The 116,837-nt window shown below is 37.5% G+C and overlaps 4 protein-coding genes across 5 annotated transcripts in view; 2 read left to right on the forward strand and 2 right to left on the reverse strand.

Moving 5' to 3' along the window:
• Positions 1-15,859, forward strand: part of LOC113501292 (lysosome-associated membrane glycoprotein 1-like) — a 40,216-nt gene extending 24,357 nt beyond the window's left edge. Inside the window, exons 3-6 of one of the 2 annotated variants that reach the window (XM_026882399.1) lie at positions 10,795-11,019; positions 12,189-12,371; positions 13,830-13,981; positions 14,308-15,859. In XM_026882399.1, the coding sequence (XP_026738200.1) occupies positions 10,795-11,019; positions 12,189-12,371; positions 13,830-13,972 (551 nt within the window). In that variant the 3' untranslated portion in view covers positions 13,973-13,981; positions 14,308-15,859. The remainder of the gene's footprint in view (positions 1-10,794; positions 11,020-12,188; positions 12,372-13,829; positions 13,982-14,307) is intronic. The other variant, XM_026882400.1, reaches the window with a different exon arrangement.
• Positions 15,860-19,078: 3,219 nt separating this feature from the next.
• LOC113501373 (laminin subunit alpha-1-like) lies at positions 19,079-87,775 on the reverse strand (the record flags this gene model as incomplete). Its single annotated transcript, XM_026882505.1, has 33 exons — positions 85,785-87,775; positions 39,170-39,276; positions 33,903-34,210; positions 33,347-33,516; positions 32,754-32,938; positions 32,235-32,438; positions 31,693-31,941; positions 31,227-31,402; positions 30,633-30,894; positions 30,229-30,400; positions 29,907-30,113; positions 29,129-29,637; positions 28,692-28,928; positions 28,108-28,346; positions 27,610-27,848; positions 27,095-27,379; positions 26,725-26,891; positions 26,431-26,592; positions 25,937-26,091; positions 25,445-25,684; positions 24,900-25,074; positions 24,370-24,529; positions 23,141-23,382; positions 22,664-22,871; positions 22,401-22,516; positions 22,006-22,175; positions 21,630-21,762; positions 21,165-21,317; positions 20,753-20,929; positions 20,287-20,433; positions 19,958-20,099; positions 19,516-19,667; positions 19,079-19,189 (listed from the first exon to the last, which is right to left on the reverse strand). Coding segments are annotated over exons 1-33 (6,603 nt in total), but the record flags the coding sequence as incomplete, so codon positions are not given.
• A 9,079-nt stretch (positions 87,776-96,854) lies between these two features.
• LOC113501374 (laminin subunit alpha-2-like) overlaps positions 96,855-116,837 on the reverse strand; it is a gene marked incomplete at its 3' end in the record, with an annotated part of 23,440 nt that continues 3,457 nt past the window's right edge. The window contains exons 4-17 of the mRNA XM_026882506.1: positions 101,990-102,253; positions 101,389-101,556; positions 101,035-101,214; positions 100,704-100,809; positions 100,341-100,540; positions 99,933-100,085; positions 99,683-99,790; positions 99,322-99,484; positions 99,044-99,243; positions 98,761-98,953; positions 98,448-98,536; positions 98,224-98,363; positions 97,520-97,667; positions 96,855-96,956 (exon numbers count right to left, since the gene is read on the reverse strand). Of these exons, the coding sequence (XP_026738307.1) occupies positions 96,855-96,956; positions 97,520-97,667; positions 98,224-98,363; positions 98,448-98,536; positions 98,761-98,953; positions 99,044-99,243; positions 99,322-99,484; positions 99,683-99,790; positions 99,933-100,085; positions 100,341-100,540; positions 100,704-100,809; positions 101,035-101,214; positions 101,389-101,556; positions 101,990-102,253 (2,214 nt within the window). The remainder of the gene's footprint in view (positions 96,957-97,519; positions 97,668-98,223; positions 98,364-98,447; positions 98,537-98,760; positions 98,954-99,043; positions 99,244-99,321; positions 99,485-99,682; positions 99,791-99,932; positions 100,086-100,340; positions 100,541-100,703; positions 100,810-101,034; positions 101,215-101,388; positions 101,557-101,989; positions 102,254-116,837) is intronic.
• On the forward strand, positions 107,038-110,564 carry LOC113501295. The gene is made up of 2 exons (XM_026882402.1): positions 107,038-107,324; positions 109,756-110,564. Exons 1-2 carry the CDS (start codon positions 107,098-107,100, stop codon positions 109,931-109,933), a joined length of 405 nt encoding a protein of 134 aa, XP_026738203.1. The 5' UTR covers positions 107,038-107,097; the 3' UTR covers positions 109,934-110,564.

A 116,837-nucleotide genomic window follows, 5' to 3' on the forward strand; every position in this document is an offset into this window, starting at 1 on the left:
CACGATTATTTGTTCCGTATGTGGGTGTTGCAAACATTGCTTAGTTTGAGACGGGTTGGATTCTTTTAAGTATAACTTTACTTGTGACGCCTATCGGTCCATATCCAGTGTTTATTTCATATTAAATTAATTTTCATTCGATTCTAGGGAAATATGTACGTAAATAACTCAGTTTAAAGTACAATTGAGTATGAGATGACGCACTGTGGACGCCCCCCGCCCATATCAGTCAATGGCGCTTATAAAACATGTGCGTCTACAGTTGCGTGCCAAACACAACGGTATTGTAAGTCTACTATATTATTCAGTTGTAGAAATAATGCAGGTTCATGGTATTTAAGCGATTATGTCTAGTGATTATTATTAAGGTCTAAATAAGGTATCTTAATAAAGTTTAAGATTTACCTTTTTATCTTTATGTAATTTTCAACACTAAAATTGTAAATGGGAAAGTATGTGTCAGTTTGGTTGTTGTCTTTGGGTTGACCTCACGTCATTAAAAGATCTTAAGGTTCAGAAAATTTGATCATTAATCTAGGAACTCATAGAAGGCAAATATGTACAAAAACATCGTTTCCCATATCTACATCAATGGATGTTGTAGCCAAAATTGGAAAGCATTTGTTTTTTTGGTGCAACACTTGGACCAACGCGGCGTTGACGTTGCAATACTTAAATAACTGTCCAATATGACACCTAAAATAGTAGCTTATTTTTGACCCTTCATTGTCTATTTTGGTTATACCGTGTTTTTAATTTGAGCTTTATTTATACCATGTTAAAGTTCTTTATAGCTAAACCATTACCCTGATTTACGTATAACTTGCAACAAAGTATGTTCTTTATCTGCTGAGTTTATTCTGAATGCACGTATCATGAACAAACATGACACGTATATTATAAATGTGATATGAGTGTATGTTTGTTACTTCTTCACGATTAAACGGCTTAATCGATTTCGATGAAATTTAATGTAAAGATAGCTGACACAGGATTACCAGATAGGCTACTTTTATTCGACTTCGTTAAAGAATGTTCGTATTTTCGCAGCCATAACTGACATTTAGGTGAAGCCGCGAGCAAAAGCTACTATCGTATACAAATACGAAATACCTAAGTACGTAGAACGTGTATAGCTTGTATCACGTCAGTTAACCGTATCTATACAAGTTTCCGCCCGAGACGTTTCCGAGGTGTTCCAGTAATACTAGTTGTTAAGTAAAGCAAGTTTTTTAAACCTACCAAGTTTGTGGTAGCGCACTCTGGTGAATAACTTGGAGTTATGGTTTTAACTTACTAGCTTCGCGGAAACTTGGTTAAGGTTTGTCTTAATTACATTTTACGTATAATGTTGTGGAAAACCAGTTCAGGGATTTAAGTAATTTCGGTCAGGTTCTCATAGTTACAAAAAGAGTCCCTCAACCAACCATGAACGGTCTACATACTGGTTGAGCAATTAAGAATGTGGACTAGGTACTTGTTAAAATATTTTGCCATATTTTCTGAAATGTAGTGTACTGACAGAGGGTTTTTGACGCGTCTCCGGCCAAAATTTTTTTGTTCAGCTTTAATATGCTGATCACAAAACCTCGTTAATGAAGGGAGACCGGCTTTTAAGTCCAAACGTACCGCCAAAGTAACAAGTCTACACGGCTATTGCTTAGTGACTTGGCAACTCTAACTTCGTCGCTGCACGTCTCGCTTCACGTCGGCAAGTCTTTAAGACGAAGTGACAGGCCATCGGTTCGTCTTTCCAACTCCGCGTTAAAACACAGATAACAAATTGGAATGATAAGCCACAAAGGAAACTTAGTAATGTTTACACAACCACTACGTTTAAACGTGACTCTTTACCTCATGAATAACAAACCACAGGAGCTGAGATCAATTACTAGTAATGTGAACTTGTAGACATGCGCACACGCCGTTATCGGTCACGTCCGATCGGCCTGCGCAGATATAACCGAAAACTAATAGTTTTTTTTTTAAATAGTATCGCTGTTGAGATGTCAATTGCTTAATATTGAAATTGTAGATTTTTGCTACTTATGTAATACGAGCTGCTCCCCGCGACTTCGTTCCCGTGGGTAGAAGATATAAGATATGATTTATACCTGCCCTGATTTTCCCCATTTTCCATTGTACCATCTTCGCTTCTATTAGTCGCAGCGTGATGGTTTATAGCCTAAAGCCTTCCTCGATGAGTGGTCTATTCAATACAAAAATAATTTTTCAATTTGGCCCAGTAGTTCCTGAGATTAGCGCGTTCAAACAAACAAACAAACTCTTCTGCTTGATATATTAGTGTAGATTTAGAATTACCTTTATTTTTTTCATAGAAATAGATAATTTTTATTTTTTTGTGCCAAGAAATTCGGTATTTCATTCCCGTATAAAGATTCTGGGTACTGTCGAAAAGGGATTTTTAACTTGACATAAAATATGCATAATATTGTAAGCAAAATCAATTAAGAGAGGAAGTGGTCTTCATTATTAAAAAGGATACGTCTTCATTAGTTATTTTTTGTCAGAAACCCGATTGTGAACGTTCAATATCTTAGGTTCCTAAAATAAGTATTTTTTTAATTTAAAGTGTTACCAAATAATGTATTTTATCTAAGTTTGCTAGCTTTTTGCTATCATTTGAGTTGATTAACAGGGGACGGAAAAGGTCATGCTATTTTTTTGCATTTAAACTTTATGTTATTTCCGGATCAGAAATGAGTCATTACTATCTGATACGGATATATTATGAATCATTGGTAATTTGAATATGTTTGCGCAATTGTTATGATTAAATGGTATCTGAAATTTCTCAACCAGGCAACATACCACATCAGAGTAATATTATTTCAAATGCGGAAACGTGACAGCGCACTACAAATCGTAGAGTGGCGTTTCCCTTACACAATTTCAATAATATTGCATGTAACGTGGTACCAGGGCCCCGATCCTGCTATTTATAGTGGCCGAGGCATTAATGGAAATTGGACAAAATTTCCATTTATTCCTATTTTTGCATTTTTTGCCAAGTAAATAGAGAACGGGCAGAACGCTCACGGTCAATACAATGAATATTCAATTATGTGTTGGCAAAATGCTTAAGAGAAAAGGAATAATTTCAAATTTAATCCAATTGTCATTCATTCATTGACCGTAAATGCAGAATTCGGACCAAAGCCCTCAGCTGCTTCAGTACGTGTCAATACGAAAGGTGAGATGAAAACATCTCTGCGACATAACTCCGTGATGATTCAGAAAGGTGACGCATTACCGAGCTAAGTAACACAAGTGTGAGGCATTGTATGTACAGGCTTACAGACCGGCAAAACATTTGCAGAAAGACAATGATTATAATACTTCGACTTCAGTACCTGTTTAGTCGTTAATATTCTGCTGTCAAACGCGTAACTTGATTTTAAATATCTTAATAACGAGTGTTATTCATATTTGTTTGTGATTTTTTGCTTGTTATGCTTCTTTAATTGAACTGCTGAACCGATTTGTCATAAACTTTGGCAATTCACGAAAAACGCTTGATTTTTGCCCTAAAAGATTACGAGCGATGCCGCGTCTAAAACCTAGTTCTCTAGTCAGAATAAAACATATCGAAAACAAAAGTAATTTATGTTATTCTGTCCACTATTTTCCCAAGTAAAGTCCATTATGCTCAATTATGTCTGTACTAACCTTAGTTTTCTGCGTAGCAACAGTCGCGAAGTAGTCGATTTCTTATGTTTTGTCCTATTTGTTGAGCTCAGTGCCATGAAAATGAAACCGAACCGTTTCCTAAGGCTTTATCAGTTAATGGTGTTCTCGAGTTAATGTAACGTTTGTGTGTTTGCCTCTTGTGTGATGTATTATGTATTATGTTAGAAAATGAATGGTGAATATAACCGTCTTAGATGTTAGATGGCTATCGTGGGTTTGTTTTTGCAAATGATGTTTTTAAATATAGTAGTATTATTTTAGGTTTATTTTTAATTGATGATGAGTATAAAGAACTAGAACTAAAACCACTACCAACCGAAAATGATCCCACGGCAACATAAAATCTGTCAGTGTGTAGTTTCGTCTAATCCGTTCAGTGGTTTTTGCGTCAATGAGGAACAAACATACAAACATTCGCGTTTATAACATTGGTAGGATAGTTTAAAGTTGTTCCATTTTTCCTCGATACTTTTTACTATATACAATTTTAAATTCCTTAGCATTTGCCTGCGGATCTGTCTCGTCGTGTCTACAGGCCCAACATATCATTTGATCTTTTATCTTTGTCTCGTATTTGGAGTTCATAATGTCAACAACCTGCCCCCTTTTCGCGTTGTTTTTATAGTCATCGGTCATATCGTCCGGTGAAATGTGATTTTGTCGTGCAATCTGTGTCGGGTTGGTTTTACCGTATGGCTGGGGATAATTATGTAAAGGTTAAAACTTAAAACATATAATTCGGCTTATGTGTGGGCAGCGAAACATTAAGTTTATGAGGTCACTTGCCTTGGGGATGTTTTAGGCACGAAATTTCGGAATTGGTTGCAGATACGCATATTATGTAGTTTCGAATTAAAAGGGTGTTTCGAATGAGGATATTTTAAGACAAGAACCTGTAGTCTGTGCTAAAGTTTTCTGTAATCTCCAGTCCTATCCGAGATCAGTTGGAACGTCTATTCCTTTACCGATATCTGATCGAAAAGGACCTCCATAACATCCCAGCTAAAAGAAGAAACACTTTTATCTTATTTACCAATTGATGTTTTCCCACATGCGTTAAGTGTGTCCTGAATCAAACATTCTCTGTAATACTTCTGCATCGCGTCTTACGGTAACTGTGCCAGATGAAACGCGGTCGCGTACGTGTGATGTTAACTAGTGAAACTGTTTTGTTTGTTAGCTCTGTCTACGTCTAGCTATTTGACGAGGACCTAGTCACTTTGCCTTGATACACGCTTCAAATAAACTTCTTTTCTATAGCACTTATTCTATCGATTTCTAACCCCTTACTGACTTCATAAACTTATATGTTATACGGTCTACCTTTAAGATTGTCTGTCTGTCTAGTACGCTTTTTTGAATAACCTGCTAAACCGATATTATAATAACATTTTTATTACGTCTAGCTTGGACTATAAACGGATATAGAATTTTTACAACGTCCGACGTCCATGGAGTCATGACCAAAAACCAAAAATGTGTAACAAGTAGGTAATACAAATACTATTTTTTGTCGGTATATGTGATGTGGTGATGTGATCTAAACTATTTAATTAAGAGGAAACCATATTGCGACCAATTTCTTAAAAAGGTTATACAGGGGAAATCCAACGGAATAAAATGCGACTGTCCAGTCATATTAAATTTCAATACTGAGAATTGGTTAACGGTAAGCAGTTAGGTAGTTATCAGATGCATATTATGGTTACAATTACCTGACACTAAACTACACAAGTAAGATGATCATCGTCTTATAAATTGAAACAAACACGCAACTATCGCACTGAGATATAGAATTGAAGGAAAATGATAAGTCTACGCTCGCAAGTCACTATAGTGAGACGGAGATCAATCTCAACCTTCTTATTCAACCTTAAAAAAAATACTATTTGATATCCTACCTTTGACACAATATGCACAAAGACACGAAAAATCAGAATAGGCTTTCGTGGATAACAGAAATGCTTGTCCTACGCGGGATCGAATTCGCGACCGTGGTGACCACAACTATCTGTGTAGTCTGATGTGAATTCATTTCGATTTTTTATTTAGTCTTTTGACATAATATTTTTCAGTGAATACTTCTTTTCAAGACTTCTGGTCCATATTAAGGAAGAATGAACATAATCAAAAGTCGACTTCTCAAAAAATGCTCATGAGCTGGCCCTATATTAGCAAGATTATTATTTAACAATCTGTAAATGTGGACATTTAGTCCTAACAAGCGCGGCATTACTAGTCGGAATTACGAGTCTGATCCATAAAAATATGATTACAACTTGAAGCTAGTTCCGCCCCCATTTGTACCACAATGCGCTATTGTTAATAATAACTGATAACTTATCGTATATAGTGGATATTCTATTATAAAGACCTACGACTGTCGGGAATTAATAGGTCTTTATTTAAATGTGGTTGACCGACCGTTAATGAAGATATGTATTTACAATTTAGATGAGCGGGGATATATATAACTTCAAAATCTTAACGTTAGATTTTTGCAGTTGTGGGAAAAAGACGCTGTTATAAGTTGTATAGTGTACTCTCTCGCTCACACGGTAATATCAGTCTGAGACACAAGAATAGCAGTGATTATTTGATATAAATATGTATTTTTTTGTATTACCTACTAATGCCATGCTATTTAGTTATCATTATCACGTTTCGGGATAGAAGCTGTGACGTAAAATTTGATAAGAGCTGATTATAAAATCGAATTAAACAAAGAGTGGAGAGTATTGTCATTGGCCCCGGTTCTGGAAGCTTTAACATACGGATTTATTCTTTAGTTATTACGCCAAACTAACTGTTTATTTTGACGTAAATAAATATACACGCGATATACTAATATAACTTTAAGTACATAACATTATAAAACAATAAATGAAACGTGGTTTTAGAAAAAAAAAACTACGAAAAACTGACTGAACTTTCTATGGCAATCGTTATAAGTTTACTTCAAAAAGCGGACAATGTATGATTAACTGTCGCTAATATACACAGTGAAATCGTCAGTGAAACACGTTAAATGAGTCACAGTCAGGAAAATAAAAGCAAACGTAGTTGTCGACAGATAATAACGGCATATCACAGTATTTAGCGATACACGTGTTTATATTACCTATTCATGCGTTTACATATTTGTAGCATATAAATGTATTAAATGAATATGGAATTTGAAGACGGTGTGACTGATACCCTACAAAAACCAACAAGTTTGAAATTATGTAGTTAAGGGACGATTTTTCAATCGCCAGATAACTTTTAGTCGACGAATATGTTTGACGTTTTGACAGCTTTTGTATAGAAAATATGTCAAACGACCATATTTATTCCTCAGATAAAAGTTATCTGACGATTGAAAAATCGGGCCTAAATCAATCATTTTCATTTGTTTTAATTTGCTATTATCGTGTTTTACAATATGAAAATTAAAACACCCTACACTTATTAAACAGTAAACGAAATGAGCTTTGTTAATCGTGATCACTTGAAATTTCCTTATGAGTCAACTCGGAAGTTACAAATCTCTAACAGATTGTCAATTTAAGTAATTTAACACGAGTTTTATTGCTGACTCGCGTGTCGAGGAAACAACAGCATTGTTCAGAGAAATGAAAGTGATTGCTTCAACAAAAACGAGACGAACACTCGTCGTTTTGCAATTGGTACTTGTATTACATCAAATTGTTGATCTAAGTTTAGTATTCCGATCAATATAATAGTTACATAAGCCTATTTTACGTCTATCATGCATTACCTCCTACCATGAGACGTTGTCGCTTATCAAGCAATGCAACTGTCCTCGACGAAGCGAGACAAAGCTACGCGCATTGTATAACACCATCTCACTTCAATAACAGTTACAGTTCTACTTCAAGTTCTCATAGTACAGGCAGTCGTTTGACAAGCGTTCTCTTGCATTGCTTGCTAGTTTATTTTGAGCGGTAAATATTGATTTTACATCAACGTCATTTGCGTGATGGATATATATAGTTCCGTGAAACGTTGACTATCTAGTTGTGTACTTCCGATAGCTGTAAAATTCTTTGAACGTTAGTGATGGCGAGGTTTTTTATTACATTATTTCCTTATATATAAAAATATGGAAAATACCACATTGAGTTTATAGTAAGATAAAACTTCGGATTATTGAATATTGTTTGTAATGTGATGTTTTGATCTGGGGGCCAGCCACCATGCTGTTATAAAGCATGCAGCGGAGGAAGAGACGCCGCTTTACTCCACGTTATTTTTACGTGACCGTTATCATTTATCTTTACCGTTTATCATTAGTTATAGTTACCAATTTCGACCGTATATGAATGAGCGGAGATTTTCGACTATCTTTCTGTTTATGTTTCTTACCTGAGAACTTGCTATTGCTATCTCAGGTCTGGGTGAACCAATTTTTACCTGAAATAGTTGTCTTTTTGGTCCATGGAATTCATTCATTGTCATGGTCATTTAATTTTGTATTACCTATCCGGACAAAATCGCATACATTGTTCTGAACTTAAAGTAAGTTGCTAAAGCACTTGTGTTATGGAATTCAGATACAACAAAGGTACCACAAACACCCAGACCCGAGACAAAGTACAAATGTGAATTTTTACATTGACCCGACCGGGGATCGAACCCGGGACCTCAGAGCTAGCGACACCTTGAAAGCGGTGGGGACGTACGCCACTCGACTACGGAGGTCGTCAGCGTTAAAATCGGTCTATGCTTTGGTTTTTAAATAATATGATAATGACAAATCATTAGTTAGACATTTGCCACAAATACACTGCGACTTATTGTACTGTCATTACATTTCCGAACTAGTCCGATTATCGGCACATTATAATGCTCTATCAATACCCAGCTTTCATTTTATTTCACAAAGGGCTGTACATTTGAGCGGCATGAGGTCGTTTCGATAACAACAATACCTTTATTTGTGATCACGAGGCCGGCTGATGCACGCTAAGGTTGTACTTACAGTGAACACAGATAATAGCCTTTATTCTAAAGCATTAAAGTCGCTTTTTGTTTTGTTGCTTAACGTCTGACTGTGTACCAGTTTTTGATGCGTCTCGATGCTGCATTTTTTTGTTCGTTTAATTTATGGTTATTTTAACCTTCAGCTACTGTTTGTGTGTTTTGATTATTTTTATAGCAGTTTTCTTGATGCATTTTTCAACTTATTAAAATATCTTTCGATTAGAAGTCTTTTTTCAGTCCTTACCTACGTAGAACAATAAATACAGCTAAATGTGAGCTGGACTTGATAATTTATAAATATATGGCATATTTATGGTTTGTTATCACATGTAATGCTAACAGGACTAGCGACACCAAGGTTTATTATAAATATATTTTATATAAAGAAAAATCACCAATCAAATTTATAAACGTACAAACAGTTCTTAACTTCCATTTTTATTGTTATAGCGACAACAGAATATTGTTCTGTTTTTGATTTCTATCGTAGTACGGAACTCTGAAAAACAAGAGTCACATTTGTTTATGACGAGTTGCTGTACTACAGTCTACTTGAACATACTGGTATAATTACTGCGTATAACCGCATACTTACCATGTACTAGAGTTACTGCATTTTGCACACAATGTTTTTTGTTTGACTTGTAATGAGTCAATAACGTCGACGCTCAACAGCTGTATTTCAAATTCAAAATCAGACAGCGTCAATGTCACCTCAATATTGTGACGCATTTTGTCCTGCAACTCATGAAGACGAAATATTAATTTCAAAGGTGCCTAACATATCCTTCGTTGAGATGTTGGTTAAATTCTAAATTACCTATTACTTCCCATGAAAGATTCTTTAGAAGAAACGCCAAAACCTGATCTAATTCTGTTAACATTAATTTGGTTCATTAATTCCAGATAATAAAAATAAGTTCATGTTTCCCTTAGAATCCCTGAAGTTTAATAGTATCTGCATTTATTTACCTACCAGTTCACTCGCCTCTGACATTATCCTACATAAGGTTGTTAAGTGTAATGTAGAGGCAAACCAAAATTCAAAAAAGTCACTAATCATAAATCTTTTTTGCATAATGCATATGGCCATCATACTCCATTATTTAAGGTAAAATATTAAAAGTTCATTATTCTTGATGTCTCTTTTTATACAAACATAATTTAAATACTACACTTCTTTCTTGTTTTAAGGCAAAAACACGTTACCGCTTACAATTGAATTAACAACTTCCCAATGAAACTCCACTTTCACAATTACATTATTGTTCAGAAAAACAAAAAAAAAAACGTTCCTCTTAATTCAACTGAAAATTTCCAGCTACAACGCCATTTTAACAATGTAAGTGATATTTAGGTCGACTAACAATGAACAGCGGTTCGCGATACTGGGTCAAACAATCATATTCTGAAAAACAGTAACTAGCGAATGTATTTTTATATCCTTTGCGATTATATTAACATTACTGCTGTTACCCATGTACCCGCAACAAATCGAATGATCCCACGGAAACAAAATCGGGATGAAAACTCCCATGTGATAATCCTGGTTATAAACTATCAGTGTACCAAGTTTCATCTAAATCCGTTTTGTGGTTTTTGAGTGAAAGAAGAACAAACAATCATTCATACACGTTTAAGTAGGATAGTAGGATTCTGAAGTTGAATCACGTGGCTCTGCAATGTACAGTTTCGCAATTACTTTTTAATTATCCTGTTTTATATGAAATACGCTTTCATGGCAAACATATTAAATTATATATTAACTGTTATCGTTAATACCTATAGTGTTTGACGTAGTTTCTGTTTTAAATAATCGACATATTTCTGGTGTGAATAATTCGTGACGCTCATTAGTAATTTGTGAAAGGTTTTTGAATGCTTTTTTCTCAAGTATCATCTGTGTCAGCTGTGTAGCTTTGCTATTAAGTGTCGTTTCGTCTGCAAAAAACCCAAGTGTTTTTAAAAATTTGTCTTGTTTTGTACCATTTACCAACAAAACCCTCGGTTAACCAATCGTCAAAAAATGCCCTCCATAAAACTGACTGCATTTTAAATTTCATAGATCACGAACTAATTTTACCATCTTCTTTCCAGCCACAACCCTCGAGCACATGCTTCTGAACGTGCCCACAACAGCGGCAGTCGTGAACGGCAGCTGCAACGGCGACGACCAGTGGCTGACCCTCAGTTGGAGGAGCACCGTCAACTCCACCCTCCCCAACAACCTGACCCTCGTGTACCACAGGAACGACACCACCAAGAACTACGGCCTCAAGAGTCTGAATGTCTCCCTCACGAGTGATAACTTTGTTAACAGCAGTAAGTATTTAAACTACTTTATGTTACCCCTCCACTACTGGAGGTTGGTCTTATCTTTGTTTAGTGCTAAAGGATAGGACTATATTACGTGTGAAATTCATTGAATCTGTACAAGTTTTAAGTATTGCCGGGTCAAGTATGGAAAAATCTGGCCAAAATTGTAAATTCGCCAGGAATTTTATTGCTATACAATTCATTCCGAAATCATGTGAATACTTTGTCGATGCCTTCATGGAGCTACTCTTCGATCGGTCGTCGAACTTTTATGTAATACCTGAGGTTTTAAGGTTTTTTTTTCTTTTTGTTAATGAGACTCCTATCTGGCATCATCGGCTAACTTCAAAGTGTATTTTCAACAATATTGAACTATTTTCTGTCTATTTAAATATTTATTGCTAACGAGACATTAAGGACGATTTTCGCATACAACTCTATATCACAGTATTAACACACAATAGCCAATTACAGAATGTACAGACCTTTCTCTTCCATGTACACTCATAATTAACGTGCGAGTAACAATGAGTGTTATTATATCTCTCGCTACGTGTCAAGTTCAGGGGTTAACTGCCTGATTACCCGATACCACGCTTGTAACTGCGCATCGGTACGACTAGGCAGATGAAAATAAAGATTATTATTATGCTCGGTCGTTGCTTAGCTACCGTTCTGAGACTTGAAGTTGTGGGTGGTTCAGGGTAGCCTGTTGATTTATGTGAAGGACGGTATACAAATGGATTAGGATGCTTTATTGATACTGAAGTGTTGGGAAACAATTACATCTTCTTGGAAGATGTTTGATAGATTATTGTCTACTCTCTTCTGTCTGGTTGATAATGTTAAGACTCCACACTTGTCTTGGTGTATTTGGGTTATTTAATCATAAGAAAGAAAGAAATAGATTTAGCTATAAATAGTGCTCTTTTAATTTTTAACATATTGTCAGCCTAGCCGTCTTCTCCTAGCATATTGTGCTTTGTTGCTGAAGGTCGTTCTTCCCCAGGAATGGATTATTTCTCCTAAAAGCAGTTAAAAATATCAAGTAGTTATATTATTTACTAGCCCGGAATGTCCTACCGCTGGACAAAGGCCAGAAGAGGGGGGCTCTTCGGCTTACCTCTTCTCAATACATCAATTCTCAACATATCATTATTTTTATTAATCCACAGCATCAAACGACACCATCGAGCTGTCCCACGGCGCGGAGTGGCAGACGCCGCTAGCGACGTCGTACCGGTGCGCGGCCGCCACGCAGCTCAACATGACCTCCGAGTCCACCGCCGCCGTGCTGACGCTGTCGCGCCTGCAGGAGGAGGCCTACCGCACCACGCACGGCAACGGGTTCAGTGCTGGTCAGTACACAACTAGCTTCCACTCTTAGATGGCTGATTATCAAGAAAAAAGTAACAAATACCTTCGATACTCAATACTTTATTGCTTCCATAATGTAGTTACAGGTAGTAATTTTAGGTACAATGATGAATTACGGACCCCGTAGGGCACAGCATTATGGTAGGAGAGAGGAAGAGCTCTGTTTTATACCTTATTAGTTAGCGAGTACTTCCACCCTTAGACGGGTGATTCTCAGGAAAAAAGTAACACAAATTAAGGATGTCATTATCCTAACCACACTTTTAATACTGCGAATTGTTTAATTAGATTTTATTCTGTGTCTAAGCTCGTACAGTTCGACCGCTATTAATAGATTAAGTAAGAATAAATACAATTAAACAGTTACTTTAACCATTTAGCGAACATAAAGACATATTTAACTTGTGTATTTTTTTTCCTGAGAATCACCCCCAGATACGAGTTGATAGTTAAATGGTTTTAGTTGAGCCTAAACAACAAAAATTCATGGATTTCGTAAGGATTTTAAACGCTCCTAAATCAAAAGCTTAGTTTGGAGTTTGAAAGGCAAAATAGCTTGAACACGAGGATTCTTACAAAATTAGTTTAATACCGACTTTATATAGGTTTATAGACATTTTTGGGTTTGTATATCAACGCTTTTTGTCGTTGATTTTTATTAATTAGTAAAGTGGTTTTATTTTTAAACTTGCTTGTATAGTTTTTGAGCTGATTGTTGAACATCTTTGTATTTGTTTGTAAATAATGGCCAAGTACTTAATAGCCTCCTACAATTAGCAGACTATTGTTATCGATAAAGAAAACAAAATAATCGACATCGACAGTCCAATTTGTTGATATTTAAATAATTTGAGTGGTAACAGTTTAGGTATAACAGTTGTATATCATAACCAAAAACAATCACGATTGTGTTATCGCTTGTCTGGTGGCGTCTGTTTTTTAAGTGTTTACGTATTTTAAGATAGTAGTAAGTCTGTGTCGCTTGATACCGGCACGTGTGAGATACCTATGTAATTGTCAGCTTCAAGCAAAGACAACTTGTAGGCTTATAGCAAAATTCGTTTCTTAGAACTCATTTTGTCTTTGTCTTTCTCAATGGGAGTGTAAGAACAAGTAGTCGAACGTCAATTAGATTTCCTGCCAGACTGTACTAAATAAAATAAAATACCTATATTCTGCAAACAGGACCAATGGTATTACTTTTAATCGACAAACTACAATATCAATCGATTTTTTTTTATTAAAAAAGCGATTTCCTTATTAAGGATATTAATACAAAGATGCTGCTGGAATATATTATTATTATTTGGTGTAACACACCAGCAGGTAATGAATCAAATACCTTGGAGATGACTTCCTCTCATCTGTTCTTCAAACTATTTACTGTCAACTCGTTCGTATAGTTACATGCCTGTCTAACCACGTCTGTTTGTGTCCAGCCCGCGAGTGCGGCGGCGGCGACGTCCCGGACGCGGTCCCCATCGCGGTGGGCTGCGCGCTGGGCGGGCTCGTGGTGGTGGTGCTGGTGGCCTACCTGGTGGGGCGCAGGCGCTCCGCCGCGCGCGGGTACCTCTCCATGTAAGCACGCACTGTGAGTATAACAAGAGAAAACATGTTAGTAATCGAATAATTAAAGAATTACTGCGATGAATTTGAAATTAATGTAAATATAAAAATCGACAGTGAATAAGGCTTAAAAAGTTAATTTCTCGACTGTACAAGATAATTTAAGATATCATTCAAATTAAATTAAAGCGTTCCTTATTCAGCGGGCGTGCCAAAATCTTTTATTACTCACAGTAGTTAAGGGATCTGTGTGTAACTTATCAAGAAAATAAGGATTTATAAAAGACGAGTGATTCGTTACTGTTAAAATATTCTCACTATATACTTACCTCATTGTTTCAACTATTCCAGGTGACAGCCGCTAGGAGTATCGGCAAAAGTAGTCAATATATAAAAAAAAGTATAAAAACCGGTTATACATTGTTTGCGTCGCATTTACCCACACCGTCACACACGTGGCTCATCACACTTCTGCCTACGCCTGTACTTTATACTATACTTATATCGCATATACTAAAGTATAAATAAAAAAACACATATTTTTTGCGCGTTCAAAAAGCTGGCCTTAGATTTGCATAACTGAAGAATATTGTTAAATTCACATCGACCGGTCAGTGTAGATAAATACGTATACCAATTGATGTAAGGTTAGGTTGTCGGTAATCTGCTTGTTCTCACTATTCACGGTCAATCTTCTATAATGTAGATAGTTGTAAATTAATAACTAAATCCATGAATGTAAAATATGAAGAATATTTTTTGCGGGCAGATGATGTATAGTTCGTATTTGCTCAAAATTTAATAAAATACTGATTATTCCATGAACACGAAATAAAATTATTAATAAAATTATTTCATTCAACAAGAATATCTCAACAATTCCTTTTATTTATTTTATTGAATTCACTCGTATATGACTGTAATTTGACAAATTTGTGTTTTGTAATCGTTTTAATTTCTTCCAAAAATAATGTTCGCCATTTTGTTTCGGCCATAATAGAATTAAAATCAAAATGGATACAGTAACATTGTAAAAATGTGATGTTGTAGTTTTAAAATGTGAAAAAAAAAACGGTAGAATAGTACTTTTTGTTTGTCTTTTCGCAATATATTAATTACGTGTCTTGATTTTTTTTAATTATATATTTTTATGTGCTTTGTTTCGTCCAAAGATGTTATTATCATATCAGTTATATCATGTATAACACTTGTATATGTATATGGAGTCAATTTATTGTCGAAATGTCCATAATGTCAGTAATACAATGCCGTTTAGGTATAGTTAGTATAAAATGAATGCAGTGTCTTTCTTTTATTAGAATTTAGTATTCAGACTATTTTAAGTGTAACAGTTATAATCTGGACAATATCATTGCTGTATCTATGTAAATCTGTGGTCATCAGTGTTGCCAGCCGAAGAAAACTAAACTATATTAAAGTACAAGAATTAAAATTGCTAAAAACATTTAAAACATAAAGCCATGTCAACACTGCTGATCACAGTTTAATTATTTAGACTTCATTATTACCGAGTCGCCAGAAATATAAAAATATTATAAAAGGCAATGTGTTGCCCAGTGTTGTGGCTATGTTGTCTGCAGTCGTAGTGTTGACTACAATTGACTTTTGATCAGTTTGTGGTGATGATCGACTGCAGATGATTCGTTTGGTGATGGAACGCGAGAGGTTTCGGCACGAGGGAGTATGCAGCTGACGATTACTAATTAGAATTACTTTAACATTTGAACACACGTTTATTTCACAAGTCAGCTGTGTAGGAAGTTGTTTTCTTAAATGAACTTTAATACTGACATCTCACCACAGTATTGAATATTCATTTCTGCGTAAAACACGTTGTCTGATGTACGATTTGGAGAAAAGAAATAAATGTTTTTTATTGCCACAATCGTTTTTTATTTCGTCCTCTGAAAAGCGGTTACAATAAATACGTAAGTTATATACAACGATAATATTTATTTACAATTTAACCTACTGAACACTTGTTATTAATAAATTATATTTGTGACAAAGAATCGCTCGTTTTAACTATTAAAGCTGATCCCTAATTAGATATGTACAATATTACTCTGCGAGTTTAGGCAAGTGGTATGAAACACTGACGGAACATGCAGTGGAGGGGTTTTTTTTACAAAGGATTACAATCTTGATAAGAATTTCAGCGTCTCAACCTTTACTTGTCTAGAATCTTTACCGCCGTCCAACCGTGGCCGCAGTCCAACCTCAATAATAATTCGGAAATAGATCAGCATTTTTTTACAAGTATTAGTTCAAATGACTGAAATATTTCTAGGCTGCGACATTTATATCGATACGCAATAGGTACCATTTAATAACTATAGTTAGTGTTGCTCAAGGAGATACAACAACAAATTCAATTATTCATTTTCAACTAAAAGTTGTCATTAAACTCAACAGCTGTGTCAACTTATGTCATGAAACAAATAGCGTCATCATTCGCAAATCATTGAAAACAGATCAGAGCCATGAACATGCCTGTTTCGTAAAAAGGAAGAAGTTAATAATATTTGAAAATTTTTAAACTGCTTTTCTGTTCTGTAAAATTAACCCAAAACATGACTTTAATCTCTACTCTCATAGTACTGAAATTCGCTAAAAATATTCGGGATCGCGGTATTTTTTGTGACGGTCATCCAAAAATAAGCCAATTTTCGCCACTGCCAAATAAAAATTTCCTTTAAAAGAGTCTAATTTTAACACATTACATAAAACTTTAGTCTAACCTATGGTTTTTGGGACTCCAATGAACACTAAGTCGTTACCGGTTCATTCCGAATCTTGTAATTAATCGCAATCGTGATACGACCTACTTTGATTATGACACTTCAAAAAATAGGGAGTAAGGTAAGGGTGCAAAACACGAATTAAAATATAATTGTCTCAGGGTTATAAATTAACCAAAATAAGAGTGCCGTGAGAAAAGTGCTGGTTGTTGGTAGCCTATGTAGAAAGATTAAGGTGTCGTAAAACAGTTAAAATTGACTAAGAATAGATATTAAGTAAATACTACCGCGTAAAACTACCTGGCTAAGCTAATCTAGTGACTACTTTATAAATGCAACTTAAACCAATGTTATTGAAAAAAGGTAAGTTCTTTATGAACCTCTACTAATTTTGAAATATTGATGTTAGCATAGGATAGGTTAACGATTAAGTAGCAATCTTTTGGTACATTTAGAATAAAGTTTAGTCAAAATGATTGATTGTTTTGTAACTGCTCATTTTAATCATAATGTCCGTATTTTCTGCACTGGATACAATATTAGGGCATATTTTAAGTATCCTATTTCTAAAAGAAATACGAATAGGTATTAGTTTTAGGGCTTTACCTTAATAAAGAAGTCTAGAAAATAACCTAAGTATTTACAATTATAGTAAGAATACTGGTGAAAAATATTAAGTACTCTATTTACAACGAGTATTTGTCGCTAAGTGATGTTTAAACTTAATTATAATATGTACATAGCCTCTGTTTATCGCCTCACTTACGTGCTTAGTTCAAACTTATAAATTATTCTTTACATTAAGTATTTTTATGCTATGATGAATATTTGCAAAATGGCCGCAATTTTCGTTTTCGATAGAAATCAAAATAATGGCCATTTTCCAAATATTTCAAAGGTTTTACACAACAATTGAATGAAAATTCTCTGAAGTAGGCGCTATATTTGTTCAACTCTCTCAAGTTGTCATGATAAAATATAAAAGAGTGATTTTTTAAATATTTTCGCTAAATATTTCTTATTTTGATATTTCTTGAATCAGCCTTTGTTTCTTAATTGAATACGGAATAAGTAATAATGGCACTATTTGGTAAGACTTATACAATATAAGGCACGAATCGGACTTCAACGATTTATCTCCTGTCTCTCTCTTTCCAAAGCTAGTATAGTTACCGGCACGGATCTTGAGCGCTGACCTTCACCTGCGCAGAAGTGATTTTTGGGTCCCTTTTGCGGTAGGTATGAAGTGAGGCGGGGGGCGGATAAAGTGCAGTGATTGGCCCGCAGCGCATCGCGTCATAGCCGTCACTCGTGATTGGTTGAAATTCGTTCTTTGCTACCGTTGCGTGCATTACAAGACCATGAGTACGGACAATTGATTGGCGTTTTATTTTACGATGCGCAAAGCGATCCCCACTCTTCCGCCGAGCGCTCGAGATCCGTGCCGGTAACTATACTCATTGCTTAACAAGGATGACAGCTTTGTGACATAAGGTTTGAACTATATCGAACACTACTGCCATAAAAGAAAACATTCGGGTTCGACAATGCGGTAAAAAAATCCGCTTACAATCTACCGATTAGAATGATAACTGCGATTTTTAAATATCGTTCTGTATTAGTCAATCAATCTGTATTTGTACTTTAATGCTAAACATGGCACGATCAACGCTGCAAAAAATCCATAAGTACTTTGGCTGCTCCATATCTTTGCGTCCGTAGCATAACCAGTAGAGTTTGAACCTTCTGTCGTTGGTATACGGTCTACTGTGGTATGGGACAGGAGTCGAGCAGGACGTTATGTAGCGACTCCATGGATGTAAAGTCGTGTTTCACTCCTCCGATTGAGACCTCTCTGATGCAGCCGTTGAAGTTCTTGCCGCCGTCTGTCGACTCCATTACACCTTCTGTAACATTATTATAGATTATACAATTGCATGTGGCTGACTTTTATATTGCACATTTATAATTTTTTAGATATATTGTACTTGTCATGTTTGCCCAGAATTGTTTTTTTTTTGTTGCTTTAACCGCTCGGTTGGAACTCGCAAGCTAAAGGTAAAGTATATTTTTCAGGCAATTGCAATTGAAATTATGCATATTGAGATTGTTGTCTTTTGTTTATTTAAAACAGTCCTTAAATGCCGAGGGGAGTGGTGTTTCTAAACAATTAATTTTAGTATAATCAGCCAGGGCTGAGGACACAATGAATGTGGTGTATCGTGTCTGTTACCTGGCAAGCCGCCTATGTAGAGCACGTGCGGCTGCGGCGGCGCGTCGGCGGCGTCGTCCAGCAGCTGCGTGGGCGGCGCGGCGCGCACGGGCTCGGCCGCGTCCAGCTGCAGCAGCAGCGCGCGCCGCGACACGCGCGCGCGCACGCCGTGCCAGCTGTTGTCGCACGCGCCGCCGCGCAGCCCGCGCCACCACACGCGCGCGCGCTCGGCGCCTGACGACTGGCGGGACAGCACCACCTGGGGCGGGGATAGCGGGATGAGCTGACTGCACGGATGTTATGACTTGAATATTAATGAAACCGCTCGCGACACAAGGAATAAATTCGTTAGAGCGCGAGTCGTCATTGTCATAAATCTATTCAATCAGCCGGCCTTTTTGCAGGACTTTTTAAGGACCTCTGAAATCCGCTACCGAACGAAACGAAATTCAACAAATAGAAGTCGGAAATCAGTAGAAATTCAAACCTAATTGACACAAGTATCTACTTAATTATTAGCCTCTAGTGTCTATATTAGATACTAATCCTAGTGACAACCACTCTATCCCTTCTCATGTGACTTACAGCGCCATCCTTGACCTCTAGCAGCAGGCCGGCCGCCGCCAGCAGCACTCCGTTGGGCTCGCTGGTCCTGAACTGCAGCCGCAGCTCCATCGAGCTCTCAGACCCGTCTGACGTCATCGTCCACGCACTCGACCACACCGCGTACGCGTCACCTAGGGACCACCATATTCGTAAATTAATTTAAGTAGAAGATGAGCATGAGAATTCTAAATCACAAACAAAAAGATGGAAAAGAGAGTTGCAAAGGATAGAGAAAAATGGAAATCTTAGAATGAGTCTTATGTCGAAGAATGTGTAATTTCACAAAAAAAACACTTTATCAAGTTTAGGCATCTGTGGCTCATGTTGTCAGAACGGGTATCGCCTTCTAAAAGATGTATTTTGACATGATAGGCAAAATCAAGATTTTATGAAAACAAACTGATAAATAAAAGTGTCGTACCTCCAAAGTAAGCAGCTTGTTCGACATTAGGGAAGCACTGTCCGACGCCGTGGTGCGCCTGCGCATCCCGCACCAGGTCCTCCGCGCGGCCGTTCACAGTCACGCGGCGGATGCAGCCGCGGAAACCACCTATCCGAGTTATCTGAAATAAAAGTAGGTAAAACATGCTTTAATCAATTAAAATGAAAACAGGATGGATATAGTATGCAGGAAAGGAAACAACAGTGCTAGCAATCCTTAAAAAACAAAATAATTAGCTTTTTTTGCACAAAATGTAGTTCTACTTAATTGTTGCCGATAGCATTTAAATAAATGTATATTTTACTTACAGAGTTCGGTAAATTCGGCAACGCTGGCGGCGCTGGTAACCCTCCGACGTACAGTCGTTGCGCACGCGCTGCGGCCGGCGCCCGCGCAGCCGCCGCCGCGCCGCCTGACGACAGCTGCAGGCGTCCGCGAGACATACGCAGCGACACCTACAAAACGTTACAACACATTATGTAATATGAATAAAAAATAAAATATTTTCGTCGATAGAATTCGCTATTGGAAGCTATTTAAACCATATTACACGAACCGCAGGACAATCAAAATCAAATTTTTATTTCAGGTTTTTCGTATTCCAGGTTTTTAAAGACGTTACAGTAATGACTCTAGTTGCACGGTTCAAACTGACACAGTCGCGTGTAACTACTGCGACGTGGCTGAAGTTTTTTTTCAACTAAAGTTAAATACCGCCATCTTTAAATTTCTCTGCGCGAAAACATCTTTTGTCATCAACATGTCTTATTTATTTTTACCTATTGCATAAATATCGTATATCTCATGTATTACACTGACCTGTCTCCAGCTTCCGTCTGTGACATTAGTTGCTAACGTGAGTTCCTTTCGCTTGCGCCCGCGCACCACCAATCGTAACTTGCCCTCGCGCACCAATAGAGCCATGTAATGTTTCGGCTTCGCTTTTGAACCCTGTTAAAAATGGATACAAAAGTTAGATAGTTTACTATAAAACACTAAAAGTTCTCTCCGTGAAAGTAAGATGAAGTACATTAACTTCATCTTACTTTCACGGAGAGAACTTAAATTTTGTGCATCCACTAGGAACAAACACTGTCAGTTTGCAGATAGCTCAACTCCACTACTGAAAAATTCACATACGAAAGAAGAACTATAATTTTATGTATTGCTTTAAAAGTGCACGTGCCGGTGCCAATAGTATGAGTCCATCAGGCGCGTAGCTGCGTATCTGCAGCGACAGCACCAGCTCCTTGCTGCGCTTGTTCAGCTTGAGCGTCGCGTGGCTGTGAGCCGAGTCGCCGAACTTCACCGCGCCGGCCTCCACCGTGTATGATGATGTCTGGAATAGGGCGGAAAGTTTAAGTCAAGTTTTGTACCTTATTAGTGCCGTATGGGGATTTTTATTAAGTATGATACTTTTAATATCCAGAAGAAGTAGTAAAAGGCGATTAAGGCCACATAAATAAAAAAGCACAGTACACAAAAGAAAGTATTCTGCGTTTACCATCCCGCTTGCCAGGTGTCAGTGTCTGTGTCTAATAGCGAAAACTTTCCACGTGGTTTTAGGATAAAAAAAACACCCTTTTATCCGGACCTAAAACAGAACCTCGTAACTGCTTTTAGAAGGACTTTGTTAGGTACGAAATGTTACCTTAGTACATCCAGCGGCGTCGGGCTGCGCCTGCAGCGCGCGCGGCTCGGAGCGCGGCGCGCGCGGCGCGGCGCCGTCCGCGCGGCCCAGCCGGGCGCCGCGCCAGCTCAGCGCTGACTGCAGGCCCACTAGTCTGGGGACAATGGAACAGTAAAGCTTCATTGTGTTTTTAACCCTAACAGGGTACAAATTTGTTAGAGACTTTGTAAAACGCTTTCTAATTCTGGATATTTTGTGTAGAGGATATTATTTTCTAGAGTTGGTTGAAAACGTAACGAAGCAATTCATCAAGATTAATAAAAATGATCGGCAATTTTCTAAATTAAAAATTATAAACAAAACGTTTCTTCTTCCTTTATATCAAAATCCAACTCACTGTGAATCAACGATGAGATCAGCCAGAGTTCCTTTGAAGGACTTGAGTGGTATATTAGCATGTAAAGTTTCCCGCACCCCGCCCAGGAACAGGCCTCCAGGGCGGGCGGGAAGCGCGTTGCCGGCGAGCGCGCCGATGCTGAGCTGCTCTTCATCGACCCATAGTTCTATCTGAAATTAAATCAGGTTCCATAAGTTACGAGAATCTCTTTCCATCAATTTTGCTTTTTTCAATCCTCTTTATTAATTGATCGTTCATGACATCCTTTTTCTACTTAAAATGTTTGGCGGCTCATGACAAAGACAAGTAAAAAGAGTAAGAGGATTTTCGCAAAAGTTAGATTTATTATTTTATCACGTCTAAAATCAAATATTTAAGAAAAATATTTTCCTCACCTGCTTATGCAACCGGATGATCCTGACAGTATGCATGTGGTCATCATCGAATCTGGTTCCGTTTGTACGCAACCGGACTTCTCCCTTACCAGCCGCCGCAACCAGCTCTAGCTCACCTGCTCAAAGAAAAGTTAAAGAAAGACTTCTGAAAAATGTTAAATTTACATCTCCACACAGAAATTGTATTTAAATCGTTGATTAATTTTTTTCCATCAGTGCAAATTAAACCGTATTCTCTTTACAAAAGTTTCATAATTACTTACCATCAGTCAACAGCAGAGCTAGATAATGTTTATCATCGCCGTCGTCATCGTCCACCTCGTTCTCAGCTAGGGTGGAGGGCGCGCGGTACAGCAGCAGGCCGTCCTTGGAGCGGGCGCGGAACGAGATGCCAAGGGACGCCTTGCGGCGGAATACCGGGGAGGGCAGTTCGATGTAGCCTGAACCTTTTAGGATTGCCGAGCGGAGCGTCTGAGAAGAAAACGTGATTGGTGATTATTCTTTTCAAAAGTCACTTATTCAAATTAGGCGACTAATTTAAGCACTAAGCACTTTTCGAAAGTCAGATTACACTGGACAGCACCCAGTTTCGCCAACTCTTCACCGCTTCCTAAGTGCTTTTGTTGTGAGAGTAGAATCGGCGCAACAAATCCCCAGAAGCACGCTGTCTTTCCGTTTACATTTGTTATGTATGGAACATTAATTAGGTATACACGATTCAGTATGTGTTAATGCCTTACCCTATCTCCACAGCGTGGCTCGAGTCCATGCCTGGCCGCGGCAGACTGCAGGTCGTACCCATCCCGGTCCACCGTGAGTCCTCCGACGCAGCCGAGCAGCGGGGGCGGCAGGGCGGGGGGCGCGGCGGGCGGGGCCCCGCCCAGCCAGTAGGTGGCCCCGCCCAGCTCGGGCAGCGCGGCGGGCGTCTGCACGGGCGGCGCCGGCGAGCCCAGCGTCTCCTCGCCGTTCACGCGCAAGCTGCCTGCCACATGACCTCCTCAATACACGACCACTTCTCATCCTACCTCACACTATACTCTTTTCTAATGGTTATCAGTTCAGCTCCAGCTCCAGTTATCAATTAAAACATTGAGTCCTACTCCTGGTTAGGGCATTCTTTTTCTCTAAAGGGTCTCGTCTTAACGCTGTCTTTGGGAGGACTTATTTTTTTTCTAAATATTTTGTTAATCATAAATTATTTTTCCTCATAAATACTCCACGACCAAACAAGTTATACGGTTATGATATTACTGTACGACAGCCCCAGTACCTGGTGGTATGATCAAGTATTGACGAAGTGCATGTCTTAATCTTGTTACTTCACTACATTTAACGCGACTCGAAGGGCTATATTTCACCGGGACACCATGGCGGCGCAACCAGTTGCGCCACCGTGGTGTCCGTAAGCTACCAAACTAGACACCATACAGACACCAGAGTCGCCACACTACACTGAAGATAGAGTCAAAATGGACGTTGAAGAGACAGCACTACTGCTGTATGTAAGTAGGAAAAGAGCGTTAAAGAGAAAAAAGAAACAGTGGTGGGTTCATCCTTATTTAGCCGATCGCTGTAAGAAAGGACAATTCGTTGACATATACGACGATCTAAGAAGATATCCGGATAAGTTTTTTGGCTATGTGAGGATGTCCTTGAGGTCCTTTGATGAGTTGTGTGAACATGATTTGTTGAAGCAAGACACAATATTAAGAAAATCAACCGTGGCGGCGCAACCAGTAACATTCTGTGCACGCGTCCGAGTTGGTCGCGCCGCCAAATTGGTTGCGCAACCAAACGGAAACCAGGTGAGTAACTCTCTATAGAGCTGTATACATTTTGTTGGTAGCGGCGACTGGTTGCGCCGCCATGGTGTCCCGGTGAAGTATAGCCCGAATAGCGACCATTTCACTCTTGCAAAAACCACGTGTCTACTTAAGCTGGTTCGGTATAAGCTCGCCACGCACATTACCTTTCTCGAGCTTGTTGCTGGCGAAGGCCCGTATGGCCTGCACGTGCGCGGGCCTGCCGTGACAGTGGCGCCCCGCCGCCGTGATCTGCAGCCGCGCGCCGCCGTACTCCACCGTGAACACCACGCGGCACTCGCGCAGCACTACCGATACTGAACGGTTCTGCAACACGCATTAATAATTTTGTACAAAAAATTATGCATATCGAATATTTATGAGATGACAGTTTCAAACTTAAGTGGTAAAAAGAAGTAACAAGCAATTTTATAATTGCAGCGTATGTCGCTTTTTAAGGGTTAACTTTTTGAAAGCCACATCTGCTTTAAGCAAAATCCGACACGAATCTTCATAAAGATGCCAAAAAACAACAATTTTGTGACCTTCATTTTGTGTTCCGTTGTGCTTTTTTTTGTATTTTGTCAAGCCGACCTTAAGTGTTTCGGTGGTTTTCGTTGGTTTCATTGTTATTTGGTATTCTGGCTAACGGGAGTCGCAATGACGGGCATGTGTGGTGAGCTAGACCCAAACTTACATTAGCAGTATCAAGCGCCATGAACAGCAAGGCATCCTCGTCTCTAGTCCTGAAAGTGAAGGCGATGCTGAACTGCCTCTTGTCGACGGGGCGCGCGCGGGACCGCTTTAGCTCGGCGTAGCCCGCGCCGTTGAACCACACCATGGAGGGCTCGCCACCGCGGCTGTTGTACCATCTGGAAGCAAATTTAAACACAATGATTTTTTAACGTTTTCAAGCTTAAGAGAAAATTTGGTTTATAGTTATATAGTGATTAAGATACACGCGATAGCAATCCCTGAAACAATCTGGTCGTTTGATGATTGCAGCCAGAGTTTTAAACAAGATGTGTACAAGTTTAAAATCTAGGCGCGTAAAAACCCAAACCACATTGAATAAACAATTTGCGGAGCTGATTTTTATCTAATAAGAACGACCCTGCAAAATGCCCCGATTTTGTAGTGTTAAAGACACCATAGCTCTTAAAGACAACTTGTGACTTATGCTTTCATGAATACAGCGCCTAATAATTTTCAAAAATTGGCTCAAAAATATCTACCACCCACCTCTGTGTACACCCAGTACATTTAGCCTCCTTCGGTTGCTGCACAAAGTTCCACAGCCCGACAGTCTTGTCATCGGTGTATAGGGCATGCACACACGCTGGCAGGCCGGTGTCGTGGTGCGGCCAGCCGAGCCACAGCTGTGACGTGTGCAGTGTGACGGCGGATGACGAGCTGCTGTTACTGGCCGATACTACGCTGCTGCCGGCCAGCTCTACGCGTAGGTGGACTGTGTTCCATATGCTAAAGAAAAAGGAAAAAATGATTTTTATTTTAGTCGTTTTCGTATAAGTAAAATATAGCGTGAGTTCATGTGGTTTCTTAAACTGTTTCGATAAATTTAAGATTTTATAGTAGGATCGCGAATTAATGAATAAATGGGAAAGAATGGCAACTCCAAAAAAATTAGATGAAAATTCATAGTGTAAACATTGATGGCCTATCTAAGGAGAAGAAAACCTTGCTTGCCAATAATATGCTTAATGCCTAACTTACCGTTCGATTTCAATCTTATAAGACGTGTGATCAGCGTCGTCGTGCGTGGGCTGCAGGACCTCAGGGTGGACGATTTCACCCTCCCCACCCCCTAGGTCCCACGCCAAGTGCAGCTTGTTACTGGCCACTGATAACTTCATGTAAGTCTCTTTTTCCTGCGAAAGTATAATAGTAATAATGAATTCGGTTGTACATACTTGATCAGTAATTTCAGAATTATTGCAGAATTGTGACTGATTTTGAAAAATCTATGGACTATAATGAATCCATATGCTTGATACTCAGATTTTCAGAGTTTTACTTTGTTTAAAAACAGCTCTTTCAAAAATACGTGTTCGAAAATCAGACATATTGCCCACGCTCTTAAATGAGTACATCCTTGCCATTTCACATATTTTGGTACTTTAGTAGATTTTTTTTTACCTATTAAAAGAGTTTAAATTTTGCGGCGGGTTGGCTATGGCCACTTTTTCATGATTTTAATCTGAACTAACCTGTGTATCATCGAGCAGGTATAACAGAGGTCCATCGCGGACTTCGTTGTCAAAGGACAGCGCAAGCGCAAGTCTGGTGACAGTCGGAGAGGCGGCCGACACGGAGTATGCGCGCACGCAGCCCAGCGGCGCGCCCGAGACTGATGTTAATGATACTGATATCTGGAATAGAAGGTGTTGCCATGAACAGACGAATTGAACAATATCAATATAATAAAGGACAGCTATAGGCTGAGATGATGATGATGATGAATATTTTATCGATTGCATGCATAGGTTGCAGTGTATACGTACAGCTTCGGCAGCATGTCTCGCCTTGAGCACTTGGTCCCGGAGCGCGCGCACGGCGGGCGCGAGCGTGCGCGCGGCGTGCTCGTGCTGGCGCGCGCGCGCCGCCGCCGCGCCCGCCAGCGCCGCCGCCGTCTCCGCGCCGCGGACCGTGTTGCCGCGGATCTGCGATACTGGACCAATTACAATTGTTACTAAATATGTTGTTATGACTCAGACCTATATGTATATACTCTAATAAAGGGCTGAACGGAAATGAATGGTCACCACATCAACTAATGATCACGACAGAATGATTCTGCATCAAAACCTTTGCATATGATTGAAATGTCTGTGCATTACATTTTTTTTTGTATAAAACACATATCGCTCTTACCATGTTCCTGCGCAGCTCCTAGCGCGGTATCTCCATGCCTTTGCAGTTCTGTGAGCTGCCTCCTCAGATGGTACCTAACTCTTCGCCGAAGCTCGCTGGCTTCATCATACAGTACCCTGGTACTTGCGAATACTCTATCAGCCTGTTCGTTGGCGGCTGACAGGGTGGCTTGGACATTGGCCTTGGGCCTGCCGCTCAGTTCTCGCTCCTGCCAGCCAAGTCCTCGTAGGACTACGCTTACTAAGTCAGCTCCGCGGCGAAGATGTTCGAGCTGGTTGCGGAGCTCTGTAAGATAGCATAAATTGAGGTGTTGAAAAAACAATTGTGGTGTAAATACACAAAATTACCAGGTGTGTCTCTCGAAGTTCCTATGAAATTTCGTCACGACCCCCAATCAACCCCATACTTATCTCATTGCTTGTCAAAAGGAACGCGAAAAATTTTGAAGCCCATACCGAAAATCTCATATTTTCTTATAAGTACCTTTTCTTTAGTTAACGGCCTTAAAACCTTACCATCAGCTTTCGCCAACACTGCAGCGCCTCGTTTCTTCAAGTCCTCAGACGCTGTCTTGCCCTTAGCAGCACTGTGAGCCATCGGGACATTGCCCTGTGCCAGCGAGGTGGCGGCTGCGGCAGCTTTAGTAGCAGCATCAGCTTCTGCCGCAGCCTCCTTCACCTGCATCGCCACGCGAGACCACGCCTGCGCAGCTGACACTCCCAGGGATGCCGCAGCGCGACTTCCGGCAAACAAACTGAAATAATAACAATCAGTTAAGTAGAGGGCTATGACAAAGAAGGATGGAGTTAAACAGATAGACAAATAATCAGCCGCATCAATACTCTTCGGTGTATAATAGATATTAAATTGTAACTGCAAACCCTGGCCTTAAAAACTGCCTAAGAAACAATATTATTATCGAAGAAAAACCTCAAAATGTACCATCAATTAATATTTTGGTGTAGTAATGAGGACAGCCCGAGCACAGTCTATTCGGAAGAACCAAAACTCACTTCTTATATTCTTTGGCTTTAACTCCCAACTCCGCGACATGCTTCTCCACAGCCTCTAGATACTTCTGCTTGTAGACGGGCGTGAGGTTGTATAGGATCCCCTCCTTTTCCTCTGCAGCTAACGTCAGGACGGCCAGCTCGGCTGCCAGTGCCGAGAACTTGATGCCCAGGGTCTGACCTTGGAGGAGAGATGCTCGGATGTCATCTGTGATGTTGTTTGCTGATAGAGTTGTTATATCCTGTGGAAGAAGGTGCAGACGACACATTTTGAGTAAGTATAAAGTAGATGAGAGAGTGAAAAGATCCTTATAATGATTGTTGCTAATTATGTTATTGGTACACAGTGGGTGGGTTTTAGTCACTAGAAGTCTTGCCAATTTCTTCCGGTCAACCCAAAGTGGAAGGAGTCATTTCCATCCGTAAAAAGGAAATAATTAAGATAGCAAATGTTACGGTTTCTGCCATATTTGATGGTTAATTATTTCGCCAGAATCAAGGTATCAAAATCAATTGAAATATATTATTTTACGACAAAACTGTCATGAAACTTTACCTATAACAACGTAATCAGTTCACCAAGTTACCTCTAGGACGAGCCGGCACCGCAGTCCAATATCCCTGACAGCAGATAACCTAGGCTTGACCCGCTCCTTCAAGGCCATCACCGTGTCATCAGCCTTCCACACCATCTCGGACAACTTCTGCAGGTCAGCTGCCTTCTGCTCCCAGCTGTCTAGTGCTGTTCGCAGGCTCTGCAGGCGCCTGTACGTGTCTTCTAGACGGTAGTTCCGTTCTTGGACTGCTGTTGACTGAAGATGTGCCTGAAAGTACCCATTATTAATCTTCAACCCGTAATCTTTGGTTTGTAAAATGTTTTGGCAATAAATTCTTTAGCCAGCTCAACAAAACAATAAAGCTTGAAGGTAAAAACGAATAGCTCCTGAAAAATTGGGAAGAAAATGGTTACTTATCAAACTAATGACTGCAACAATCGTGGCTCAATTTTTATTATTATACTTACCGAATCGAATACATCGTTAGCTCCCGTCACGTAATCAACTAGCTTCAGATCCTTGATCTGTCTGAGCAGGTGTCTCGCTTCCTTGATTGCTCTGTGAGCACTCGAGTGTTTCTCTCCTCGGGCGAACTCATCCAGCGTCTCCACCAGCTCACTCACTCTTCTCCTGATCTTGAGAACCTCCTCTAAAGCACTCATGCTCTCCAAACTCAAGTAGTCCGCCTCTTTATCACGCCTCAAAGCCTCCGTTTTCAAAGCATTTGCTTCAGTAAATATCCTATGTTCCGTACTCTCTATATCTCCTAAGATTTCTTCTAAGTTTCTAGTATTGACTAAACTATTTGTAAGTTGGTTGAGACTAGATTTCAGTGTGGTGGCGTTGTGGTGGTACTCTCGGACTGCGGCGAAGGGTTTCGGTATCCGACTCAGTTCTCTAGGGTCCGCTTTTGTCCGTAATTCTTGTGTAAGTTGTTCTACTGAGTCAAGTAATGTTTGTGTGCAGTTGTCACATGCTGAAAATGGCAAAAATATTATTAGTCATAAAGTTATTATCACAACTTCGCTTTAGGTTGTTTGGCACGGCGTCCCACTGCTAGGCACGTACATAGGGAATGACTGAACATTTGATAATCAGCTCACATTCTAGTTAAGTTTGAGCAGTTATCAAACCGCTGCCAACTTTAACTATGAGTTTTTATCGATTATTTTCTTTCAGATTCAAGTAGTTCATACGTAAATAAACTCAGCAAAAAATTATCTATCTATTAAACTATGTATTTACGTTTGCATCCATTTTCAGTCATGTATGTCCTCGGCTGCCGGCAGGTGTCGCAGCGCGGGCCGCTGGCGTACTCCCGGCAGTGGCAGCGGCCGCGCGCGTCGCACGCGGGGCTGAGCGCGCCCGCGCCGCACGAGCACGACACGCACGCGCCGCCCGCGCCCCGGCGGTAGCCTGACGCGCACGATTCGCACTCCGGGCCCGCGTAACCTGGGGACGGGCATTATGTTACAGTACGCTCCAACATTTATTAAGACAAAAGTACCTATGTGTAAATATACACTTTGAAGGTTGTGCAACCCAAATATGTCGAACTTAAACTCACCAGGTTTACAAAGACACTGCAGCCTTCCATCCTGCATGGCACAGGCTTCAGCAAAGTTCCTGGCTCGTGACGGACAGGGGCAGGCCTGGCAGCCGGCGCCGCGGCCGGGCGCGCCGTAGTAGCCCGCCGCGCACACCTCGCAGCGCGCGCCGCCAGTACCCATCGTGCAGTTCTGGGATGTACCAAATTAAACTTTATGTATATGGCTTTAAAGTACACAATACATATAAATGTATTTCTACAGAAAAGTTAACCATCTAGATTGAAGTTGATTTGATTTTGTTACCGCTAATGCTGAATGCTGATCAAATATTTAAAAATTCGCATTATCACTGAATTTGTCCTTGAAAACAAGACAGTATGTCCATTTGCTCCGTAAAGGAAAAATCGACTTAGATTCTTACCAAGCATTCCCCTGTATCAGGATCACACTCCGTCGCTCTTCCATTACACAGACACGGCTGGGCGTCTCCCTCCAGGTTGATCACAATGGTCCCCGACACTGCCGACATAAGGATCTTGGGCGGCGGCATCCAGAAGCCGGCAGCAGGCTTCTGGCAGGAGCTGGCGGTGTAACCAGCCGGACAAGCGCACAGCTCCACGCCCAGCGCTGGCTCGGACCTGCTCAGGCCGGGGATCGCAGTGTCCAGGGAAACGTTGAGGAGCCTGAGAAAATTATGACGAGCTTTTGATTAATTTACTCGAAATAATGGTAAATATTTCGCCTAGAACGGGTCTTCATAGTTGATTAGCCAGAGGGTCTTTAAAATTAAGTCTGCAAGCTTGACTGACGAGTGTGGAGTGTGCGAATCATATTTTGTCGATGGTGTCACTTTTGCTGTACAGTTTACAAGCTTAGATTCACCAGGGGTCGAAAGGACAAAGGACGTTTCATTGTTTTGTTGTCAATTTCCTTTAAAATACATTTTTTGGGTGAACAGAAGAAGAATAGCATCTTCAGTTCTCTAATGAATCAAATGAATGTAAGTATCACTTACAAGGCGTGTACATGTTCGTGGTGGGTGGGTGCCCTACTGGTGGCGCGGATGAGGATCTTGTCGAGTCCGCGCAGCGCCAGCATGAGCGCCGAGCGCGAGGCCGGCCCGCGACCCCGCACCTGCCACAACGACTCGTGGAAACGGACGCTGTGGCTGCCATTCACTCCTGGTACAAGCTGAGGAGGATAAGGAGTTATGTGTTGGAGATCACGTTCTGCTAAAAAAAAAGATAGTTTTTCATACTGTTCTACTAGTTACCGTATGAGGTATACGGTATACACGACGAAAATATATGTCAATCTATTCCAGTAAAATATTAGGATGCGGCGACGAAATATAACACAGATTTAACTCATTCAACGCACGCAAGTGATATAAAGCAGCTTTTAAACTAATTAAAAGTCGAATAAAAAGTCAAGTTTCATTCAGTTAAAAAACTTTAGAAAGTTACAAAAAACTGACATACCTCAAAATGCTCCAACACGATGCTCTTAGTATACAGCCTGACAAGTGGGAACCTGGCTAACACTTCTCTACTCAGCTCTGTCCCCCCCTCCTCTTCAACTCGGAACCGCAGCGAGCCCCCGTATGACGTCACGCGGTCCCCCACGAACCTCTTGTCCAACTCCACGTACACTGGCACTGGGGGCCAGGGAAGCGTGATGGTAGCGTCCGGGGTGTGAGTATGGATGGCTAGTAGGGAGTCTTGGTCCATCTAGGGAAAGGGATACTTGTGAAATAACATAAAAGTGTTAAAAGTAGAAACTTTTGGAAGTTTTGAATTTTGTTGGGTTTTGTCAGAATATCTTCTTACCTTTGTTGTTGCTTAAACGAAAAAATCAGGGTCTGGGGTATAATTTTATAGAAAGATCTGTCTATTATAAAAAAGAAACAACATCAAAAATATTTTATTTCAAGTAGGCCCTTTAAACTAAAATTTAAGGACTTTACTTGTCTCAAAATGCAATTCTTATAGGGAAGTCACTAGGACAAAAAATCACAGCTTACAGTAGTGATAAGGTCGTGTCTTGGCCTCTGCAGCGTGAGATGCACGGGCGCGGCGGCGTGCAGGGCCGCGCGCGCCAGCTCCGCCTGCGAGCACTGCGACACGCGCCCGAAGCAGAAGCACGCCGTGCAGCCCGAGGGGTTGGAGGCGGACAGCCCGAACGTGCCCTCCAGGCAACTGTCGCATAACTCGCCTACCACGTTTTCCTAAAAGTTCAGAGGTTTGTGATTATGGTCACTTACAGCCGTAGAACCTGACTTAATAAAAGTCACCCTCCTGTGTCGATATGTATTTATCAGTGTTGAGTGACATGTGGAGACCAAATATACTGATAGAAAACGAATACATGTTGTGTTTCATTAGTAATTGCCTTTGCGTTGTAAGTTTACACCGTAAAAGCTAAAAGTTAGTAGCAGAGCAAAAACAAATTACCAGCAAAATCTGGTACGGGGATTGCATGATTTAAAACAGTCTATTTTATGTGCTGACTCAATTATGAAAAGTCGCCTCATCACAGTTACCTTACAAGGGCACTTGCCCCATTCATCACAAGGGCACACGCCATCCTGGCAGTCCCTCGTGCCGGCGCCGTGGCACTGGCAGGGCCGGCACTTGGGCCCGTAGTGACCCCGCGAGCACTCCTCACATGTGGCCCCCTGCCAGCCCGTCCGACACTTACACTGACCCGTATGGGGGTCGCATGTATCTGGAAAAGATTTTGAGGTATAGTATAATGGGAGCCACTCCAAAGTATGTTTGGGAGGACCTGATATCGGCCGCCAAATGTGTTTTATTTAAAATCAATTTTCCTTATTAAAAAATGCATCGAAACTTGACGGACAATCCCGATCAATACCCGTGATTAAACCGTTGCATTTGATTATGAATAAATTTGTCTTCCAGTAAAAAAAGAGATCAGGCGTCGTATCCAGTTAATTGTGATATCGTATTGTTTTTTTGCATTATCCGTGTTGGTTTAAGCTGAAGCGTAGCATGGAAATTGAGCGTAAGGTATTTGTGTTCTTGTTTTATTTCTAGGTATGTCACAATTAAATCGCTTTCCAAATATTCTTTGCCATTATTATCCGTCAGATTTTCTCAAACCGCAACTTACTAGACACAGCCCCGGCTCCACAGCTGCAAGGCTTGCAGGTGTTTCCAACCGCCCAGTAGCCTCGCGCGCACTGCCGGCAGCCGGCGCCCATGGACCCGCCCGGGCACACGCAGCGCCCGCTCTGCGGCGAACACACCTTGCCGTCCGTGCAAACTGGGCATGCTGGAATAGTACATTATTGATATAAAATTTGGTAGAAGCATTTTTCCTACAGTAATGCAAGTTTTGATAGTAACTGTCGTGAGAATGATTCTTTATTAAATGATGTAACGGTTTACTCACGCGTATTTATCGCGGTAGCCCGACTAGTTTCGGACCCAACCGGAGTCCTTAATCATGAGCAGACGCGGCGGGATCGCGAGTCGATCAGTCGGGCTACCCCGATAAATACGCGTGAGTAAACCGTTAAATCATTTAATAATAGTAATGCAAGTGTTAGGGGCAATCATTCTGAAGAAGGATAATCAGATTAGTGTCATTACATAATGTCTACATGCCTCTTGAAAATGACAAAGACGGTATGAGATCTAGCGGCCAAGTTTTGCTATGGGTCTACTATGCATAGTTCTTGTGCATGCCTATGAATTTGTTTTGGACTTTAGACTTAAGTGGGTAAAATCTGAAGAGAAAATCATAAAGAGCGGTATTTGGAGCCCTATCGGTTACGGACGATATAGGATTTAAAAACTTACGTAAGCACCCAGTAGGCCCGAATCCATAGTACCCGGGGAGGCAAGTATCGCAGTGCGCGCCGCCGACGCCGTCCGCACATGCGCACGCGCCGGACTCCGGGTCACACGCCGACGCGCCCGAGCCGCACGCGCAGCGCCGGCAACCACCGAGCTTTAGGCCCCAGTATCCTTCCTGAAACAAAAAATACTATGTGGAGAACAAAGCTCTTTTCCATGTTTTTATACACTCACTTTTTTGTTTGTTTGTCGTTCCGGTTGGATTTTTGGAACTCAATTTTGAGGCATTTCCTCAGCAGGCTGAAATTTTCAGGGTATCTTTAAACCCGATGACAATGCAATTTTGATAAAATTTTAATGGACATTTAAAACGTGGGTTTTTAGATTTTTTAAAATCTTTTAATTAATTTAAAAGGTGGGGTTGATTTTCCGCCCTCAAAAGACCTGCAGGCCTTACATCACGTCTCAAATAATATTGACAGATTATTTATAGTTGCTCATCACTAAAAATGTATTTCCAATTGCACAAACATTTGTTCAGTGCACAGACCATCAAACTAATGCCACATGTATTAAGTTGGACTATTACTTCTTGTTGATTACCGAGAATCCAATAGCGATGAACATTTGTCGTGAACTGTTGACCCCAATATATATTATAATCTAAATTTAATCGCATCTCGAAATCGTGTGGATTTGTTAGTCTGTTTGTGCTAATCTTTCAATTTAATGTCCTATTGGCGCTTAGCCAATATGGCGATATGTAATGGACGAACAACGTACACTTATATTAGGTTATTAAAAACGCTGCATATCTTTTTATGCTGGCAATGCTTTTCTACGTCTACAGAAAAACTCTTTCGTATTTCAAAGACGGAATATAATTATAAAAACCTTCTCAATTTACTCAACTGGCGAAACACCAAAACTTCATGTTATGCCTTTTAAAACGCGCTTTTCTATTCTCATTCAAATAATTTATACCAATAAACCACCAAAGATTAATTACACATTGTAACTAAGAAATATCTCGCCATTACACGGTAGCTTTACAAGGAAAATGTGGGCGTGCAATTAATAAGACACCTCTGCATGCCCATATGTGGGGTAATGTAAACTGCCCTTATAAATCCAGTGTACGAGGTTCCTTAATTAAAATTTATTGAGCTTGATTTTAGTACTAATATTTCATTAGGAATTAGCCTAATCTAGGTTTAGCTTTGATCTCGGTAATTTGTTATTTGAACGTCTATTTAGATTAAAGCTCATTTATTCTGCGATTTGACAGTCACAGTACTGAGTGTGCAGATATATGGAATGCATAACGAAGTGCAAATAAAAATAAATTTAAAGATAATGGGTATACGATGTAGAAAGTAAAAAAATGTGACACATTTATTTTCCTCACCTCATCAATACGAATTGACTAAGATTAGAGTTTAGAAGGGGAGGCTTATCACTTAACTTATACGTTCTATTTACTGTCATTTAATAAATGTATGTTCGCGGTAAAAAAAAATACGCATCCATAATTCACTAAACTATCTGATGAATACCTGATGAAAACCTGTCCTTTTTTAGCGTGGAAATGTGCTTGCTGTCTATACTTCTTTGCTATGAGCGAAAAAGCAATACTGAATCCGATGTGGAAGTCTCGCCCTCATAATGACATAAATTACGACCCTGAGTAGCCTTTTTCTTACGTTCTATACCGTTAGAGATTGTCATGATCCTATAAAGTGCGATAAAGTGCAAGTACTGGAATATAATGAGTGTCAGAGTCCGCACCAAGCGATAAAGGATCTTATTGCAATATAACTGACATTAATAACCTGCTATGACCACTTTCTATATTATTGAACAGTTTAGTTACACTTAAACAGCTATTAAAATATAATAAATTGAGTTTAACTACTGCTAATGTCATATTATTCTAATCAGGTTGTAAATTATTAAAATTGATGGATGGAACTTATTTGTTGGTTTAGATTAAATGGTTTTACTATAAAGCTTCACATGTTTATATTGGTTTTGCGTAATCTTCTAAACTAGTAATAGAATTTAGGATAGCTGTTTTGGTATTATCATAATATTTATTCACCAATTTTCCAAAAGGTTGGTTTGGTTTGGTGATCTTGAATCTCGAACGCTATTTTCTCTATGATACACAAAATAATACGAAACACCGTCATTTATGTCATCAACTAATCCACCTAATTTAAAATATAACAGCTTTAATGACTCGTTAAGATATCGCGATAACTTTCGAAGGGACCATGTGCAGTGAACATTTCAAGAAAAACCGTGACACCTATACCAAACACAAAAAAAAATTCAATCTTTAAATCTCGATTCAAGAGGTATTTTACCATGGTCTGTGGTTGTGTTTGCAAGGTATTGGCCCGCAATGTCCTACATTCGCGAATTCTTGGCAAGTTCGAGTGACATTTCATTGAGAGTCCGTGGTATAATTTCGATACGGCTGACACCAATTATTAGTATTATGACCGACAGGGACGTATTTGGGAGGGAAAATTATTAAAAATATGAATTTTAATAAAACGTTGGTTTTGTTTTTTGTACTGAAATGGAGCATTTATGAGTATGCTACCCACTCATTAATATTCTATAGGAAAACTATCATAAATATATATGTTTTGTAGAACCCTCATTCCGTAAGATAGGTATTTTGAAAAGAATCAAACTCAGACGTGGGATCAAGCTCAGGCTATCATTCACTCTTTGATTTAATACAAGGTTTTCATTTAAATAGTAGTTTTATAGATTTTAAAGTTGTTGCCTGTAAGAGTTAAATATAACCTTCAGACGATCAATCATAATTATTAGACTGAATATGACAGGTTTATTTATACACCGCTCTCTAGGCGATTAATTTTTTTATTCACTTATTTGTTTATCAAATTCTGCCTTATAAATATTATCTTGGTTCCAAGTCCATCCCTGTAGCATAGATTATAGTGACAACGAGTTCATTTTCTGTTATATTCTCTTTGAAGTCTGTTGCAACACTAATGTCGCGGATGATTCATAAATTATGATTTTAGACTTAACCACGCCATTTTGAAACGGCTCGGTAACGACTAACGATTTTACACGATCGTAGTGGTATATTGTTGACGATAAATTTATGTTTAGTTTGTCAATAAAAGGTTGTGTAGCTAACATTTTGGATATAGAAATAAATATTTGATATTTCTTGTCACTAATGTGGAGATAATCATTATGAAACGCTGCAACTGAAATTAAATTACCGTCCCGTGGTTAAATTACCGTTTTTAAACAAATTTTTGCCTCATTTTTTTTAAAATGTTTTAAAATACCACAAAAATTACATTATTAAAATAATGAAATACATACACCTAATGAAAATAGATTCAGAAAAATAACATAGAATCACACTTTTAAATGGCTAATGTTTATTTATCATCATCTAAGAATGCTCCCACATCATTCAGCCATCACTATTATCTTATGTTTCGCTATAATTTTCCATGTTTTACGCATTCCCATAACCTCAGAGTTGGTCCCTGCCTCATCACACGGTGGCAGAGTATAAATTCCGCTTCGTTTCTCGCGCGCTCGTTGTAACAGCGTGAAATGTCACGCGGACATTTCCTACCGTGTAGCGGTTTGAATATCAATGGAAAGTGCAGACATTATATTTCATTGGACTTTATGTTTGTATTCGCACCCTAATTTGTTGGAATGCTTTCCTTGGGTGGTCTGAACTATACATGGTATGGTAGTAATAAAAACCCTCCACCTTCTTAGAGTAAGGCTGTTGCAGTTTACAGCGTGAAGAGCCTTTCCCTTTACAGCTGCGGTAGTTTGACAAATGGTATGGCAGTTAAGCGATCCTAACACCTCTCAAAATTAATAATAATATTCCAGAACTTTCACACAACGCCATCTAGTCTCAAACTAAGCAAAGCTTGTATTATGAGTACTAGACAACTGGTAAACACACTTATCATCATCGGCCTAGCCTTTTTCCAACTATGTTGGGGTCGGCTACCAATCCAATCGGTTTCAGCTAAGTACCAGTGTTTTACAAGGAGCGACTGCCTATCTGACCTCCTCAACCCAGTTACCTGGGCAACACGATACCCCTTGGTTAGACTGGCTGTCAGACTTTTTTCAGCTTCTGACTATCTGTAACGACTTTCAAAGATGTAGGAATAACAGCCGGGACCCACAATTTAACGTGCCTTCCGAAACACGGAGGAACTCGTTATGACAAAGATGATCACCCATTCACGGACCAACCGCGTCAAGCATAGCTTAACCTGTGATCGAATCACTTATGCGGTTATAGCTTAGCCACGAGCTCCTCAACACACTTATGTATTTTTAAATACAAAAATAATATAGATAAATTACAACTAGAAACATAATAAAAGATCTCTTCTGGGTGGGGATCGAACCCACGACCTCCGATATAGCAGTCAGGGTCACTAACCACTAGACCAACAGTCCAGCCTAATTATATTTGAAGTAGATAAGCGAGACACTACAGCGCACAGCAAAGAGCACACTCGCACCTCCAACGAACTATATTAGACTTACTTTAAAATTGAAATTGAAACCCAACATTACAATAAGTAGTGCCCTAACGAGATTAGTGGTTACAAAGACAGACAGGTAATTAGTGGTGACAGTTTGTCAAAGGCTCTGACTAAATTCAAAGTCTGTTGTTATTACTAAGGAGCGGTCTACCATATTTAGGTCATAAGGGTTTGGCTATTTAGTTCTGCATTAATAAATTGAGACCTTTATTAAAGATAATTTTACTTTAAATGCAGACCAATTTTTATTTGGGCGTATATTGTTGTATTTTTTTTTGTTAAAATACGACACCCGCACTAAGGAATTTAATCCTTGTGTCGCGGGGTGTTTCACAAACATACAATTCACATGTACAAGGACACCCAGACTCAGAACAAGCATTTGTGGATCACACATCGACGCCTACAACTACGCGGGGATCGAACCCGCGACGCGTCGCGCACAGTGGGTTTGGCGTGATGTCCGCAACCACTCGGCTATCCGTAATTTTGGAATATAGTTTTGAGAAGTGCCAACGAAATACATAAATGTAAATATGAGTAGGTACCTCGCATGTGTCACAGGCTCTGCCCGTAACATGTTGCTTGCAACGGCACTGTCCGGTGCGGATGTCACACACGTTGCTCTCCGCGCCGATCGACGAACAATTACACCCTGTAACAAATGAAAGAAGATTAATGAAGGTATGTGAAAAAAATATCTATAAGAATATGTAGGAAATATAAAGGTGTGCAAGCGCATATAACCAGATATGGTGATTGATATTTGTAATCTTGCGATTTGTTTACTAATCGATGTAGATAATCATGTCCATACATGTCACCTTTAAAGATTATTTGGGTGGGTTAAAGGAGGGATGACGTAGGCAGGAGGATGGAAGGCTATGCAGTTAGTGTCAAATGACCGTTTAGTAGGATTCGAATTAAAAGTGAAAATTTTTGTGAAGACGAAGTATTTTATTTTATGAACTCCATATCCCACATACATCTCTTAGAATAAAAACAAATATGTTTCTTTAACTCGACTTCGGCAACATAAATCTACAAAGCCAAGCCACTTTAGCATTTACTCCAACTTTGGGTGAGATGAAGGAATACTCTATGTATGCGCCCGAAACTAAAGTGTCCGATATCAAAATCGAAGCCTCATGTATAAAATGCCCAACATTAGCTGTAAACAGTGGCCCACGCTACATCGATATTTAGATCAATTCGCTAATGCACTTGACCGTTAATTTGTGTCGTCATATTTGTCATGATATCGCTTTACAAGATAATACTGGTATCGGCAGCTAATGAGAGCGCTATTAAGATGCTTTTAACAAACTAGGGCAAGACGGCGGGTTCGCTTGTTACTGGTAAATTTGATATTATGCGGTGGTACTATCCTTCTAATATTAACTAGATCTGATTAATTTCGATTGTCACCTATCAATAGGGATGATGACAATTTTTTTTTGCAGTGCTCGTCTTGTAGTTTTTTGTATAATAATAGACACGTATTTTTTAATTTTTCCCGCAAACATAAATTGACCAAATTACAGTGAATGAAACTTACGCGTGACGTCACGATTGAGTATAAATTTTACTCTATCGTTACGTCACAAGCTCCCTCTTCTAAACTTTAAAGCAGTTAATCTTTGTCAATTCTAGTTTTTCTGAAAAAGGAAAAAATACGTGTCTAAAAAAATACTTAAAAATTCTGAAAAAATACTTTTCAATTATCTAACTGAGGGACTAATGAGATTTTTTCTTTTTATACCCAGTCATCATCCCTATTGTGACCTACTTATGCCTGTAAGTCCTTTAAACCAGGATCAACAATGATAGCCAACGAAAACCACCTAGTATTCAAGCTTGGTTTGTCCCAGGGAAATGTCTTACTGTCTAACCTGAACTTACCTGACAAATTTAATAGTAAAAAAAGGAGCAATACCAGCGTCACGTTAACTAAACGCTTAATTTACTGATATAATTTTTCCTGGAACATTATGAAACGCAATGGTGATGCAAAAATACAGTTTCAAGACAGAGTGGCAGTTAAACAGCTTTTGACGTAAAAAAATTATCGTTTAACTTCTTTGATCCTCAAACAAGCTGATAGTTTAATGAAACTTTCGGTTATCAACTTCTGGACACTTAAAAAGACAGAAAGAAAAGAGAAAGCAACAAATCCCAATACGTATAAATCACTTTTATCTCCCTTCAACACCTTCCATTGATTTACAAACAAACTACCAAAAACATTAACGAATTCATATCGTGTTACACTTAACCAATTTGTATTAGCAAACTCTTTAGATAAGGCGGTCTCTCAAAGTGGGCAGCCGTAACTTGACACTAAAAGCCCGACACTGTTGAGTCCCCGTAAACAATGTCGTTAAGATAACAAGCATTAAAGATAACCCGTTATGGGGTAAGCAGTGATGTGCTCGACCGGTACCACGAACTCTTAAAGTTAGACCATTGTTGATGTGCGAGCGAGAGACTTATATGCTTAGTGTATAGCGTTGTCTCGCTTCCACAACGGCGACAGGTTTGTGTTTATATTTCGCAGTACAGGGTTCACGGGCATTGGTTTTGGTTGGTCAATAGAATTGCGGTCAGTTTTGTAAGTTATTGGGTGATATAATTGGGTTTTTTTTTCTGATAGTGTATCAAAATATTTTCACATTTAATGAGGTATAATGTATGTGGGCTTTTAAAGTCGGCAAAAGATTCGTGGAGACAGTTTTTGGTTGTAGAGTGCAGAGGTTTTAGAAACAAATGATTAGCAGTTAGATACCTATTATATGTATTTTGAAAAATCTGTAAGAATCTCCCGAAAGGAATCTCTCTAAGGAACTTTTTCTAATTCGTAGTCGGTTAAGCAGTTTATATATGACTACGAAAACAATCATTTCTTATTGCTAAACTTAATAATTTGAATGTAATATTTTTTCTAAAAAAATTGTTGAGGATGCTTCCTACCTGTGCCTGTGGTAGGATGTTAGAAACAACAGCGTGATGTTATGCAAAATACTGAACAAATGCCAAGAAATCCGAGACAGCATTAAGCAATGTTTTATTGTTAATATTAAAACAATAGCTATATCAAAATACAGGTGCACTCCACATACAATCCTGTTTAGGATATCATCAAGCAATTTTGAATCTTATTCTGTATGCAAAAAGTATGCATCTCTTTTGAGGGTTGATCATTTTCGTTCCCACGTTTTTCAGTCAAGAGTCAATTTTGTTTATTCTTGTTATTTTATATTTCATTGTTTAATTTCTATGAAAACGCTCTAATTAGAGAGGGGAAACTATATGATTTTGTACATCAGTGATCTCTTGGGTTCTGTAAGGTTTCCAGGTGAGTTAAAAAAAATGTTTATTTTTATTACAGTTTTTCGTAAATTTTGGAGACAAAATTTTCTACTGAGCTGGGGAAGGACACGTAGCCAGGCCTCATAGAGATAGTAGGAGTAAAAAAACTGAATGGTGGCCAAGACTTCGTACGAGGCCGGCAAATTTCCAGTAGGTTGATAATAAATTCAAGAAGATAGCAAGAACAGGATGGACGCAAAGGACAAGAGATAGATGAGAATGACAGAAGCAAAGGGAGGCCCAGCATTGGGATATCAAAGCCGACAATAGTGATGATAATTTTTCTAGTGTAACATAAAACAATGCTTAAAGCTTAAACTAATTTGGTCCAGAATATGCTTGTCTCAATATTCGGATGTAGAAGACATAGGTAGAAATAGCAAATACAAGTGATTGGGTAAAGCAAACTTTTTTTTTTTTTTTTCAGCCATTACTTTCCCACTGCAGGGCAAAGGCCTCCCTTAGGTTCTTCCACTCTGTCCGGTCTATTGCTTTTGCCATCCACTGTTTGTGGTACGCATCCAGTTCGTCGCGCTATCTCATTCGAGGCCGTCCTCGTCGCCGTTTTATGTTTGATGGGACCCAAAGGGTACAGACTTTGGCCCAGGAGTTTTCGGGCAAACGACAAACGTGGCCGGCCCATTCCCATTTTAAATGGGCAGCTTTCAGACCAACGTCAGCGATTTGTGATTTGGAACGCAGTATACTGTTCCGTATTCGGTCAACCAGTTTAACTCCTAACATACTGCGTTCCATGGCTCGCTGGCAAACCCCGAGGGCAGACTTTTGATGTTGCGTCAAAGACCAAGTTTGTGCTCCATATGTTAGAACGGGAAGAATACGTACGTTCATGAGTTTCTTTTTGAGACATAAAGGAAGATTGCCTTTCATAAGATTTTTCATTGACCAAAAGGTTTTCCAGGCGTTTTCTGTGCGTCTAGCAACCTCTTTGGTTTGTCTCGCCTGGAAAGACACAATTTGGCCAAGGTAAATGTACTCTTGGACGTACGCAATCTCCGTGTTTCCTATAGCCATTCTGTGCTGTGTGCTGTTTGTCATAAGCTTGGTCTTCGACATATTCATCTTCAAAGCAAACTAGTACAACTCAATTATAATCTTACTCAAATTAACTCCAAGTATTAATTAACATAAAGCTCATAATAATATTGAAAATTTACATTTTAATTCATTGCTACAGAATCTTACAAAACGGAAATGAATTAATATCAATACCAAAACCTTAATGTGGTCAATTAATGGTTTATAATAATTTTGCTGCCTATGATTGAGAATCAATTATGAATGTAATAATTATTACAAAACTGAAGACTTCGTTGGTTTGAACGCGATAATCTCAGGAATGACTGGTACGGCTTTCAAAAATATTAGTGTTAGAAAGCATTTGTTAAGGAAAGGCTATAGGGTACTGTTACGCTATAATTAATAAGAGCAGGACAATAATTAAATAATTTAAAATTAAAGGGAAGATGCCATTTTTATAAAGGATGTGCGTGAAAACCCCGGATTTCAGACTCCAAGACCATTTCAACAGGTTTTTCTTAAACATTGTCGGTTCAACAGTCGATCGTGGGCTGCAAGCACAGCTGCTTGCCAGCCGCTTGTCGCGAGCGTCCCAAGACTTGAAGTTTTTAAGCCAGGACCATTAAGCCCTCTTGGGACGCTCAACGAATGTACTCTAATCTCGGATAACTCCGGGGAAACTCTAACGAATAGCAACGCTAGATATAATGAACTAGGTTTTGCCCGCGGCTCTGCTCGCGTGAATGTCGTTAATCACGGCAGACCCCATGTCAACTTAATTCGGTCCCTGGAGGGTTTACTGAATCAACCCTGTACACATAGATTTCAATTATTGCAATAGCAAAATGGTATCTTTAGAACTAAAGTACGTATAAAGGCGAAAGTTTGTATGTTCCTTTGTTCGTCTTTCAAGCAAAAACCACTGAACGGATTTCGACGAAACTTGGTACACAGATAGTTTATAACCAGGTGTAACAAATATCCCGATTATATATTCCCGTGTTATAATTTTCGATTTTTAGTGGGCGGGCCTGCGGGTAACACTAGTAGACATCATAAACTTACCAGTAAAAACCGTATGACAATCAGAAAACTGTACATCAGTGAGATTTTATTAGTAGTAATTGACCTCTCGCAGTATTAAGGCAGTAATGGTCTTGTAAGGGGCTTCAATGCTTTACATCGGTCATAAATAACGTTCTATCTTTGTGTGGTAATTGCTCAGCGCGCCTGAAAACCTTCGCCAATAAATTACTACATTCTCCCCAGATATATAGGTCTTATAAAAGGATTTAACGAAATTGCAATCGGATTTCTATACTTGGATTATGTTATTAAATTTATATCTATTTATTGTGATAAATAATTTATTATTTCCTTCAGTAAGTACCGTAGTTAGATTTTCATAGAGGAAATAGAATACTATTATTTTCTTCTGTAATAACTTGTCATATTGCATTGCTTTGGCATTTTACTTATTTTATTTTATTTCCGCAGTAACTTTAACTTTACTTTAACGCAGTGACTATCAGTGTCCGGCTATAGTCCTCCCCCCTTAATCATATATTCTTATATGGTTGAAATTTTATTTTACACGTCTTTTCATTATTAATGACGTTTATCGTAATAAGAATTCCAAGTCCGATTTTCGTATGGATCTTACAGGTCTGGTGTTAGACCTTTTAATCTGCCCCTAGGCCGTCCTCCCTTCCTAAGGCCTTTGGCGAGGTTTTAGGCACGCCTTTCCTCAGCATATTTTCCTTTCCAATACGCTAATGATTACGAAAATACATTGGTTTATGCCCAGATTTGAAGCTGCGTCTATTGACTTGAGTGTCAAACGGTGTTAAATAAAATACTTTAAACTCTCTGCCACAACTTTGTCAGCCTTTCCAGACACAATATGGCGGTTTAAAAATACTAAATCTAGACTTTATAACGTTTACAGTAGAAAGCACGCCTAGCACATTACTTAGCCGATAATTAGCACTAACACAAGACTAATTTAACAATTCAAAGGAACACCGATCGTAAATAAACGTTATCTTGTAAGCAATTAAACAATTTGTATTAATTTAAGAGAAAATGGCTTTTACCGTCGACTTGTACAATAATACTGAGACACTAATGTCTATCAGGAGTTTCTCTTAATTATTGATTTAATTGCTTATTTGAACTAAAAATATCTAACTAAAATCTTACTACGGAAAGTTTCATTTGTAGATATGTAAGAAAGATACAAAATGAGTCGCGATGATGAAAATTTGTGTAAAATCCGGGCGTGGTTTAACTCACAAATGCCAATTTGTAAGTCTTAGAATTTAATGAAACTAAAGGCAAGGGTGTATTTTGGAACAGCAAGATTGCACCGATGGCCTAGTGGTTAAGGTCACCACGCCACAATGCGCGACGTGTCCTGGGTTTGATCCAAGCATACAACAAGCGTTTGTCAAAAAACTTAGCTTATCGCAAGCTAGCTGCGGACCGCAATTGAGTGAATTTTATTGTTTGTCTGGAGTGTAAAAAAATAATAATTAAGTAGGTATTATAATTATTTTCTGCTGAATCCCTGTACCTTACACACAACACTGGAGAGTCATACATACATACAACTATATAGTACTAATAACAAAATAAATGTAAGTAATTAGCAAAGTTATGTGATGGCTAACTGGCGCACGGCAATGGCATTCAAGTTTCATAATTAGACGCTCTTAGTGTGTTTCCCTTAATTTAAATTAAGTAGTAAATGCAAATGAACGGTATTGCAAGAGAATGGAGCTAGTTATGCAGTTAATTAGAACTTCTTAATTAAAAAGGGGCCGTTACCATTCAAAGTGTTGGCAATACTATGCGTATGATAGTGAGAAATGTATTTAGTATAAAAATTTTTGCTCTTTTACAATTAAAAAACAGGTCAAAAACTGTGCCAATAAAGTCCAAAAATTCCACAAAAATTTGATCTGTTGGTGACAATATTGTTAGGAAAACAAAACTAAAATGAAATTTGCTTTAAAATTTAACTAAGATTGGTGCAAATATATTATTGTAGGTACATGGTAGTTATGAGGACGACAATGAACAGAATATAAATCAAAACCTCATTAAAGTAACAACCCATATCCTTACGCTGACAAACCCGATCAGTATGCCACTGGGCCAAGACAACCATTGTTTTTAATAGTTATTATTTTAAGTAAAGTATCCAAACAAGTTGCAAACTAGATCCACTTCGGTGTACAGTCGACGACGTAATCGTGGCAGCGTTCTACTACAAACTGACGTTAAAAATATGTTCCTTTTTGCTTAAAACGACTCCTGTAGGTAGTACGGAATTTAATCCTTATATCGCGGGGGTTTCACAAACCTTCAAGTCACATGCTCAAATTCACCTGGACTCAGCACAAGCATTCGTGGATCACAGAAACGTTCGTTCTGAGCGGGAATCAAATCGTCGCAAATTGAGTTTTGGCAACATAAAATTGGAAATCTATACTCTATACTAATATATAAAGCTGAAGAGTTTGTTTGTTTGAACGCGCTAATCTCAGGAACTACTGGTCCAAATTGAAAAATTATTTTTGTGTTGAATAGACCATTCATCGAGGAAGGCTTTAGGCTATAAACCATCACGCTGCGGCTAATAGGAGCGAAGATACAATGGAAAATGTGAAAAAAACCGGGCAGGTATACCTAAATTATAACTTATATCTTCTACCCACGGGGACAAAGTCGCGGGCAACAGCTAGTTTATTATATTTGTGTATTACTATCATAGTTTTAAGTCATCATGATTTAATACAAACAGTATGGACCTGAAAAGTCTGAAATAAATGACTTGAATATAATTGTATTCACCGTAACTGTTCGTCCTTGTACTGAATTTCCAATCCTTGCGTTGGAAAAAATGCTTAGGATAATACAATTGGCGTCAAAAATACAATTGAAATTAATTCATCGGCCATTGCAAATAGCGGAATTGGGACCTAGAGTATTGCAGATCTCAGTGCTCACACATTTTGTTGCTGACTCTACCTAAGTTTTTATGGCAGTAATAAATGTAATGTGATTTAGTTTTAGTTAACTCTGTAGTAATTGTTCTATTTAAGATACTGTTATTGGCCATGTTTTAGGAATTTTATTGAAGCTATTATTATTGTAGTTTACATGGAAATAGGTTTAATGCTGCATTCGGTTTTATTGTAGCTTTATTGATGCTTTCGCTCCAATTCGTAAGAGCAGAAACCGCTATTTTAAAATTACGATTTGGATTTTATGGTTTTTAATGGCATGGTCGATTTAAAATTAATATAAAATCATAGAGCATACCTTGGACCTTTGAAAGATAAAAGAGAGATTATTAAAAAAAATCACATATAGTTGAGAAGGGTTTCTGTTAAGAGTATAATCCTATTTTGTTTATTTTAAAAGAACACCTACATACACTTTGACGTATTTTATTTTGACCTACATCTTTACCACCATAGCGTCTACTCGAAGATGAAAGGTTAATTCAAACTTACGAGTCATACAGCCTAGCTGAGGAGTCATGTTATGATTTAAATCCGGTTATTTTTCAGTCAGCCCTGTTCATAAGAGACACTTGGTATAGTAATGTTGCGAAATAATGTAATTTTACTGTATATTTGACTCTACATACCGGTTAACAATGCTAGAATCCAGTCATTACCCATAAGGACTGCTTCTAACTCTGTAGCGATTGTAAATATGGTGGGTTGTCTATATGGTCTACTGCCGAGTCATCATCGGCCTAGCCTTTTCCCAATTATGTTGGGTTCGGCATCCAGTCTAACAGGATTCAGCTAAGTACCAGTGTTTTACAAGGAGCAACTGCCTATCTGACCACCTCAACCCAGTTACCTGGGCAACACGATACCCCTTGGTTAGACTGGTTGTCAGACTTTCAAGCTTCGGACTACCTGTAACGACTGTTAAAGATGTAGGAATAACAGCAGGGACCCACAATTTAACGTGCCTTCCGAAATACGGAGGAACTCGTTATGACAAAGATGGTCACCCATCTAAGGACCAACGGCATCAAGCGTAGCTTAACCTGTGATACTGCTCGAGCGGACTACTGCCGAGTATTCAAGTTAAATATGTAGTACCTGCTGTTGCTGACCGTACTACGCATTAGCAACCGGAATGTGTTAGACCGCTTGGCATTTTACACATTCAGACACTTTCGCAATGATTAATGTGCTCGGCGACAATTGTGGACAAGAATTATAGAATTCCTGTATAGGTGCAGCTGTTGCCAACCTATCTATGTGTATGAAAATATGTTTGTGTGTTTGTCTCAATATGTGCCTAAACTAATGAACAGAATATGATGAGTTTTGTAGAATCTTCTACAGACAGACACGTGAGAAGAAGGACACCCTAAAACACGCAGTTTTGAACATTCTTCAATTTTCATTTAATTCATATTTTACTTAGGTTTATTATAATAGCTTTGCTTCGTAATTATTTTTCTATTCAACTATTAATAGTTTAAAAAAGAAAATCGAAGACCATAAACAAAATCACTTTTCTAACGGAATTCAAAAGAATTTTAAAGATTTTATCATAGAGTTTAGTAATTTTTACATGTTGTAAAATACTAATAAACATTTTATGGGCGTTCGATTTTTAAATCGAATGCTTGCTGCCATTATTTTAAAAACTATTCGATTTAGAACAAGATTGTGCCAGTACCATGAACAGTAAGCAATACTGTTGGAAATTAAAGTGAGATGCCGCTCTACGTTATATATCGTGCTGTCTCGCTCCTGCAATAGTAACAGGAACAGGTGGTTTTTCTAACATAAAACAGAGTACATTGATGGATGTGAACGAAGATTATTTTAAATCGTTTGATGTGTGTTTTATAGATGTTAAATGTTTCAACCGTTATCGATTAGTGTTTGAGAGCAGACGTGGTTTCCGTTTCATGTTTCAAGAGATATTTAGGTTTTGATGTTGCTTTGATTTTATTTTATGTTTCGCGAGCTTTTTGATCGATTCTCTTGAGGAAACAATATATTGAAGAAGAATTTTATTGTAATTTTCCCAGAAATATGTATTGTTCAAGAGAAATGCATCTTTTTTATTATATATAATATAATTTTTATATGCATAATATGATCCAGGTATTATATCCATGTATTAGGTACACAGTACCTTATACAGTTCAGGTAACCTAAATTGACATACATAAAAGATTTATAGAGGCATTACGGCGCGCCTATATTCACGGCACTTACAAAGTCGGATCAGCAGCAATATAATATGGAGCAAGTATAGTAGACAAGTTTTGGAAAATAATAGTAACATTTTCCATACTTTTTCTGCACTAGAAAATAAGAAACGTTCTCCAAGAATCAACTAGAACAATTGAATAAAAAAATTAGGACTGAGAGAAATTATTATTTCTTATCCTTAATCGAGTAATTCTTGAAACGGCTTCACAGATTTTTATGAAATAGTAATCGTAATAATATACAAGGGATTTCGGGGGTGATTAATCGATCCAGCTAGGATTCATTTTCAGAAAAAAAATATATCTAGCAAAGTTCAGTCATCCAGGTACTTAAAAGATTATCTAACGCTTTATTAGCGTAAAAGCTAATAATTCCTAATAAAGTTCCATATTAGCACAAACACGTTATATATAGGTGTTGTAGTATTATACCTAGGTTTACTGAGACCTAGGGTCACTGGAACTAGGCTGTGCGGTGTAGCTTTTAGCTAGGCGCTGTTAATTACTGCCTGCCTAGTTAAGTAGGAAGGCACTTACGTGTTTTTCTTAAAGTTAAGATCTTGTTCCAGATCTTATATTTGTGGTGGGTGTTTTGGTATTTATATTGAATTAGTTAAATTAATGGAAATGAGAATAAAAATTTGGTCTAGTGTAAGTTTCAGTCGAGTCACTGAGGAATCTGTAAAAATAGAATATAGACAAAACAAAATGTCACCCGTTAAATTTATTACCGCAAAACAATGTTTTTGTATTTTTACACTATGTATGTATGGACATATTATCCTCAATATACAGCAGAACAAAGACATTTCGTATAAAAAACATATTCAACAAGTCAAATAAAATAAAAACACGACCACTGCCCTTGTTAACATAAGATCAATTAGTACAACATAAACTGCAATCACAATATCACTGGCCGATGTAATCGGATGTTAGTGAACATAAAACCTCCTATTACTATCAGTTATTGAAATATAAAGCGAGATGCAACTACACAGGCCGTTCAAGAGTGATTCCCCGTCTCGCCTTTACTACGAAACTCATAATCTGTCGCTTCATGGTACAGGGTACCGGTCAAGTAGAGTCGCATTGCGTGTGATACCTCTAAGTGCCTGTACTGGGTGGACTATCAGCTGATAACTGCCTAGTTGTTTATAGCTGAGATTTATTAAGGTTAGGATTCTTTAATTAAGGTAAGGGGATTTGGAATTTTTAGAAAAGTGTATTTGGATGTTTACCAAAACTTCAGAAAAGTAAGAGTTTATATATTTACAATTGTAGAGTTTTTATTATTTCATTTGTTACTGTGCTAAGTGGTCCTCATTTTTAAATACATATTTGAATCATTGTGTTATGACACAAACATTTAAATGACCCTGTAGGAATCATTCAACTATCTGTGCATTCAAAATACAAGTATTCTATGTTACGTAAACAAAAATTGATCATTGAATATGAAAAGATGAATGATGATGAATTGGGGATTCAATGAAAAATAGCTTTCGTTGCTATCGTCACTAGGCGGAACATTCGCTAAGGAATTCCACCTAGTTCAAAATACACATCTTGTAAACACGTTCCTATATCGATTCCTAACCCAATGGTGTATATCTGGGAGTAAACATGTTTCCATCATAAAGCTGTATAAAACCATAAAATTACGGATTATAAACTATTTCGAGTGCGTTTCACAGTAATCGCCCTTTAGCTCGGTATAGTTCAAAATCATAACAAGTTATTTATTCAGTGTTTGCTCTACAAAGCCACTATACAGGTGTATGCAGAAGGTACACTTTATTCCGGATGGGAAATTATCAATTTCAGCTGCTTTAGGTTGAGCGGAGAGGGACTGTCAGTCTTTTACTGGCTAAAACTTACTCAAGTTTCTTCCCTTGCAACGCACAAATGTAGCAAGTTACATGACTTCATATTAAAATGTCGTATTGGTTATCAAAAATAAGAAGAAATATTTTATATAATAGTAATAGTCTAGAAATACTACACAAAAAGTATGACTTGGGTGTCCCAAATCCTGGTCAGTATCAATCTAAATATGTAAATTGATTCAATCTGTGTCACGCAATTATTTTAATTGACATCTGACAAGGTGCTATTCACAACATAGTTTGCGTTTTGAATGACAGTCTGCAATCCGAATGACGTTTAAAGTAGTACTTCTGTTTTTAACCTTTATAACAAAGCGGTTAAGGAAAGTTGTTGGTTTAGCAGAATATTATGCGCATCGATCATTTTACTGTTGAATATTTATTCAGTTTGTTTACAGAAATTATACAGCAACTAAGTAGTGAGATATAGTGTATAATCGCGCCTGGATGCCTAGGAGGGGTAATCAGGAGTGGGCTGGTACACCCACGGGTGTCGTGAAGTTTGCCGTCTATCCTTATGTAAAAGGCATGGAAACTAATGGAGGGATACCTTAGACAAGGCACACTTGAAAGTGTTGCTGACGAAGCCACCTGAAATGTAGGTATACCAGGGACAGGTCAGGTGACTTATTGAAAAGAAATTTAATTTTTGACCGACTTAAAAAAGGGAAGGGGTTTTCAATTCATCCGATATGTTTTTTTTTTTAATTTATGGCATCATTAGAGGCTCATGTTTTTTTAAATGTTTGCTGTAGCAGGATTCTTATCCGAGTGCTTTGGTCTCGACTGTATTTCTAGAATAACCCTTAACATTGAGTTAAGCCTGGTACCTATAAATATAGGACAGCATCTATAAATCCCAATAATATACCTAAAGTACATACGACGTTAACTCTACAACTTAAAGTCACCGACATCAAGAAACCTTGTACACATAGAAACTCTAAGTGTCAGGTTAACTACGAGGTACAGCCAACAACAAAAGTCCAAGACTATTTCTAGATTTACAAGTCTCCCGAATTCCATTCAATGCTACAATTTTAGCATTTGGAAAGAAAGTAAATTCCCCTGAATATCACAACAAAAGATTTTTTCAGACATTTTTGGGAGTTCGTTATAGATTTGTTTTTAGATTTTCGTTGCTGATGGTACGTACATAATAATATTGAATCAGCATAGACCCGGAGCCCTCACTTAGCTATGACGGCTAGTGGGTGTGTTGGTTTACACTGAACGCCTGTGCCGATATATCGCGAGTTAGCACTGTTTGCAGGGCCAGGGCATAGGGCTGGGACCTTTAGGTTTTAGGAATCGATGAATTTCCCTTATTTTTGTTAAATTTTTATAGGGTTTTTGGATTTTTTTTATTGTATACTCAAGTTCTGAGGTTGAGGTTTGCTACATCTTCTTGTGTATATGAAAATAACGTACCAACTAGAGTGTATTTGTGTAAAGTAAGATTCACAAGTAGTCTAACGTCCTAATTCATCATAAAGGTTATCATCATAAATAAATTCTAATAAATATATTCACATTTTCTTTTTACAATAATATTCATATTCCCAGTCTTAGACCTCGATATAAACAGAAACCCTTCCGTCATCAAAATTAGACTGGTATATACACCTACAATGAACCTAGACACGCTGTTACACAATAACACAATGTTAGTTGTTAATCTATGAAACAAAACCACATTGTTTAGGCTTCCTAAAGATGTGAGGAATACGAAGTGGTAACCTATATAAATAAATTAGTTTGTTGTGCATTTTCACATCACTATTCTGGGTCGGGGAATGCAGTAACTTGAATCGTGACTGGCGGGTCGGAAGCAATTTCAACCACCTTGCGAATTAATACAGAAGACTCGTTTGAAAATGTGATGACTGTGTGTTGAACTTATAAAATTATATGGTAAATGTTTTGTTTTTCCCTAGTCCTATCTGTCTGAATGCTGGAAAAAGGCCTTTCCCAAACCCATCCACAATTATTTATCTGAGCCACACGTAACTAGCTAATATACTAATTTTAACACTAAAGAAAGTTTACGATTCTTTTTTGTTTGGTGGTTGGTTTTTTCTTGCCTAAGCCAGAGTTCTTGATAAAGTGCATCAGAAGAAACAGTTTCAGTCTTATAATGACTACGGGTATAGTGAAATTAAAATTTAATTCCGGCCAGCCGATGTTAGATCTCGATGGCGTGCAATTGGGGAGGCCTGTGTCCAGTATTCGACGAATATGGGCAGATGATGATGATGATGATACTAAAATTGAATATGTCAGTTATCGTTCTAGAATGTCGTTCAAAGACTTTCATCGCTTCAATACAGGTGCATGAGTAAACAAGCATTGAAACCACTTGGAAAGGAAATAGACCTACCGTTGAAAACTTTACTCCGTCTACATCACAGTCGTCAAACTGGTCTTTCTGTTTCTCCTCTATAGTGTTCCGCACCGGCTGCCCAGGCGCAGCATTGTTTAACTTCGCATTTGAATTAAGAGCTAACTGTTATTAGTGCTTGTAATTTGAGCTCTTAGTATTTTTAGTTCGGTCACTGAACTAGGCGGGAATGTATCGGCAACAGATTTATTATTTAGATTACTAAAGTTCGGGCCAGCCTTGGAATTCGTTCGTTCACGCTGCCTAATCTTGTTAGGCATAACAAATCTAATTATAAAAGTAAGCATGCTAATTGTTTTGGTGTTTGCGAAGAAGGTAGAGTGGGATTGAATGGTCTTGAATGTTCCGGTTGAGGGATATTTTCAGTTGAAATATACATAAGTATGGCAAAAGAATCTGTCGCCTAGTACCACGACAAAATGGCATTTTTTTTAATTTTTGTCAAAGAAGAAGCCTAGTGTCTAATGTCCCTTGACACAGGCCACTAGCTTTGGACGATATTTTTTTATAAATACTTCAAGTTGGAATTTCAGTTTTTCATGCATAACTAAAGTATGTAACCAAAGCAGTACATTTGTACACCTCTTTCACAATTTGTGCTACTTTTATTTGTTTGTGTACATAAATGGTAAATAAATAAATATATTCTGTAGTGCTACACCTTTTTTAGGGTTCCGTACCTCAAAAGGAAAAAACGGAACCCTTATAGGATCACTTTGTTGTCCGTCTGTCCGTCCGTCCGTCCGTCCGTCTGTCAAGACCCTTTTTCTCGGGAACGCGTGGAGGTATGAAGCTGAAATTTATATCAATTACTCAGGTCTACTGTCCCTTGAAGCTGTGAAAAAATCAAACTTCTAAGGCAACGCAATCAAAAGATACAGCCGTTTATGCCGCAAATTTTCGACACTTGCAAGGGAATCAAAACCTACAGGGTGCTTCCCGTGAACTCAGAATCTTGAAATTTGGTACGAAGCAACGTCTTATACCATAGATAAAGGAAAAATTACAAAAACCATAAATTTTTAGTTACATCACATAATATATATTTTTTTTAATAATTTTAAACTTACTACCTATTTCCTCATAAACGCGTAGAGGTATTAAATTGAAATTCATACCAAATACTCAGGTCTATAATACCTTTAAGCTGTAACAAAATCAAACTTCTATGTCAACGCAATCAAAAGAAACAGCAATTTAAGCTGCATATTTTGAAACTCGCAAGTACTCGCAAGGGAATCAAAACCTAAAGGGTACTTCCAGTCGACCTAGAATCTTGAAATTTGGCACGAAGCAACGTTTTATAGCACACATAAAGGAAAAATTCCGAAAACCTTAAATTTTTAGTTACATCAAATAATAATTTTTTTTTTAATAATTTTAAACTTACTACCTATTTTCTCATAAACGCGTAGAGGTATTAAATTGAAATTCATACCAAATACTCAGGTCTATAATACCTTTAAGCTGTAACAAAATCAAACTTCTATGTCAACGCAATCAAAAGAAACAGCAATTTAAGCTGCATATTTTGAAACGCGCGAGTACTCGCAAGGGAATCAAAACCTAAAGGGTACTTCCAGTCGACCTAGAATCTTGAAATTTGGCATGAAGCAACGTTTTACAATCGAGTCATATATATTTATATGACTCGATTGTCGTAATGAACGAACTTTGTAAACCTTGCAGGTTTGTACGGAACCCTCGGTGCGCGAGTCCGACTCGCACTTGGCCAGTTTTTTTTAATATGAAGTATTATTAAACGACTACTTTCACCATGGAGTAAGCTTAGGAAGTGTCAGACTTTTACTGATCAAAACCCACTTTCAAAGTCCTTCCTTTGCGATTCGTATACCAGGGCCACAGTAGCCTTTTCGGACAACCCCACTGCCCTGGTAGGCATCAACCCTAATGGGCTCTACAGGAGTACTAAGTTAATCCTAGGTTCTAAAAGTCTTGTAATTGTATTTCAAATATAAACCATAGCCGATTATTAACTAAATAAAATACAATACAAATATCAAATCTATAACAAAACTCCGTCGTAATAAATGTTTTAGACTAACCAATAACTTACAACAGTCTAAACACCTAGACATGTAGTGTAAACAGAGTTTATAGCCTAGTTTGTGTTTTCCCTATTATTATTAGCTCTCCTAAACACAGTAGGTATAAATAACTGAGATCAACGTACTACTATTCCGAGCCCCATACAATCATTAGGGTTGTCAACATTAAAATTATTCTAAAATATAATACATAAAACGATTGCCACTTTAAGACCAAAATCTTTATTAATCAAAAGTCCAGCTAGGTAATCTTTTAGTTTGCGTTTCAATTGGTCTAAATGGCCATAAATTAAAACCCATGCTCAAAGGTTTTAATTTATGACCATTTAAAAATATAAACCATAAAAAGATAAATTATGAAAAAATATGTCAATACGTCAATAATATTGTCAGTACAAACACGTATAAAACTGTCTTTCTTGACCAACGGCAATCAGATAATATGTTCCGAATATAATATAATTGACATGAACTTGACAACCCTAATCCGCTATAATATTTGTTGTAACTGGGAACCAATACAATAGTTTACGAGCGCTATCGTTCACTCACAAACGTTCCATTCACTCACAAGAATGCGTCGATAGCATCGCGGCGCACGCGCAGCGTTGCCATGGCGACGAGCGCTTGTTGACTTTAGCTCGTAGAACAAAAACAACAGAAGGACCAAGTGATGTTAAATAATTGAATGTGTATTGTTACACCATTACTTGTAATTCAAGAAAGCTTTGAATTATTTAAAAAAAGATTAAAATACTAGAAACATTTATACAAAGCTAACTTCTAAAAAGATTTCTTTTAAACGAATTCTCAATTAGTTATCGATTATTAATGTAAAAAACTCATAACTAGGTACAAAATTAAAAAAATACTTTCTTTTCTTAATTTGCAGTAGTCTAACTAGATACAAAATTAATAAAACATAGCAAATAATCATAAAAAGAACTCTTACAAACCTTCTATGATTATTTGTACAGTGTCAAAGCATGACAATTTGATTTTTATAGCCGGCTAATTGGACGATTATGTTTGATTTGGCAGTTTTTAGCGGATTTCATTTGATGTGGGAGTTTTTTAATTGGCCATGGGTTTCCTTACAGCGAGGCTATTCGTTGAATGTGGAATAAATTGAATTTGGCTTGGGTTAGCGTTTAGTGTCTTGGACTTTTAGGGCTCCCGCACACGGGCCACCGGCCACAACCACAAAACGCCGCTACTGGCGTATTTCATGTACTTTTAAGCAGTTTATATAGAAGAGCAAGCAGTGTCTTGTAACGTGTGGCGACCACTAGCTTCAACCTTATGCAGCGAGTTCCCATAAACTACGGTAAATATGCCTGTAGCGGCGTGTTGTAGTTGTGGCCGTTGGTCCGTGTGTGACGACCCTTAATATTTCATTTTATTAGTAGGTGACATTTAAGAAACTTAAATAAACACTAGATGCGTGAGATATAGTGAATATAATAACTTTTTTCTAAGAATAATTAATTTACTTTGTTACGTGTAGAAAGCCAGGAGTGGAGTAATAGGGAAAATTAACGAACGAGCTATTTTTTGACCCACTATATTGTACCATAGTTTTTGTTTTGTATTGTTCATATCTTGTCGCCCTTGGAGCGGAGCTTAGAGTCCGTAGTATATGTCGTCGTTTCTTGTAGGAAGACCTGGCATCAGGCCATACATCTGAGAAAATTCCTGGTTCAAGAGGTACAGCTTAACGGCAGACGCACGGACAGGTAGACAAACAGCGGTGCCTCATTAATAGGGTTCAGTTTATATTATGGATGTTTGGCTCAACTTTGACCGTAACTATTTCGATTGCAGTTCAATTTAAACCGTCTAAGATTGACTGCGTTAAATAAATCCTTAGCTCTTAACCAATATAACTAGTATGTACTTCAAACTTGCAAATACTACATTGGTATGTGCTGTTACTTGAATGACGTCACTAAATCAAGGCTCTATCTAAAATCGCAACTCATACAGCGGTCCTTATATGGATTTACGAGGACATACATACTACATGTTAGCCAGGGGTGCAAAACCTTGTTACAAAGAAGAAACAACTGGAACTTTTCAAAACAAAAATGTATTGGATACCTAATCGTAAAAACGAAAACTCATTGTGATGAGATGTTTAGAAAACTCATTAATTAATTAAGTTTAATATATTGCTTGTATTAGAATTTGAAACAAACATTTTAATGTGTTCCATAAAAGGATATAAAAACACTCATTTTCTTAATTATTTTTTTACTGCCCAAAAATTCAGGTGCCAATTAAAAAATACGGCACATATCCTATAGGTTGACGAACCCTGTCCTAGATTCTGATTGGCTATAAAAAGTGCTAATCCAACGATTTGAGGCCTGCGATAAAAAGTGCTAGAAAAACTGGAGTTAATTATGGTTTGATGATGTCAACGCTTAGACATGCATTATACACCAGAATAACTTTACAGTCACGTGTTACAAACAGAATATAGCTATAAATAATGACTAATACTAGTGTCAAGACTTTCGTAAAAACTTACGTACCTTTTTAATTATTTCTTTTATATTAAAGAACGTAGGATAAGGTCTCAATAAGTCAAACATAAATGTTAATTTTCATTCTGGAGCTTATAAAATATCTCTAAAAAAAATGAAATATAGTAGATTAGATTGCGAACTGACCGACCGTAGGTACAACACTGAAAATAATATCCTCAATTGGTAAATCTGAATTTTCTGAGAGGAATGACATTCATATCAAATATTCTTAGGACTCTTTCACATAAATCGCTACTTTTATTGCAGAATAAACTAAAATGAAATTGGTCAATTCATTTCGGAGCTATGATGCCACCGACATACAGAGAGACACGTCAAACTTAAAACATCCCTCTTTTTTCGTGGGGGTAAAAATAAAACGGATCTTCCCACGAAACAAAAGGCGACTTAAAGCAGCAGAAATAAAAGCCTTCCTTTTTATCTCAAGTCAACGACCTTACTCAAGAACCTTTGAAGATTAATTCGTTTAGTCAAGTTACTTACAAAGAGATGCGATTACATCCGGCCGAGGAATGCGCGGAATGCACGAGATAAGAGTGCTCGAGTTACGAGTCTAGTCTAGATATCTAGGCAGACCTAGAGCTCGGTAAACATGTCCGAGTATTCGATAATCGGTACTCGTTTGAATCTGTAATCGATTATTTTCTATTTTCAGTTGCTCGTTTTAAAATGACAGTATTGGTGATGTAGCGAAGTATTATGTACTCAGTCAGTTTTATTTGATACTATGCCGAACCCGCTTGTTAAAGATTTGGTACCGGTTATTTTTCATAAATTATGTTAACTAAATGGTTGACAAGAGGCCCTTACCAACAGCTGCCATTTCCACTGGCACGTGCCTAAATACAAAACATTGCGTTATCTTAGTATAGCGCAATACCTATTCTATATTCTGTGTTAATACTCATGGCAATGTGAGTAAGTTTAATTGTAAAATTGTTAGTTAATAAGATTAAGTCATTACGCCCACAGACAAACTGTGTAAACAGTTTAATAAATAAATAAATAAATACTAAATACAGTCTTGTAAAAGCATGCCATTTTCTTTTTTTTAAGCATCCAGCGCGGCGTTTCAATCCTTGAGTCACAACGATTTTCACAGATATTCAAGTCGAAAAAGCTGTCAGACCTAAACTTAAAACAACCATGTATGGGTAACATGTATGCTTACTAAATCAATTTATCCATGCTCGTTGGCGTGACTTACTCCATATTGCTATAATATATGTGCCATCTTTTTTACAAAAAAAAAAGTGTACAGTACAAATGTTTCCTCCATTTGCGTCATTTTATTGTAATAAAGACACCAAGTCACCAACCAATCAAGTTAAATTTAAATAAAATATATTCATTCATCGATAAAACAGAATACAGTTGTGTATGATATTCAAATGGGGCCCCGCAACTATATATTTTGAAACGAGTCCAGCGGACCACTCGAGAGCATGTGCTAGTGGCTAGCTATAAATACGATGGACTTATGAATGAACTCACTCAATGGAAATCATTTCCAGCTGTGTGGGCGAGTAAGCCCCGTTCAGACGAGCAAACTGAACGAGGCACAAACAACTATCGAATATCAATAAAGTATTATCGAATGTGCAAGGTGTTCGTATGTTAAGCTGTCGCAATCGCAATTATCGCAAGCAAATAGGCTAAAGAAAAGCAAATCGCAATTTTATTTGTCGTCCTACAAATTTGTGACCTTAACAACATCGTTGCGTGCTTTTAGTATTTTTTGTTTTAGCGGCAACAGAAATAGGTAGATCAAATTGATCTGTGAAAATTTCAACTGAATAGCTATCACGGTTTCTAAGATACAGCCTGGTGATAAACAGACAAGCAGCAGTGCCACGGTAAAAGGGTAATTAACAAAAAGCGACTAAAATTTCATCTTGTTCTGTTATTCTAAAATAAGTAATATTTACTCATTTTTTTATGTTTAACTAGCTGTTGCCCGCGACTTCGTCCGCGTGGTTGGAAAATATATAATTATAATTTATACCTGCCTTCTATCTGTCTATCTGCCTTCTATCTATCTTGTAGGATTCAGTCAGCGTTTGCAATGTAAGCGCAAAAAATGTGTTTTTTTACGACCTCACATTAGAAACCTCAAAAATTGTAGCCTATGTGTTATTCTGATGTATAAGCTATATTGTGGTAAAGTTTCATTCAAATCCATTCAGTAGTTTTTACGTGAAAGAGTAACAAACATCCAAACTTTCGCCTTTATAATAGTAGTAGGATGTGTCATTATAAGCGCAGACTTCCTCTTCAGTTCTCCAAATATTCAAAAAGTATCTATTTTTCATTTTTTTTCTACAAAAGTCTTCACTTGTTTTAATACTGATGGAAAATCGGTTAACCAGTTCTCAAAGCTTTTTTAGTGTAGTTTTTCTTACAAATTAAACCACGTTATATTATAGCATTATATGTATTTCATGCTCGTGTGTAACCACCTCAACATGGTCTAGGAATTGTATTGGGTGCTAGGATTAAAGTCAGGTTCGTGTTATTGATATTTGTGATTTCGTATAATAATGTCACGGCCTCACGGCTGAATACAGAAGTGAGGTAAGTAGATGTGTCTGTATGTTTGTTTATGATACGGATCGCGTTTAAATCGTTTAGACGTCTGTTACTATGCATTATGTAGACTTTGAAATAGAGCAAATGTAATCTTTAAGTTAAACGTGTATTATCATATTTTTTTATGTTTGTTTCAGTTCAACCATGAGTTTTTAAAGCTAAATTAAAGTCTTAAAACTCTATTATAAAATGTTTTATAACCAGATATGTTATAATATAAAGTTTTTTTATAAGAAAAGGTTCAAAATATAACATACCTTATATGCATTGTAGAATAGTAAATGGCAGAAATAATAAACGGTCAAGTGCGAGTCGGAGTTAAGACTCGTCATTGCCTCTACAAAGCTACGTAGCTTGCACGGTTCTTGAGATATAGCCTGGTTACAGACGCTCAAACAGAGAAACTCAGAACTCAGAACGCTCGGAAATAGGGTTCAATTTTCCTTACCAAACCCTTAAAACTGCAAAGACCTAAATCCCAATTACCTTCCTAACACAATTCTTAGCGATCTTTGCTGTCACAATTATTGTAAACACACTTAATGTGACATTTAACATGTTACTACGAATTCAGTCCACATGTCACACCCTTAGAGATAAGATACACCGCGGTAGATAAGTACAAGTGTCCATGAATGAGCGTGGAGAACATTAATCATAGTTATTTTATTATGAAGACGGCGTGGCCTAGACCGCGGGGTGCGTAGGTGGGTGGCCTAGGGCTGTGCTAGACTAGCGTGGTTATAAATGATGGGGCTTTGTTTGGGTTCCGGACGCAAACGTTAAATACGGAATTCAATCACTAAGGTTCAAACGGACGGACGAAAACAGACAGACGGATGGACAGCGCCGTCTCTCTGTCCGTCTGTTTGACCGCCCAGTATCTCATGAATTATGATAGCTGGATATTTGTTACGGTAAAAGTGCTATTTACCGATAATTTTTCACAAAAAAAAAGCTGTTTAGAGCTGAGGCCCTCTCAAAGTCATCCGTGGTGTTTACCAAGTCACATCTCTACGCCCTAAAATGATGATGACAGCAGCATGACAAAATCTGACTGACATTTTAGCATTTGGGCTTGTCTCCCTGATGACAGACAGTGTCAGTATAACCTGGGGTCGGGGTCAATGACCCACAGGCTCGGAGGTGTGTATTAAATCATAGATTTTATTAAGGCTACACAATCTCTGGCCTAGACCGTATACTACGCGTAGGCGAACACGGTAGGGTTGTCCCGTACAAGGAAGAAAAATTTACGTGATAACTTTTAAGAAAATACTGCGATATGTAACAGCGTATCATTGTTTAGATTTTTTTTCTATTTGTTTCAATTAATTAATTATTTTGACTCAGTTGTCTAGGACGAATCAATGCTCTAAGTGCCTATTAAGAAGAGCATAAGTGGAAACTTGCCTTTGATGCAGAATTAACAACGGGGCTTTGACTTCCATCCAAGTTTAGAAACTACATTTTTTTATGTCGGAACCAGTAAATAATAAATTATTTTGTAGATAACAACAAACGAGAAATATATTTGAAAGCGCCAGCCCTAAGCATAAGGCCCACGCACACGGCCCGACTGACCCGCCCCGACTCATCAAGTCCGCAGGTGGGAGATAAGTCTGTATCAATCCTAACGGCCGTATATTCATACCATGCTGTAATAAGGGACACCCTGTATACTGTGTGCTATATTCAGGGTGTTTGTTTCAAATCTCGGGAGAAAAGAGGATGAATATTGTTATAGTAACTATCGTCATAAGTATATACATATATCGTTATAAGTAATATAGTTATAAGTATAATTGTTAATATGGAGAGGTTTAAAATGTTTATTTCAAAATAATAAGTGTATTTTTTCGTGCTTTATATTTGTATGCTGTACTGGCTAAACATGACTGTTACTTTTTTTTTCTTTTTATCACCCTGCATGCACACTATGTATGTATACTCATGTTTTACAAATAAAAATATATTTTTTCTTTTTTTATCTTTATCGTGAGATTCATTATTAAATAATTCAAAGTAATTATCGGAATTGCCCGACTAGTTTGAATTCGGAGTCCTTAATCATGAGCTGACGCAGCAGGATCGCCTCATTAAAAAAGAGGTTGAATATGTGCAAGGCCTGTATGATAGGACAGAAAGGTGTTAAGATTTAGGACTAATTACTGACTCCTAATTAAAATAATTGCTAAAATAGCTTTAATGTTCGAAACATCATCGTGCTATTAAAATGAAGAATATGACGTCTTAGTGTGACTTGAATGTTTGTGAAGCGCCCACAATCTAAGCATTAAATACTTGAGGTCGGGAATAGTTACTTAAAAATAACAAAAACAGAACCTTAACAGAAAACAAACATATCGTACCAGACGCAAGTCACAAGAACCTTCATCAGTTGTCAACACGACAGTCATTCGTAGGCAAATATCCCGTAGTTGTTAGCTGCTAAAATGTATGTCGCAGTATTCATTAGACATACGTCATCCCGGGAAAGTCGAGCAGCCGTGATTAATGCCGCGGTGAGGGACTGTCCACAAATCATAGTCGCTCGGGTTGCACCGTAACGCGGCTTTCCTGTGACCTGGATAGTGGCATTGTATTAATTGGTGTGTTTTGATAGCAGGGGAAATAATATTGTTTTGCAACAACAGACTTGAAATTAAATTACTGAGACAAACTTCGTCAAATTTTTATGAGGGCCTAATGGTAGCGGTTTAACTTTAAATAAAAGTTCTAAAAGTTTTGCGAGTTAGTAAGAAAAAATGTATGATTTAAAATAAATTTAAAAAATCACAAAATCGCTTGAGCCGTCTCGAAGGCTAATTAAGGAAATAAGAACCTATTTCAAACAAAGCTTAATGAAATTTATGGGACCTAATGACAGCTATTTCACGATAAAACTAAAATAAGCAAAATCGGAGTATCAAAACTCGAAGGTTTCTTGATTTAACAAACTTAAACAAAAATTCCGACGAATTAAGAACCTTTGAAGACGGTGGAAAAGCAAAAAATATACTGATTGAGAACCTATACCTTTATGAGGCCTCAATGTTCTAAAGAGTTCAACATGTACAAAACTAAACGACACTTTCCACTCTACACATTTCCCATACTTAAAAAGCCTAATTCATTATTTTAATTCTGTCTTAATCTTAAACCAAAATATGCAGCTATTTAAATTAATTACTTAAAATAAAATATTTTAATGAAGTTACGTGACAACCCATTACCGTCTGAATTATTTAACACGTTATAACAGTTATTTAACTATGTATTTTATACTAATGCTGTTTGTACTATAAATAACCAGTTAATAAAAGCAGACAATAAAAATGTTTGTCTGACACTCTTAAGCTAAGATTATCAAAACAAGATCGCGTTTCTGGTTAGGGTTGCTACTCGCTACAAAACTTTTAGGGATTATAAATAGCGTGTGTCTTGGGTAAACCCGGTTGTATTTAAAAGTAAGGCATTGTTAACATTCAAATTCTCTGCTGATCCGTTTTTTATGGCATGATCAAAATTGTTTTTTCAGCCCATTCATTCCATTAACTTAAAGAGTATCCTATACTTCTATATTATAAAGAGTTCCTCATATTTTTTCATATAATTTTATTAATTCCATATAACTTTAGGTCTACACCAAATATTCCCCTTTTTTTTGTCTGGAGGGGAAATCCTAACGAACACCCACTTTGTTAGAGGAAAAAGTGGGTAATGTGACTCTTACTGAGTAAACCTGAACCGCCGTACAACCTCTCCTGCATACGGTCGGTGTATGGCATTGCATTGCAACGTATCATACAAGCCTAAATATCTGATACGGGGCAACCCTAAGGCAGTGGGACTCGCCGTTAGTGTCAACTGTCAAGCCAGTGTTGTGAGATCAACATCTGACCTTATTAATGTGACGGATGGCGACCTGGCAGAGGTCCAGGCACCACATGCCGCCAGACACTTAACATCACTCATTCATTTTATTTTGTGACGCCCATTCACTAAAGCTCGTGAGATTTGAGAAGGAATTTCATTTTGTACAGGTTTTCTCTGTCTCATATTATCCATTGTGCGAAGTTTATGTCATCAGAATATGCCCTCAGTCCTCCTCAGTCATCAGACAATGCAAGTCTGCAATGCCGTAATATCATAAGTCGCCGACGATACCTGCCTATGCCTAATGCCTATTTACAAATCGAGACAGGAATTCATTGAAAACGACTTAAGAAATACCAGATTCATATATTAGAATTTGCTAATACGAACAGTTAAATTTAACATCTATCTAATATTATTTCGGCAAATATCGATCTTACAAGTAACTTTTATATCTAAAAATAAATGTATGCGTGGGAACCCATTTCGAAACAAGAGCCCGCCTATTGTTTTACAATTTCATCTCTAAAAGATAGAGTAATATTTTTTGTGTATGGATTTAAGCCGCGTTGATTGATCACGCGCACATTTAGGTGCGCGCGCGCAGCTCGGCGTCATCAGCCGCGGATGATGTATTGCCTAGATCTGTCATGCTGATGGTAATTCTTATTTTGATCGTTACGAACAATTGGGTGCGAGTCATTAGGTGTATGGTGGTGAGTTTGTGTGTGTGTGTGTGTGTGTGTGTATAGTAAAGCTAGAGTAGTAGGCGGTTTTGATCACACTTGGATAATGTTGTATGGAGTTGGTCAGTTTTCCCCTTAGTTTTTTTTTAATATTAGGTAAATAAGAACGGCCTAAAATTTATCGAAGCATCCGTTTCGTCACAGTTTCCGTTTATTTCAGTTAATGATTTAACAACTCATCATAAGCGTTTTTTTTACATAAATACGCCGAATTATAAAGACCACAGCTGCGTAAAGGGTAAACTATAAGAGTATCTAGTTTTGAAAAAAAAAACAACTTTTGATCAATCACTTTTCAAATATAATTATTATCAAGATTATAGAGCTTGTCGTATAACTGTGTTGACATTTGCGCTTGTCAAATAACTGTCATGAATTAAATAAAAAACTGTTTGAAACTATGTCGATATACTCAACCCAATACCAGATTGCAAGGTAAGCAGTATAAGTGGTAGTGACGTGGGGTGTGTCTGCCCCGCGATACTAAGTAGCGGCGAGATAACTGCCTCAGCCATCGCTTCTGGATAAAGCTGTGACAGGTTAAAAGCACCAGCCAACCCGTCCCGAGGCTCGTTAGACCTGAGCCGAGATACTCATATCATTATTCGTTTGATTTATTTTATAGTTCTAAATCTGGATGGTTAAGGACTTCATTTTGAGAAACGGGAGAATCTATAGTCTATATTGCTTCAATCAACCAAAAATCATTTGGTATAGTGAAGGGAGAAAGAACTTTTGCCTTTGTTACCTAAATATAGACAACTATTGCAATAGGAAAATACTACTGAATTTTAATACTAATATCCGAGAATACGTGCCCTCTCCTTTGCTTTTTTTAAATATTTCTTTCGTAACACAGATTATTTCCCTGCCGGTTCTTCCTCAATAAGGATCGTTACCGTGGCTCGTAAGTGATTCTACAATAAACAAGTAATCATAAGCTTCAAAGAAAACATTCTCACCAAAAAAGCTTATCATTCCGACAACTAAATCAATTCGTTACAACATCGATTTTATCTCTCGATTACTTTTTCTATCGAGCCCAGTTTTTGCTTTAAGACAAATCGCAAAGGCCAGAAAACAATCTAAATCGATTACTTCATCGTCCTACTTCGATGTTAAATCGATAAATAGTTAATCGATTCGGTACGCTTGGTACAGCTGCGGCTTCGTCACCACTCATATTTTTTTATTAGCTGTACCTTAATCTGAAGCAATAGGGTCGATTTTTGATGGCTATATTTTCGAGGAGTCGAGTATACTAGCTCAAGCCGGTTTATGTATCTGTAGTGCTTGGCATACACTACGGGATTCAAATCAATTGCATGCATCGAATGGCGCAGGCGTAAATGAATACATCAGTACCTCTACCATGAGTTTTGAGCGACCGGGCTCGCTAGCGTCTGCGTAAAAAATATCTATGACAAAATGTACAGCGCCCCTAGCGGTCACTTGACAAACTAAAATCGGTAGTATGAGTTGACAAATAAAACCTATCGAAACATTCAAAACGTCTTCGACAGCGAGTAGCGAGCGCGTAACGTTTTGCGGTGGTTTCTCTAAGAAAACGGTACCATGAGTCACAAATTTGACAAATGGTATCGACAAATACCATTACGATTGTAGTTAAGTAACTCACTTGCTAAACAAGGTGTGAAACGGTATTCGGTTTATAGTAATTGTTTAGTTTTGAGTATTTCTTGTGAGAATCATGTCGGCAAGAGAGTATTTAAAATCAAGTAGCACTAGTTAAAAGTCAATTTACATTGAATACACGCTGTCACTTTTTTACAATGAAACATACATAAATTCATTATTAAGGAAACGCTGGAAATAAGTCAGCGTTCACAGAGGGCTCCACCCCAACCAATAGTTTATTAAGTAATATTACATTATATTAAAATAAACTGAATATTTTATGCTCTATGAAGTTTAAAATTATTAGGATTATGCAAACACTAGCTGTAGCCCAGGACTGCGTCCACGTGGACTTCAGTTTATAGCGTTCGGTGGTCCCCGTTGCCATCAGGCTATCTGTCAAATTCAATAAATAATAAATAAATAATAATTATCGGTATAGGAAACAATTCAACAAAACTATCGCGATCAATCGCAAGACATAGGTACTCCCCAAAGTTTCGCCACATAACCATTCCTAGGTACCCACGACACCGCTTTCAATTTAATAATGAAAAATTACTAAATCCCAAAAGAGCAAGAAGAAAAGTGTCCATCTATTTGTGATATCAAAAGAGTTCGTATATCTACATCAACCGCATAATTTAAAAAAAAAAACTTTGCGAAACTTCAACGGTAAAGATGGCGACTTGAGCGGTTTGTTTTTTGCCATCGGAATTTAACGAAATTCTCCATAATCCGAAATCTGCGGATATATGTTGTCGACTCAAAATCAATATATTTTTATGTTTAGTTATTCATATAAGGTTTCGATCGAGTTTACCGTAGTCCTGCATGAAATTATTAATGTAGATTTGAAGCTTTTTCGGGAATATATATCTTACTCTGTCTTTTAAGCAACGTTAGAAAGAAACAACTACATTAGGCGTGAAGTTAGGCACGTTCGACAACATGACAAGTATGACAACACGAATACTACAATAACAATCGAGCTCTCGATAGCGAGCGCGTCAAGGTTTTTTAAACTCATGGTATGAGTCCAATCGAAAACTATTCGATTCGCGTTTATACGCTATCGACTGTAGTAAAGTCATTGACGTTTTCGATAGCAACTCATGGTAGAGGTACAGAAGTTGCCAGAAACAATAGCTTGACACGTGATGACATCCTTGAATTACTCTTTATTTTCTTTAACCATCAATATATAGAACCTACTTTGTACGTTCTCTAGAGCCTCCAGACAGTTACTTTGACCCGCAGTTGAATAGTTATTGGCTGATATTATTTTACTTAAATTTTTATGTTGGTTCTTAACCGTATGATTTTCATCATATACGGACTACTTTGGTTTGAGCAGAAGGGAGTGTCAGACTTTAACTGACTAAAACCCAACCATGCTCCTTCCTTTTGCCCTGTGTGTACCGGAGTGACGGTAGCCCTGCCTTACCAACCTACTGCCTCGCTGGGTTCATAACCCTCAGAAATACATTTCGAATTTGGTTGCAAAGACCCACTTGATAGTGGAAAAAATATTTTTATCATATCGTCAACACCCTATATAATGCTTGTGACAAATTTTCTCGTCAGCAACAGCAACTAGTTATTAATTAACTAGTTTAAAAACTTACTTTCGTTCGAACGAACAGCTATTTACATTAATACGTTTTAAAGCTTAGCAAAGAGGTTTACATTGATATTTAGTTTTATTAACACGTTCGCCCGCTAGTTATAAAGTAGGGTAAGCAGTGTTTAGATAGCCACGCGACAGTAAGCCGATTGGAGCCGAGGCAAGCCGAGTTTAGCCGAAGATTTACGTCAGACGCCATTTGCAATCGGTAAACATGGGCACTATGCTACTAATTAGGTTGCCTGAGGATATGTCTGGATTAAGGTAATTGAATGAATTACGTACATTCAGGCAAGATACATATTTAATTTATTTTTCTATTCAGCTACATCTAGTTTGAAAAGGTTTTCGATTGTTTGAACGCGCCAATCTCATAAATTACTGGTCGGATTTCAAAAAACTTTCAGATAGGTAGTCCATTTATTGAGGAATGCTTTGGAGCATAAACCATCACGTTGTAATTAGTAGAAGCAAATCATTATTGAATTATGTTACAAAAATGGGGAGAAGTTGCGTGCACTTTAAAATCTAATCTTCTTCTCTCTAGCCTACTGCGTCCCACTGCTGGGCAAAGGCCTCCCCCAAATCCTTCCACGACTCTATATTCTGGGCCGTATGGAACCAGCCTGGTTGGTGAGCGTTGAGGTCGTTTCGCCACCGCTTCCTAGGTCACCCACGACGATGCCGTCTGAAGTTTAAAATCTAATAAACCAATTTTTAAAGTACCTAGTAAAATATAAAGATATCAGTACACAATACCACTTTTTCCAAAACCAGGCCTACCCATCATGGTACATTAATATCCAATTCACAAATTACATGCTCAAGCGACCTTTACACCTTGAAACCCTTTCATACTTGCATTAAATGACTTCAGAATCCAGTCATTATTGGAAATAATAACTGAAATTATCAATTTCGAAAATTTAAAATTATTCACCCACAGCGGGATCTCATAAGTACAGGGCAGTTGACCTTTCGGGTCAGAATTAGTGTCCGAGTGAACACTGCTGAGCCACTAACGGACGCGTCGTGATGATACAATGTTTTGTTTTTAGTAATAGGCAGTTTAATTTAAGTTCTACTTAACCAAATCATGTTGAACAATATTTTGAACGGAAGTTTAAAAATTAAAAAAAAAAATAGGTTTGCTTCTCGATGGACAGATAACCTTATGTTTAAAGTAAAATTGTTAGTTTCTACAAGTTTGTAAACAATTTCAAAGTTAGTCAGGCGACATTTTAATCCCTTCCCTGTTTTATGGCAAGCGCGTGTTGCAAGACGAATTTAGTGCTGTGTTTTGTATCTAAAAGGACGAATATAGGCTAATGCGCGCATATTTATTGTATTACTGTTAATTATGTAAGGAAAAACATTCAAATACTGTATGTTTCGATGTATAATTTTGTTTTCAGCCTGTCTTACAAATTATCGTTAAATAATCTCCTCGATGAAGCGGTCGGCTGCAAATGATTTCCTAAACCCGAGTAATTAATTAAAGACCAAAAACAAAATTCAGATTGGCCGTAGCTGGATTGTTAAATTCAATTAATAATATTCGCAAATTTATGACAATGACATTTCGTTTCGATACGTCACGTGACCTTGACCTATCATCTCCATACATTCAAGCGTTTACTATTTATTAATGGTAACGAAATTGTAGAAATCTCATTTTGCTGGAAGATCCAACTCTTTAAATGTGGCAGTTAGGACGTAAAGCGCAGTTAAACTCTACGATTAGCTATATCCTTGGTTTTTAGAGAGCTCGATGATGATCTTAATAAACGCCATTTAATTAAGTAATTAGTTAAAGCACCAATAAGAGATGGCGATCTCTTTTATTAGCGATTATTGAGATGAGATGATTAGGGCTTGATTACCAGTGTGTCGGGGTTAATTATTCTGTAGCTCTAGCTCCTCTTACACATAGAGTGGTGTAGTTTTGCAAGCGAGATAGCACACTACACCGTATAGAGCGGCATCTCGCTCTTACGACTGCAACGGGCTGAGTAAAAGAGTTACTAGTAGGCCTTCTGGTTTAATTTGATTTTTATTACTCCAGTTTATATCGTGTAAGGTAATGTTAGGGTCAAGTTTTGTAGTTCAGAATAGAGTATTTTTAGAGTTCCGTATCCGAACGCTGAGGCTCCGCTGTATATTCGTCTGACTGTCCGTCAATTACCAAGCTGTATCTCAAGAACCGTTTTAGCTATCTAGTTGAAATTTGCACAGATGATTTATTAACGCTAATAATTGTTGCACTTTCTCTCTTTAAGGATATTTGTAGGGAAACCTCCGTGTCCGACTCGCACTTGACTAGTGTTTCTAGTTCTACTTGAGCGGCTTATCTACAATGTCTGCTAAGTAGTGACAAATATTACAATCTTCACAAGTATTCTTTTCAGTATACTTACGTATAAAATTTATACAGCTAGTGTGGATTTATCGGAAACAGCTTTTTCGAAATTTGGTCTATAATCCATCCGTATAAGAAATGCCGACTGTCATTTTTTCTATAAATCATTGAATAAGTTTATTTGGGTATTGTCAATAGGGATGACGACTGGGTATAAAAAGAAAAAATCTCATTAGTCCCTCAGTTAGATAATTGAAAAGTATTAGACCCGTATTTTTTCCTTTTTCAGAAAAACTAGAATTGACAAAGATTAACTGTTTTAAAGTTTAGGAGAGGGGGCTTGTGTCGTAACGATATGGTAAAATTTATACACATTCGTGACGTCATGCGTAAGTTTCATTCACTGTAATTTGGTCAATTTATGTTTGCGGGACAAATTAAAAAATACGTATCCATTATTATACAAAAAACTAGAAGACAGACACAACAAAAAAAAAATTGTCGTCATCCCTATTACTCAATGTTTGCAGTTTGAAGTCTTATGTAGGTAATCTAACCGTCACTTCGCTAAATAGGAAATAATTAAACTTTACTCAAATAGCAAGAACAAGGAATCTAATCGAAAACACGAAACCAATTCTGTCAACTACTGTTTGTGTCTAATCAACATTAGCTCCTAAACAAATGATGACATTACAGCGCGAGAATAAAGCGCGCACAATCAATTGACGGCGAGCTGCGCAGGCGCACCCGACGCGTTATAAATCAAGCAACCGGTAGAGCCTGCCGTAATCTGTGGGCTACAAGTATGAGTTAATATGTAGCGTAATTAAGGGCTGAAGGTAATAAATGGAGTGATTTTATTCACGATGGAAGGCGTTTTGAAGGGACAGTTGTGACGAAGTTTTCCTTATGCTTGCGGCTAAAGATCCAGTTTCCTGAACTCTACTCTTAAGCGACTTTTTTATTTTATGGACCTTCGGCAATTAGCCTTGGCAGTTGGCTAGGAAGTTTATATTGGATAGACTTCCATAAGTTACAAGTGTTAAACATTTATCAAATCCACTAGTTACGGCAATGATTTGTTGGCATAAAGAATTAAAGCCGATCACAGCGGTGTACATAAAAGCCGAATAATTCCTAGATTTTGCGGTGATCTGTCTTCCAGATGATGAGGGCTAAAGCTATAGTTATAAATTCTTATGTCTTCTTCTTTGACTGTGGGGACCAGCACATGACGGTCCATCTTCCACGGGAGCAATCGATCTGGGTCAGGCTGTGTCCCCCGTGGCGTCTGTGTGGCCAGTTCGCGGAACCAACGGTGCGCACGCGCAACCGACTAACTTGATCTGATTTTAGCATATCGAAGGCATAACTTATACACATTACTTCCGCGCGGAGAGCTCGTTAAGTGTTTCTTATTTTTTTATAATATTATAAAAGAAAGTTATAATGTAATAATCTGGAGAATATTTGGTGTCCGAGAAGCTTTACTTGTACCCATTCCCAAAATGTCAAAAAAAATGAGCAATAAGGCATAAGGCATAAGATGGTAAAGAAATAGAAAAATAGCAGTGTAACCCACAGTTGTGCAAAGCATTTTATTCGTAGTCTAGTAATGCGCTAAACCTTTGCTTCAGCTTTACGCTTAAATTAACGATTTGACGTATTTATTCCATAAACAAATTAAGTAAATAAGGGTTTAGACAGCAATCATGGGTGGCTAAATCTCATTAGCAGTAAGCACAGTGTAATATAGTGTTGCCAGCGTAAATAATACAGGATATGAACTAAGTCTGTACCAAATTTCGTCGAAATCCTTTCACTATATTTTGATAGTAACTGTCGTGAGAATGATTCATTATTAAATGATGTAAGGGTTTACTCACGCGTATTTATCGGGGTAGCCCGACTAGTTTCGGACCCAACCGGAGTCCTTAATCATGAGCAGACGCGGCGGGATCGCGAACCCGCCGCGTCGGAAACTAGTCGGGCTACCCCGATAAATACGCGTGAGTAAACTGTTACATCATTTAATAAAGAAATCCTTTCAGTTGTATTTGCGTGAAAGAGTAACACATCCATCCATACTAACAAACTTTAACTTTATATATATTTTAAGCTTTTAAGGTGCTATCCTATTAGATAGCACCTTAAAAGCTTGGTATCGCTGCAATCGCGGGTAAAATCAATACATTATAATGCAGGTTAAGGTGAATGCAAATCAAGCAATTAATTACAGAAACAAAGTGCGGCATCGGTCCGTTAGATCGATTCGGTGTCTCTCGGTAACTGTGAAACGCGAATGAAATTCTCACCTGTACGTGGACCCTTAGGGCTGTCCAAAATTACAAATACGATTTTAGTGAAAAGAACAGAAAAGTATTATATTTCGTTAAGAACACAAATATAACGTGCAAAGTCCAAATAAATTGCAGAAAAATAGAATAATATGGAAGTTGATTTTTTATATTTTTAAGGATCATGAAAATTGATGAATTTTTTTACACGAAATTTTGTTTATTCACCTTTCGTTGTGTCAAAATATCGGTCATAATTTCGGTTAGAAATACAGCTGCAGAATCCCAATTCGTATCTACGTATATTGCGTGGCTGAGGAAGCGTGATTACATAAAAAAGCAACATTCCCACGATACATCATCTTTTTTATGATTTAATAACCAGTTTCGGAAGAGACAGCCCTAAGTAAATGACCACCATATTAAACATTTCGCGAGTATTACGATGTACGGCGGTTCTGATCGACAAATTCTTAGCAAATTGGCCGGCAAATTAATTTCACATAATTTGTTCTTGGCAATTTAATTTTAATAACTTTTAAATGTTCGGGATTAAAGGGCTTAATAACTGTGAGATTGGGATGTGTTGAATATAAATGAGGTTTCGAAATGATTTGGCGGGTTTGACCTTAGGGCCAAACTCTTCACGTAATATTAGTGCAAAAGAGATGGGACAGTGCACTATACTTACGAGCACAGCAGTGTCTCTTTTAATTTCACAACTTCAAAAAGAGTAGTGGTAGTAATAGTAGTGGGCTTTTGATAAAGATTTGTCGAAAAGTTCTAACTATCTGTCTAAATAATTACCGAAAAGTTCAATCATTTTCAGCATAGCAGCTTATGAGCTTTGGAGATAATGCAAAACCTATTCAATTTTTTTTCAACATTCGTAACTTAAAATTGTTGTTTAGTATTTTCTCTTCCAGAGTTTCTTTTTTTTAATTGCTCACCTCTTGGTTATAAGGCAAATATGTCAACTTATTACGTATTACCTCAAGCTCTGTATCAGTTTTATCACACTTCTATGGACATCGGCACCCTCAGGCTAACATCTATAAGATGACAGTTAATTACACGTAACTACATAGTTAGGTTAACTTAGCAGTTAGCAGGTGCCTACGATTTAATTATTCATGCTACAATTAAGATTATCGTGATAATTGACGCTTACGTTTCGCACATTTTAAACGATGTTATGTATTTTCATATATTGTTAAAAGATCTTGACCGTCTATAATGATCTCTTCAAGTAGTATAAAGACTGGTCAAGTGGTTAGAGGCACTGGCTGCTATACCGAAGGTCGTGGTTTCGATTCCCACCCAGGACAAATGTTTGTGTGATGAGCACGATCATTTATTATGTGTCTGGATGTAATCTATACTAATATATAAAGCTGAAAAGTTGTTTGTTTGTTTGAACGCGCTAATCTCAGGAACTACTGGTCCAAATTATAAATTATTTTTGTGTTGAATAGACCATTAATCGAGGAAGGCTTTAGGCTATAAACCGTCACGCTGCGACTAATAGGAGCGAAGATAGGTACAATGGAAAGTGTGAAAAAACAGGGCAGGTATAAATCATAACTTATATCTTCTACCCACGGGAACGAAGTCGCGGGCAACAGCTAGTTAATCTATAAAAGTATGTTTATCAGTTGTCTAGTACTCATAACACAAGCGTTGCGTAGTTTGATACTAGATGGCGTTGTGTGAAAGTTGTGAAATATTATTAATATTGTAACTGTGCGAGAGAGATGCCGTTCTATGCTGTGTAGTATGTTGTCTCGCTTCTACAGTTGCACTTATATTACTGTAATTGGTTGTGGCAGGACCTTACAGGTTAAAGTATCTGCTTACATAAGTGCTAATTTCGTATTTACGACCTTTTTCAATACTTTTTTATTGACGGGATATCGATTTTCATTAGTGGTGAGTATAAACAGTAGGAAGTTATTGAAAATAGTTAAATATATACACAGTATCAACTTGCTTGCTTTAATTAGTTGCCAATTTATAATATTTTAGTGTCTTTCTCACTTTAGTAACAGACAAAAATACGTACAATAGGACAAAATATTATAGAGACATCAGAACGAACAAATCGCAGAAATACAAATAGCTATTACGAATAAACGTCAAAATAACTTGTATAGGGGTTTTCAAGTTTTGCATTCATAGTATAGTTACCTATGTTTTTTCTCCACAATTGGTCACGGAGGACATTGAACCCATGTCGGTCTGACGCAGGTCCTGTCAGTCTAACATTTTTTCTTGTCTATCTTACGATCATGCTTTGTTATGTAATTATATTCTTATGATGACACAGTCTAAAAATATCAGTTGGGTAATTTTGATCATTTTGTGGTTTGCATCATTAGTTTTGTAATGTTTGTTGTTGTTGAGATTTTAATTATTTGATAAATAGTTTATAGGTGTTGTGTTGTGTGTAAACAATTAGATAGATTTGATCTAATTGTTTATTCTATGTACAGAAGGTATGTATTGATAAGAACCATTAGAAACATAATCATGTTTGTTTGTTGATGTATGGTGTTTATACAATAGTATTATGGGATTGATTAAGTAGATAAATTAAGTACAGTCAGTCACACAGTAAAATTTACATAAAAAAAGCAAGTATATGTACACTCTCACTCACAATTGTGTAAAAATCAATCCATTCCCAACACAACAGCCAAAAACTCCAAATACTTAACCAACCGTATTAAAAACTAACAAATCAATGACAGCTTATCAATTCGGTAAGAAAACAAAACACATTCATGTCATTAGAAAACAATAAAACAGAATATCCATTGGAGTGTGGCATTTGTGAAGGAGCATTGACGCGTGCCATCAGCTGTCGAAACTGTCCAAAATGAAAACAAATGGCGGTTACACGACAACGACAGAACGACACTGATACGACACATTGACGTTACGACACTTACGACTCGCCTTTTTTGGCTTTTGTACTCATGACAGTTAAGTTAATTAATTATAGCGTAACATTATTTAAAGGACTGTCAAGTAGGGATTGTTTACATTATTGCTTAATAGCTATATTGCTGACTGTGTACATTATGTATATGCTAACAAAAATACAAAGATGCCTCCACAACTCTTAAACCTGAACATTTCACGAAATAATGCAGGCCAATGATGTCGCTATTAGCTTGATCACTTTTTGGGATAACAAACTATCATTGTTTCCTTGAATAAAATTGAATAAAAATGCTAAAAGTTCACAGCCGTTCTTGAAAGTTAATACTAAATTATAAAAGACAAAATTCAGAGATTCACATTAAAAAAAAACAAAACAGGGTTGTACGTAACCTAATAAAAATAAATAGCCATAATCTAATATTGTCACAGAGTACAAAACAATATACTGTCAATTTCTAAAAACATTATCACTTGCAATTTTTTCTAAGCTTACACTCTTCTATTTATCATTTGGTCATACTGTATCCCTTAGGCTATGTCGGTCGGATTCCTTGCTGACCTTAGGTCACGGTTCAGTGGGCAAGCTCAATGGCTACAGTATGATAGTCGTGTCGGGTCTGTTGTGATACAGCCGCGGTGCGATTGAGCCATCAGTGGACAGCTTTGTTCCGAAGCACGGCTGTTGTTCCGGATAGGAATGAACGTGGTTCGCGGTGTTTACTGTTGAACTAACTTGAACTAATGTAAAGATGTATGAGTGAAAAGAGAGATGTGTAGTGATGTATTACAAGTATGAAAAATTGATAATGATTAAGTTAATAGTGATCGATTGTTAGATGTTTGAGCAATATTAAAAAAGCGATTTATTGAGCATTCACAATAATAATTTTAAAATCAATTTGATTTAATTGAAGTACAATTCAGTCGCTCTATGTGAAAGTGCATATTTTATCCATATAAGACGAATCTTAACGGACCAACTAGCCAGCGTAGCCAGGGAAAAGATTACACGGAAGTGGAACTTAGTAACATCATTTATTTAAACAAACACTAACAATTACAGAGCAATTCATAAAACAATTATTTAATCCCATTTATCTTTTTAAAGACGATCGCGTGATGATACACTATTCCATGCAAATAGTTTCTAACAGTAAACAATAACTAGGGGGTATACAATTATCCCTCAAAGTTAGATTATGACAGCGGTGCAAGCGAGAGGCCGCTCTACAGCTTTTAATGCGCTGTCTTGCTCGCACACTTCCAACAGACTTACTTTTAACGTTCGTGGTAGGCCCCCTGTACCGAGTTACGACACACCAGCTGAAGATCGATGGACAATGCTGTACAATCGATATCTCGCATTTATCGTATCGATGTTTCAACTTGATCGATAGTTGTGTCACAGCACTACTCTGCTTATTGGCTGTGCCTTGTTTGATTTAGAACTTATTATTTAGAACGCATTTGTTATGTTATTATTCTAATTTGTTTAACGTTTATTTTTCGAAGTGTACTGTGTAATCGCTGTCTTATCGGGTATGGGAGGTCTAATATTTAAATCATTTGAACAATGAACATAAAAATAATGACGAATAAATAAATGGATTTGTATCAGTTTTGTCTATTTTTCTTTTATGAATATGTAGATTACATAGAGGTCGCTTCTTGGCAGAAGGTAGTAGCTACTACAACCTACCGACCAGTAATTGGTATTTAAGAAGCTAGGTATTGTTTTTTTAGCAATATTAGGACATCGAGAAAAAAAGAATATTTTATTACTACTGACCTAAGTTATAAATAATAAATATATAAATGCGGACAACATCACATACATTGTTCTGAACACAAAGTAAGTTGCTAAAGCACTTGTGTTATGGAATTCAGATACAACGAAGGTACCACAAACACCCAGACCCGAGACAATGTAGAAATGTGAATTTTTACATTGACCCGACCGGGGTTGAACCCGGGACCTCAGAGCTAGCGGCACCTTGAAACCGGTGCGTACGCCACTCGACCACGGAGGTTGTCATTTCATTATGCTTACCTATGACAAACCTTTTCCTCTTTATCAATAGCTTAAGCCTTTTTTACTACACTAGCACACCTCGTGCTCTAAAAATTAGTGAAAGTAAATCCCGATGCCATTTTTCTAATGTTGCAATAAGTAACGCTATTAATCTTGCTTGTACTTTCAACGTTACTTTCTAAACAAATACTGACATAAGTCCAGTGTGCATTACCACCACTTAAAGTTAGAACTGTCGTGGAAGTGTGACAGAGCAATACACGGCATATAGCTCCATCTCTCTTCCTCTACTGCAGTAATATGACGTTAGGATATCGTGGTAGGCCCCCGAATGCCATAAGCACTCACTAACAGTCGAGATATTTATCGATCACTAATGTTCTTGATTTATCGACATAGGTGCAGCACTAGTTTATTGAATGATTTAATAACTTTATTGGTTCATAAATAAGAATTTTATTTATTGATTGGCGTCTGTACTTATCAAAAGTGATTTTTGTATATGATGTGAACGTTACCATGAAATTCACGTCCAAATTGCTCGACCGATTTTCGAGTAATATTTTGCAGCGATAACTGATATTCGGGTAGACGAAGCTGCGAGCAATAGCTAGTATACTAAAGTTTTCAATAAATATTAACACAATATATCAGAGTAAAGTTTCTTATATCTGTATAATGTCTAATAGCTAATCTTAAACAATCGAAGCAAGTAATATACGAATCTTGGATAGATAGGCGAGCTAGTGTAAGACTTCCCTGAATGAGATTTAAATCGTGTGATATCAGGTACAATTGGTGCACTATGGGTCGCTTTAGAGCCTAATGTAATACCTACTGCTATGTATCGTTCAGGTCTGTGTTTTATTCGGACGCATTAGAAGTACCTGAACATTGGACTTAAGATTTTCCCCAAAATTATCGGTTTAACTCCTGCCAATTTTCCTAAAATAATCCGCATAGGGTTATTTGCGATAGAAGAGAAAGCCATAAGAAGAAGAACAATGCTGAAACCTTTCCTATGTGGGAAGGGGATATTGATCAGGTGTGGAACGTAAAAGCAGATCGAACTGGAACTGCCGAACGTGGCGGCAACAAAACTCAACTGACGTCACCCGGCGGTTAGGTTTAGTCAGTAAGAGTCTGCCACTAACCATTCCCTCCCCTGAGGGGTTTCAATGAGGATTCAACTGCCTATCAAAAAAAAGGTCGAACTGAATTATTCGTAGCTTTCGTAATAATCGTAAATAGGCTTAAAGGAGACCAAGAATAAGAATTACGAGTGTTGATCACAGTTTAGTAAATATAATTTTCCCGTCATAAGGTCTGTTGTCATAATTCATAATCACGAGCCTGCTTCCAAACATCCGTTAAACTTGTTACCAAATAAGTACCTCTACATTAGCTACAACCAAGGCTAGGCTTGATGACTCAAGTTTAGCGTGCGTAGCTGCAATTAGACTGAAATCAAGTTCTGTACAGTGTGCAAATTAGTTCGTTGTTTCTACTTTGGAAATACCAGTAGTGTATAGAGATATAGTCGGCAATGTTCATGACTTAAGGAGGCAGGCGCAAAATTAAAGGATTCTATTAAGGGCCGATTCTCCTATTTACAATGACCGATGAATGAATGGCAGTTGGATTAAATTTGAAACTTTTTCTATTTTCTTAAGCATTTTGGCAACACAATAATTGGAAATTCATTGTTTTGACCGTGAGTATTTCGCCCCTCGCTGAATTTCCGATTATTGTGTTCAAAAATGCTTAGAATAATACGAATAGTGCTAATATAATCCATTTTCCATTCATTCATCGGCCATTTGATTGTAAATAGCAGAATTGGGGCCAAGATCTCACGAAAATCGAAGATAACTTCTCAAAACCTTCACAACTGAAGTTATGTCAGATTCCTTAAGGGCATTCTACATATATGTCGAGCGTATGATGTAGGCGTCATTGTGCAAGCAACCTACATAAACAAAGATCGCACATTCCAACACTACGCTTATACTTTCGTCAGCCGCGATTGACACAAGACAATAGATTAGTGATGGGACGCATGGATAAATCGGTCCCGTTGAGTGATTCGGCCGGTCGCACCGGTTCCGTGGCTAGTGACGCCCCCGATCCGTAATCGTGCGATAACCAGATTGGGAATGGTCGCGGGAATTGATATAACTTTGTCCTTTATCGAGTTTAAGAGAAATATTTATTGTTTCGTGAAGTGATAACTGTTATTGTTTTATGCTGTTTGAGGAGTTGTGTTTGTGTAATCGTGAAAAATCTGTTTTATATTCATAAATAAATTTGGTAGTAATACTAATGCACAATAATTTTTAAGTCCTCACTAGTGAGGACTTTAAAATATGGTAGCTTTTAATGGCTCTCTAACTATAACTATATTCCTGACTAGTCTACAAATCAAATCACTTATTTTTAAACATAGCCATCACACATAAAAACTTAAAGAGCAAGCATCAAGCAAAGAAAATAATTAAGAAATAAATCAGGAAGTCCCGCTAAACACGCCGCAGCTGGCAGCCCTAATCCCGGGGTTGATAAATGCGTTCACTTGATTGAGACTTATTCGTTATTACAGAGTTATCGGATTGCGGTAACATGATGACAATATTATGCGGGACTATTGCTGATGGGGAAATAATATAGTCCCAGCGATGATTGCACGTTAGTCGTTACTTAATATTGGTAAGTTACGATTTATTGCCGCCAGCCTGGCTCGGTGTGAGGTTTGATGATAAATACTATCTAATATGTATACGTCAGAGGAAAATATAATAAAAATATAGGTACCTAACTTTGAAGAGCAGATTTTTAATTTCTTTTGAAAATACATCTTAAGGGCAAATATGTAAAAATTATAGAAATAGTTTTATTTCTTCAAATCGAAATAATTAGCCCGCCGTTTAGAGCGTAAAGCAGATGTTACTATAAAATGTCTACTATTCTTTTTATATAAGTAATATTTGTGTCTAAGTTCTAACGTCTAACTAGTTTAATTTCAAATAATATTTATAAGAAAAAAATAAAAACCACTCTTTAATCCAACACTTACGCAACTGAAAGAATTTATCGTCTAAGTTTTTGATTCACATTATCAACTCTTATTAATTAATTAATCAGCATTAATCTTGGATTAACTTTTGTATCGATAGACGATATGAGAGGGTTATTGTTATTATATTTGCATGTAGCTCACGATTGATTGGCTCATTCCCGTGATTGATGGTCCCGCGTTACCACAACACTATACCTGTTTTATAAATAGGGTGAATAGGGCTGGTTGGCGGTAGTAGAATTGAGAAATTTTTGATTTTTTTTTTTTGGAAATGATTTTGATTAGAAAAAAATTGTCGTTAAATATTTTCCTGTTACATTTGTTAAAATTTACAAATTGGGTGTAAAAAAACTGAATGAATTTTTTTGAAGTCGGTTAAAGGCGCGATATTTTGATTGTGACTGGGAGATTTTTAGGGATTCCTCATTCTATCAGTGCAATATTTTAGTTTATTTATTACTATTTTGTAATCGTTTTCTTATTATTTTTTCTGAAGATTGTTTGTCGAACCCTTTTTCAATAAGCCATCTTTCATATTTACTTACACAAAATCACACACAGTCCCCACATATGTATGTTTCTAAAATTATCTGAAGTGATGACACTTTTATTTTTATATTTTAGTTAAGAAACCATGTAAATATATTCCGTTGACTGGAGAAGTCAATAAAGTTTATATATTGTTTGATTTCACTCGTGTTTACAACCTACAGTTTAATTAAAAGAGGCAGTAAACGCTGAACTAAATTATGTTAATTGGAATTGAGATTGGTATTGCTTTTTATTTCTTATAAGTGGGCAAGTGTATTGATTGCGTCCGTAAGTGATAATGGTTTTCTAAGGATTCGTTGAGATCTTGAGAGCGTTCACTGAGATCTTGTTTTAATGTTTGTAGATGTAACTGCACTGCTATTATTTTAATTAGTAAAAGTGGTAAAACACCCTGTTAATGGTTTCTTACTCCGTTTATTCTCTGTCATCAGGCTGTTTCGAATGAACAGGATGGCTAGACAGTTAAAATAGTCACAAATTGTGCATGTCTTTCGCCAAATAATAAAAAATCGTGTTTCAGGAACAGTAAGGTCAGTAATATATAATGAGTGAAAAGTTTTTATTTTATTTTACGAGACTGATTCGTATTAGCCAGGTTTTAATTTTAAACAATTCTAAATAGATGTTCCTTTGTTAAATGAATACGTATTTAAAACACATAAAGAAGTTGTTTAAAAACGTGAAATTTAAAGACCTTAGTATTATGTGAACCGTGAACCTGACTGTCAAAACAACAGAAAAAAAACTTTTTAAATACATCGTCACTTGATATGGTAACTAAATTCTCCTTTATAAAATAAGTTCAGGCTAGAATTGCCTGCTGTGTCGTATGACAACATACCAAAATACAGAAGCAATCGCAATTTATATAATAGCAATAAATGTCTTGTACATAAACTTAAATGAAAAATAAAATCGGAGCTCATATTCCGACAACAATACCATTTACCCTACAACATTAACAGTATTCCGAAACGGATATTATTCAATTGTTAAACAAAATATGCCTCACAAATTATGCAGATCGAAGTTATGGATTGTCCATCATTTTGATATCAGAATATTATGATAACATCACTTTATCTAAAATGTTACTGAACGTGATCGTTCAGGCTATATTTTGATGAGTTTGATCATCTAAACAATCAATCTTATATGTATAAATGAATTAATGATTCAGTTGATTATTGGTGAACAACTTATTATAAGATTAAGATGAATAATAAGGTCTTGTAAAGCAGAAAAAACAATAATGCTCACATGAGTATTTTCTAACTAGGAATCAAAAAATACAACCCGTCAAGTGCGGATAGGACTTGCGATACCAAGGGTTCTGTCGAATCTAAAATTAAATGAAACCGCGATAAAATCCTTAAAAGTAGTTTCATTTCAATGTCTAATATTCGCGTAAACCTAAGAAACCACTACAAAGAAACTACTTAGCAAAAAGAAATGATAACCCATCATCATGTGACCGTGCAAACTATTTCATAACCTTAATTTTGATATGTAGTCTTTTTTGACACAGTCGCACTAGAAATATACATCTTTTACTTACGGAACAAAGACAATCAATTATCATTCTAATTAAACAAGATTAATTTTTATCAATAGGATACGTGGGCGGTATTCGGGGCATCCTACTTAACCTGTAACCTCTAATCTAAACATAAACCGTTTTTTTTTTAACTTTAATTAAAACAACATTGAATGTTTATAAAAATATAAATACTCGCAAGATTTTATCAAGTGCCATTAGGTATAGAGACAGTCATATCAATATTTTAGAGGAAAGTTGAAAAAAAAAGAGAAGCAAGAACTCCGAAAGTTTACTAACATAAATTATTTTGCACACTACTGCGAAACGTGTCTAACATACTAATACATGCCTTTTCATAATGCCAAAATATGTTTCGGCAAGTTTTCAATTTTATTATAGGTAACGTTTTTTTGTGAACCCTACTTTAAGCTCCCCAATTAGCTGTTATTTATCCCACCGATGTGTTAGAAACCAGATGAGCTATTAAGCTGTTATCAGCTATTTCATGAATGGATTTGGCAACGGTACAGTATCGGTTCGTTGACCCCGCGCCGCGCGATAACCTGCGCACGCGCAGACTTGAATGACACTTCCTTAGATTGTGTTGTTCAGACGTATATGGACTTCAAGTGTCTCTTATTGTAGCTTTTAAACCTTTTACAAATAAGGCTGGACTTTGGTTTAATACTTTTTGCCTGTTCATGATGGATGAGCCAAACTTGGATTAGAAACTGGTTTTTAGTTTTTTCTGTTGATTATTTCGGGTTGTATAAATCAAGGACATAAAACAATTGATGACTTGCAACCGGCTTTTGGCTTGTAACCGTCGATGGCCTCGTGGGCTCACATCGGACTTTTTGGATCAAGTTCAACTTCCAAGTGTGAACTACTTTAAATATTTTTCTTCTATAAATGTATTCTTCCCGAAGGATACATGTATTTAAAAGCCTCTAATTTCTTCCTAGTCCATATTATACAGTCTATTGATCTATAATACGTATTATATTATATTAGTATTATCCCAAAGTTTTACATCTAGATACTTCCATATGAAGTCTCCTCTATCAAACGCATACTAAAAAAATCATAAATAATACAAGTTCTTAAAACTTTGCAGACACGTTATTCCTTGTAACAACTTTCAAGATAAACGCTATCATCCAGATAAAAAAGACCACACAAATAACCAACAAAGATATTCGCCAAAAACAGGTCCAAAGAATCGCCAGTGGAGTGATAAGGGTCTGGTCCGGAAGTACTGACCTCCTTGGCAAAGGTCGCGGTCCAGTTGCTGTGGTCAAACTTCTCAGATTACGAACCCTTGAAACTGGAGCGATCGATCGGCGAAAGGCGGAGAAATTTTTTCGGAAGAATTTTTGACACGTTGACGTTGAACTTTGGTAGTGTATTGCACATACCTCATAATGTATTTAAGCTACTCTGTATGTATACTTATGGGGTATTGTATGATCTGTATTTTGCTTATTTTAAACGGTGTTTCTCAAGGTTCAGTCCTCAAAACAAATAGACTCATATAGAACCTCAAATAGACTTATTATGATTAAGTTCAGATATAGTCGGGGAAAGTTGTTTTTCAATCTAATGCCATTGTTTTTGGAATATTAACCCTTATTTAATTAGCGGACGTGAATTGCTAAGTATATATTACCAGAACCTTAAGATCCTTTCACACTGTACGGAACTCAAATTACACTCTTCAAGTAGATATGGGATTGCATTTGCAAGTTAAATACAACCCGAAATCTTAGGTACAAAATATGTATCTACAGATAACGTCATCTAATAAATTTCATATACATTTTAAAATTTTGCGTCTACGTATTAAAAATTTTCGTCCATTGACCTTAAGTAAGTAGCGATAACAAAATATAATTAAATATTGAACTTACTTTTTAGTGACGAAAAAGGTTATCAAAATGAGAAAAGTCAAGGTTTGTTGTGTTTGAAGTTTAAAGAATGTGATCGATGTGATGAGTCGGGATAGGTATGAAATGATGACCGTTATGAAAATTAGGGATAAATTGGGAACCCACAGTAAAGTATTGGATGGTTACTGCTACGCCTACTCTAAAATTAGCTCAATCTGAAAAGCTTTTGAAAAGCGATATGCACAATAAAATATCAGCTTTTGCGCAAATTTTCTTTTTACTTTTCTTCGGTTACTGGGATATCTATCTTACTTTCTTGTGCCATTTATCGCCACCTAGACTGTAAAAACTCATACCAAATTCTAAGTCAATCGCTACTATCATTTCTTAGATTTTAAGTTTCATACCATATTTGAGTCCCAGCCAGGTTTTATGGAACGGCTGGTATCGTCTTGTTGACGAGGGTGGTCGCGGCCTCCTGTACGGGGACCCGCATGGGCTCGCGCAGCAGAGGTGGAAATATCTCTTGTCCCGGATCTTCTCCGCAGCCTTCAGCCGCTCCCGGGCCAGCCTCCCCGCGCATCGCCGGGGCCCAGACGTCGCCAGAGCCGAGGCCACGGCCATCGCCACCAGGAAGTAACACCACCGCATCACTACCACTATTCATCCATAACTCTTGGGGACCATCACTCACATGTCACAATCACAACTCTACCTTAGTACGAAAACATTAGGCCGAACTTATCGCTAAGAAAACTTCCTTACCACACTGATTACAATATAAAATAAGCTTCAGCGATAACCATTCATAGGAACCAGAACATAAATTCTAAACAATTTATGTTTAACTGATTAGGTTTCGCTTCAACACTTAACTATAACTTAGTCGCGCAATTAACTTGCCGTCCGTTCGAACAAATTTCCCAAGCCCAATCTCGGGGTAACGTGAAAACTTTTTGACGGTAACAATGAATGAACGTAAACGCGTGTTATTGTTATAAGTAGTTCGTATACGGCGGATGGTGAGGAGCGTGCGTGCTCGCCGGCGGTGACGCGGCGACTGGCAGCGCGAGTGCTGCTCGAGGACTACGCACCACGCTGTCCTGGGCGGCTAAGTTCGCGCTTTTGGGCGAATCATGAAAGCTTTTGATGAGCTTAAAGAAGACAAGTCTGTATAAAAAGGGAGTGAACGTGGCTGTACGTTTTTTAATATTGCTCCCAGTTTCTTATTAGAGATTATGATATTAATCCATTGTAGCCAGAACAATCAGTATCCAATAAGAATGAACTCTTATCAACAAAACACTCAAATCTTTTCAAGCTCCCTGATCCATAAAATTGTTAGGCTGAGTATTAATTCACTGACTAATTAAAGGTTATCAAACTATCCAAATGTAAAGGGTTCAGATCCCATTCATCTAAACAGAAAGCGTCATATTAGCGGCGTGGTACCGGCACGCGAGTCCCTAATTAGGCCGCGTTCTGATCTAGAGATTGCCGGTGATAAGCAATGATAAAACTCGCGGGTGGTCGCCGGTCCGGCTCGCATCCGTCACGATAGCCGGTTGTCGGCTAGTGACGTAGATTAGCCGTAAGTTGGCAAGGCTTGCTGTTTCGTGGTGTGCACTTGCATAAGGTCTATCTGTCTTATGCTGATGGAAGATATAATGAATACGCAACTTCCGTACTTTAAATTTTAAGAAATATTTTCTAGTTTCTGACGATCACTTGTCCATATTTTTTGGATTACACGGTTTATTGCTCAATTTATCAAATATTATTGATCTTTTTGAATTTTATTTAACTTGTATCAAAAGTTAGTTATCAATAGCCATGTTTGTTATTATTCAGGTCCCAAAAATACCGTGTTTGCTAAAAATTATCGAAGTTTTTTTAAATATCATAAATACATATAAGGTACATATTTTACTAATAAGATTTATTACCTCTGCCTTACATTAATTAAATACATCTTGCAACTTTATTCGCGGAGTCTGATACTTCAGTGCTTTCTCATTGAGACAATACGAAGTCGATTAACAAGATCACAGTTCCGATACCAATAAGTCTGTTGTGCCCACATGAGGAAATGAGCGTTAATATATGCAAGCAAGTGAAAGGAACAAGGGCTCGAGACTAACCTATCACGATCGAACAGGACACGATAGAAAGTTCAATTCTCACTTGTTTGTAGGAGTCGGAACAATAGGATGTGTGGACAGAACTCAGATTGTCTTGTACAAACCAGCTGTTGTAGTAGATGACGTCAAAATGGAACGCGGAATGGGATTATGAGGTCTTCTGGGTGAACATCTAGTGTTTTTTAGAAGAAAAATCATTTCTTTGCGGTTGTTTGGTGCAGTTCAAAGTTCAATGTTTGGAGAACAGAATTTATCAAGAACTTATCTTTATAGGAATATAATTAGTTGGACATTTTCGTGTGTAATTTGCAGATAGAGAAGTTAACAATTCAATTGCAAATAAGGATCACTTTTGGCCTTGTTCTTGAAAAGTCTGAACTTTAGGAGGCGATGTCCCCTGACTTTGTTTCGATGGATCTCCTCAGGGCAGTTAGAAAATATCGACTCCAGATACCTTAATTAAAATGACATGTATATGGTCTGACTATTGAATTACATTAGACAATTATACTTAGTCAATAATATCATTTTTTTTATAAATTAGTTGCATTAAACCTAGAGAATTGAAGACAAAAAAAGCTATTACCATTAAAGCCTGTCTTTTAATAAAATATAATGTAAAACTTGATATGAACATTCTGCGTATCAGATATTCGCGGAACTGCAAAAATTAACGGAATCAACTGAGTGACCATTATAACGTTATTTGGAATAGTCCAGTGACACATCTGGCATAGATTAGAGGATGTTGCGAATTTGATAGACGACGGGAACTATGTTGTATTTCCTCTGTATGCTTAGAATTTATCTGCGTATCAGAGAATAGGACTATCGACAAAGTATTATGTGTTGAACCATGATAAAATTCATAGAGATTTTTCGTTCTACGTACACATTATGAGGGCTCCGATCAGCTTATTTACTTCTTTTTTTAAACGATACTACTTCCGAAATAATCCATGTGATGCGGATGATTTCACAAACTTTCAAGTTTCATGAACAAATGAATCCAGCAAGCGTTCGTGGATCATACAAATGCTGGTTCTACGCAGAGATCTAACCGGCGAAACGTCGCTAACTTATACTCGACTCTCCATCCATTTCGATAGTGTCCATTCTTATAATGTACAAAGAAAAACAAATCAGATAAATAAATAAATCAGACCCATATCTTTAAAACACACGGTAAATGGGAGTTGTGTAGTTGGATAACACGAAATTCACGATATGAACAAAAATATAACTCAATTATTTCATATTGCATAAAAATCCACCCAAATGTTTTTAAAAAGTGGTTTGACGTGTTTAACCAATCATACTGTTGTCAAAACATGATATACCTACTCTCTAAAACCAAGACCTATTTTTAGGGAAACAGCACTTACGACCCCTTCAGGGGTACAACCACGATAGGGCCTAACAAAGGGTCATTAACACTGGTCCACAATGGGCAGTACATCACAGACGAGCAGGCGCAGGATTCATGGGGCAGGCGATTAGATTACACGACGCATGCGCACGCGCACGCCGCTCCCAATCCGTATTGTGAAGTATGAATGGATTTTCGAAAGAGTTTTGCATTGATAAAAAGATGATCATGATTTTTTTGGGTTTTGACTGGTTTTATTAATGTTCCGTACATCTGTAACCAGGCTGTAGTGATCTCATAAAACGTCATAGTTAGATATATGACAACAAATACCTTTTTTTAAGGTTTTATACATAGTGCTACGGCACCCTGGAACCCCCCCACGGTAAAACAATGTTAATCGCAAAGCTTTTTTTTTTAAATAATTCTGACGCAATACAAAATCTATTTGCAAAATAATCATAAACTCTTTGTACACAATCCAGGCAGGTTATTTAAAAAGTTTCTATACCGAGAGGTCTAATTTAAATTCAGAACGATCTTCTATTAAGAATCTGCATAACATTGTATTGTACCTTTACGTTACATTGTTGCCAGTATTCATGCTAGGGGCTTTGTAATTGAATGTATAAAATCGATCTGCATGCAAATTATAACTTATACGATATAAATACTTTTTCAAAAGCACTCGTACTTGCAGGACATTTCTACAATTGATAAAGTCAATAGAAAACGCTGTTTAAGGAACTGGCATTGTTTTTCATCTCGTCTAGAGCGGCTGCATCGATTCTTACTAATTTCAATTATATTTAAAGGATGTTTCATGCTTAAAAGAAGTAACTAAAGTTGTAAAGAGGTCATAGATTTGTACCCTTTCTGACTAACGATGAAGTAAAAAACTGAAAGACATCGTGGATTTCAAATAATGGAATCTGGAATCACAAACCGTGACAAACAAAGCGGGAGTGAAAATAAGGTGGTCAATGATCAATATCTTGGTAAAAGGACTGTATCTAAAAGTAAGACATTTATAGGCTAGTATTATTATTACTAAATTTCTGTCACTATCTAGTATAAAAAAATCTAGCCCATTTAATTGCACATCCGTTGATGCAACTGATATGTGTTCGATCTCGCCAGCGATGCCACATGCAGACAGAGTGACGCGACGGTACAAGTGCGCATTCCTAGACGACCATACATCACGCGCAGATCTCTGATAGGGAGAGCAGATGAGGATCAGGATAGCGAAAATGTTTTTTTAAGGATTCTGTAGGTAAGAGTGAAAGGGGAACTCTATTATAGAAGCACCGCTGTCTGTACCAGGATCTCTTTCGAGAACAGACAGAAGAATTTCAATTGAGTTATTTAGTTGTTTTGTAAAAATAAAGATCGAAGCTCTGTTGCTTTGGTGAAAAAAATTACAGGAGACAAGAAGAAATGTGAGTAACTTCGAGTTTATTTGTAACCCAACTATTTGATTTTTTAGCCTGTTTTTGAATGGAACTTGCAATATCGCGAGTTGGATTCGCACTTGAAGGTTAAAAATTCTAAAAATCCACATCATTTTAGTATCAAAATCCCTTTTTGCAACAGATATTATAGCATCGATCTCTGCACTTTCTGACCACATCCAACTTAAACCCAAAAAGTTAACATTTAGACCACTTCTACAAACATCAAACTTGCTTTATTATTTTTAATTAGTCCAACAGCTCATTAATCTCTCCGTTCATATAACGGATGGTTCTCGGAACTGAGTCTATTTGGGAGTTGCAGGACGATCTGTCAGACGGACTGACGCGGGTCGAGTGCCTTTCCAGCAACCGAGCATAGCAACATAGTATGACTCATAATGTATACCAATTGTATCAGTCTAATCGGAACTGAAATAGGGAGGTAATGACTGATTTGTGAGGGGTTGTGATTTAGATGTAGGGTCAAATATGAATGGCAAAATGTGAAGAGTTTCAGGATATTCAAATCATGTTTGAGATTTTGTATAGAGGTGCTATTTTGTTTCGCATATTATAAGCGTTTTCTTATGTCACTTTTAAAAGGGACTACATTTCAGACGAGTATGAGTCTAGTTTGACATTTTTGTGCACAATTATGAATTTCTATTTGCTTATTTTTCATGAAAAGTTTCAGTGCATAAATTACCTCAATAATAAAACACGACTAAACACCAACACAAATAACATAAATACTTAATCAGATATGCCACAGAAATATGTCGCTCATTTATTTTTTACCTTTGTGTTTGTATAATAGACACTAGACACACATAACCGTTTACTATTTCTTCGGTAGGTTCCTAAAAAATGCAGATTTACCCTTTTTTTGCACGTGGTCAAAAGCTACCAGCGTCACTCCTTTCCCTCATCGACGCGATTAATTTTTATCAATCTTAAAGAAATGAAATATTACCGTTATCAAATATTCCTGTTAATGTCACATCTCTCAGACTATTTCAGTACAATAGACCCGATGACAAACAATAGGCGTATGTAAACCTGTCATTACGAAACTATGAAGCTCTATCTATTCGCAGAATACGATGCATTCGAGATGCGCACGCTTACAAAAAGGCGACGCGCGCTATTAATTGCGCGGGCGACGACGCCGACAGACCGACAGACAGGGCGACGCGGCAAGCGCATGCCTTTGAATACATATCACATGTGTATGTATGTTTATTTTTATGTTTATGATCTTGGATTATATGATTTCCTTTGCCGATTTTGAATTGTTCTAATTCCAAATGAAAGGCAGAAGAATAGCCATTTATTTGGTCATGGTCTCGTACTTAGTTTACTTTGAGATTTTTACTTAACTTATACAATTTGGAGGGAGGAGAGGGGATCTTGCACTAGCTTCTAAAGGTCTATTCAAGTTTTAAATTAATATTCTAGTAGTTATTGAAGCGTGGCTTTATACCATGAGGTTATTTTATTCTCTTTAGCATTATAAATTAACGATTCTTTATTATCGTATCGTCGTTGAACTTTTATAAGTGCGCATTTTCTATACAGCTTAAAAGATTTGACCTAAACACATACTTTTTAAGCTAAATGTATATCATGTATTTGTCAAAGATAGAGTCGCATATAACTGTAATTTGAAGTCTTGTGTTAACAATGGTCATTCACTGAATGATAAGATAAGTGGGACACTTGTATTAGTTCATACAAATGACATACATTTCCATATTATCTCGATGACATTAATATTGTACTATTGTTATCGAGTGGTGTACTAGTAATAGTATGAAAATTAATGGTATTTTTTTCTAACTGCGTCAAAGGCCTACAATAGGTGACACATTTACCTCCAAAATGAATTGTGAAGCGGTTGTTTATTTTTCGTAATAGTATAAAAGTTTTGAGTAAAGACAGACGTTTTTTTTTTTTACTAAAATCTAGCCGCCGTCTATTGCTTCTAGATTAGTTTATTTTAAAGGAAAGAACAACATTTTGATGATGGTTGATTATTAGAGAAATTAAAATGATTAGATACGTTCCAGCATACCGCGAATGTTTGGTTTGTCAAATTGATATTATTATTTTTTAAATGCGGACAACATCACATACATTATTCTGAACCCATAGTGAGTTGCTAAAGCACTTGTGTTATGGAATTCAGATACAACGAAGGTACCACAAACACTCAGACCCGAGCCAATGTAGAAATGTGAATTTTTACATTGACCCGACCGGGGATCGAACCCGGGACCTCAGGGCTAGCGATAGCTTGAAACCGGTGCGTACGCTACGCGACCACGGAGGTCGTCAAATTGATTATCTTGTACATTGCCAGGGTTTACTAAAAAAATGCAGTTAGCTATGTTAAGTTTGCGGCCATTACTGCAGCCAGTATGAGCGTAAAAAAGTATCCTTTATTGACAAGTATGTGCAAACTAACGGTTTGCGAGTACATCTTCTAAACCACCTTCGGAGCAAATGATCTCCTTATAAATATAATCCGGGCTTGTTCCCGGTACGTGCAGGTCTTACGTAAGCGGCCGCACGTGCAGCCAATGTTTATTTGACACGTCATCAAACGCAAGCTGCGCGCGCGCAAGCCTGCGTGCGTATGAACATCAATGGATGTTTTTGTAAGGCTGTTATGAAATGGATAATTTTACGTAATTGCTGTTACAGATGTGTTCAGTATTAGTCAGTGTTGCAGGAAATTCTGTGGTTTGAGAAAATATAAGGATCTGTAATCCAGTCGGCACTTAAGACGGCGAAAAACGAATGACTTCAACCCATATTGTCAGCATAGCGAAGGGACTTCCAAATACCCCGACTTAAGGCTTACGCTCACGCTGAAGTATACATTAATATGCTCATATTGAAGCAAAAATACTGCTTCACTAAGCAATACAACAATTTTTTTTAATGTATTAAGTTTAATCGTATCCGAGGAATGCAATGTTTGTAACTTCCTAATTTCAAGTTACACTTGACCAACTAGTAAATTGCTGTATATAATAAGTGCTAGCTTTGAAGCACGGTACTTAGCTTGTGTGTAATGTTCAATAAGTTATAGTTGTATCTGATTAGAGACGATCTTTTGAAGTTCGCCCACCGGAGTTACACGCTAGGCTTATTTGGAAGCCAGCGATTGAAAATAAACAGCAGCGATTTGTACACTGCAGGACGTATTCATTGTTACACATTGTTAGTTAATTAATTAATTCTCTCTTTTTTTTTCGCACTCAAGAAAGATGTATAAGAACTCTTAGTATACATTAATTATTATCAGTCAAATGAGAGTTGGACTAGCGATACTGGAGTTTTCTACCAATTGGCTATAGAAAAGCAAATCACTGATATAGGTATTATGATAAAAAATCGTGCGGATCCCTTAAATTTACTTATCACTCACGAAAAGCCTAGGGACGGACGAACAGACAGACAGTCGGCGGAGTATTAAGAGCTCGTTTTTAAACTTTGCGTAGCTAACCCTATTAAGAGCAACCTATGCATTCAACATTCAATCATCCTGACAAAAATAGGGTAAAAAACAAAAAAAAACAAAAACAAAAAAATAATTGACCAATTATTTTGGTCGGCAGTGTACAGATTATTTATACCATACGATGTGTGCCGCCCGCCACAGCTCGTGGTCTGTTTATTGGCGCACCGACACTAGCAGCGCATATTGCACGCCACTGTACAGTGATTCATGCTCTGTTGACTGCAACTAGTTTTGGTACTTTTATGCGTGTACATTGTACAAATAAAATTAATTTATTGAATTTGGTTTGTTTTTCGTTTGTATTTTGCAAAGGATTTGGGGCTTTGCACAAAAATATATATGTCTATTAGGTTCCAGGTTGTCCAAAGTTGACACCTTTTCTACATTTTCTCCACTTTCTAACTACAGATTAGTCAATCACGTTCCACCGCAGGACAAATGCCTCTGTTTCATCTATTCTATCCGGTCTATGGCTTTTCAAACACTAATAAAACGATCAAACTCACATGTGGCATAGTTTACTTAATATTTCAATTCGTTTACAAAACCGCGAAAGATACCTCAAAAACTTCGGTAAACACAATATTACAACGTAAGTCTCCAATTTTCCATCTTAAATTAAATCTTTCGCAATTGCAGTCAAATAAAACCAAAGTGTACACAAGACATCAAAAATATGAAGCAGTTACAAGAAAAAACAATAAAATATTGGCCACAAAACACATAGCCCGACAATTTCGAGCAATCAAACAAATGGCCACTTTACATCGTGACGTCACAATTTACGGGCACCATCATTTCCAATAGGGTTGTCCAGAAATAAATAATAATTTATATTTTTGGAAATATTATTGTATCTGATATGGTAAGTAGTACAATGTAGTGCCGAAAAAAGATAATTAAATACTTTTATTAGGTTTTATAAGTTGAGTGGTATTTTGTTCATATTGTACCCTAGAAGATTTATTAAGATTAATTTTATTATTTCATTTTAAAGAAACTCCTTCCAGGTATGGCAAATATAGGTTTACTAAAGAGAACGAAGAGAAAAAAATCAGCTAACCTTACGTAGAGACCCTACATAAGATTAATTGATATCTTTTATTTTTTTTAAATTCCTTAACATGACTGTAAGGACAAGACAATACTAATTCAAATGTATTTTATCTTTGCGGATGGTAATTAACTACGTGTATGTATTGTTTGTGTAGCTTACAGATAAGACAATTCAAATAAATAAGCCATACTATTTGAATCGTAATAATCAATCGTATCATATGATCATATTATTTGGCGTGACAACCCTTATCGGGAAGATAAGGTACAATACTACATCATGTTGCGTGGTTTACATTGCAGGCTTGTAACTTGTAAGAAATCAAAATTGCTGTGTAGACGCTCAATGTATGCGGTGCATTCGACAAATAGCTGGAGGTGGCGCGATCAATGCGGTGGGTCTTACAGGAGTTGTCAACCTTTTGTTGATGTTCCATGTTTTTAAATAATTCAATAAAAATACATCGCTGTGATTCTAAAGTAAAAAAGTATACTGAAAATAAATTAGCCAAACTGCTTTAAGTATGTACGCAGTATGTTATTATTCAGGTCTTTGCTATTTTTTGTCATTTTGTGTTAGTAACTTCTAGTCGTAAAGATCCAAATCGTTATCATAGTAATTAATTTTGATGTCTCACGTCGATGGAAAGTTTTCTTACAAAAATATAGTAAACAAAAGTGAAAATCAACAAAATGTTGAGCTTTTCAGTTCTAAGGGCATGTACGGAGCAGATTTCGAATTACGCAAATTGTAGTGCGCGGCCAAGTTTATTCAGTCTGCACCTAGCCTTAGGTTACGTGGCCTAAGTGCGTGCCCTGATCGATATACCGCATTCATAGCATGTGTATGCTATGGAGTTCATGACAGTCATTATGGATACATGGAATATCTATTACCTACTAAGTTTATGAAAGAGGTCTTGATTATGTAGGTTTTTATAAAAGAACGATTTTTTTGTTAATAAAACGTCAAAGGTGAACTATCATTACACTTATCAAAATCTGTCAAGCAGTATGCAAAAACTATAATTTACTAAGAAGGATAAAAAGTCGTCAGCAAATACTATAACTATTAGAAAAAATAACAATAAGTGCATCTCTTTGTACCTACTGGCAAGAAAGAACCGATTGGACGCATGTTTTAGGTAGGGATCAAAATGTAATTTTAAAAGCCGCATAAAATTCGAATCAAAACCGGTCACCAAAATTCTAAAAGACAACGCCATCTATCGGTCTTAGCTTAAACTACAACAACACTTACCCGCGCAGCCGCTCGCATTCAGGCCGTAGTGCTCGTCGAGACAGTTGTCGCAAGATGGCGGCGCGGCGCCCGGAGCGCATGCGCACTCGCCGGTCACCACATCGCACGTGGTATTGAGAGCCGCTGTACCGCACCGGCAAGCGGGGCAGCCAGCTGATACACCTGTTGAAAAAAAGGCCACTGTAGTATGTAATTCATAGAGAAAAATAATTACTACCGATCTGATGGTCCAGGTATCCATAGATCGCACTTAGAATAATTGCATACATAATGATGTAAAAAGGAATAAATTTTATGATTTTACACTACAAAATTGTCCGTGACATCCCTTAAAAATGATGTCTGAACCTAATGGGCCTCGGTGCTGTGGACACCGCTATGTGGCCCATATTCTTTAATTTCATCAGTTTTTACAAATCAGCTGTCTTCTGCACAGTTCTTATTACTTGGCTAATATAATTTGTGAAACATTACCTCCAATTCCAGTGATCTAGTGTTTGTATCAATCCTCCCCTGTGTGGGGAATATCTGTGCCCAACAACGGGTCGTATACTATGTCGTTCAGGCATGGTATGTAAAATATATTATTACCTCCATGTCCAGCTCCGCAAGTGTCGCAGGCGCGGCCGGCCCAGCCCGCGCGACACGCGCACTGGCCGGAGCGCGCGTCGCACGCGGCGGACAGCGCGCCCGCGCCGCACGCGCAGCTCACGCAGCCCGCCGCCGGGGGACCGCCGTCTTCAGCGCCGCCGAACCAGTAGCCTTCCTGATCAAATATAATTTCACAGCATGTGAATTTGATGAAATTAAATATCAAAAAAAGTATTTACAGCCCAATTGCATGTTTAGTTTTGGTTTGGCTGTCATATAAACAGCTGAGTGTGCCTGTGTTTGGCTTAAACAAAGACAGATTTTGCTAGAAAAATATAAGTTTTCAATTTCCTCGGTTTGTATGCCCAAATCATACAATTTTTAATAACCACAAAGTATTAACGACGAATAACCAAAAACACATTGAAAAAAATCCCTCAAAAAAATTTCTTGGTAATGGAAAATTATTAAAAAAAAAATGTGGCCAACATCACATACATTGTTCTGAACCCAAAGTAAGTTGCTAAAGCACTTGTGTTATGGAATTCAGATACAACGAAGGTACCACAAACACCCAGACCCGAGACAATGTAGAAATGTGAATTTTTACATTGACTCGACCGGGGATCGAACCCGGGACCTCAGAGCTAGCGACACCTTGAAACCGGTGCGTACGCCACTCGACCACGGAGGTCGTCGAAATTAATTTCGCAACGAACGTTATTAGTTCTTAGTTACCTTGCAGAAGTCACACCGCGCGCCCTCGGTGTGCGGCGGGCAGGTGAGACACAGCCCGGTGGTGGGGTGGCAGGGCGAGCCGCCGCACGCGCACGGCCGACACTCACTACCCGCTGTCGTCGGGGAGCCCCAGTAGCCGAAGTCACAGCTATGGACAGAAACTTTGAGATTGAACCTTAGCGCTTCACAGATATGGTTGATATGCGGTGTTTTAAGTAACTAGCTTGTTGGTGTGGCGGTTAATGACCCTGACTGGTGAAGTGGTCGAGGGGTCGATTTCCACCTAGGACACACACTGGCTTAGATGTTTTTCATAGGACTATTCTGGTGGTCACTATCTGGATGTTACTTTTATATTTACGATAAATTTAAATACCAAGTCAATACCAGTTCTGAATAGTCTAAAAGTAAGGGCCGTGTGAGTGTTAAAATTATGTTGGTTTTCTCCTCATACGTAACTGATCGCTCATGTCGTCAACTTGCTCAAATCCACAATGACTGCAACTGTTAAACCCTATTCGTCACGCTTGCTCATTAGTGCTCTGGCGAACAAATTGTAAATCGTCTATATAGCATCTTAAAACACCGTCAAAATAACCAAATGTATGTAGGCAAATCATTTGGTAATAAATGTAATAAACTTTTTGATATAATATATCTACAACTAAACATGTATTTTACTAAACTATTATAATTACACTTACTTCTCACAATGGTCTCCTGTGTATCCGTCAGGGCATTGCGTGCAGACAAACTCGTCACCCTCAGCGCTGGCTAGCGCACAGTTAGGACTAAAGTTGTTGCTGGCTTCGTACAGAGGGCAGGCGCACGGTTTGCACGCTCCCTAAAATAAAGATGGAAAAGATAGAATGTAAATAGAACATTAGCGACGACAAAAAAGGGAATCCACTAATTTAATGTGAAATACCTGGACAGGATTTCCGTAATGTCCTGGAAGACATCTTTCGCAGTGAGGTCCAGTGGTATTGTGCTGGCAGGGTCCGCAAGGTCCGTCCACTAAAGAGAAAATTAAAATATTCAATCATAAAATAAAGTATGTAGTTTATAGAAAGCACAGGATGCCATTAATCGGGAATCCAACTGTCAAAACTATCATCTTCTCAGAAAACGAATCTTTTCCGAGTACGCATATTACGATTTATGATTCATTTACCAAAGGGGTATTTTGCCAGGCAAAAACTTGCTACCCTGTAGCTGTAACAGTGCCTGTAGAAACTGACCCGTATCGCAGCCAGCGTGGCCATTACAGGCGCAGGCAACACATTCAAAGCGAGGAGTGGACGGTGCGGCGTGCGGCAGCCGCGCGTGCTGCCAGCCGCAGCGCGAGCAGTGCGCGCCCGTGTAGCCGGCCGGGCACGCGCAGCGCTCGCGCACGCCGCTCGCACCGCGCACGCCGGCGCTCTCCAGCCGGACCTGGCCAGGGGAAAGGCGTGCATGAATTACATTATTAAAAAAAAGACAAAGAACGCAATATTTTTGTACTAAAGGTTTCCTCCCACATACCTCGTCCTGATCAAAATGATAATGTGCTTTCAGCATGATTCCCTTGATGTCTCGCAACACATCCATCAGCTGAGTCCTAGTAGCGGCTTCTGCTGGTTCTTCCCCCATCAGGAACCAGTTCCCTTCCACCAGAGGAACAGATATCTGCAGCATACCTGGCGTCTCGTGGCTGGTGTTGGCGTATGCCAGCTTCGTACCATCTACAAAAATACATAATAGTTTTAGTTTGCTAAAAGGAAGTCGGACGGACTGACTATTACGTCTCCTCATGAACTTACCAGTCCCTATTAATATAACATCAGGAGCAAAAGTGGGGTTTCCTCCAGTGTCTCCCCTAACAATGGCCCAGAACATAGTGGCGTGAACTTCGCCTCCGTACGCGGAGAGTTGTTCTCCGTTGAACGAGCTGGTCATCCAGTAGAAGTACTCCCAACCTTCTACCTAAATCAGAAGAGGTTATTAAGAGATATGTATAACAATTCGTCATTAGGTACCGATGCTCAGTGAGCTAATAATAATTTAGTTTGTCGGTTCACGAAGCATCAAAAGCTTCTTAAAATGGGTTCAAAGTTTTAATTGTGAGATACAGTGCCCATTCATGATATTCTGTATTTCATTTCCAAAACATGTCGATCTCACCTCGTAGCTAATGACAAATGGTTTTCCTTCTTCATCGACTGATGGCTCTAGAGTCGCGTTTCCTTGTGAGTCCGAGATCTGCCAAGCTTCGCCAAGTGGTAAAATGACCTGCAGCACAACAAAACAAAGTTTTACGTTTAGTTATTGTCGTATTCCAGTTAGTTTTATTAGTGCTTGGATAGCACTCGTACAGTTCTTTCACATTGTCGGCCCAGCAGGAGTTAAATAGCTATTGTTTCTATAAACTCACGTCTCTAGGAGGCTCCTGATCTGCTGGAGTCGCGAGGGTACAGGAGTCGGTGACATGGGAGCAGTAGCAAGGTCGGCAGCCATCTACAAGTTCAGCACTCAACCCAAAATGACCCGGTGCGCAGGTATCGCATCTCTCACCTACCACATTTGCCTAAAATACAGTAATAATAATAAAGTGACAGTATCGCTATTGATAGCAAAAAATAATCCCAATAATTCCATGACGCAGCTAAAAATGATAGCTACATTGTACTGACAAAAGATTAAATACTTATTTTGCATTACGGGTATGAAAAGTGAAGCAATATTTCATTTAAATACCTGATAATCTCCACTGAAAACTTACATTTATTTCATAAAAGACTTGATAAGAAGTAAAAATGAAAAAAATATTATAAAAACTTACTTTACATTGACAAACATCATCACAGATCCGGTTAGGATCAACCACTCCCCTGGGGTCACATCTGCAGGCTGGGGTCACGGGGGTCTGACAGTCTGGGAACACGGCGGTGGGGTCTTCACACACCTCACACAAGTGACCTTCAAACCCCGGGAAACAGGTGCACGATATCCGATGGTTCTTTTTGTCCCATTTGCAAGAACCTTCAATACCAAAATAATACACAATGAGGGTTTATATTTTTCAAATTTTAAGGAATAGAGGAAAATGCAACCTTATCCAAAGACCTCAAGTTATATTTTTGAAATTATATTACAATGTACTGTCTTGGACAGGTACTGTATCAAACATCCAAAAATAACCTACCATCAGACCCCTGTGGATCGCAGTCACAAGGCACGCAGGGACTGTCAGGCAAAGCATTGTAATACCCAAACAAGCATCGATCGCAAAGTGGTCCGGCTCGATTCTCCTGAAAACAAACCAGAAAAAAATATGATAAGTTTTAAACTCCTCAAAAGTTTTTGTTTAAGGCCAAGTACCTTACTAAGTGTCCTAATTGGCAGATGAGGAAGCGTGACAGGGCTCAACATGGAATAAAGAGGTATTTTTACACAACTGAGAAGAAATCAACTAAAACGAAGCGAAAATCCATACGGTCGTGATGTTTGACTTTGAAAAATTTTCTAATACGAACCGTGCAGTTAACACAGAGTATGGCGCCGGTATCGTCATAGGAGCAAGCACCCCGCTCCCCACAGGAGCACTCGGTCCTGTCGTCCTCCTCGCACGGCTGGTGAGGAAACCACGCGCCGCCTGAACAGCAGCGCTGGCAGTGCACGCCGCAGGTGCCGTGGATGCACTCGCATTTTGCACCCTGGAAATTACATGATAGCAACTTGAGGAAAAGTATTTATTCCCGATGACCACAGCAAAGCTGCATAAAATGACATTGCAACTTTAAATAGATATTTAAATACTTGGGTAAAAACTCCTACTGAGGGTTAAAATTAAAGTAAAAGAATGTTAAAAAAAATCTAGTTTCACGAACCTGAGCATCCACGTTACATTCAGAAGCATGCCCGTGACACAGGCACCGCGCAGCTATCGTCAACGCGCGCACCGTGTAGTACTGGTGTCGCGGCGGCGACGCGTGCGCAGCGCGGAACGACACGCGCACGCGCCGAGCGATCACGCCCTCTCCCATGCCGACGTGCATCTGATGATGGAGTGTTATACAAGTGATATTATCTATTTTAAATTGTTTTTACTTACTTAATAAAAATGTGATATTTTTGCAAACGCATTGCAGAAGGGCCCTTCGTATAGAAAACGCCTGAAACAGTTTTTGTAGAAGTAAGTAATATAGCCACAACAGTGACGCTAAAACGAAAGCTAAAAGACTGTGAATTGTGATACTCTTGTCCTAGAAAGGAAAAATGAAAAGAGAAGTAGCGATCTTTCCTCACCACTGGGATAATAAGCGGCTAGTAAGACATCAGGGTCAGTAGTATTTTTTGAACCATATATTCTAGTTCATTTCATTTTTATTGTTCATTTCATTTGATGAGCTCTCGTTCATATGGAAAATTCGAAATGTACTAAACCACTTAAATCGTCGGATATTACGTTAAAAATTCAATGGAACCAACCTCTCCATTCTCCAGTGGTCTAGGGCTAGCGAACTGTGTAGAACAAGCTGGTTTATCAGCTCTATTCGTCCTTTTAGCAGCCCTAGCTTTCCGTCTCCTTCTCTCTGGCCTCAGGTCCCAGAGCTTACGGCAATGGTCCCGGTCCCCAAACGCCCGCACCATCTTCCAGTCGTCACCATCTTCGGAGGAAGACACCTCCAGGGACCAGGCCAATGGTCGCGGTGAGGGCCCGGACTTGATGATCACATGGAGTAGCTCCATTTTCTGAAAAACAAATTAAATTTACAGTAATATGAACGGATACTGCAAACGATGGAAATGTTTTTTTGAGTACTTGATGATCACATGGAGTAGTTCCATTTTCTGAAAAACAAATGGAAGTTCTAGGAATGTGAGAGGATGCTGCAAACGACTGAAGTATATTTTTGAGTAAAACGTCCACTAAGTTGCACCACAACACTCGGTTCTGCGTCTTAAGAGAACTCATACTCAAGTTAAATTATTTACCTATTGGGTCAGTAATGGTAAAAATACAATACAATCATATTCAAAAAGTAATATACTCAATACTCAATACGTTTATTGCATTCCACAATGTGAACTTAGGTGGTAGGTACACAAGATACATTCGTTTTAGAGCATTGTGGGCCCTGTCGGGCATAACAAAAATAAGAATTTGGAGGAGGGCTATTAATAACATTTTCCGTTTTTACAATTAATAATAATATAGGTAAAGTATTTCTACAATTCTTATCTACATTTGGTTTTGGTATTTATATCAACATTTCAATTATATAAATTTTATTATTATTCTATATAAATTAACACTATTTATTTATTTCTGTTTGAATTATTTACTTTATCACTTAAATGTTCTTTTATACTATAATAACATTTTTGGATGAGGAATTGTTTTAAATTGTTTAATAATATGTCACATTTTTGTTCATTTTTAATTTTATCTGGTAATTTATTGTATATTTTGACTGACATTACTAAAGTACTTGTAGAGTGTATTGTCAGCTCGATTCATTCCTTATCACGCCAAGTATCTACATGAACATCACCCGATAAAAGCTGTGAGTCACTGGAGATATGTATGAGAAATATTCATTATCAATAAATGTTAGTCATCGGGTAATAACCCTCGAAACGGGGAACTTTTTCCTGAAAAGTTTTAATTGGACTTTTTAACCTGTTTTCTTGGATGTCCTTCCTATTGCGAATATCTATACTAATATATAAAGCTGAAGAGTTTCTTTGTTTGTTTGAACGCGCTAATCTCAGGAACTACTGGTCCAAATTGAAAAATTATTTTTGTGTTAATTAGAACATTCATCGAGGAAGGGGATTAGGCTATAAACCATCACGCTGCGACTAATAGGAGCTAAGATACAATGGAAAATGTGAAAAAAACCGGGCCGGTATACCTAAATCATAACTTTAACTTCTACCCACGGGGACGAAGTCGCGGGCAACAGCTAGTTTTGACATAAGATTGACAGACTTAACGTCGTAACATAACAATGACGGTTCTTCGCGAAGATGAAACAAATATCTTTTTAAGTTCATTATTTAAAACTAAACCCTCGTATGGCGGGGGTTTAACAGGCTTTCGAGTGGCATGCACGAAGACACCCAAACTCTTAACAAGCTATCGCGGATAACAAAAATGTTTGTCCTACGTGGGTCATTGGGTTCCAGTGGTTTCATTACGTTTGGCGTAGTGACCTCTATCCGTACAATCGAACTCTTAAGATCGTCTAAGGTCTTAATCGACTGGACAAACTGCACTTTGGTTTCGAGCGGGACATGGGGCGGACACTTATGGCGCTCCAGCAAACTACTCAGAACTTCACTAACCTACTAAAAGTAATAGGTACCTTCCACCCGTTCTTAAATAGTAGGAAGAATAGAAAAAGAGAATTTAATGTACCATATAAAACAATATAATAATATACAAGAGTGTTACAGCAGCAAGTGATATACGCATGCGTGCTTTGTTCTCCTTTATCTGAAACCCGCACTTACTTGTGGCTATTAAAAAACCTCCTGGTATTTTTCTCTTCACACCTCCGAGAAGAAATAGCCATACAAGGGCTGTAAATCCTTTAAGGAAAAATAATGGAGCCGACTTACATTTTAAACAACGGCTCGTTGCCATGGTTGCACCCTGTTAAGGTCATGCCTCATGAAGTTCATGAAGTTTATCGTGCTCATGATAAGATATGTAAGCAACAGGTGTGAGCTATCAATAACAAAAATTTCGAAATAGTAAAATTGAAAAATGTAATGGTTGATTTAGAATTTACTTTAAAAGAACTAATTTAAAAAGACTTAGACTTAACTAAAGGGATAGTAGAGTTACCTGTAAACGAAACAGATGCAAATATGAGTCAACATACATTACGGAAACAACTGATAATGGTTTTTACTTTGGTCTATATGACGTCAAAAGCAACACGCATGAGTAATTCAGACAATAGATAAAATGCGATTGTAAAGATTTAGATACAAAATTATGATAAGCTTGATGACTTGCCACCCTTCAGGCGTTTTCATGTTCCATGGTAAAAACGGAATCCTATTACTTAGGCTCCGCTGTCTGTACGTCTATCAGTAAAAGGACCATTACAGTTAGACACTGTTAAAATTTACTCAGGTAATTAATGAATTAGGCTAAGCAAGTTTGTAAAGTTATATTTTTTTTGAATTCCTACTATTTCCCTTCAAAAATTGTTTTTTAGCATTAGCCTATTGGTAATAACATGTATACACCGAAGTTCGGAGTACTGATTCCTACTCGCACTTGACTTGATTTGTTTTCCTTATGGTTGTTGTGTGGAATTACACACCCTTGAACAATTCAGAGGGGTGCCGTATTCTTTTTTTTTTTTTTTTTTTAATAAATGCGGACAACATCACATACATTGTTCTGAACCCAAAGTAAGTTGCTAAAGCACTTGTGTAATGGAATTCAGATACAACGAAGGTACCACAAACACCCAGACCCGAGACAATGTAGAAATGTGAATTTTTACATTGACCCGACCGGGGATCGAACCCGGGACCTCCGAGCTAGCGACACCTTGAAACCGGTGCGTACGCCACTCGACCACGGAGGTCGTCGTTTAGTGTTTGCTTTCACCTTTTTAGTGATGATAATAACTACTAATATTATAAATGCGAAAGTAACTCTGTCTGTCTGTTACGCTTTCACGTCTAAACCACTAAACTGATTTTAATGAAATTTGGTATCGAGTTAGGATTGACCTTGAGAAAGAACATAGGATAGTTTTTATCCCGGACTTTTGAAGAGTTCTCTTGGTAACGCGATATAACCGACCTCACGCGGGCGAAGCCGCGGGCAAAAAGCTAGTTAGCAAATCATCTTTCAATTGAGTATCAAAATCAAAAACTAATGTTCAGTAATTTTGTCACCATAGTAAGCGTCTCCTTAATAACATTTTTGAGGACAACCAACCAGACATGAACTTAACAAAAACACTGAAGCTGGATGGTTGCCCGCCTCATTAGTGCACCCATACAAGGCAACCGCAACGGCTACCACTTGCGTCATTGTACAATTAACGAGACATTTTTCTAATTAGCCCTTATGGCATCCAGTTATTATACAGGGCTCCTTCATGGGGCCAGTATAACCTTTCTGGGACACCACGTTTAGAAATTCTTTTTAATTAACTAGCTTTATTTTCTTTTCGCCTCTGTCAAGTATTGTGCCAACATAAAATTACAGTCATAAGGAAACTTTTTTTTCAAGGAAATCATCTTCACATTCTTCATCTTTATTTATGATCTTTCTTGTTAAAGTAGTATTCGCAATGTTGTGCTAGTTTTTTGTCGTGTTTTTATTCTTTTACCTTGCAAAGGTCGCTGGTATTTGTTAAGACCTAGCCTTAATAACACAACAGTGACCTATTTTTGTTTGTTTGTTCAAACATTTTGCAGCGATAACGCTGATAAAATATGCCTCTGTAGATTACTTTAAAGATTTCATGCCTTTATACAGTAGGCGATAATAGAAATGCAGATAGGAATGCACTAATATCAACAATTCACGCTGAACAAGAAACATTATTAACCCCTGCTCACAGTAATTCTTTTACAATACTCTTGGAGATGATCAGTTCTCAAACTGTCCCTATATTGTTAGGAGGTTGCACCTGTACGTACCAGGTTATATATACGTCACTAGATACTAGTATCTTGACCAGCGTTATCTATAATAACGCAGGTGGCAGAAGTAGTAATTCCAAAATTAATTAAATTCTAAAACACATCTACAAGACTTGAATCTTCATCGGCTTTTGGTTCCTCTTTCAATTTCATATTTGGACCTGCATCATTAATAATTTTACTATCATTAAGAACCTCTGTGAAAATATTATTTATTTTGTTTCTATATTTTCATTTAATTTATTCCCTCACGGCCATTACTTGGCATCTGGCGTGTTACTTAGCATATAATTATAATGATAACAACTATAAATAACGGAGGAATCTGATGTGTTTGTACCTGATATCTTCTTGTCAAATATTATCATGCCTTTGATGTATTATCTCAAGACATCGATAACTGGAAGGCTTGGAAGAGCAGAATCACAAATGTGTTCTCATCTGTATAACTCAAATGGATTGGAAATATGGAGTTTCTAGAATAAATTTAAGGGTTTATAGAAGTCGGTCAATAAATAATAATTTATACGTGGCAAGCAGAAGCAATGAGCATTGCAAGTCTTGCGTAAATTTGATATGATTTTGCTAGTGTGTACTAGCTAAAAATACAAGTTCTAAATTTATATATATAAAGCATTGTCTAAAAATGAACAGCACCAGAGCATTACGTAGAAGCAAAGAGAGAGATTTTTGTAAAGTCCTACTTAAGACACAAATTCAGGGCACCGACATTTTTTCCAGAATCTAAAAGAAAACCAAAAACAGGATAAAATCAAAAATAAACCTATTGATTTTTGTCCAATTAATTTCGAAGTACACCTCTTTGCGATACCTTATCGCTTACGATAAAAAACCTAGCGAAGTTAGTCACTCGCGACATGCGAACGTAGACGATCGTTTGCATTTGTAAAATGGCGGAAAAGAAACCGAAACAGGGGGAACTCAGTGAGGTCAAGGTGGAGGTGATAAGGGTGAAAGAGAGGAGGGTCACGCACCCAGGGGACTACGAGAGGGAGGACAAAGTGGAAAAAGTGCATAGGAAGGTGACCAGCCGGTCCAACGACTTTGTGTATGTTAATTCCGCATACGTTGGAAGTTTAAACAGTGTTAACGAAGGACCTTATGAAAGACCCACCAGGTAATTACATAATTTAATATTCTTATTAACTAACGGTTTAAATACATCTGGTAAATATTGTCACACTGTAAAAGTTTATCAGTCTGCGCGGGAATTTTTCGCGATAGCAGATAATATTGTTTGAAGGAAAAGTTTAAATGAATCTCATCTCGTACTAACTGTACGTTTACAACTCTTGCTATAGTTTCAAATTCAAAAATATCTGTTCATCATACTACGAGAAGTCCATAAGCATCTATAGGTTGTATGTAATCGTCAATCAACTTGCGACGTGTAGGATCAGCTCTACCTCTTTATGTTTGATAAAACTGCCATAAAAGCCTAGATCTCATATTGTTTAATCATGTAATATTACCACATTCAACGATATTTAGCTGGTATTGCATTGCGTAAAATTATTTTTCGTGAAAACTTGAACCGACTAAATTCAATTTCAGAATTTATTTACGTTAGGTTAACTTACACTAAGTAGCACTTTTTGAACGTCAAAGTAAACCCTGGACAGCACCCTGATTCGCCTATCCTTCACCTCTTCCTAGATGCTCAAACTGTAGAAAAGAACCTCCAAAGCGTAGGATGTTGTCTCACATAAAGCTCGTTGATGCAAAAACAGAAGTATAGTGACTAGACTTAGCAGACTCGGTTTATCAAAAGTTCCATGTAAAGGAACCCATTAGTTATCGGGAACGAAGTCAAAAGCTACTGAAAATGGTTTAACAGGAAAACGTGTCACAGATATAATCCTTGATAAACTCAGCGCGAAGCTTCTGTATACAAATAAGGTTCGTTTATGGAGGTATGTAGTTAAATAAATACTTCAGTAAATAGTGCTAACTGATAAGCGAACAACGCCTGATAGCCTGCTTTCATGAAAAACAATAAAACGTCAAGATTTGTCATTACAAGGCTTTAGATTCTGCTGGTTTATTGCTCGTCCTAAACAGTTTATTAATGCAATAAACATCTACACCTACTTTCGTATCTGCAGACGTTTCTTAATTATTTTTTATTGTACTTTTAGAGCTAAATTCTACTTGCAGAATGCAGAGCTAGAGTAAACATTATTTTTACAATTCTGGAGATTTCGTCTCCAAATTTTCTATTAACTCATTAAGTAATCTATTATGAATACTTATTTAAATAAAACATAAAGAACAAACATATAGGAATAGCATAGCCATCCATTAAGGAATAACATATTCCCTGATTTACCCAAAAATCATCATCCATGTTGCACTTTCCAGATACTACTATCAGTTCGATGCAAATACCTCGTCCCACTTACTATCGGAGCAGGCTAGCGTCAGTATCGGGGTTCACAACATGTTGTGCGTCGCCTGATAACAACATATCACACCGCATTATATTCACTTACAGTATCTCTCTTATCTATTGATTTCAAGACAATAGGATACCGGTGAAACACTACGGCTTCCAGAAATGTTGGACGATAGATCGTTTTATTAATCTCATCCCCTCTGATAATGCTTAATGAACTGCTTGTTTATTCATATCTGATTGATTATAGAATGTTGTCAGAAGTAGATAATTGGCATTCTCCTAATTAAGGCCTTTTTCATCAGATTTTTTTGTTACCAGTTCCGTCTGAGTCTGATAAAGGGTAGGACAGATCACCAGCTAGTTCACTGCGTTGTAGTGCGTCAAATTGACGATATTAGTTTTCAATATTTGAATCCAGGTTTCCTGACTTCCTACTTCATAAAATTTGTCAGTTTTTTCTTATGATAATTAATAAAGCACTTACAACTTCAAAGAGATCACATTTGTCTTTCGTGCTTTGGAATCGAAAATAAAATTCGTGCGAATCTATGCATAGAACCGCCAATCCACCCAGTAATACAATCTTGACAATTGCATAATAGTAAACATTATTAATAGAAATTATTGTTGTAATCAGCATTACCTAATGAAGATCTATTGCAACCTTACGGCGCCTTGAGTGACATAATTAGTCGCTGATAAGCTAATCAGCGGTCGGACAAAAAATCGCGTCAACATTAATGGGATGTTTTTTTTCTATTATATATCATTGGATGATTATTGTATATAGATTTTTATACAATTGTTACTAGTTTCGACAACTGCGTCATGTACTATTATCGATGCTTACTTTAAGTGCCTCAGTCGGAGAGAACTTAGAAATTAGGAAATAAAACTTGTTTCCAAGGTATAACATGATTAAGAAAATATTCTGAAGTTAATAATCTAATATCTGTGGATCCGCTTGTAAATTCGTTCGAGGAATAACGAAATTAGGTATGCTGCTTTGATTTTCTTTCAGCTGTAGCACTTTTTAATCTTATTATATGGAGTAGGTATGATAGAATTTAGTACTGGCGACGTATCCGGTTTCTTTCTGTCCTCAAGAGACTTTTCAACAATCACTAACCCATTGCTAATTTTGTTCCAGTGTGATTCGGGAGCAGTATTGGGCTTGCTCAAAATGGTCCTTCGCGAAGAAAGTTCTCGCGATTGCTCTGGGCCTATTCCTAGGGGCAGTCATAGGCCTGGGAGTCACCATGACGATAAAGGGAGTCAGGGCAGACGAGGTCATTGAAGACATGTTCAGGAACTCCGCTCCGGATTAAGAGGAACAGGGATACTATCCCCAAGCCTGGATACATGGATATGCTATAAGGATAAATAGACATACTTAGTGATAATTGAACTGTTTGTATATTTATAGTATTAAGATTGTAATTAATATAGTTGATAAGTTGCTAAGGAAACAAAATAACTTAAAGATGAGCTTATCTGTCGCTCTACTCCTTTGTCATGTGACGTCATCGTTTGTCGTGACACTCGGTTTTGATCTCGTCCTGTTTAGTGACGAAACTTACGTTTATGATATCTGGAAATTAACGTTATGGTATTTGGCCATTAGTCCAAAAATGATCGAAGTATCGAATGTTTTCATATCGGCAGTTGTTTTTACATAATTGAGATAAGTTGAAAATTTTGTTTGTTGTTATCAAAATCCGCTACATACTAGGTTTTATCGAACGATACCAAAGATTAACTTTCAAATTCGTGAGAGACGAGAGATATAACGGTTTATCTGTTTTAAATAATCGGTTATCGTCACGGTAGAGTGCTATGTGTGTAGTGGGTTTTAAATTCGTTTCTGGGATATTATATCTTAGCTATAATTTTTATAGGTGAAGGTATATTACCAAGAAAAACCAGGCTCCTATAGCGTACAATTAGACTAAATAAGTACCTAACACTTGATTTGATAGTTCAGATAGGCAGTCGCTCCTTGTAATACACTGTACTTAGCTGAATTCGGTTAGACTGGAAGCCAACCCCAACATAATTGGGAAAAGGCTAGGACAGTGATGATGATGATGAATTGATTTTATGTTTAGAGCAGAACAAGAAAGATCTATATCACAAGTATTGTAATTGAAGTAGAGCCTTTCTCATGTGAGGGTAAGCCGATTAGTAACGTCTAGTACTTTTTCTGGCTAACTTTTCTTTCGCATACGGCAAGAACTTAGATTAGTTTAAGTTATCTCTGTCTAGCGTCCTGAAAAGCCTCTAACACTGCTTTGTATAAATGTTGTTTTTAATGAAATGCTTTATTCACACCAGAAAGAATTATCGACTACCAAGCTATGCTAATATGTAAGAACTAGTCACTGTAAATATAAAATACGTTATAATAAGGTCCACTGCTAGGCACATGAATTATCAAAGGAAAATGTTAATCCGGGAGTTTCAAGTGGTTTAACAAAGACAAAAATGTTATTGTTTCGTCGTTTATTTAGCAGCTTTATATTCTTGATAGCTTTATTTCTGTCGCGATTGCTTTGAAACTTATCTGAGGTGCCTGCAAGAGGTATTAAGGATGACAAGACTATGCTATGAAGACAAAATATATTCAATGAAGACGAAATAATTTAAGGGATTTAAAAAAAATCCCTTAAATTACCTTTAGCTGCTCGCTGAATACCTAGGATATACCTCAATTTCAATTGTAGGAGCAATTTTAAACCCCCAATCTCTTATATTTACACGACTATACCCGAACAGCAGCGACTGACGCGTAAAGCCAGAAGACCCACGTTCGAGTCCTTTCAAGTTTGAATTTTATCATTGTATTTAATTTTAAATATTATCCGCAGCCATTACTGCGCATTAAAGAATAAAGATAATAATGACATATTCAAAATTATTTTTAATGATTATTATAACAGCGTTTTGTGGAATCGATTGATAATCATATTATTATATTTGCAAGTAATGTAACCAAAACGTCGACGTTTTTTACGGTTCGTTTTACATGCTTCTACTATAAAACTTTATCAAGAATTATTGTTTTAGCATAAGTGTCGGACAGAGCTCATACTAATTGAATTTGATAACGATTTGTTCACCTTTGTAAATTGTTTATTTTTTTTGTAAACAGCAGCGCTTTAAAATGTTCGGCTTATTTACTTAATTGGATCAGTACGTCTTATTCTTGAATAAAATCGAGTTGTTCAATAGAGCTGACTCTTTCCGAAGTGCCACTAGAACTAAGCTCAATTGAACAGTAAACAATGCTGATAACACTCGACTGCTACTCCACCTTGGCTAGGTTCGCTGGTACCATCTTCTTCCACAGTCTCTAATATCAGTAAAAAAAATCTGATAAATACGAGTATATGACCAATTGAAATGACTGGGTCTCGGAAAAATGTGTGAATAAACTATAGTTATAAGAAATAAGTATCAAACAGTAAAACGTATTTTAATGTTATATTTAAGAAATAAAACGGACACAATGAAGTTATTAGACTTACTAATTATAAATACGTAATAATTAAAGAAAACTAAATTAAGTGCGCTATGCAAGGCTGTGTATATTTTGTAAATAAATAGATAATGTTATAAAGAAAAACTTGTTTTATTTTTCGTTAGCAACAAAGATGGGTGGGTGACACGGTTGGATAAGATAAGGGAGCTTAGGACAGGAGTTAATACAAACATGATAGCAATGCGATGAAAGAATTATGAAGATAAATGCAAAATTATAATAGAGAAATTTTGTAATAATCTGCCCAGCCTTGTAGTACCAAAGCACTTTAATGTCTTAACTGCAATAGTCCTGCGCCTTAATTCCGCTATAATTTATCGACAATTGTAAACAGCAGAATTGGAGCCCTGGTTTCAGCAAAACCTCATAGTATACGGGAACAGGAATAGTATACTCAAGAAAACTATCGCCATTTTGAAAGCGAGACGGCACAGAATATAATAGAGTGGTGTCCCACTTGCATAATTACATCATAAGCCATCTTTCACAGTTTTAGCTTTGATCTAGTTAGCGTCTAACTTAAAATTTAAGTTCAAACGTGACAGATTCTTGATACTGGTTCACCATATCACGTGGTATTTATGATGTATGAAAAATGATGCGACGTAAAATATGTTTAGGGAAAACATAAAAATATACTAGCTAGCTATCTATAGACATATTTTGCGATCGTCGACGCTAACAAACAATGTGATAACAGGTGTTATCTCAAGCACATTGTAACGTAGCGGCAGGTGTTCAAATACACGAATAATACTGGCTTCTAATAGTTCTAATGTATTGAATAAGTGCAATTTGATATTGGAACTATTGTTTGAGAAATAGGCTCTTTGAAGTCCTATCCCCGTACCACGGTTATTAATATTACCAACCCTGTACTATGAACACTAAGAGCGGGTATGTTGCAATGTGGGTCCCCAATTTCGCTATAAACAATGGCCGAACACTGAACTCGAATATAAGACGAACAAAACATTGCAATTAATATCTTTACAAAACCGGCTGGTATCTAAGTAGGTATATAAATAGATTTTATCGCGAATCACTTAGTTTAAAATACTCAACATTTTGATAGAAATAGATAAGAAATATTTTTGTGTTTTTATTTTTCAATGTATCTACAGAATTATTCGTGAGGAGTTTCAAAAACCTAATCAAGCCATAGAAGTACTTATTTGTATATAGTTGTCATAATCTAATATATAAAATTCCCGTGTCACGATGTTAGTTACCGTACTCCTCCGAAACGGTTCGACCGATTCTTATGAAATTTTGTATACATATTGGGTAGGACTGAGAATAGAACAACATCTATTTTTCATACCCTTAAGTGGCAAGGGTTGCCCACACTAAAATTTATTTTTTCATTTTTTGGACGAAGTTTTTTGTTTTTTGTTTTTTTATAAAGTAGCATTAAAAATACATCCAACTAGATATAATTTATTCGGCAAAACAACGTTTGCTGGGTCAGCTAGTAATAATATAAAAAAACAATTTGACTTCAAGGATAGCCGATTAGTTGAGTCCAACATGTCAAACCGACTATAAGCGACGTGGGTTCGATCCAGGCATAGGACAAGTGTCTGTGTGATCCACGAATGCTTTTTGTGCATTTGACTTGATAGTTTCAACCTCCCTAATAAATATTAAATTGCTTAGTAGCTTCGCTTAAAATTGTCGTGCTGGCTGACTTAAAATTCCCCCCTCCCTCCTCTCGCCTCCTGCCCACCACAAGCCCTGATCACTAACTTCCAAATGACCGGGGTCACCTAAATTTCATTCTCTCCCATCCCAAAGGCACCTAGACTTATTCCTGACATCGTAATCGCAAGCCCCCATTTATCTACCAACCAAACCTCGACATAGACCTTAAATAATATCAAAGAAGTCTTAAGACAAGTGATTAATTACCCACTTGTGGTAAATTACGTGTCTACTGTAGGCTTATTACCGTCAGTAATCGCCTGTGGTATAATCTAAGATACCGGAGCGCTATGATAAGTGTTTCGTTGTAAAAACCTATGATAAACGTGTATTTGTTTATTTAAAAATAGTTTTTGTCACATAGGTATTTAGTTTTATAAAGATAGTAGACTTTTTTTGTTTTTCCTTAGTTTAATAGTTGTGTTGCGTGGGTTTTCACAAACATACAAATCACATGCACAAAGACGCCTACCTAGTTTCAGTAAAAGCATTTTTGGCTCACACAGGTGCTGGTTCTACGCGGGGATCGAACCTGCGACACGACGCGCTCAGTGGGTTTAGCGTGGTGACTTCAACCACTCGGCTATTCCTGCATGTAGTTTGGTACTATGTCATAAATTCAACCGCAAAAGTTAATTGTGAACTTTAAAATTGCTGAAAGTCACAGTTTTTTTAACCCCTGGATGAATATACTTTGCGCATTAGTTGTAGGTACCAGTCATTGATAGGAGTGGAGGCTGTTTACCTCATAACAGAGTTAAAACTAGGGTGATATAAAACAATTTACATTTTTAATTCTATTGCGTAGACTTTGGCTCCATCGCAGTCATCTCACAACAGACGACTAGATAGAAACGATTTATTTAAATAAACCCCTACTTGTATTATCATAGCAAAAATAAAAGATATGTTATTAGCTAGTATATAAATGCAGGAGCGGTTCAGCAATATCATATAGAAACTAACAATATTTTGTATGGTTCTCAGTAATATCATCGAAATATTTCCGTAGTATCGCTACTCAATACTAGATGGCGCTGTAGTGAATATTGAATGTTAAAAGCTTTCCCAATAAGTATCGCAAACATTCGTATACTTTATTTTTGACATTTTGAACTTATAAACAAATGTTACTTGCTAGTACTTTAATACATTTAAATAAGTTATCTTATTCCCACGTTTAAATTAACCTGTAACCTCACCACGCCCCTGGTTGATGTATAGCAACCATATCAGACTATCGGCTTACGGAACACACGGCTATTAATCTTACAGATAAAAGTTTAACATATTGCAGGAGTTAACACTCGTATCGGGCAATTAAAATTACTGTTAATTGGCTTCACACAAGATTATACTTTTATATGGGAATGAAACTGGAAGTATATTTGGTATGGGATAAATGAAAGTTTGATGTCTTCATATTCATATCCCAGCAGAGATCCGTCCGTCAATGACATTGCCTGGCATCGCCGAGGTTAGCCAAAATAGAGGTGACTTGTTAAAGGACTTAAAAGCGGTAAGGCTAGGAAAATCTGGCATGCTCTACGTCAAATAGTAATTGATGATTGACATTGCATTTCATTATCAGGTGTCTTCAATTAAAATGAGTTACTCATATTATGAGGAAATGAATCGATGCCTGAGGGTTTGAAATAAACTGCCACCTTTTTAATCTGTTAGAATCTCCGTTATTCTTCATTTTGTAAAACTCATACTGATTTCATGAGTAATAAAATTAACAGTCCAAAATATTTGCCGGTACTTTGCACATAAAAGAACGAAATTATTTGTTTGCTTAAAAAAATATCAATGCTCAAAATCTTGCGCTTGACCATCCACAGTTCAAATCTGAGGTCCATTTTGTACCTTTTTTTAGTAAAAACTTTTCACATGACAGAGTGTATCTTATCAATTTCCTAAAGTACTTGCTACCCTATTACCGATAAGACGCTATAGGAACAGTAATTTATTGCCGGGCTCGAAAATGTGCGCGTGCGCCGATTTACAAAACTGATAAAAAAGATGATAGCTGTGACGGATGCATTTGTGTTGGGTTCCGTATCGTTGTATGAGCCATTATTTGTGACCAATATTATTCTATAGTTTGTAGAGTGAAATTATTAATTATTTGAATTTGTAATTATGCATTAGAATCTTATATCAGTTAAAATCTATTTTATTTGAATAATGTATTATGCCTTCACATATTTAAATGTTATCATACTTTACAGTTGCAGAAGTCGAAATAGAAAATATGATTAGAAGGTTTTAAAACAATACCACTCTTAAAAAATCCCATTAAATAAAAACACCGCAAAAAAATGTTAATAATATGCGGGCCCCTAAAATCTCGGAGCGGTCAATTTGCAAGAGCGATCAGAGAGTGTTGCTTACATTTCAAGGGTCTCGACACGTGGGGTCCGCAGGTAACTAATGATGGTAATTTTACTTTGAAACTGGGTTATTATTGTTAAAATTAATGAATGCTTCTGATCGTCGTTTTATGCATATTGTTTAAATATGTTTACAACATCCATGGTTGCATATTTGAACCGCGCCTTTATTAATTTAAATTCGTTTTTGTAAGGTATTTTTAGTAGTACAAAAAAACAACTTAGCATAAATTTGACTGAACGAACAGCGGACTGACAAAGTTCACCACGTTAAATCCAATTTGCGCGACGTGTCGCGGGTTCGGTTTCCGCGTATAACAAGATCATTTTGCTGATCCACGGCCATTTGTGCCAGTGCACACAACTTGAATTTTTGTGAAACCTCCGGCTGTACAAGGATAAATAATTCGGCGGAAATGTTAAATGATCAGAGAACATTTAAAAGGAATTTATAAAAAAAATATCTACTATCCTCGTACTATTAAATTTATCTAGTTATTAAGGAAAACTAGTGCAATTTTGTTGGGATTCGTTTTTGTAATCGCAGTTGATTGCGAGATGTTGATACCATCGCCTCAAAGGCTCAAACAT

Source organism: Trichoplusia ni, chromosome 15, assembly GCF_003590095.1.
Source record: "Trichoplusia ni isolate ovarian cell line Hi5 chromosome 15, tn1, whole genome shotgun sequence".
In the NCBI taxonomy this organism is placed as follows: Eukaryota; Metazoa; Arthropoda; class Insecta; order Lepidoptera; family Noctuidae; genus Trichoplusia; species Trichoplusia ni.

Bases quoted from the DNA above. Each gene is read 5' to 3' on its own strand.
- LOC113501295 (XM_026882402.1), top strand. From the start codon at position 107,098: ATGGCGGAAAAGAAACCGAAACAGGGGGAACTCAGTGAGGTCAAGGTG. The intron at 107,325-109,755 runs GTAATTACATAA...ATTTTGTTCCAG, and splicing joins CCTTATGAAAGACCCACCAG to TGTGATTCGGGAGCAGTATT.